The following is a 144,179-nucleotide window of genomic DNA, read 5'->3' on the forward strand; positions in this document are numbered from 1 at the left end:
CGAAGTTACCCCAGAACACAAAAATTCGCTTCCAACGAAATCACCCCAGAACACAAAAAATTCGCTTCCAACGAAATGACTCCATAGCACAGAAAACACGCTTCCAACGCAATGACCCCCTACTTCAAAAATTTGCTTCCATGGAAATACCGGAAAACACAAACAATTCTCTTCTAACGATATTACCCCAGAAGACAAAAAATTCTTTTCCAACGAAATCTACTGAGAACAAAAATATTCGCTTCCAAAGATATCATCCCAGAGCACAAAAAATTCGCTTCCAAAGAAAGCACCCTTGAACACAAAAATTCCCTTTCAACGAAACCCCCGAGAACACAAAAAAATTTGATTCCAACGAAATCACCCCAGAGCACAAAAAATTCGCTTCCAAAGATATGACTCCAGAGCACAGAAAGCACGCTTCCAATGAAATGACCGCTGAACACAAAAAATTCGCCTCCAACGAAATCACCCTAAAACATAAAAAATTCGCTTCCATCGAAATCACCACAGAAGACAAAAAATTCGCTTCCAACCAAATCACCCCAGAGCACAAAAAATTCGCTTAGAACGAAATCACCCCAGAGCACAAAAAATTCGCTTCCAACAAAATGACTCCAGAGCACAGAAAACACGCTTCCAAAGAAATGACCCCATATTTCAAAATTTGCTTCCATTGAAATCACCGAAGAACACAAAAAATTTGCATCCAAAGAAATTACCCCAGAACAAAAAAAAATTCTCTTCCAACGAAATCTCCTGATAACACAAATATTCGCTTCCAAGGAAATCATCCCAGAGCACAAAAAAATTCGCTTCCAACAAAATTACCCTAGAACACAAAAAATTCGCTTTCAACGAAATCACCCGAGAACACTAAAAGTTCACTTCCAACAAAATTACCACAGAACAGAAAAAATTTTCTTCCATCGAAATCACCCCAGAACACAAAAAATTCACTTCCAAAGCAATCACGCTAGAACACAAAAAATGAGCTATAAACGAAATCACCTGAGAACACAAAAAATTCGCTTACAACAAAATCACCACAGAGCACAAAATATTCGCTTCCAATGAAATGACTCCAAAGCACAGAAAACATGCTTCCAATGAAAGGAACCCAGAACACAAAAAATTCGCTTCGAACGAAGTTACCCCAGAACACAAAAATTCGCTTCCAACGAAATCACCCCAGAACACAAAAAATTCGCTTCCAACGAAATGACTCCATAGAACAGAAAACACGCTTCCAACGCAATGACCCCCTACTTCAAAAATTTCCTTCCATGGAAATACCGGAAAACACAAACAATTCTCTTCTAACGATATTACCCCAGAAGACAAAAAATTCTTTTCCAACGAAATCTACTGAGAACAAAAATATTCGCTTCCAAAGATATCATCCCAGAGCACAAAAAATTCGCTTCCAAAGAAAGCACCCTTGAACACAAAAATTCCCTTTCAACGAAATCACCCGAGAACAAAAAAAATACGCTTCCAACGAAATCACCCCAGAACACAAAAAATTCGCTTGCAACGAAATCTCCTGAGAACACAAATATTCGCTTCCAACGAAATACCCCAGAACACAAAAAATTCGCTTTCAATGAAATCACCACAGAACACAAAAAATTTGCTTCCAACGAAATGACTCCAGAGCACAGAAAACATGCTTCCAACGAAATGACCCCCTACTTCAAAAAATTGCTTCCATGGAAATACCGGAAAACAAAAAAATTCTCTTCTAATGATATTACCCCAGAAGACAAAAAATTCTTTTCCAACGAAATCTCCTGAGAACACAAATATTCGCTTCCAAAGATATCATCACGGAGCACAAAAAATTCGATTCCAAAGAAATCGCCCAAGAACAAAAAAATTCCCTTTCAAAAAAATCACCTGAGAACACTAAAAATTCGCTTCCAACGAAATCACCCTAAAACAGAAAAATACCCTTTCAACGAAATCACCCAAGAACACAAAAAATTCGCTTCCAACGAAATCACCGCAGAACACAAAAAATTCCCTCGCAACGAAATCTCCTGAGAACACAAATATTCGCTTCCAACGAAATCACCCCAGAGCACAAAAAAATTTGCTTCCAATGAAATGACTCCAGAGCACACAAAACACGCTTCCAATGAAATGACCCCAGAACACAAAAAATTCCCTTCCAACGAAATCAACCTAGAATATAAAACACTCGCTGCCTTCGAAATCACCACAGAAGACAAAAAATTCACTTCCAACCAAATCACCCAAGAGCACAAAAAATTCCCTTCCAACGAAATCACCGTAGAACAAAAAAAAATCGATTTCAACGAAATCACCTGAGAACACAAAAAATTTGCTTCCAACGAAATTACCCCAGAATACAAAAAATTCGCTTGCTACGAAATCTTCCGAAAAACACATATATTCGCTTCCAACGAAATCAACTCAGAACACAAAAAATTCGCTTCCAACGAAGTGACTCCAGAGCACAGAAAACATGCTTCCAAAGAAATGACGTGATATTTCAAAAATTTGCTTCCATCGAAATCACCCGAGAACACAAAAAATTCGCTTCCAATGAAATGACTCCAGAGCACAGAAAACACGCTTCCAACGAAATGACCCGATATTTCAAAAATTTGCTTCCATCGAAATCACCCAAGAACACAAAAAATTCGCTTCCAACGAAATTACCCCAGAACACAAAAAATTCCCTTTCAACGAAATCACCCGAAAACACAAAAAGTTAACATCCAACGAAATTTCTACAGAACAGAAAAAAATTGCTTCTATTGAAATCACCCCAGAACACAAAAAATTCGCTTCCAATGCAATCACCTCAGATCACAAAATATTCGCTTCCAATGAAATGACTCCAAAGCACAGAAAACAAGCTTCCAATGAAAGGACCCTAGAACACAAAAAATTCGCTTCCACTATAATCACCCTATTACATAAAAAATTCGCTTTCAACGAAATGACTCCAGAGCACAGAAAGCACGCTTCCAATGAAATGACCCCAGAACACAAAAAATTCCCTTCCAAGAAAACCACCCTAGAACATAAAACACTCGCTTCGTTCGAAATCACCACAGAAGACAAACAATGCCCTTCCAACCAAATCACCCAAGAGCACAAAAAATTCGCTTCCAACGAAATCACCCTAGAACACAATAAATTCGCTAGCAACGAAATCTCCTGAGAACACAAATATTCGCTTCCAACGAAATCACCCCAGAACACAAAAAATTCGCTTCCAACGAAATGACTCCAGAGCACAGAAAACACGGTTCCAACGAAATGACTCCAGATCACAGAAAACACGGTTCCAACGAAGTGATCCCCTACTTCAAAAATTTGCTTCCATCGAAAAAACCGGAGAACACAAAAAATTCTCTTCCAACGATATTACCCCAGAAGACAAAAAATTCTTTTCCAACGAAATCTCCTGAGAACACAAATATTCTCTTCTAAAGATATCATCCCAGAGCACAAAAATTCGCTTCCAACCAAATTACCCTAGAATGCAAAAATTCCCTTTCAAAGAAATCACCTGAGAACCCAAAAAATTCGCTTCCAACGAAATCACCCCAGAGCACAAAAAATTCTCTTCCAACGACATTACCCCAGAAGACAAAAAATTCTTTTCCAACGAAATCTCCTGAGAACACAAATATTAGTTTCTAAAGATATCATCCCAGTGCAAAAAAATCGCTTCCAACGAAATCACCCTAGAATGCAAAAATTCCCTTTCAAAGAAATCACGCGAGAACACAAAAAATTCGCTTCCAAAGAAATCACCCCAGAGCACAAAAAATTCGCTTCCAACGAAATGACTCCTGAGCACCGGAAACACGCTTCCAACGAAATGACCCCCTACTTCAAAAAATTGCTTCCATCGAAAAAAACGGAGAACACAAAAAATTCTCTTCCAACGACATTACCCCCGAAGACAAAAAATTCTTTTCCAACGAAATCTCCTGAGAACACAAATATTCCCTTCCAAAGATATCATCCCAGAGCACAAAAAATTCGCTTCCAACGAAATCACCCAAGAACGCAAAAATTCCCTTTCAAAGAAATCACGCGAGAAACACAAAAAATTCGCTTCCAAGGAAATTACTCAAGAACACAAAAAATTCGCTTGAAAAGAAATCTCCTGAGAACTCAAATATTCCCTTCCAACGAAATCACCCCAGAGTACAAAAAATTCGCTTCCAACTAAATGACTCCAGATCACAGAAAACACGCTTCCAACGAAATGACCCACTACTTCAAAATATTGCTTCCATCGAAAAAGTGGAGAACACAAAAAATTCTCTTCCAACGACATTATCCCAGAAGACCAAAAATTCTTTTCCAACGAAATCTCCTGAGAACACAAAAAATTCACTTGCAACGAAATCTCCTGAGAACACAAATATTCGCTTCCAACGAAATCACCCCAGAACACAAAAAATTCGCTTCGAAAAAAATTACTCCAGAGCACAGAAAACAAGCTTCCAACGAAATGACCCACTACTTCAAAAAATTGCTTCCATTGATAAAAGCGGAGAACACAAAAAATTCTCTTCCAACGACATTACCCCAGAAGGCAAAAAATTCTTTTCCAACGAAATCTCCTGAGAAAACAAATATTCACTTCCAAAGATATCATCCCAGAGCACAAAAAATTCGCTTCCAACGAAATCACCCTAGAACACAAAAATTCACTTGCAATGAAATCACCCGAGAATACAAAAAATTCACTTCCAACGGAATCAACCCAGAGCACAAAAATTCGATTCCAACAAAATTATCCTAGAACACAAAATTTCCCTTTCAACGAAATGACCTGAGAACACAAAAAATTCGCTTCCAACGATATTACCCTAGAAGACAAAAAATTGTTTTCAAACGAAATCTCATGAAAACACAAATATTCGCTTCCAAAGATATCATCCCAAAGCACAAAAAATTCGATTCTAATGAAATGACTCCAGAGCACCAAAAACACGCTTCCAACGAAATAACCCCCATCTTCAAAAATTTGCTTCCATCCACAAAACCGGAGAACACAAAGAATTCTCTTCCAACGATATTACCCCAGAAGGCAAAAAATTCTTTTCCAATGAAATCTTCTGAGAAAACAAATATTCGCTTCCAAAGATATCATCCCAGAGCACAAAAAATTTGCTTCCAACGAAATCACCCTAGAACACTATAATTCCCTTTCAACAAAAGCACCCGAGAACACAAAAAATTCGCTTCCAAAGAAATCACCCCAGAACACAAAAAATTCGCTTCCAACGAAATCACCCCAGAGCACAAAAATTCGTTTCCAAAGAAATGACTCCAGAGCACAGAAAACACGCTTCCAAGAAATGACCCACTACTTCAAAAAATTGCTTCAATTGATAAAACCGGAGAACACAGAAAATTCTCTTCCAACGACATTACCCCAGAAGACAAAAAATTCTTTTCCAATGAAATCTCCTGAGAATATAAATATTCGCTTCCAAAGATATCATCCCAGAGCACAAAAAATTTGCTTCCAACGAAATCACCCCAGAGCACAAAACATTCGCTTCCAACGAAATGACTCCAGAACACAGAAAACACGCTTCCAACGAAAGGACACCCTACTTCAAAAATTTGCTTCCATCGAAAAAAATGGAGAACACAAAAAATTCTCGTCCAAAGATATTACCCCAGAAGACAAAAAACTCTTTTCCAACGAAATCTCCTGAGAACACAAATATTAGTTTCTAAAGATAACATCCCAGTGCAAAAAAATCGCTTCCAACGAAATCACCCTAGAATGCAAAAATTCCCTTTCAACGAAATTACTCGAGAACCCAAAAAATTCGCTTCCAACGATCTTACCCCAGAACACAAAAAATTCTTTTCCAACGAAATCTCCTGAGAACACAAATATTTGCTTCCAAAGATATCATCCCAGAGCACAAAAAATTCGCTTCCAACGAAATCACCGAAGAACGCAAAAATTCCCTTTTAAAGATATCACGCGAGAACACAAAACATTCGCTTCGAAGGAAATTACTCCAGAACACAAAAAATTCGCTTGCAACGAAATCTCCTGAGAACACAAATATTTGATTCCAAAGAAATGAGCCCAAAGCAATAGAAATTTGATTCCAACGAAATGACTCCAGAGCACAGAAAACACGCTTCCTACGAAATGACCCACTACTTCAAAAATTTGCTTCCATCGAAAAAAAACGGAGATCACAAAAAATTCTCTTCCTACGACATTACCCCAAAAGACAAAAAATTCTTTTCCAAAGAAATCTCCTGAGCACACAAATATTCGCTTCCAAAGATATCATCACAGAGCACAAAAAATTCGCTTCCAACGAAATCACCCAAGAACGCAAAAATTCCCTTTTGAAGAAATCACGCGAGAACACAAAAAATTGGCTTCCAAGGAAATTACTCCAGAACACAAAAAATTTGCTTGCAACGAAATCTCCTGAGAATACAAATATTCGCTTCCAAAGAAATGAGCCCAGAGCACCAGAAATTTGATTCCAACGAAATGACTCCAGAGCACAGAAAACACGCTTCCAATGAAATGACCCCCTACTTAAAAATTTTGCTTCCATCAAAAAACCAGAGAAAACAAAAAATTCTCTTCCAACGATACTACCTCAGAAGACAAAAAATACTTTTCCAACGAAAACTCCTGAGAAGACAAATATTCGCTTCCAACGATATCACCCCAGAGTACAAAAAATTCGCTTCCTCCCAAATGACTCCAGATCATAAAAAACACGCTTCCAACGAAATGACCCACTACTTCAAAACATTGCTTCCATCGAAAAAAAGTGGAGAACACAAAAAATTCTCTTCCAACGACATTACCCCAGAAGACCAAAAATTCTTTTTCAATGAAATTTCCTGAGAACACAAAAAATTCACTTGCAACGAAATCTCCTGAGAACACAAATATTCGCTTCCAACGAAATCACCCCAGAGAACAAAAAATTCGCTTCGAACAAAATGACTCCCGAGCACAGAAAACAAGCTTCCAACGAAATGACCCACTACTTCAAAAAATTGCTTCAATTGATAAAACCGGAGAACACAAAAAATTCTCTTCCAACGACATTACCCCAGAAGACAAAAAATTCTTTTCCAACGAAATCTCCTGAGAATATAAATATTCGCTTCCAAAGATATCATCCCAGAGCACAAAAAATTCGCTTCCAACGAAATCACCCCAGAGCACAAAAAATTCGCTTCCAACGAAATGACTCCAGAACACAGAAAACACGCTTCCAACGAAAATACACCCTACTTCAAAAATTTGCTTCCATCGAAAAAAATTGAGAACACAAAAAATTCACGTCCAAAGATTTTACCCCAGAAGACAAAAAATTCTTTTCCAACGAAATCTCATGAGAACACAAATATTAATTTCTAAAGATAACATCCCAGTGCAAAAAAATCGCTTCCAACGAAATCACCCTAGAATGCAAAAATTCCCTTTTAAAGATATCACCCGAGAACACAAAAAATTCGCTTCCAAGGAAATTACTCCAGAACACAAAAAATTCGCTTGCAACGAAATCTCCTGAGAACACAAATATTCGATTCCAAAGAAATGAGCCCAAAGCACCAGAAATTTGATTCCAACGAAATGACTCCAGAGCACAGAAAACACGCTTCCAACGAAATGACCCACTACTTTAAAAATTTGCTTCCATCGAAAAAACCGGAGATCACAAAAAATTCTCTTCCTACGACATTACCCCAAAAGACAAAAAATTCTTTTCCAAAGAAATCTCCTGAGCACACAAATATTCGCTTCCAAAGATATCATCACAGAGCACAAAAAATTCGGTTCCAACGAAATCACCCAAGAACGCAAAAATTCCCTTTTAAAGAAATCACGCGAGAACACAAAAAATTCGCTTCCAAGGAAATTACTCCAGAACACAAAAAATTTGCTTGCAACGAAATCTCCTGAGAATACAAATATTCGCTTCCAAAGAAATGAGCCCAGAGCACCAGAAATTTGATTCCAACAAAATGACTCCAGAGCACAGAAAACACGCTTCCAATGAAATGACCCACTACTTTAAAAATTTGCTTCCTTCGAAATAACCGAAGAACACAAAAAATTTCTCTTCCAACGAAATTACCCCAGAAGACAAAAAATTCTTTTCCAACGAAATCTCCTGAGAACACAAATATTCGCTTACAATGATATCAGCACAGAGCACAAAAAATTTGCTTCCAACGAAATCACCCCAGAGCACAGAAAATTCGCTTCCAACGAAATGACTCCAGAGCACAGAAAACATGCTTCCAATGAAATGACCCCCTACTTAAAAATTTTGCTTCCATCAAAAAACCAGAGAAAACAAAAAATTCTCTTCCAACGATACTACCCCAGAAGACAAAAAATACTTTTCCAAAGAAAACTCCTGAGAAGACAAATATTCGCTTCCAACGATATCACCCCAGAGTACAAAAAATTCGCTTCCAACCAAATGACTCCAGATCACAGAAAACACGCTTCCAACGAAATGACCCACTACTTCAAAACATTGCTTCAATTGATAAAACCGGAGAACACAAAAAATTCTCTTCCAACGACATTACCCCAGAAGACCAAAAATTCTTTTTCAATGAAATTTCCTGAGAACACAAAAAATTCACTTGCAACGAAATCTCCTGAGAACACAAATATTCGCTTCCAACGAAATCACCCCAGAGAACAAAAAATTCGCTTCGAACATAATGAATCCCGAGCACAGAAAACAAGCTTCCAACGAAATGACCCACTACTTCAAAAAATTGCTTCAATTGATAAAACCGGAGAACACAAAAAATTCTCTTCCAACGACATTACCCCAGAAGACAAAAAATTCTTTTCCAACGAAATCTCCTGAGAATATAAATATTCGCTTCCAAAGATATCATCCCAGAGCACAAAAAATTCGCTTCCAACGAAATCACCCCAGAGAACAAAAAATTCGCTTCCAACCAAATGACTCCAGATCACAGAAAACAAGCTTCCAACGAAATGACCCACTACTTCAAAAAATTGCTTCAATTGATAAAACCAGAGAACACAAAAAATTCTCTTCCAACGACATTACCCCAGAAGACAAAAAATTCTTTTCCAAAGAAATGTCCTGAGAACACAAAAAATTCACTTGCAACGAAATCACCCGAAAACACAAAAAATTCATTTCCAACGAAATCACACCAGAGCACAAAAAATTCGCTTCCAACGAAATGACTCCAGAGCACAGAAAACATGCTTCCAATGAAATGACCCCCTACTTCAAAAATTTGCTTCCATCGAAAAAACCGGAGAACACAAAAAATTCTCTTCCAAAGACATTACCCCAGAAGACAAAAAATTCTTTTCCAAAGAAATCTCCTGAGAACATAAATATTTGCTTCCAAAGATATCATCCCAGAGCACAAAAAAATCGCATCCAACGAAATCACCCTAGAACGCAAAAATTCCCTTTCAACGAAATCAGCCGTGAACACAAAAAATTCGCTTCCAACGAAATGACTACAGAATACAAAATATTCGCTTGCAATGAAATCTCCTGAGAACACAAATATTCGCTTCCAACGAAATCACCCCAGAGCACAAAAAATTAGCTTCCAACGAAATGACTCCAGAGCACAGAAAACACGCTTCCAAAGAAATGACCCCCTACTTCAAAAATTTGCTTCCATCGCAAAAAATGGAGAACACAAAAAATTCTCGTCCAACGATATTACCCCAGAAGACAAAAAATTCTTTTCCAACGAAATCTCCTGAGAATATAAATATTCGCTTCCAAAGATATCATCCCAGAGCACAAAAAATTTGCTTCCGATGAAATCACCCCAGAGCACAAAAAATTCACTTCCAACGAAATGACTCCAGAACACAGAAAACACGCTTCCAACGAAATGACACCCTACTTCAAAAATTTGCTTCCATCGAAAAAAATGGAGAACACAAAAAATTCTCGTCCAAAGATATTACCCCAGAAGACAAAAAATTCTTTTCCAAGGAAATCTCCTGAGAATGTAAATATTCGCTTCCAAAGATATCATCACAGAGCACAAAAAATTCGCTTCCAACGAAATCACCCTAGAAGGCAAAAATTCACTTTCAACGACATCACCCGAGAACACAAAAAATTCGCTTCCAACGAAATCACCCCAGAGCACAAATAATTCGCTTCCAACGAAATCACTCCAGAGCACAGAAAACACGCTTCCAATGAAATGACCCCCTACTTAAAAAATTTGCTTTCATCGGAAAAACCGGAGAACAAAAAAATTTGGTTTCAACGAAATTACCCCACAACAGAAAAAATTCGCTTCCAACGAAATCACCCCAGAGAACAAAAAATTCGCTTCCAACTAAATGACTCCAGAGCACAGAAAACATGCTTCCAATGAAATGACGCCCTACTTCAAAAATTTGTTTCCATCGAAAAAACCGGAGAAAACAAAAAATTCTCTTCCAATGATATTAACCCAAAAGACAAAAAATTCTTTTCCAACGAAATCTCCTGAGAACACAAATATTCGCTTCCAATGATATCATCACAGAGCACAAAAAATTCGCTTCCAAGGAAATCACCCTAGAACACAAAAATTCCCTTTCAACGATATCACACGAGAACACAAAAAATTCGCTTCTAAAGAAATCACCCCAGAGCACAAAAAATTCGCTTTCAACGAAATGACTCCTGAGCACCGGAAATACGCTTCCAACGAAATGACCCACTACTTCAAAAAATTGCTTCAATTGATAAAACCGGAGAACACAAAAAATTCTCTTCCAACGACATTACCCCAGAAGACAAAAAATTCTTTTCCAACGAAATCTCCTGAGAATATAAATATTCGCTTCCAAAGATATCATCCCAGAGCACAAAAAATTCGCTTCCAACGAAATCACCCCAGAGCACAAAAAATTCGCTTCCAACGAAATGACTCCAGAACACAGAAAACACGCTTCCAACGAAAATACACCCTACTTCAAAAATTTGCTTCCATCGAAAAAAATTGAGAACACAAAAAATTCACGTCCAAAGATTTTACCCCAGAAGACAAAAAATTCTTTTCCAACGAAATCTCATGAGAACACAAATATTAATTTCTAAAGATAACATCCCAGTGCAAAAAAATCGCTTCCAACGAAATCACCCTAGAATGCAAAAATTCCCTTTTAAAGATATCACCCGAGAACACAAAAAATTCGCTTCCAAGGAAATTACTCCAGAACACAAAAAATTCGCTTGCAACGAAATCTCCTGAGAACACAAATATTCGATTCCAAAGAAATGAGCCCAAAGCACCAGAAATTTGATTCCAACGAAATGACTCCAGAGCACAGAAAACACGCTTCCAACGAAATGACCCACTACTTTAAAAATTTGCTTCCATCGAAAAAACCGGAGATCACAAAAAATTCTCTTCCTACGACATTACCCCAAAAGACAAAAAATTCTTTTCCAAAGAAATCACAAATATTCGCTTCCAAAGATATCATCACAGAGCACAAAAAATTCGGTTCCAACGAAATCACCCAAGAACGCAAAAATTCCCTTTTAAAGAAATCACGCGAGAACACAAAAAATTCGCTTCCAAGGAAATTACTCCAGAACACAAAAAATTTGCTTGCAACGAAATCTCCTGAGAATACAAATATTCGCTTCCAAAGAAATGAGCCCAGAGCACCAGAAATTTGATTCCAACAAAATGACTCCAGAGCACAGAAAACACGCTTCCAATGAAATGACCCACTACTTTAAAAATTTGCTTCCTTCGAAATAACCGAAGAACACAAAAAATTTCTCTTCCAACGAAATTACCCCAGAAGACAAAAAATTCTTTTCCAACGAAATCTCCTGAGAACACAAATATTCGCTTACAATGATATCAGCACAGAGCACAAAAAATTTGCTTCCAACGAAATCACCCCAGAGCACAGTAAATTTGCTTCCAACGAAATGACTCCAGAGCACAGAAAACATGCTTCCAATGAAATGACCCCCTACTTAAAAATTTTGCTTCCATCAAAAAACCAGAGAAAACAAAAAATTCTCTTCCAACGATACTACCCCAGAAGACAAAAAATACTTTTCCAAAGAAAACTCCTGAGAAGACAAATATTCGCTTCCAACGATATCACCCCAGAGTACAAAAAATTCGCTTCCAACCAAATGACTCCAGATCACAGAAAACACGCTTCCAACGAAATGACCCACTACTTCAAAACATTGCTTCAATTGATAAAACCGGAGAACACAAAAAATTCTCTTCCAACGACATTACCCCAGAAGACCAAAAATTCTTTTTCAATGAAATTTCCTGAGAACACAAAAAATTCACTTGCAACGAAATCTCCTGAGAACACAAATATTCGCTTCCAACGAAATCACCCCAGAGAACAAAAAATTCGCTTCGAACATAATGAATCCCGAGCACAGAAAACAAGCTTCCAACGAAATGACCCACTACTTCAAAAAATTGCTTCAATTGATAAAACCGGAGAACACAAAAAATTCTCTTCCAACGACATTACCCCAGAAGACAAAAAATTCTTTTCCAACGAAATCTCCTGAGAATATAAATATTCGCTTCCAAAGATATCATTCCAGAGCACAAAAAATTCGCTTCCAACGAAATCACCCCAGAGAACAAAAAATTCGCTTCCAACCAAATGACTCCAGATCACAGAAAACAAGCTTCCAACGAAATGACCCACTACTTCAAAAAATTGCTTCAATTGATAAAACCAGAGAACACAAAAAATTCTCTTCCAACGACATTACCCCAGAAGACAAAAAATTCTTTTCCAAAGAAATGTCCTGAGAACACAAAAAATTCACTTGCAACGAAATCACCCGAAAACACAAAAAATTCATTTCCAACGAAATCACACCAGAGCACAAAAAATTCGCTTCCAACGAAATGACTCCAGAGCACAGAAAACATGCTTCCAATGAAATGACCCCCTACTTCAAAAATTTGCTTCCATCGAAAAAACCGGAGAACACAAAAAATTCTCTTCCAAAGACATTACCCCAGAAGACAAAAAATTCTTTTCCAAAGAAATCTCCTGAGAACATAAATATTTGCTTCCAAAGATATCATCCCAGAGCACAAAAAAATCGCATCCAACGAAATCACCCTAGAACGCAAAAATTCCCTTTCAACGAAATCAGCCGTGAACACAAAAAATTCGCTTCCAACGAAATGACTACAGAATACAAAATATTCGCTTGCAATGAAATCTCCTGAGAACACAAATATTCGCTTCCAACGAAATCACCCCAGAGCACAAAAAATTAGCTTCCAACGAAATGACTCCAGAGCACAAAAACACGCTTCCAAAGAAATGACCCCCTACTTCAAAAATTTGCTTCCATCGCAAAAAATGGAGAACACAAAAAATTCTCGTCCAACGATATTACCCCAGAAGACAAAAAATTCTTTTCCAACGAAATCTCCTGAGAATATAAATATTCGCTTCCAAAGATATCATCCCAGAGCACAAAAAATTTTCTTCCGATGAAATCACCCCAGAGCACAAAAAATTCACTTCCAACGAAATGACTCCAGAACACAGAAAACACGCTTCCAACGAAATGACACCCTACTTCAAAAATTTGCTTCCATCGAAAAAAATGGAGAACACAAAAAATTCTCGTCCAAAGATATTACCCCAGAAGACAAAAAATTCTTTTCCAAGGAAATCTCCTGAGAATGTAAATATTCGCTTCCAAAGATATCATCACAGAGCACAAAAAATTCGCTTCCAACGAAATCACCCTAGAAGGCAAAAATTCACTTTCAACGACATCACCCGAGAACACAAAAAATTCGCTTCCAACGAAATCACCCCAGAGCACAAATAATTCGCTTCCAACGAAATCACTCCAGAGCACAGAAAACACGCTTCCAATGAAATGACCCGCTACTTAAAAAATTTGCTTTCATCGGAAAAACCGGAGAACAAAAAAATTTGGTTTCAACGAAATTACCCCACAACAGAAAAAATTCGCTTCCAACGAAATCACCCCAGAGAACAAAAAATTCGCTTCCAACTAAATGACTCCAGAGCACAGAAAACATGCTTCCAATGAAATGACGCCCTACTTCAAAAATTTGTTTCCATCGAAAAAACCGGAGAAAACAAAAAATTCTCTTCCAATGATATTAACCCAAAAGACAAAAAATTCTTTTCCAACGAAATCTCCTGAGAACACAAATATTCGCTTCCAATGATATCATCACAGAGCACAAAAAATTCGCTTCCAAGGAAATCACCCTAGAACACAAAAATTCCCTTTCAACGATATCACACGAGAACACAAAAAATTCGCTTCTAAAGAAATCACCCCAGAGCACAAAAAATTCGCTTTCAACGAAATGACTCCTGAGCACCGGAAATACGCTTCCAACGAAATGACCCACTACTTCAAAAAATTGCTTCCATCGAAAAAACCGGAGAACACAAAAAATTCTCTTCCAACGACATTACCCCCGAGAAAAAAAAATTCTTTTCCATTGAAATCTCCTGAGAACACAAATATTCGCTTCCAAAGATATCATCCCAGAGCACAAAAAATCATTTCAATGAAATCTCCCTAGAACGCAAAAATTCCCTTTCAACGAAATCACCCGATAACCCAAAAAATTCGCTTCCAACGAAATCACCCCAGAGCACAAAAAATTCGCTTCCAATGAAATCACCCTAGAACACAAAAACTCCCTTTCAACGAAATCACCCGAGAAAACAAAAAACTCGCTTCCAACAAAATTACACCAGAACACAAAAAATTCGCTTTCAACGAAATTGTTCCAGAGCACAGAAAACATGCTTCCAACTAAATGACACGTTACTTCAAAATTTGTTTCCATCGAAAAAACCGGAAAACACAAAAAAATCTCTTCCAACGATATTACCCCAGAAGGCAAAAAATTCTTTTCCAACGAAATCTCCTAAGAACACAAATATTCGCTTCCAAAGATATCATCCCAGAGCAAAAAAATTCACTTCCTATGAAATCACCCTAGAACACAAAAATTCCCTTTCATGGAAATCACCCGAGAACACAAAAAATTTTCTTCCAAGGAAATTACTCCAGAACACAAAAAATTCACTTGCAACGAAATCTTCTGAGAACACAAATATTCGCTTCCAACGAAATCACCCCAGAGCACAAAAAATTTGCTTCCAACGAAAGGACTCCAGAGCACAGAAAACACGCTTCCAACAAAATGACCTCCTACCTCAAAAATTTGCTTCCATCGAAAATACCAGAAAACACAAAAAATTCTCTTCCAACGATATTACCCCATAAGACAAAAAATTCTTTTCCAATGAAACCTCCTGAGAACACAGATATTCGCTTCCAAAGATATCATCCCAGAGGACAAAAAATTGGCTTCCAACGAAATCACCCTAGAACACAAAAATTCTCTATCATGGAAATCACCCGAGAACACAAAAAATTCGCTTCCAAAGAAATTATCGCAGAACACAAAAAATTCGCTTCCAACGTAATGACTCCAGAGCACAGAATACACACTTCCAACGAAATGACCCCCTACTTCAAAAATTTGCTTCCATCGAAAAAACCGGAGAACACAAAAAATTCTCTTCCAATGATATTACCCCAGAAGGCAAAAAATTCTTTTCCAACGAAATCTCCTGAGAACAAAAATATTCGCTTCCAAAGATATCATCCCAGAGCACAATATAATCGCTTCCAACAAAATTACACTAGAACACAAAAATTCCCTTTAAACGAAATCACCCTGAGAACACAAAAATTCACTTTCAATGAAATCACCCGAGAATACAAAAAATTGACTTCCAACGGAATCATCCCAGAGCACAAAAAATTCGCTTCCAACAAAATTATCCTAGAACACAAAATTTCCCTTTCAACGAAATGACCTGAGAACACAAAAAATTCGCTTCCAACGATATTACCCCAGAAGACAAAAAATTGTTTTCAAACGAAATCTAATGAGAACACAAATATTCGCTTCCAAAGATATCATCCCAAAGCACAAAAAATTCAATTCTAATGAAATGACTCCAGAGCACCAAAAACATGCTTCCAACGAAATAACCCCCATCTTCAAAATTTTGCTTCCATCGAAAAAACCGGAGAACACAAAGAATTCTCTTCCAACGATATTACCCCAGAAGGCAAAAAATTCTTTTCCAATGAAATCTTCTGAGAACACAAATATTCGCTTCCAAAGATATCATCCCAGAGCACAAAAAATTTGCTTCCAACGAAATCACCCTAGAACACAATAATTCCCTTTCAACAAAATTACCCGAGAACACAAAAAATTCGCTTCCAAAGAAATCACCCCAGAACACAAAAAATTCGCTTCCAACGAAATCACCACAGAGCACAAAAAATTCATTTCCAACGAAATGACTCCAGAGCACAGAAAACACGCTTCCAACGAAATGACCCCCTACTTCAAAAATTTGCTTCCATCGAAAAAAACGGAGAACACAAAAAATTCTCTTCCAACTATATTACCCCAGAAGACAAAAATTCTTTTCCAAAGAAATCTCCTGAGAATATAAATATTCGCTTCCAAAGATATCATCCCAGAGCACAAAAAATTCGCTTCCAACGAAATCATCCCAGAGCACAAAAAAATTGCTTCCAAAGAAATGACTCCAGAACACAGAAAACACGCTTCCAACGAAATGACACCCTACTTCAAAAATTTGCTTCCATCGAAAAAAATGGAGAACACAAAAAATTCTCGTCCAACGATATTGCCCCAGAAGACAAAAAATTCTTTTCCAACGAAATCTCCTGAGAACACAAATATTAGTTTCTAAAGATAACATCCCAGTGCAAAAAAATCGCTTCCAACGAAATCACCCTAGAATGCAAAAATTCCCTTTCAACGAAATTACTCGAGAACCCAAAAAATTCGCTTCCAACGATCTTACCCCAGAACACAAAAATTCTTTTCCAACGAAATCTCCTGAGAACACAAATATTTGCTTCCAAAGATATCATCCCAGAGCACAAAAAATTCGCTTCCAACGAAATCACCGAAGAACGCAAAAATTCCCTTTTAAAGATATCACGCGAGAACACAAAAAATTCGCTTCCAAGGAAATTACTCCAGAACACAAATAATTCGCTTGCAACGAAATCTCCTGAGAACACAAATATTCGATTCCAAAGAAATGAGCGCAAAGCACCAGAAATTTGATTCCAACGAAATGACTCCAGAGCACAGAAAACACGCTTCCAACGAAATGACCCACTACTTCAAAAATTTGCTTCCATCGAAAAAACCAGAGAACACAAAAAATTCTCTTCCAACGGCATTACCCCCGAAGACCAAAAATTCTTTTCCACAAAAATCTCCTGAGAACACAAAAAATTCACTTGCTACCAAATCACCCGAGAACACAAAAAATTCGCTTCCAACCAAATCACACCACAGTACAAAAAATTTACTTCCAATGAAATGACTCCAGAACACCGAAAACACGCTTCCAACGAAATGACACCCTACTTCAAAAATTTGCTTCCATCGAAAAAAACGGAGAAGACCAAAAATTCTCTTCCAATGATATTACCCCAGAAGACAAAAAATTATTTTCCAACAAAATCTCCTGAGTACACAAATATTCGCTTCCATAGATATCATTCCAGAGCACAAAAAATTCGCTTCCAACGAAATCACCCTAGAACGCAAAAATTTCCTTTCAACGAAATCACCCGAGGACTCAAAAAATTCGCTTCCAACAAAATCACACCAGAGTACAAAAAATTTGCTTCCAATGAAATGACTCCAGACAACAGAAAACATGCTTCCAATGAAATGACACCCTTCTTCAAAAATTTGCTTCCATCGCAAAAACCGGAGAAGACAAAAAATTCTCTTCCAACGATATTACCCCAGAAGACAAAAAATTCTTTTCCAAGGAAATCTCCTGAAAACATAAATATTCACTTCCAAAGATATCATCCCAGAGCACAAAAAATTTGCTTACAACAAAATTACCCTAGAACACAAAAATTCCCTTTCAAAGAAACCACCCGAGAACCCAAAAAATTCGCTTCCAAAAAAATTACTCCAGAACAAAAAAAATTCGCTTGCAACGAAATCTCCAGAGAACACAAATATTGCTTCCAAAGATATCATCCCAGAGCACAAAAAATCATTTCAATGAAATCTCCCTAGAACGCAAAAATTCCCTTTCAACGAAATCACCCAATAACCCAAAAGAAATTCGCTTCCAACGAAATCACCCCAGAGCACAAAAAATTCGATTCCAACGAAATCACCCTAGAACACAAAAACTCCCTTTCAACGAAATCACCCGAGAAAACAAAAAATTCGCTTCCAAGAAAATTACACCAGAACACAAAAAAATCACTTTCAAAGAAATTGTTCCAGAGCACAGAAAACATGCTTCCAACTAAATGACACGTTACTTCAAAATTTGTTTCCATCGAAAAAACAGGAAAACAGAAAAAATTCTCTTCCAACGACATTACCCCAGAAGACAAAAAATTCTTTTCCAACAAAATCTCCTGAGAAAACCAATATTCGCTTCCAAAGATATCATCCCAGAGCACAAAAAATTCGCTTCCAACAAAATTACACCAGAACACAAAAAATTCGCTGGCAACGAAATCTCCTGAGAACACAAATATTCGCTTCGAAAGAAATCCCCCCAGAGCACCAAAAATTCGCTTCCGACGAAATTATTCCAGAGCACAGAAAACACGCTTCCAAAGAAATGACCCCCTACTTCAAAAATTTGCTTCGATTGAAAAAACTGGAGAACCCGAAAAATTCTCTTCCAACTATATTACCCCAGAAGACAAAAAAATTCTTTTCCAATGAAATCTCCTGAGAACACAAATATTCGCTTCCAAAGATATCATCCCAGAAGACAAAAAATTCTTTTCTAACGAAATCTCCTGAGAACACAAATATTCGCTTCCAAAGATATCATCCCAGAGCACAAAAAATTCGCTTCCAACGAAATCACCCTAGAACACAAAAATTCACTTGCAATGAAATCACCCGAGAATACAAAAATTTCACTTCCAACGGAATAATCCCATAGCACAAAAATTCGCTTCCAACAAAATTATCCTAGAACACAAAATTTCCCTTTCAACGAAATGACCTGAGAACACAAAAAATTCGCTTTCAACGATATTACCCCAGAAGACAAAAAATTGTTTTCAAACGAAATCTCATGAGAACACAAATATTCGCTTCCAAAGATATCATCCCAAAGCACAAAAAATTCGATTCTAATGAAATGACTCCAGAGCACCAAAAACACGCTTCCAACGAAATAACCCCCATCTTCAAAAATTTGCTTCCATCGAAAAAACCAGAGAACACAAAGAATTCTCTTCCAACGATATTACCCCAGAAGGCAAAAAATTCATTTCCAATGATATCTTCTGAGAACACAAATATTCGCTTCCAAAGATATCATCCCAGAGCACAAAAAATTTGCTTCCAACGAAATCACCCTAGAACACAATAATTCCCTTTCAACAAAATCACCCGAGAACACAAAAAATTCGCTTCCAAAGAATTCACCCCAGAACACAAATAATTCGCTTCCAACGAAATCACCCCAGAGCACAAAAAATTCGTTTCCAACGAAATGACTCCAGAGCACAGAAAACACGCTTCCAAAGAAATGACCCCCTACTTCAAAAATTTGCTTCCATCGAAAAAAACGGAGAACACAAAAAATTCTCTTCCAATTATATTAACCCAGAAGACAAAAAATTCTTTTCCAACGAAATCTCCTGAAAATATAAATATTTGCTTCCAAAGATATCATCCCAGAGCACAAAAAATTCGCTTCCAACGAAATCACCCCAGAGCACAAAAAATTCGCTTCCAACGAAATGACTCCAGAAAACACAGAAAACACGCTTCCAACGAAAGGATACCCTACTTCAAAAATTTGCTTCCATCGAAAAAAATGGAGAACACAAAAAATTCTCGTCCAAAGATATTACCCCAGAAGACAAAAAATTCTTTTCCAACGAAATCTCCTGAGAACACAAATATTAGTTTCTAAAGATAACATCCCAGTGCAAAAAAATCGCTTCCAACGAAATCACCCTAGAATGCAAAAATTCCCTTTCAACGAAATTACTTGAGAACCCAAAAAATTCGCTTCCAACGATCTTACCCCAGAACACAAAAAATTCTTTTCCAACGAAATCTCCTGAGAACACAAATATTTGCTTCCAAAGATATCATCCCAGAGCACAAAAAATTCGCTTCCAACGAAATCACCGAAGAACGCAAAAATTCCCTTTTAAAGATATCACGCGAGAACACAAAAAATTCGCTTCCAAGGAAATTACTCCAGAACACAAAAAATTCGCTTGCAACGAAATCTCCTGAGAACACAAATATTCGATTCCAAAGAAATGAGCCCAAAGCACCCGAAATTTGATTCCAACGAAATGACTCCAGAGCACAGAAAACACGCTTCCAACGAAATGACCCACTACTTCAAAAATTTGCTTCCATCGAAAAAACCGGAGAACACAAAAAATTCTCTTCCAACGAAATTACCCCAGAAGACAAAAAATTCTTTTCCAACGAAATCTCCTGGGAACACAAATATTCGCTTCCAATGATATCAGCCCAGAGCACAAAAAATTTGCTTCCAACGAAATCATCCCAGAGCACAGAAAATTTGCTTCCAACGAAATGACTCCAGAGCACAGAAAACATGCTTCCAATGAAATGACCCCCTACTTAAAAATTTGCTTCCATCAAAAAACCAGAGAAAACAAAAAATTCTCTTCCAACGATACTACCCCAGAAGACAAAAAATACTTTTCCAACGAAAACTCCTGAGAAGACAAATATTCGCTTCCAACGATATCACCCCAGAGTACAAAAAATTCGCTTCCAACCAAATGACTCCAGATCACAGAAAACACGCTTCCAACGAAATGACCCACTACTTCAAAATATTGCTTCCATCGAAAAAAGTAGAGAACACAACAAATTCTCTTCCAACGACATTATCCCAGAAGACCAAAAATTCTTTTTCAACGAAATTTCCTGAGAACACAAAAAATTCACTTGCAATGAAATCTCCTGAGAACACAAATATTCACTTCCAACGAAATCACCGCAGAGAACAAAAAATTCGCTTCGAACAAAATGACTCCAGAGCACAGAAAACAAGCTTCCAACGAAATGACCCACTACTTCAAAAAATTGCTTCAATTTATAAAACTGGAGAACACAAAAAATTCTCTTCCAACGACATTACCCCAGAAGACAAAAAATTCTTTTCCAGAGAAATCTCCTGAGAACACAAAAAATTCACTTGCAACGAAATCACCCGAAAACACAAAAAATTCGTTTCCAACGAAATCACACCAGAGCACAAAATATTCGCTTCCAACGAAATGACTCCAGAGCACAGAAATCATGCTTCCAATGAAATGACCCCCTACTTCAAAAATTTGCTTCCATCGAAAAAACCAGAGAACACAAAAAATTCTCTTCCAAAGACATTACCCCAGAAGACAAAAAATTCTTTTCCAAAGAAATCTCCTGAGAAAATAAATATTTGCTTCCAAAGATATCATCCCAGAGCACAAAAAATCGCTTCCAACGAAATCACCCTAGAACGCAAAAATTCCCTTTCAACGAAATCACCCGAGAACACAAAAAATTCGCTTCCAACAAAATGACTCTAGAATACAAAAAATTCGCTTGCAATGAAATCTCCTGAGAACACAAATATTCGCTTCCAACGAAATCACCCCAGAGCACAAAAAATTCGCTTCGAACAAAATGACTCCAGAGCACAGAAAACACGCTTCCAAAGAAATGACCCCCTACTTCAAAAATTTGCTTCCATCGAAAAAAATGGAGAACACAAAAAATTCTCGTCCAACGATATTACCCCAGAAGACAAAAAATTCTTTTCCAACGAAATCTCCTGAGAATATAAATCTTCGCTTCCGAAGATATCATCCCAGAGCACAAAAAATTCGCTTCCAATGAAATCACCCCAGAACCCAAAAAATTCGCTTCCAACGAAATCACCCCAGAGCACAAAAAATTCGCTTCCAACGAAATGACTCCAGAGCACAGAAAACACGCTTCCAACGAAATGACCCCCTACTTCAAAAAATTGCTTCCATCGAAAAAACCGGAGAACACAAAAAATTCTCTTCCAACGACATTACCCCAGAAGACAAAAAATTCTTTTCCAACGAAATCTCCTGAGAACACAAATATTCGCTTCCGAAGATATCATTCCAGAGCACAAAAAATTCGCTTCCAACAAAATCACCCTAGAACGCAAAAATTCCTTTTCAACGAAATCACCCGAGAACTCAAAAAATTCGCTTCCAAAAAATTCACCCCAGAGCACAAAAAATTTGCTTCCAATGAAATGACTCCAGACAACAGAAAACATGCTTCCAACGAAATGACACCCTACTTCAAAAATTTGCTTCCATCGCAAAAACCGGAGAAGACAAAAAATTCTCTTCCAACAATATTACCCCAGAAGACAAAAAATTCTTTTCCAAGGAAATCTCCTGAAAACATAAATATTCGCTTCCAAAGATATCATCCCAGAGCACAAAAAATTTGCTTACAACGAAATTACCCTAGAACACAAAAATTACCTGTCAAAGAAACCACCCGAGAACCCAAAAAATTCGCTTCCAAAGAAATTACTCCAGAACAAAAAAAAAATTCGCTTGCAACGAAATCTCCAGAGAATACAAATATTCGCTTCCAAAGATATCATTCCAGAGCACAAAAAATCATTTCAATCAAATCTCCCTAGAACGCAAATATTCCCTTTCAACGAAATCACCCGATAACCCAAAAAATTCGCTTCCAACGAAATCATCCCAGAGCACAAAAAATTCGCTTCCAATGAAATCACCCTAGAACACAAAAACTCCCTTTCAACGAAATCACCCGAGAAAACAAAAAACTCGCTTCCAACAAAATTACACTAGAACACAAAAAATTCGCTTTCAACGAAATTGTTCCAGAGCACAGAAAACATGCTTCCAACTAAATGACACGTTACTTCAAAATTTGTTTCCATCGAATAAACCGGAGAACACAAAAAATTCTCTTCCAACGAATTCTCCTGAGAATATAAATATTCGCTTCCGAAGATATCATCCCAGAGCACAAAAAATTTGCTTCCAATGAAATCACCCCAGAACACAAAAAATTCGCTTCCAACGAAATGACTCCAGAACACAGAAAACACGCTTCCAACGAAATGACACCCTACTTCAAAAATTTGCTTCCATCGAAAAAAAATGGAGAACACAAAAAATTCTCATCCAACGGTATTACCCCAGAAGACAAAAAATTCTTTTCCAAGGAAATCTCCTGAGAATATAAATATTCGCTTCCAAAGATATCATCACAGAGCACAAAAAATTCGCTTCCAACGAAATCACCCTAGAAGGCAAAAATTCACATTCAACGACATCAACCGAGAACACAAAAAATTCGCTTCCAAAGAAATCACCCCAGAGCACAGAAAACATGCTTCCAATGAAATGACCCCTACTTCAAATATTTGCTTCCATCGAAAAATCGGAGAACACAAAAAATTCTATTCCAACGATATTACCCCAGAAGACAAAAAATTCTTTTTCAATGAAATTTCCTGAGAACACAAAAAATTCACTTGCAACGAAATCTCCTGAGAACACAAAATTCGTTTCAAAAGTAATCATCCCAGAGCACAAAAAAATCACTTCCAACAAAATCACCCCATAACACAAAAATTCCCATTCAACGAAATCACGCGAGAACACAAAAATTCGGTACCAACGAAATTACCCCAAAACACAAAAATTTGGTTGCAATGAAATCTCCTGAGAACACAAATATTCGCTTCCATCGAAATCACGCCAGAGAAGAAAAAATTCGCTTCCACCGAAATGACTCCAGAGCACAGAAAACCCGCTTCTAACGAAATGACCCCCCTACTTCAAAAATTTGCTTCGATCGAAAAAACTGGAGAACACAAATAATTCTCTTCCAACGACATTACCCCAGAAGACAAAAAATTCTTTTCCAACGAAATCTCCTGAGAATATAAATATTTGCTTCCAAAGATATCATCCCAGAGCACAAAAAAATCATTTCAACAAAATCACCCTAGACCGCACAAATTCCCTTTCAACGAAATCACCCGAGAACCCAAAAAATTCGCTTCCAAAGAAATGACTCCAGAGCACAGAAAACACTCTTCCAAAGAAATGACGCCCTACTTCAAAAATTTGCTTCCATCGAAAAAAATGGAGAACACAAAAAATTCTCGTCCAACGATATTACCCCAGAAGACAAAAAATTCTTTTCCAACGAAATCTCCTGAGAATATAAATATTTGCTTCCAAAGATATCATCCCAGAGCACAAAAAATTCGCTTCCAATGAAATCACCGCAGAGCACAAAGAATTCGCTTCCAACGAAATGACTCCAGAACACAGAAAACACGCTTCCAACGAAATGACACCCTACTTCAAAAATTTGCTTCCATCGAAAAAAATGAAGAACACAAAAAATTCTCGTCCAACGATATTACCCCAGAAGACAAAAAATTCTTTTCCAACGAAATCTCCTGAGAATATAAATATTCGCTTCCAAAGATATCATCACAGAGCACAAAAAATTCGCTTCCAACGAAATCACCCTAGAATGCAAAAATTCACTTCCAACGAAATCCCCCGAGAACACAAAAAATTCGCTTCCAAAGAAATGACTCCAGAGCACAGAAAAAATGCTTCCAACGAAATGACACCCTACTTCAAAATTTGCTTCCATCGAAAAAACCGGAGAACACAAGAATTCTCTTCCAACGACATTACCCCAGAGGACAAAAAATTATTTTCCAACGAAATCTCCTGAGAACACAAATATTTTCTTTCAAAGATATCATGCCAGAGCACAAAAAATTCGCTTCCAACGAAATCACCCAAGAACGCAAAAATTCCCTTTTAAAGATATCACGCGAAAACACAAAAAATTCGCTTCCAAGGAAATTACTCCAGAACACAAAAAATTCGCTTGCAAAGAAATCTCCTGAGAACACAAATATTCGATTCCAAAGAAAGGAGCCCAGAGCACCAGAAATTTGATTCCAACGAAATGACTCCAGAGCACAGAAAACACGCTTCCAACGAAATGACCCACTTCAAAAATTTGCTTCCATCGAAAAAACCGGAGATCACAAAAAATTCTCTTCCTACGATATTACCCCAAAAGACAAAAATTTTTTTTCCAAAGAAATCTCCTGAGCACACAAATATTCGCTTCCAAAGATATCATCACAGAGCACAAAAAATTCGCTTCCAACGAAATCACCCAAGAACGCAAAAATTCCCTTTCAAAGAAATCACGCGAGAACACAAAAAATTCGCTTCCAAGGAAATTACTCCAGAACACAAAAAATTTGCTTGCAACGAAATCTCCTGAGAACACAAATATTCGATTCCAAAGAAAGGAGCCCAGAGCACCAGAAATTTGATTCCAACGAAATGACTCCAGAGCACAGAAAACACGCTTCCAACGAAATGACCCACTTCAAAAATTTGCTTCCATCGACAAAACCGGAGATCACAAAAAATTCTCTTCCAACGACATTACCCCAGAAGACAAAAAATTCTTTTCCAACGAAATCTCCTAAGAACACATAGATTCGCTTCTAATGATATCAGCCCAGAGCACAAAAAATTTGCTTCCAATGAAATCACCCCAGAGCACAGAAAATTCGCTTCCAACGAAATGACTCCAGAGCACAGAAAACATGCTTCCAATGAAATGACCCCCTACTTAAAAATTAGCTTCCATCAAAAAACCAGAGAAAACAAAAAATTCTCATCCAACGATACTACCCCAGAAGACAAAAAATACTTTTCCAACGAAATCTCCTGAGAAGACAAATATTCGCTTCCAACGATATCACCCCAGAGTACAAAAAATTCGCTTCCAACCAAATGACTCCAGATCACAGAAAACACGCTTCCAACGAAATGACCCACTATTTCAAAATATTGCTTCCATCGAAAAAAGTGGAGAACACAAAAAATTCTCTTCCAACGACATTACCCCAGAAGACCAAAAATTCTTTTCCAAAGAAATCTCCTGAGAACACAAAAAATTCCCTTTCAACGAAATCTCCGAGAACACAAAAAATTCGCTTCCAACGAAATGACACCAGAATACAAAAAATTCGCTTGCAATGAAATCTCCTGAGAACACAAATATTCGCTTCCAACGAAATCACCCAAGAAAACAAAAAATTCGCTTCAAACAAAATGACTCCAGAGCACAGAAAACAAGCTTCCAACGAAATGACCCACTACTTCAAAAAATTGCTTCAATTGATAAAACCGGAGAACACAAAAAATTCTCTTCCAACGACATTACCCCAGAAGAAAAAAAATTCTTTTCCAAAGAAATCTCCTGAGAACACAAAAAATTCACTTGCAACGAAATCACCCAAAAACACAAAAAATTCGTTTCCAACGAAATCACACCAGAGCACAAAAAATTCGCTTCCAACGAAATGACTCCAGAGCACAGAAAACATGCTTCCAATGAAATGACCCCCTACTTCAAAAATTTGCTTCCATCGAAAAAACCGGAGAACACAAAAAATTCTCTTCCAAAGACATTACCCCAGAAGACAAAAAATTCTTTTCCAACGAAATCTCCTGAGAATATAAATATTCGCTTCCAAAGATATCTTCCCAGAGCAAAAAAAAATTGCTTACAACGAAATTACCCTAAAATGCAAAAATTCACTTTCAAAGAAACCACCCGAGAACCCAAAAAATTCGCTTCCAAAGAAATTACTCCAGAACAAAAAAAATTCGCTTGCAACAAAATCTCCAGAGAACACAAATATTCGCTTCCAAAGATATCATCCCAGAGCACAAAAAATCATTTCAGTGAAATCTCCCTATAACGCAAAAATTCCCTTTCAACGAAATCACCCGATAACCCAAAAAATTCGCTTCCAAAGAAATCACCCCAGAGCACAAAAAATTCGCTCCAACGAAATCATCCTAGAACAAAAACTCCCTTTCAACGAAATCACCCGAGAAAACAAAAAATTTGCTTCCAACAAAATTACACCAGAACACAAAAAATTCGCTTTCAACGAAATTGTTCCAGAGCACAGAAAACATGCTTCCAAATAAATGACACGTTACTTCAAAATTTGTTTCCATCGAAAAAACCGGAGAACACAAAAAATTCTCTTCCAACGACATTACCCCAGAACACAAAAAATTCTTTTCCAACAAAATCTCCTGAGAACACCAATATTCACTTCCAAAGATATCATCCCAGAGCACAAAAAATTCGCTTCCAACAAAATTACACTAGAACACAAAAAATTCGCTTGCAATGAAATCTCCTGAGAACACAAATATTCGCTTCCAAAGAAATCACCCCAGAGCACCAAAAATTCGCTTCCAACGAAATTATTCCAGAGCACAGAAAACATGCTTCGAACGAAATGACACGCTACTTCAAAATTTGTTTCCATCGAAAAAAACGGAGAACACAAAAAATTCTCTTCCAACGACATTACCCCAGAAGACAAAAAATTCTTTTCCAATGAAATCTCCTGAGAACACAAATATTCGCTTCCCAAGAAATCACACCAGAGCACAAAAAATTCATTTCCAAAGAAATGACTCCAGAGCACAGAAAACACACTTCCAACGAAATGACCCCCTACTTCAAAAATTTGCTTCCATCGAAAAAACCAGAGAACACAAAAAATTCTCTTCCAACGATCTTACCCCAGAAGACAAAAAATCCTTTCCAACGAAATCTCCTGAGAACACCAATATTCACTTCCAAAGATATCATCCCAGAGCACAAAACATTCGCTTCCAACAAAATTACACCAGAACACAAAAAATTGCTTGCAACGAAATCTCCTGAGAACACAAATATTCGCTTCCAAAGAAAATACCACAGAGCACCAAGAATTCGCTTCCAATGAAATGACTACAGAGCACAGAAAAGATGCTGCCAACGAAATGACACTTTATTTCAAAATTTGCTTCCATCGAAAAAACCGGTGAACACAAAAAATTCTCTTCCAACGATATTACCCCAGAAAACAAAAAATTCTTTTCCAACGAAACATGCCGAGAACACGAATATTCGCTTCCAAATATATCATCCCAGAGCACATAGAATTCGCTTCAAACGAAATCACCCTAGAACACAATAATTCCCTTTCAAAGAAATAACCCGAGAACCCAAAAAATTCGCTTCCAAATAAATTACTCCAGAACACAAAAATTCGCTTGCAACGAAATCTCCAGAGAACACAAATATTCGCTTCCAACAAAATCACCCCAGAGCACAAAAAATTCGCTTCCAACGACATGACTCCAGAGCACAGAAAACACTCTTCCAACAAAATGACCCCATAATTCAAAATTTGCTTCCATCGAAAAGACCGGAGAACACAAAAAATTCTCTTCTAACGATATTACCCCAGAAGAAAAAAATACTTTTCCAATGAAATCTCCTGAGAACACAAATATTCCCTTCCAAGGATATCATCCCAGAGCACAAAAAATTCGCTTCCAATGAAATCACCCTAGAACACAAAAATTCCCTTTCAAAAAAATCACCAGAGAACACAAAAAATTCGCTTCCAATGAAATCACCCTAGAACATAAAAATTCCCTTTCAAAAAAATCACCCGAGAACACAAAAAATTCGCTTCCAACGAAATCACCCCAGAGCACAAAAAATTAGCTTCCAAAGAAATGACTCCAGAACACAGAAAACACCCATCGAACGAAATGACCCCCTAATTCTAAAATTTGCTTCCATCGAAAAAATGGGAGAACACAAAAAATTCTCTTCCAACGATATTACCCCAGAAGACAAAAATTTCTTTTCCAATGAAATCTCCTGAGAACACAAATATTGGCTTCCAATCTTATCATCCCAGAGCACAAAAAATTTGCTTCCAAAGAAATCACCCTAGAACACAAAAATTCTCTTCCAATGAAATCACATAAGAACACCAAAAATTCGCTTGCAACGAAATCTCCTGAGAACACAAATGTTCGCTTCCAACGAAATCACCACAGAGTACAAAAAATTCGCTTCCAACAAAATGACTCCACAGCACAGAAAACATGCTTCCAACGAAATGACCCTCTACTTCAAAAATTTGCTCCATCGAAAAGACTGGAAAACACAAAAAATTCGTTTCTAACTAAATTACACCAGAACCCAAAAAATTCGCTTCCAAAGAAATGTCCCGAGAACACAAATATTCGCTTCCAAAGATATCATCCCAGAGCACAAAAACTTCGCTTCCAAAGAAATCACCCTAGAACACAAAAATTCCCTTTCAACGAAATCACCAGAGAAAACAAAAAATTCGATTCCAAAGAAATCACCCCAGAACAGAAAAAATTAGCTTGCAATGAAATCTCCTGAGAGCACAAATATTTGCTTCCAACGAAATCACCCCAGAGCACAAAAAATTTGCTTCCAACGAAATGACTCCAGGGCACAGAAAACACGCTTCCAACGAAATGACCCCATACTTCAAATATTTGCTTCCATCGAAAAGACCGGAGAACACAAAAAATTCTTTTCTCAGTATATTACACCAGAAGACAAAAAATTCTTTTCCAACGAAATCTCCTGAGAACACAAATATTTGCTTCCAAGGATAATCCCAGAGCACAAAAAATTAGCTTCCAAAGAAATGACTCCAGAACACAGAAAACACCCATCCAACGAAATGACCCTCTACTTCTAAAATTTGCTTCCATCGAAAAAATCGGAGAACACAAAAATTTATCTTCCAACGATATTACCCCAGAAGATAAAAAATTCTTTTCCAATGAAATCTCCTGAGAACACAAATATTCGCTTCCAAGGATATCATCCCAGAGCACAAAAAATTCGTTTCCAACGAAATCACCCTAGAACACAAAAATTCCCTTTCAAAGAAATCACCCGAGAACAGAAAAAATTTGCTTCCAACGAAATCACCCCAGAGCACAAAAAATTAGCTTCCAAAGAAATGACTTCAGAACACAGAAAACACGCAACCAAGGAAATGACCCCCTACTTCAAAAATTTGCTTCCATCGAAAAAACCGGAGAACACAAAAAATTCTCTTCCAACGATATTAATCCAGAAAACAAAAAATTCTTTTCCAATGAAATCTCCTGAGAAAAAAAATATTCGCTTCCAAAGATATCATCCCAGAGCACAAAAAATTCGCTTCCAAAGAAATCACCCTAGAACACAAAAATTCCCTTCCAACGAAATCACCCCAGAACACCAAAAATTCGCATACAACGAATACTCCTGAGAACACAAATATTCGCTTCCAATGAAATCATCCCAGAGCACAAAAAATTCGCATCCAACGAAATCACACTAGAACACAAAAATTCCCTTTCAACGAAATCACCCGAGAACACAAAAAATTCGCTTCCAAAAAAATCACCCCAGAACACAAAAAATTTGCTTGCAATGAAATCTCCTGAGAACACAAATATTCGCTTCCAACGAAATCACCCCAGAGCACAAAAAATTAGCTTCCGACGAAATGACTCCTGAGCACAGAAAACACGCTTCCAACGAAATTACCAAAGAACAGAAAAAATTTCCTTCCATCGAAATCACCCCAGAACACAAAAAATTCGCTTCCAACGAAATCATGCTAGAACACAAAAAATTAGCTTTCAACGAAATCACCCGAGAACACAAAAAATTCGCATCCTATGAAATTACCCCAGTAGACAAAAAATTCACTTCCAAGGAAATCACTCCAGAACAGAAAAAATTCGCTTCCAACGAAATTACCCCCGAAGACAAAAATTTCTTTTCCAACGAAATCTCCTGAGAACACAAAATTCGCTTCCCAAGAAAACATCCCAGAGCACAAAAAATTCGCTTCCAACGAAATCACCATAGAACACAAAAATTCCCTTTCACAAAATCACCCGAGAACACAAAAAATTCGCATCCAACGAAATCACACTAGAACACAAAAATTCCCTTTCAACGAAATCACCCGAGAACACAAAAAATTCGGTTCCACCAAAATTACCCCAGAACACAAAAAATTCGCTTGCAATGAAATCTTCTGAGAACACAAATATTCGCTTCCATCGAAATCACCCTAGTGCACAAAAAATTCGCTTCCAACGAAATCACCACAGAGTAGAAAAAATTCGCTTTCAACGAAATGACTCCAGAGTACAGAAAACATGCTTCCAAAGAAATGACCCCCTACTTCAAAAATTAGCTTCCTTCGAAAAAACCGGAGAACACAAAAAATTCTCTTCCAACGATATTACCCCAGAAAACAAAAAATTCTTTTGCAACGAAATCTCCTGAGAACACAAATATTCGCTTCCAAAAAATCATCCTAGAGCAAAAAAAAAAAAATCATTTCAACGAAATCACCCTAGAACGCAGAAATTCCCTTTCAAGGAAATCACCCGAGAACACAAAAAATTGGCTTCAACGAAATGACTCCAGAGCATAGAAATCATGCGTCCAAGGAAATGACACCCTACTTCAAAATTTGCTTCCATCCAAAAAACCGGAGAACACAAAAAATTCGCTTCAAACGACATTACCCCAGAAGACAAAAAATTCTTTTCCAACGAAATCTCCTGGGAACACAAATATTCTCTTCCAAAGATATCATGCCAGAACACAAAAAAATCATTTCAAAGAAATCACCCCAGAACACAAAAATTCCCTTTCAACAAAATCACCCGAGAACCCAAAAAAATCACTTCCAACGAAATCACCTCAGAGCACAAAAAATTTGCTTCCAACGATGTCTCCAGAGCACAGAAAACACACTTCCAACGAACTGACCCCCTACTTCAAAAATTTGCTTCCATCGAAAAAACAGGAGAACACAAAAAATTCTCTTCCAACGATATTACCCCAGAAGACAAAAAATTCTTTTCCAACGAAATCTCCTGAGAACACAAATATTCGCTTCCAAAGATATCATCCCAGAGCACAAAAAATTCGCTTCCAATGAAATCACCCTAGAACGCAAAAATTCCCTTTCAAGGAAATCACCCGAGAACACAAAAAATTCGCTTCCAACGAAATTACCCCAGAACACAAAAAATTCGCTTCCAATGAAATTTCCTGAGAACACAAATATTTGCTTCCAAAGATATCATCTCAGAGCACAAAAAATTCTCTTTGAACGAAATCACCCTAGAACACAAAAATTCCCTTTCAACGAAATCACCCGAGAAAAGAAAAAAATCGCTTCCAAAGAAATTACTCCAGAACACAAAAAATTCGCTTGCAACGAAATCTCCTGAGAACACAAATATTCGCTTCCAACGATATCATCTCAGAGCACAAAAAATTCGTTTCCAACGAAATTACCCCAGAACACAAAAAATTCACTTGCAACGAAATCTCCTGAGAACACAAATATTCGCTTCCAACGAAATCACAACAGAGCACAAAAAATTCGCTTCCAACGAAATGACTGCAGAGCACAGAAAACACGCTTCCAACAAAATGACCCCCTACTTCAAAAATTTGCTTTCATCGGAAACACCGGAGAACACAAAAAATTCGCTTCGAACGATATTACCCCAGAACACAAAAAATTCGCTTGCAACGAAATTTCCTGAGAATACAAATATTCGCTTCCAAAGATATCATCCCAGAGCACAAAAAATTCGATTCCAACGAAATCACCCAAGAATGCAAAAATTCCCTTTCAACGAAATCACCCGAGAACACAAAAAATTCGCTTCCAACGAAATTACCCCAGAACACAAAAAATTCACTTGCAACGAAATCTCCTGAGAACACAAATATTCGCTTCCAACGAAATCACAAAAAAGCACAAAAAATTCACTTCCAACGAAATGACTCCAGAGCACAAAAAAATCGCTTCCAATGAAATCACCCTAGAACGCAAATATTCCCTTTCAACGAAATCACCGGAGACCCAAAAAATTCGCTTCCAACGAAATCACCCTAGAAAGCAAATATTCCCTTTCAACGAAATCACCCGAGACCCAAAAAATTGGCTTCCAACGAAATCACCCCAGAGCACAAAAAATTTGCTTCCAATGAAATGACTGTTGAGCACAGAAAACACGCTTCCAAAGAAATGACCCCCTATTTCAAATATTTGCTTCCATCGAAAACCCAGAGAACACAAAACATTCTCTTCCAATGATATTACCCGAGAAAACAAAAAATTCTTTTCCAACGAAATCTCCTGAGAACACAAATATTCGCTTCCAAAGATATCATCCCAGAGCCCAAAAAATCATTTCAACGAAATCAACCTAGAACGCAAAAATTCCCTTTCAAGGAAATCACCCGAGAACACAAAAAAATTCGCTTCACCGAAATGACTCCAGAGCACAGAAATCATGCTTCCAACGAAATGACACCCTACTTCAAAATTTGCTTCCATCCAAAAAACCGGAGAACACAAAAAATTCGCTTCAAACGACATTACCCCAGGAGACAAAAAATTCTTTTCCAACGAAATCTCCTGGGAACACAAATATTCTCTTCCAAAGATATCATCCCAGAACACAAAAAAAATCATTTCAACGAAATCACCCCAGAACACAAAAATTCCCTTTCAACAAAATCACCCGAGAACCCAAAAAATTCGCTTCCAACGAAATCACATCAGAGCACAAAAAATTTGCTCCCAACGAAATGACTCCTGAGCACAGAAAACGCGCTTCCAACGAAATGACCCTGTACTTCAAAAAATTGCTTCCATCGTAAAAACCGGAGAACACAAAAAATTCTGTTCCAACGATATTACCCCAGAAGACAAAATTCTTTTCCAACGAAATCACCTGAGAACACAAATATTCGCTTCCAAAGATATCATCCCAGAGCACAGAAAATTCGCTTCCAACGATATCACCCTAGAACACAAAAATTCCCTTTCAAAGAAATCACGTGAGAACACAAAAATTCGCTTCCAACAAAATTTCCCCAGAGCACAAAAAATTCGCTTCCAACGAAATGACTCCTGAGCACAGAAAACACGCTTCCAACGAAATGACCCCCTACTTCAAAAATTTGCTTCCATCGAAAAAACCGGAGAACATAAAAAATTCGCTTCCAACGATATTACCCCAGAAGACCAAAAATTCTTTTCCAAAGAAATCTCCTGAGAACACAAATATTCTCTTCCAAAGATATCATCCCAGAGCACATAAAAATCATTTCAACGAAATCACCCCAGAACACAAAAATTTCCTTTCAAAGAAATCACGCGAGAACACAAAAAATTCGCTTCTAACGAAATCACCCTAGAGCACAAAAAATTCGCTTCCAACGAAATCACCCTAGAATACAAAAATTCCCTTTCAATGAAATCACCCGAGAACACAAAAAATTAGCTACCAACGAACAGACTCCAGAGCACAGAAAACACACTTCCAACGAAATGACCCCCCTCCTTCAAAAATTTGCTTCAATCAAACAAACCGGAGAACACAAAAAAATTCATTTCCAAAGAAATGACCCCAGAACACAAAAAAATTCGCTTCCAACGAAATCTTCTGAGAACACAAATATTCACTTCTAAAGAAATCATCCCAGAGCACAAAAAAATCGCTTCCAACAAAATCACCCTCGAACATAAAAAATTTCCTTTCAAAGAAATCACCCGAGAACACAAAAAATTCACGTCCAACGAAATTCCCAAAGAACACAAGAAATTCGCTTCCAACGAAATTACCCTAGAACACACAAATTTCGCTTCCAACAAAATCACCCCAGAGCACAAAAAATTCTCTTCCAATGAAATGACTCCAGAGCACAGAAAACACGCTTCCAAGGAAATGATCCCATACTTCAAAAATTGGCTTCCATCGAAATCACCCGAGAACACAAAAAATTCACTTCCAACGAAATTATCCCAGAACACAGAAAATGCGCTACCAACGAAATCACCCCAGAGCACAAAAAATTCGCTTACAACGAAATGACCCCAGAACACAAAAAATTCCCCTTCTAGGAAATCACACGAGAACACAAAAAATTCGCTTCTAACGAAATCACTCCAGAGGACAAAAAATCGCTTCTATCGAAATGACTCCAGAACACAGAAAACACGCTTCCAACGAAATGACCCCCTCCTTCAAAAATTTGCTTCCATCAAACAAACCAGAGAACACAAAAAATTCATTTCCAAAGAAATGACCCCAGAACACAAAAAATTCTCTTCCAATGAAATCTTCTGAGAACACAAATATTCACTTCTAAAGAAATCATCCCAGAGCACAAAAAATTCGCTTCCAACAAAATCACCCTAGAACACAAAAAATTCCCTTTCAACGAAATCACCCGAGAATACAAAAAATTCGCTTCCAACATAATCAACCCAGAGCACAAAAAATTCGCTTCCAACAAAATGACTCCAGAGCACAGAAAACACGCTTCCAATGAAATGACTCCAGAACACAAAAAATTTGCTTTCAACGAAATCACCCTAGAACATAAAAAATTCGCTTCCATCGAAATCACCATAGAAGACACAAAATTCGCTTCCAACCAAATCACTCCAGAGCACAAAAAATTTGCTTCCAACGAAATCAACCTAGAAAATAAAAAATTCCCTTTCAATGAAATTACCCCAGAACACAAAAAATTCGCTTGCAACGAAATCTCCTGAGAACACAAATATTTGCTTCCAAAGAAAACATCCCAGAGCACAAAAAATTCGCTTCCAACGAAATCACCCCAGAGCACAAAAAATTTGCTTCCAACGAAATGACTCCAGAGCACAGAAAACACGCTTCCAATTAAATGACCCCATACTTCAAATATTTGCTTCCATCGAAAAGACCGGAGAACACAAAAAATTCTTTTCTAAGTATATTACACCAGAATACAAAAAATTCTTTTCCAACGAAATCTCCTGAGAACACAAATATTCGCCTCCAAGGATATCATCCCAGAGCACAAAAAATTCGCTTCCAACGAAATCACCCTAGAACACAAAAATTCCCTTTCAAAGAAATCACCCGAGAACAGAAAAAATTTGCTTCCAACGAAATCACCCCAGAGCACAAAAAATTAGCTTCCAAAGAAATGACTTCAGAACACAGAAAACACGCATCCAAGGAAATGACCCCCTACTTCTAAAATTTGCTTCCATCGAAAAAACCGGAGAACACAAAAAATTCTCTTCCAACGATATTACTCCAGAAGACAAAAAATTCTTTACCAATGAAATCTCCTGAGAAAAAAAAAATATTCGCTTCCAAAGATATCATCCCAGAGCACAAAAAATTCGCTTTCAAAGAAATCACCCTAGAACACAAAAATTCCCTTCCAACGAAATCACCCCAGAACACCAAAAATTCGCATACAACGAATACTCCTGAGAACACAAATATTCGCTTCCAATGAAATCATCCCAGAGCACAAAAAATTCGCATCCAACGAAATCACACTAGAACACAAAAATTCCCTTTCAACGAAATCACCCGATTACACAAAAAATTCGCTTCCAAAAAAATCACCCCAGAACACAAAAAATTTGCTTGCAATGAAATCTCCTGAGAACACAAATATTCGCTTCCAACGAAATCACCCCAGAGCACAAAAAATTAGCTTCCAACGAAATGACTCCTGAGCACAGAAAACACGCTTCCAACGAAATTACCAAAGAACAGAAAAAATTTCCTTCCATCGAAATCACCCCAGAACACAAAAAATTCGCTTCCAACGAAATCATGCTAGAACACAAAAAATTAGCTTTCAAAGAAATCACCCGAGAACACAAAAAATTCGCATCCTATGAAATTACCCCAGTAGACAAAAAATTCACTTCCAACGAAATCACTCCAGAACAGAAAAAATTCACTTCCAACGAAATTACCCCCGAAGACAAAAATTTCTTTTCCAACGAAATCTCCTGAGAACACAAAATTCGCTTCCCAAGAAAACATCCCAGAGCACAAAAAATTCGCTTCCAACGAAATCACCCTAGAACACAAAAATTCCCTTTCACAAAATCACCCGAGAACACAAAAAATTCGCTTCCAACGAAATCACCACAGAGTACAAAAAATTCGCTTCTAACAAAATGACTCCACAGCACAGAAAACACGCTTCCAACGAAATGACCCCATACTTCAAAAATTTCCTTCCATCGAAAAGACCAGAAAACACTAAAAATTCTTTTCCAACGAAATTACATGAGAACACAAAAAATTCGTGTCCAACGAATTCTCCTGAGAACACAACTATTCTCGTCCAAAGAAATCACCCTAGAACACAAAAAATTCGTGTCCAACGAAATTGCCCCAGAACAGAAAATATGTACTTCCCACCAAATCAAACCAGAGCACAAAAAATTCCCTTCCAAAAAAATCACCCTAGAAGTAAAATATTGGCTTCCTAAGAAATTTCCCCAGAACGGAAGAAATTTGCTTCCATCTAAATCACTCGGGATCACAAATATGTGCTTCTAAAGAAATAACCCTAAAACATGAAAAATTCGCTTCCATTGAAATCACCCGAGAACACAAGAAAAATCGCTTCCAAAGAAATCAGCCCAGAGCACGAAAAATTCGTTTCCAATGAAATGACTCCTGAGCACAGAAAACACGCTTCCAACGAAAGGACCCCCTACTTCAAAAATTTGCTTCCATCGAAAAAACCAGAGAAAATAAAAAATTCACTTCCAACGATATTACCCCAGAAGACAAAAAATTCTTTTCCAAAGAAATCTCCCAAGAACACAAATATTCACTTCCAAAGATATCATCCCAGGGCACAATAAGTTCGCTTCCAACGAAATCACCCTAGAACACAAAAATTCCCTTCCAACGAAATCACCCTAAAACACAAAAATTCCCTTTCAACGAAATCACCCAGGAATACAAAAAATTCGCTTCCAACGAAATGACACCCTACTTCAAAATTTGCTTCCATCGAAAAAACAGAGAAACACAAAAAATTTTCTTCCAACAACATTACCCCAGAAGACAAAAAATTCACTTGCAAGGAAATATCCTAAGAACACAAATATTCACTTCCAACGAAATCACCCCAGAGCACAAAAAATTTGATTCGAACGAAATGACTCCAGAGCACAGAAAACAAGCTTCCAAAGAAATGACCCCATACTTCAATAATTTGCTTCCATCGAAAAAACCGGAGAACACAAAACATTCTCTTCCAACGATATTACCCCAGAAAACAAAAAATTCTTTTCCAACGAAATCTCCTGAGAACACAAACATTCGCTTCCAAAGATATCATCCCAGAGCACAAAAAAATCATTTCAATGAAATCAACCTGGAACGCAAAAATTCCCTTTCAAGGAAATCACCCGAGAACACAAAAAATTCGTTTCAACGAAAAGACTCCAGAGCACAGAAATCATGCTTCCAACGAAATGACACCCTACTTCAAAATTTGCTTCCATCCAAAAAACCAGAGAACACAAAATATTCGCTTCAAACGACATTACACCAGAAGACAAAAAATTCTTTTCCAACGAAATCTTCTGAGAACACAAATATTTGCTTCCAAAGATATCATCCCAGAGCACAAATAATTCGCTTCCAAAGAAATCACCCCAGAACACAAAAATTCCCTTTCAAAGGAAACACGCGAGAACACAAAAAATTCGCTTCCAACGAAATCACCCTAGAATACAAAAATTCCCTTTCAATGAAATCACCCGAGAACACAAAAAATTCGCTTGCAACGAAATCGACCCAGAGCACAGAAAATTCGCTTTCAACGAAATGACTTCAGAGAACAGAAAACACGCATCCAACGAAATGACCCCCTACTTAAAAAATTTGCTTTCATCAGAAACACCGGAGAACACAAAAAATTCGCTTCCCACGATATTACCCCACAACACAAAAAATTCGCTTGCAACGAAATCTCCTGAGAACACAATTATTCGCTTCCAAAGATATCATCCCAGAGCACAAAAAAATCATTTCAACGAAATCACTCTAGAACGCAAAAATTCCCTTTCAACGAAATCACTCGAGAACCCAAATAATTTGCTTCCAACGAAATCACCCCAGAGCACAAAAAATTCGCTTCCAACGAAATCACCCTAGAACACAAAAATTCCCTTTCAACGAAATCACCAGAGAACAAAAAAAATTTGCTTCCAACGAAAAGACTCCAGAGCACAGAAAACATGCTTCCAACGAAATGACCCCCTACTTCAAAAATTTGCTTCGATCGAAAAACCGGAGAACACAAAAAATTCTCTTCCAACGATATTACCCCAGAAGACAAAAAATTCTTTTCCAACGAAATCTCCTGAGAACACAAATATTCGCTTCCAAAGATATCATCCCAGAGCACTAAAAATTCGCTTCCAACAAAATCACCCTAGAACGCAAAAATTCCCTTTCAAGGAAATCACCCGAGAACACAAAAAATTCGCTTCCAACGAAATTACCCCAGAACACAAAAAATTCGCTTGGAACGAAATCTCCTGAGAACACAAATATCCGCTTCCTAAGATATCATCCCAGAGCACAAAAAATTCTCTTTCAACGAAATCACCCTAGAACACAAAAATTTCCTTTCAACGAAATCACCCGAGAAAACAAAAAATTCGCTTCCAACGAAATTACTCCAGAACACAAAAATTCGCTTGCAACGAAATCTCCTTAGAACACAAATATTCGCTTCCATCGAAATCACCCCAGAGCACAAAAAATTCGCTACCACTGAAATGACTCCAGAGCACAGAAAACACGCTTCCAACAAAATGACCCCCTATTTCAAAAATTTGCTTCGATCGAAAAAACCGGAGAACACAAAAAATTCTCTTCCAACCACATTACCCCAGAAGACAAAAAATTCTTTTCCAACGAAATCTCCTGAGAACACAAATATTCGCTTCCAATGAAATCACCCCAGAGAACAAAAAATTCGCTTCCAATGATAATCTCCAGAGCACAGAAAACATGCTTCCAATGAAATGACCCCCTACTTCAAAAATTTGCTTCCATCGAAAAAACCGGAGAACACAAAAAATTCTCTTACATCGATATTACCCCAGAAGACAAAAAAATTCCTTTCCAACGAAATCTCCGGAGAACACAAAATTCGTTTCCAAAGATATCATCCCAGATCACAAAAAATTCCCTTCCAACGAAATCACCCGAGAACACAAAAATTCCCTTTCAACGCAATCACGCGAGAACACAAAAAATTTGGTTCCACCAAAATTACCCCAGAACACAAAAAATTCGCTTGCAATGAAATCTTCTGAGAACACAAATATTCGCTTCCATCGAAATCACCCTAGAGCACAAAAAATTCGCTTCCAACGAAATCACCACAGAGTAGAAAAAATTCGCTTTCAACGAAATGACTCCAGAGTACAGAAAACATGCTTCCAAAGAAATGACCCCCTACTTTAAAAATTAGCTTCCTTCGAAAAAACCGGAGAACACAAAAAAATTCTCTTCCAACGATATTACCCCAGAAAACAAAAAATTCTTTTGCAACGAAATCTCCTGAGAACACAAATATTCGCTTCCAAAGAAATCATCCTAGAGCAAAAAAAAAAATCATTTCAACGAAATCACCCTAGAACGCAGAAATTCCCTTTCAAGGAAATCACCCGAGAACACAAAAAATTGGCTTCAACGAAATGACTCCAGAGCATAGAAATCATGCGTCCAAGGAAATGACACCCTACTTCAAAATTTGCTTCCATCCAAAAAACCGGAGAACACAAAAAATTCGCTTCAAACGACATTACCCCAGAAGACAAAAAATTCTTTTCCAACGAAATCTCCTGGGAACACAAATATTCTCTTCCAAAGATATCATGCCAGAACACAAAAAAAATCATTTCAAAGAAATCACCCCAGAACACAAAAATTCCCTTTCAACAAAATCACCCGAGAACCCAAAAAAATCACTTCCAACGAAATCACCTCAGAGCACAAAAAATTTGCTTCCAACGATGTCTCCAGAGCACAGAAAACACGCTTCCAACGAACTGACCCCCTACTTCAAAAATTTGCTTCCATCGAAAAAACAGGAGAACACAAAAAATTCTCTTCCAACGATATTACCCCAGAAGACAAAAAATTCTTTTCCAACGAAATCTCCTGAGAACACAAATATTCGCTTCCAAAGATATCATCCCAGAGCACTAAAAATTCGCTTCCAACAAAATCACCCTAGAACGCAAAAATTCCCTTTCAAGGAAATCACCCGAGAACACAAAAAATTCGCTTCCAACGAAATTACCCCAGAACACAAAAAATTCGCTTGGAACGAAATCTCCTGAGAACACAAATATCCGCTTCCTAAGATATCATCCCAGAGCACAAAAAATTCTCTTTCAACGAAATCACCCTAGAACACAAAAATTTCCTTTCAACGAAATCACCCGAGAAAACAAAAAATTCGCTTCCAACGAAATTACTCCAGAACACAAAAATTCGCTTGCAACGAAATCTCCTTAGAACACAAATATTCGCTTCCATCGAAATCACCCCAGAGCACAAAAAATTCGCTACCACTGAAATGACTCCAGAGCACAGAAAACACGCTTCCAACAAAATGACCCCCTATTTCAAAAATTTGCTTCGATCGAAAAAACCGGAGAACACAAAAAATTCTCTTCCAACCACATTACCCCAGAAGACAAAAAATTCTTTTCCAACGAAATCTCCTGAGAACACAAATATTCGCTTCCAAAGATATCATCCCAGACCCCAAAAAATCATTTCAACGAAATCAACCTAGAACGCAAAAATTCCCTTTCAAGGAAATCACCCGAGAACACAAAAAAATTCGCTTCACCGAAATGACTCCAGAGCACAGAAATCATGCTTCCAACGAAATGACACCCTACTTCAAAATTTGCTTCCATCCAAAAAACCGGAGAACACAAAAAATTCGCTTCAAACGACATTACCCCAGGAGACTAAAAATTCTTTTCCAACGAAATCTCCTGGGAACACAAATATTCTCTTCCAAAGATATCATCCCAGAACACAAAAAAAAATCATTTCAACGAAATCACCCCAGAACACAAAAATTCCCTTTCAACAAAATCACCCGAGAACCCAAAAAATTCGCTTCCAACGAAATCACCTCAGAGCACAAAAAATTTGCTCCCAACGAAATGACTCCTGAGCAGAGAAAACGCGCTTCCAACGAAATGACCCCGTACTTCAAAAAATTGCTTCCATCGTAAAAACCGGAGAACACAAAAAATTCTCTTCCAACCACATTACCCCAGAAGACAAAAAATTCTTTTCCAACGAAATCTCCTGAGAACACAAATATTCGCTTCCAAAGATATCATCCCAGACCCCAAAAAATCATTTCAACGAAATCAACCTAGAACGCAAAAATTCCCTTTCAAGGAAATCACCCGAGAACACAAAAAAATTCGCTTCACCGAAATGACTCCAGAGCACAGAAATCATGCTTCCAACGAAATGACACCCTACTTCAAAATTTGCTTCCATCCAAAAAACCGGAGAACACAAAAAATTCGCTTCAAACGACATTACCCCAGGAGACTAAAAATTCTTTTCCAACGAAATCTCCTGGGAACACAAATATTCTCTTCCAAAGATATCATCCCAGAACACAAAAAAAAATCATTTCAACGAAATCACCCCAGAACACAAAAATTCCCTTTCAACAAAATCACCCGAGAACCCAAAAAATTCGCTTCCAACGAAATCACCTCAGAGCACAAAAAATTTGCTCCCAACGAAATGACTCCTGAGCAGAGAAAACGCGCTTCCAACGAAATGACCCCGTACTTCAAAAAATTGCTTCCATCGTAAAAACCGGAGAACACAAAAAATTCTGTTCCAACGATATTACCCCAGAAGACAAAATTCTTTTCCAACGAAATCACCTGAGAACACAAATATTCGCTTCCAAAGATATCATCCCAGAGCACAGAAAATTCGCTTCCAACGATATCACCCTAGAACACAAAAATTCCCTTTCAAAGAAATCACGTGAGAACACAAAAATTCGCTTCCAACAAAATTTCCCCAGAGCACAAAAAATTCGCTTCCAACGAAATGACTCCTGAGCACAGAAAACACGCTTCCAACGAAATGACCCCCTACTTCAAAAATTTGCTTCCATCGAAAAAACCGGAGAACATAAAAAATTCGCTTCCAACGATATTACCCCAGAAGACCAAAAATTCTTTTCCAAAGAAATCTCCTGAGAACACAAATATTCTCTTCCAAAGATATCATCCCAGAGCACATAAAAATCCTTTCAACGAAATCACCCCAGAACACAAAAATTTCCTTTCAAAGAAATCACGCGAGAACACAAAAAATTCGCTTCTAACGAAATCACCCTAGAGCACAAAAAATTCGCTTCCAACGAAATCACCCTAGAATACAAAAATTCCCTTTCAATGAAATCACCCGAGAACACAAAAAATTCGCTACCAACGAACAGACTCCAGAGCACAGAAAACACACTTCCAACGAAATGACCCCCTCCTTCAAAAATTTGCTTCAATCAAACAAACCGGAGAACACAAAAAAATTCATTTCCAAAGAAATGACCCCAGAACACAAAAAAATTCGCTTCCAACGAAATCTTCTGAGAACACAAATATTCACTTCTAAAGAAATCATCCCAGAGCACAAAAAAATCGCTTCCAACAAAATCACCCTCGAACATAAAAAATTTCCTTTCAAAGAAATCACCCGAGAACACAAAAAATTCACGTCCAACGAAATTCCCCCAGAACACAAGAAATTCGCTTCCAACGAAATTACCCTAGAACACACAAATTTCGCTTCCAACAAAATCACCCCAGAGCACAAAAAATTCTCTTCCAATGAAATGACTCCAGAGCACAGAAAACACGCTTCCAAGGAAATGATCCCATACTTCAAAAATTGGCTTCCATCGAAATCACCCGAGAACACAAAAAATTCACTTCCAACGAAATTATCCCAGAACACAGAAAATGCGCTACCAACGAAATCACCCCAGAGCACAAAAAATTCGCTTACAACGAAATGACCCCAGAACACAAAAAATTCCCTTTCTAGGAAATCACCCGAGAACACAAAAAATTCACTTCCAACGAAATTATCCCAGAACACAGAAAATGCGCTACCAACGAAATCACCCCAGAGCACAAAAAATTCGCTTACAACGAAATGACCCCAGAACACAAAAAATTCCCCTTCTAGGAAATCACACGAGAACACAAAAAATTCGCTTCTAACGAAATCACTCCAGAGGACAAAAAATCGCTTCTATCGAAATGACTCCAGAGCACAGAAAACACGCTTCCAACGAAATGACCCCCTCCTTCAAAAATTTGCTTCCATCAAACAAACCAGAGAACACAAAAAATTCATTTCCAAAGAAATGACCCCAGAACAAAAAAATTCTCTTCCAATGAAATCTTCTGAGAACACAAATATTCACTTCTAAAGAAATCATCCCAGAGCACAAAAAATTCGCTTCCAACAAAATCACCCTAGAACACAAAAAATTCCCTTTCAACGAAATCACCCGAGAATACAAAAAATTCGCTTCCAACATAATCAACCCAGAGCACAAAAAATTCGCTTCCAACAAAATGACTCCAGAGCACAGAAAACATGCTTCCAATGAAATGACTCCAGAACACAAAAAATTTGCTTTCAACGAAATCACCCTAGAACATAAAAAATTCGCTTCCATCGAAATCACCATAGAAGACAAAAAATTCGCATCCAACGAAATCACCCCAGAGCAAAAAAAATTCGCTTCCAACGAAATGACTCCAGAGCTCCGAAAACATGCTTCCAACGAAATGACCTCCTACTTCAAAAATATACTTCCATCGAAAAAAACGGAGAACAGAATAAATTCACTTGCAACGAAATCTTCTGAGAACACAAGTATTCCCTTCCAACGAAATCTCCCCAGAACACAAAATATTCGCTTCCAACGAAATCACTCCAGAACACAAAAAATTCGCTTCCAACGAAATGAAGCCAGAACACAAAAAATTCCCTTTCAAGGAAATCACCCGAGAACACAAAAAATTCGCTTCCAACGAAATCACCCCAGAGGACAAAAAATTCGCTTCCAACGAAATGACTCCAGAGCACAGAAAACACGCTTCCAACGAAATGACCGCCTCCTTCAAAAATTTGCTTCCATCAAACAAACCGGAGAACACAAAAAATTCATTTCCAAAGAAATGACCCCAGAACACAAAAAAATCTGCTTCCAACGAAATCTTTTGAGAACACAAATATTCACTTCTAAAGAAATCATCCCAGAGCACAAAAAAATTCGTTTCCAATAAAATCACCCAAGAACATAATAAATTTCCTTTCAAAGAAATCACCCGAGAACACAAAAAATTCACGTCCAACGAAATTACCCTAGAACACAAAAATTTCGCTTCCAACAAAATCACCCCAGACCACAAAAATTCTCTTCCAATGACATGACTCCAGAGCATAGAAAACACGCTTCCAAGGAAATGATCCCATACTTCAAAAATTGGCTTCCATCGAAATCACCCGAGAACACAAAAAATTCACTTCCAACGAAATTATCCCAGAACACAGAAAAAGTGCTACCAACGAAATCATATTAGAGCACAAAAAATTCGCTTCCAACGAAATGACTCCAGAGCACAGAAAACACGCTTCCAACGAAATGACTCCCTACTTCAAAAATTTGCTTCCATCCAAAAGTCGTGAGAGCACAAAAATTTCTATTCCATCGAAATTACCCCAGAACACAACAAATTCGCTTCCAATGAAATCTCCTGAGAACAAAAATATTCGCTTCCAAAGAAAACATCCCAGAACACAAAAAATTCGCTTCCAAAAAAATGACTCCAGAGCACAGAAAACACGCTTCCAATGAAGTGACTCCAGAACACAAAAAATTCGCTTTCAACGAAATCACCCTAGATCATAAAAAATTCGCTTCCATCGAAATCACCATAAAAGACAAAAAAAATCGCTTCCAACCAAATCACTCCAGAGCACAAAAAATTTGCTTCCAACGAAATCACCCGAGAACATATAAAATTCCCTTTCAATGAAATTACCCCAGAACACAAAAAATTCGCTTGCAACAAAATCTCCTGAGAACACAAATATTCGCTTCCAAAGAAAACATCCCAGAGCACAAATAATTCGCTTCCAACGAAATTACCCCAGAACACAAAAATTCACTTCCAATGAAATCAACCAAGAACACAAAAAATTTGCTTCCATCGAAATCACCCGAGAACAGAAAAAATTTGCTTCTAACGAAATCACCCGGGAACACAAATATTAGCTTCCAATGAAATCACCCTAAAACCAAAAAATTCTTTTCCAACGAAATCTCCTGAGAACACAAATATTCGCTTCCAAAGAAATCACCCCAGAGCACCAAAAATTCGCTTCCAACGTAATTACCCTAAGGAAAAAAATTTCACTTTCAACGAAATCACCTGAGAACACAAAAAATTCGTGTCCAATGAAATCAACCCAGAACACAAAAAATTCGCATCCAAAGAAATCACTCAGAACACAAAAATTTCCCTTCCAACGAAATGACTCCAAAACACAGAAAACACGCTTCCAATGAAATCACCCCAGAGCACAAAAAATTCGCTTCCAATGAAATCAACCTAGAACACAAAAAATTTTCTTCTATCCAAATCACCTGAGAACAGAAAAAATTCGCTTCCAAAGAAATTACCCCAGAATACAAAAAATTCGCTTCCATCAAAATCCCCGCAGAGTACAAAAAAAATTGCTTCCAAAGAAATCACCCTAGAACACAAAAAATTCGCTTCCAACAAAATCACACCAGAACACAAAAAATTTTCTTCCAAGGAAATGACTCCAATGCACAGAAAACATGCTTCCAACGAAATCACCCCATACTTCAAAAAAAATCACTTTCAACAAAATTGCCCCAGATCACAAAAAATTCTCTTCCAACGAAATCAACCCAGAACACAAAATATTCGCTTCCATCAAAATCACCCCAGAACACAAAAAATTCGCTTCCATCGAAATCACCCCAGGAAACAAAAAATTCGATTTCAAAGTAATTACCCCAGAACACAAAAATTGCTTCTATTGAAATTACCCCAGAACACAAAAAATTCACTTCCAAAGAAATCACCACAGAACACAAAAATTTTGCATCCAACGAAATGACTCCAGAGCACAGAAAACACGCTTCCAACAAAATGACCTACTACTTCAAAAACTTGCTTCCATCGAAAAAAAAAGGAGAAAACAAAAAATTCTCTTCCAACGATATTACCCCAGAATACATAAAATTCTTTTCCAACGAAATCTCCTGAGTACACAAATATTCGCTTTCAAAGATATCATCCCAGATACAAAAATTCGCTTCCAACACAATTACCCCAGAACACAAAAAATTCGCTTGCAAAGAAATGTCCTGAGAAGACAAATATTCGCTTCCAAAGAAATCACCCAAGAGCACAAAAAATTCGCTTCCAACAAAATCACACCAAGCACAAAAAATTTGCTTTCAACGAAATCACCCCAGAAGACAAAATATTCGCTTCCATCAAAATCACCCCAGAACACAAAAAATTCACTTCCATGAAATTACCCCAGAACACAAAAAATTCGCTCGAAAAGAAATGTCCTGAGAAGACAAATATTCGCTTCCAAAGAAATCACCCCAGAGCACAAAAAATTCTCTTCCAACGAAATCACCCTAGAACACAAAAATTCCCTTTCAAAGAAATCACCCGAGAACAGAAAAAATTTGCTTCCAACGAAATCACCCCAGAGCACAAAAAATTAGCTTCCAAAGAAATGACTTCAGAACACAGAAAACACGCATCCAAGGAAATGACCCCCTACTTCTAAAATTTGCTTCCATCGAAAAAACCGGAGAACACAAAAAATTCTCTTCCAACGATATTACTCCAGAAGACAAAAAATTCTTTACCAATGAAATCTCCTGAGAAAAAAAAAATATTCGCTTCCAAAGATATCATCCCAGAGCACAAAAAATTCGCTTTCAAAGAAATCACCCTAGAACACAAAAATTCCCTTCCAACGAAATCACCCCAGAACACCAAAAATTCGCATACAACGAATACTCCTGAGAACACAAATATTCGCTTCCAATGAAATCATCCCAGAGCACAAAAAATTCGCATCCAACGAAATCACACTAGAACACAAAAATTCCCTTTCAACGAAATCACCCGATTACACAAAAAATTCGCTTCCAAAAAAATCACCCCAGAACACAAAAAATTTGCTTGCAATGAAATCTCCTGAGAACACAAATATTCGCTTCCAACGAAATCACCCCAGAGCACAAAAAATTAGCTTCCGACGAAATGACTCCTGAGCACAGAAAACACGCTTCCAACGAAATTACCAAAGAACAGAAAAAATTTCCTTCCATCGAAATCACCCCAGAACACAAAAAATTCGCTTCCAACGAAATCATGCTAGAACACAAAAAATTAGCTTTCAAAGAAATCACCCGAGAACACAAAAAATTCGCATCCTATGAAATTACCCCAGTAGACAAAAAATTCACTTCCAACGAAATCACTCCAGAACAGAAAAAATTCACTTCCAACGAAATTACCCCCGAAGACAAAAATTTCTTTTCCAACGAAATCTCCTGAGAACACAAAATTCGCTTCCCAAGAAAACATCCCAGAGCACAAAAAATTCGCTTCCAACGAAATCACCCTAGAACACAAAAATTCCCTTTCACAAAATCACCCGAGAACACAAAAAATTCGCTTCCAACGAAATCACCACAGAGTACAAAAAATTCGCTTCTAACAAAATGACTCCACAGCACAGAAAACACGCTTCCAACGAAATGACCCCATACTTCAAAAATTTCCTTCCATCGAAAAGACCAGAAAACACTAAAAATTCTTTTCCAACGAAATTACATGAGAACACAAAAAATTCGTGTCCAACGAATTCTCCTGAGAACACAACTATTCTCGTCCAAAGAAATCACCCTAGAACACAAAAAATTCGTGTCCAACGAAATTGCCCCAGAACAGAAAATATGTACTTCCCACCAAATCAAACCAGAGCACAAAAAATTCCCTTCCAAAAAAATCACCCTAGAAGTAAAATATTGGCTTCCTAAGAAATTTCCCCAGAACGGAAGAAATTTGCTTCCATCTAAATCACTCGGGATCACAAATATGTGCTTCTAAAGAAATAACCCTAAAACATGAAAAATTCGCTTCCATTGAAATCACCCGAGAACACAAGAAAAATCGCTTCCAAAGAAATCAGCCCAGAGCACGAAAAATTCGTTTCCAATGAAATGACTCCTGAGCACAGAAAACACGCTTCCAACGAAAGGACCCCCTACTTCAAAAATTTGCTTCCATCGAAAAAACCAGAGAAAATAAAAAATTCACTTCCAACGATATTACCCCAGAAGACAAAAAATTCTTTTCCAAAGAAATCTCCCAAGAACACAAATATTCACTTCCAAAGATATCATCCCAGGGCACAATAAGTTCGCTTCCAACGAAATCACCCTAGAACACAAAAATTCCCTTCCAACGAAATCACCCTAAAACACAAAAATTCCCTTTCAACGAAATCACCCAGGAATACAAAAAATTCGCTTCCAACGAAATGACACCCTACTTCAAAATTTGCTTCCATCGAAAAAACAGAGAAACACAAAAAATTTTCTTCCAACAACATTACCCCAGAAGACAAAAAATTCACTTGCAAGGAAATATCCTAAGAACACAAATATTCACTTCCAACGAAATCACCCCAGAGCACAAAAAATTTGATTCGAACGAAATGACTCCAGAGCACAGAAAACAAGCTTCCAAAGAAATGACCCCATACTTCAATAATTTGCTTCCATCGAAAAAACCGGAGAACACAAAACATTCTCTTCCAACGATATTACCCCAGAAAACAAAAAATTCTTTTCCAACGAAATCTCCTGAGAACACAAACATTCGCTTCCAAAGATATCATCCCAGAGCACAAAAAAATCATTTCAATGAAATCAACCTGGAACGCAAAAATTCCCTTTCAAGGAAATCACCCGAGAACACAAAAAATTCGTTTCAACGAAAAGACTCCAGAGCACAGAAATCATGCTTCCAACGAAATGACACCCTACTTCAAAATTTGCTTCCATCCAAAAAACCAGAGAACACAAAATATTCGCTTCAAACGACATTACACCAGAAGACAAAAAATTCTTTTCCAACGAAATCTTCTGAGAACACAAATATTTGCTTCCAAAGATATCATCCCAGAGCACAAATAATTCGCTTCCAAAGAAATCACCCCAGAACACAAAAATTCCCTTTCAAAGGAAACACGCGAGAACACAAAAAATTCGCTTCCAACGAAATCACCCTAGAATACAAAAATTCCCTTTCAATGAAATCACCCGAGAACACAAAAAATTCGCTTGCAACGAAATCGACCCAGAGCACAGAAAATTCGCTTTCAACGAAATGACTTCAGAGAACAGAAAACACGCATCCAACGAAATGACCCCCTACTTAAAAAATTTGCTTTCATCAGAAACACCGGAGAACACAAAAAATTCGCTTCCCACGATATTACCCCACAACACAAAAAATTCGCTTGCAACGAAATCTCCTGAGAACACAATTATTCGCTTCCAAAGATATCATCCCAGAGCACAAAAAAATCATTTCAACGAAATCACTCTAGAACGCAAAAATTCCCTTTCAACGAAATCACTCGAGAACCCAAATAATTTGCTTCCAACGAAATCACCCCAGAGCACAAAAAATTCGCTTCCAACGAAATCACCCTAGAACACAAAAATTCCCTTTCAACGAAATCACCAGAGAACAAAAAAAATTTGCTTCCAACGAAAAGACTCCAGAGCACAGAAAACATGCTTCCAACGAAATGACCCCCTACTTCAAAAATTTGCTTCGATCGAAAAAACCGGAGAACACAAAAAATTCTCTTCCAACGATATTACCCCAGAAGACAAAAAATTCTTTTCCAACGAAATCTCCTGAGAACACAAATATTCGCTTCCAAAGATATCATCCCAGAGCACTAAAAATTCGCTTCCAACAAAATCACCCTAGAACGCAAAAATTCCCTTTCAAGGAAATCACCCGAGAACACAAAAAATTCGCTTCCAACGAAATTACCCCAGAACACAAAAAATTCGCTTGGAACGAAATCTCCTGAGAACACAAATATCCGCTTCCTAAGATATCATCCCAGAGCACAAAAAATTCTCTTTCAACGAAATCACCCTAGAACACAAAAATTTCCTTTCAACGAAATCACCCGAGAAAACAAAAAATTCGCTTCCAACGAAATTACTCCAGAACACAAAAATTCGCTTGCAACGAAATCTCCTTAGAACACAAATATTCGCTTCCATCGAAATCACCCCAGAGCACAAAAAATTCGCTATCACTGAAATGACTCCAGAGCACAGAAAACACGCTTCCAACAAAATGACCCCCTATTTCAAAAATTTGCTTCGATCGAAAAAACCGGAGAACACAAAAAATTCTCTTCCAACCACATTACCCCAGAAGACAAAAAATTCTTTTCCAACGAAATCTCCTGAGAACACAAATATTCGCTTCCAATGAAATCACCCCAGAGAACAAAAAATTCGCTTCCAATGATAATCTCCAGAGCACAGAAAACATGCTTCCAATGAAATGACCCCCTACTTCAAAAATTTGCTTCCATCGAAAAAACCGGAGAACACAAAAAATTCTCTTACATCGATATTACCCCAGAAGACAAAAAAATTCCTTTCCAACGAAATCTCCGGAGAACACAAAATTCGTTTCCAAAGATATCATCCCAGATCACAAAAAATTCCCTTCCAACGAAATCACCCGAGAACACAAAAATTCCCTTTCAACGCAATCACGCGAGAACACAAAAAATTTGGTTCCACCAAAATTACCCCAGAACACAAAAAATTCGCTTGCAATGAAATCTTCTGAGAACACAAATATTCGCTTCCATCGAAATCACCCTAGAGCACAAAAAATTCGCTTCCAACGAAATCACCACAGAGTAGAAAAAATTCGCTTTCAACGAAATGACTCCAGAGTACAGAAAACATGCTTCCAAAGAAATGACCCCCTACTTTAAAAATTAGCTTCCTTCGAAAAAACCGGAGAACACAAAAAAATTCTCTTCCAACGATATTACCCCAGAAAACAAAAAATTCTTTTGCAACGAAATCTCCTGAGAACACAAATATTCGCTTCCAAAGAAATCATCCTAGAGCAAAAAAAAAAATCATTTCAACGAAATCACCCTAGAACGCAGAAATTCCCTTTCAAGGAAATCACCCGAGAACACAAAAAATTGGCTTCAACGAAATGACTCCAGAGCATAGAAATCATGCGTCCAAGGAAATGACACCCTACTTCAAAATTTGCTTCCATCCAAAAAACCGGAGAACACAAAAAATTCGCTTCAAACGACATTACCCCAGAAGACAAAAAATTCTTTTCCAACGAAATCTCCTGGGAACACAAATATTCTCTTCCAAAGATATCATGCCAGAACACAAAAAAAATCATTTCAAAGAAATCACCCCAGAACACAAAAATTCCCTTTCAACAAAATCACCCGAGAACCCAAAAAAATCACTTCCAACGAAATCACCTCAGAGCACAAAAAATTTGCTTCCAACGATGTCTCCAGAGCACAGAAAACACGCTTCCAACGAACTGACCCCCTACTTCAAAAATTTGCTTCCATCGAAAAAACAGGAGAACACAAAAAATTCTCTTCCAACGATATTACCCCAGAAGACAAAAAATTCTTTTCCAACGAAATCTCCTGAGAACACAAATATTCGCTTCCAAAGATATCATCCCAGAGCACTAAAAATTCGCTTCCAACAAAATCACCCTAGAACGCAAAAATTCCCTTTCAAGGAAATCACCCGAGAACACAAAAAATTCGCTTCCAACGAAATTACCCCAGAACACAAAAAATTCGCTTGGAACGAAATCTCCTGAGAACACAAATATCCGCTTCCTAAGATATCATCCCAGAGCACAAAAAATTCTCTTTCAACGAAATCACCCTAGAACACAAAAATTTCCTTTCAACGAAATCACCCGAGAAAACAAAAAATTCGCTTCCAACGAAATTACTCCAGAACACAAAAATTCGCTTGCAACGAAATCTCCTTAGAACACAAATATTCGCTTCCATCGAAATCACCCCAGAGCACAAAAAATTCGCTACCACTGAAATGACTCCAGAGCACAGAAAACACGCTTCCAACAAAATGACCCCCTATTTCAAAAATTTGCTTCGATCGAAAAAACCGGAGAACACAAAAAATTCTCTTCCAACCACATTACCCCAGAAGACAAAAAATTCTTTTCCAACGAAATCTCCTGAGAACACAAATATTCGCTTCCAAAGATATCATCCCAGACCCCAAAAAATCATTTCAACGAAATCAACCTAGAACGCAAAAATTCCCTTTCAAGGAAATCACCCGAGAACACAAAAAAATTCGCTTCACCGAAATGACTCCAGAGCACAGAAATCATGCTTCCAACGAAATGACACCCTACTTCAAAATTTGCTTCCATCCAAAAAACCGGAGAACACAAAAAATTCGCTTCAAACGACATTACCCCAGGAGACTAAAAATTCTTTTCCAACGAAATCTCCTGGGAACACAAATATTCTCTTCCAAAGATATCATCCCAGAACACAAAAAAAAATCATTTCAACGAAATCACCCCAGAACACAAAAATTCCCTTTCAACAAAATCACCCGAGAACCCAAAAAATTCGCTTCCAACGAAATCACCTCAGAGCACAAAAAATTTGCTCCCAACGAAATGACTCCTGAGCAGAGAAAACGCGCTTCCAACGAAATGACCCCGTACTTCAAAAAATTGCTTCCATCGTAAAAACCGGAGAACACAAAAAATTCTGTTCCAACGATATTACCCCAGAAGACAAAATTCTTTTCCAACGAAATCACCTGAGAACACAAATATTCGCTTCCAAAGATATCATCCCAGAGCACAGAAAATTCGCTTCCAACGATATCACCCTAGAACACAAAAATTCCCTTTCAAAGAAATCACGTGAGAACACAAAAATTCGCTTCCAACAAAATTTCCCCAGAGCACAAAAAATTCGCTTCCAACGAAATGACTCCTGAGCACAGAAAACACGCTTCCAACGAAATGACCCCCTACTTCAAAAATTTGCTTCCATCGAAAAAACCGGAGAACATAAAAAATTCGCTTCCAACGATATTACCCCAGAAGACCAAAAATTCTTTTCCAAAGAAATCTCCTGAGAACACAAATATTCTCTTCCAAAGATATCATCCCAGAGCACATAAAAATCCTTTCAACGAAATCACCCCAGAACACAAAAATTTCCTTTCAAAGAAATCACGCGAGAACACAAAAAATTCGCTTCTAACGAAATCACCCTAGAGCACAAAAAATTCGCTTCCAACGAAATCACCCTAGAATACAAAAATTCCCTTTCAATGAAATCACCCGAGAACACAAAAAATTCGCTACCAACGAACAGACTCCAGAGCACAGAAAACACACTTCCAACGAAATGACCCCCTCCTTCAAAAATTTGCTTCAATCAAACAAACCGGAGAACACAAAAAAATTCATTTCCAAAGAAATGACCCCAGAACACAAAAAAATTCGCTTCCAACGAAATCTTCTGAGAACACAAATATTCACTTCTAAAGAAATCATCCCAGAGCACAAAAAAATCGCTTCCAACAAAATCACCCTCGAACATAAAAAATTTCCTTTCAAAGAAATCACCCGAGAACACAAAAAATTCACGTCCAACGAAATTCCCCCAGAACACAAGAAATTCGCTTCCAACGAAATTACCCTAGAACACACAAATTTCGCTTCCAACAAAATCACCCCAGAGCACAAAAAATTCTCTTCCAATGAAATGACTCCAGAGCACAGAAAACACGCTTCCAAGGAAATGATCCCATACTTCAAAAATTGGCTTCCATCGAAATCACCCGAGAACACAAAAAATTCACTTCCAACGAAATTATCCCAGAACACAGAAAATGCGCTACCAACGAAATCACCCCAGAGCACAAAAAATTCGCTTACAACGAAATGACCCCAGAACACAAAAAATTCCCTTTCTAGGAAATCACCCGAGAACACAAAAAATTCACTTCCAACGAAATTATCCCAGAACACAGAAAATGCGCTACCAACGAAATCACCCCAGAGCACAAAAAATTCGCTTACAACGAAATGACCCCAGAACACAAAAAATTCCCCTTCTAGGAAATCACACGAGAACACAAAAAATTCGCTTCTAACGAAATCACTCCAGAGGACAAAAAATCGCTTCTATCGAAATGACTCCAGAGCACAGAAAACACGCTTCCAACGAAATGACCCCCTCCTTCAAAAATTTGCTTCCATCAAACAAACCAGAGAACACAAAAAATTCATTTCCAAAGAAATGACCCCAGAACAAAAAAATTCTCTTCCAATGAAATCTTCTGAGAACACAAATATTCACTTCTAAAGAAATCATCCCAGAGCACAAAAAATTCGCTTCCAACAAAATCACCCTAGAACACAAAAAATTCCCTTTCAACGAAATCACCCGAGAATACAAAAAATTCGCTTCCAACATAATCAACCCAGAGCACAAAAAATTCGCTTCCAACAAAATGACTCCAGAGCACAGAAAACATGCTTCCAATGAAATGACTCCAGAACACAAAAAATTTGCTTTCAACGAAATCACCCTAGAACATAAAAAATTCGCTTCCATCGAAATCACCATAGAAGACAAAAAATTCGCATCCAACGAAATCACCCCAGAGCAAAAAAAATTCGCTTCCAACGAAATGACTCCAGAGCTCCGAAAACATGCTTCCAACGAAATGACCTCCTACTTCAAAAATATACTTCCATCGAAAAAAACGGAGAACAGAATAAATTCACTTGCAACGAAATCTTCTGAGAACACAAGTATTCCCTTCCAACGAAATCTCCCCAGAACACAAAATATTCGCTTCCAACGAAATCACTCCAGAACACAAAAAATTCGCTTCCAACGAAATGAAGCCAGAACACAAAAAATTCCCTTTCAAGGAAATCACCCGAGAACACAAAAAATTCGCTTCCAACGAAATCACCCCAGAGGACAAAAAATTCGCTTCCAACGAAATGACTCCAGAGCACAGAAAACACGCTTCCAACGAAATGACCGCCTCCTTCAAAAATTTGCTTCCATCAAACAAACCGGAGAACACAAAAAATTCATTTCCAAAGAAATGACCCCAGAACACAAAAAAATCTGCTTCCAACGAAATCTTTTGAGAACACAAATATTCACTTCTAAAGAAATCATCCCAGAGCACAAAAAAATTCGTTTCCAATAAAATCACCCAAGAACATAATAAATTTCCTTTCAAAGAAATCACCCGAGAACACAAAAAATTCACGTCCAACGAAATTACCCTAGAACACAAAAATTTCGCTTCCAACAAAATCACCCCAGACCACAAAAATTCTCTTCCAATGACATGACTCCAGAGCATAGAAAACACGCTTCCAAGGAAATGATCCCATACTTCAAAAATTGGCTTCCATCGAAATCACCCGAGAACACAAAAAATTCACTTCCAACGAAATTATCCCAGAACACAGAAAAAGTGCTACCAACGAAATCATATTAGAGCACAAAAAATTCGCTTCCAACGAAATGACTCCAGAGCACAGAAAACACGCTTCCAACGAAATGACTCCCTACTTCAAAAATTTGCTTCCATCCAAAAGTCGTGAGAGCACAAAAATTTCTATTCCATCGAAATTACCCCAGAACACAACAAATTCGCTTCCAATGAAATCTCCTGAGAACAAAAATATTCGCTTCCAAAGAAAACATCCCAGAACACAAAAAATTCGCTTCCAAAAAAATGACTCCAGAGCACAGAAAACACGCTTCCAATGAAGTGACTCCAGAACACAAAAAATTCGCTTTCAACGAAATCACCCTAGATCATAAAAAATTCGCTTCCATCGAAATCACCATAAAAGACAAAAAAAATCGCTTCCAACCAAATCACTCCAGAGCACAAAAAATTTGCTTCCAACGAAATCACCCTAGAACATATAAAATTCCCTTTCAATGAAATTACCCCAGAACACAAAAAATTCGCTTGCAACAAAATCTCCTGAGAACACAAATATTCGCTTCCAAAGAAAACATCCCAGAGCACAAATAATTCGCTTCCAACGAAATTACCCCAGAACACAAAAATTCGCTTCCAATGAAATCAACCAAGAACACAAAAAATTTGCTTCCATCGAAATCACCCGAGAACAGAAAAAATTTGCTTCTAACGAAATCACCCGGGAACACAAATATTAGCTTCCAATGAAATCACCCTAAAACCAAAAAATTCTTTTCCAACGAAATCTCCTGAGAACACAAATATTCGCTTCCAAAGAAATCACCCCAGAGCACCAAAAATTCGCTTCCAACGTAATTACCCTAAGGAAAAAAATTTCACTTTCAACGAAATCACCTGAGAACACAAAAAATTCGTGTCCAATGAAATCAACCCAGAACACAAAAAATTCGCATCCAAAGAAATCACTCAGAACACAAAAATTTCCCTTCCAACGAAATGACTCCAAAACACAGAAAACACGCTTCCAATGAAATCACCCCAGAGCACAAAAAATTCGCTTCCAATGAAATCAACCTAGAACACAAAAAATTTTCTTCTATCCAAATCACCTGAGAACAGAAAAAATTCGCTTCCAAAGAAATTACCCCAGAATACAAAAAATTCGCTTCCATCAAAATCCCCGCAGAGTACAAAAAAAATTGCTTCCAAAGAAATCACCCTAGAACACAAAAAATTCGCTTCCAACAAAATCACACCAGAACACAAAAAATTTTCTTCCAAGGAAATGACTCCAATGCACAGAAAACATGCTTCCAACGAAATCACCCCATACTTCAAAAAAAATCACTTTCAACAAAATTGCCCCAGATCACAAAAAATTCTCTTCCAACGAAATCAACCCAGAACACAAAATATTCGCTTCCATCAAAATCACCCCAGAACACAAAAAATTCGCTTCCATCGAAATCACCCCAGGAAACAAAAAATTCGATTTCAAAGTAATTACCCCAGAACACAAAAATTGCTTCTATTGAAATTACCCGAGAACACAAAAAATTCACTTCCAAAGAAATCACCACAGAACACAAAAATTTTGCATCCAACGAAATGACTCCAGAGCACAGAAAACACGCTTCCAACAAAATGACCTACTACTTCAAAAACTTGCTTCCATCGAAAAAAAAAGGAGAAAACAAAAAATTCTCTTCCAACGATATTACCCCAGAATACATAAAATTCTTTTCCAACGAAATCTCCTGAGTACACAAATATTCGCTTTCAAAGATATCATCCCAGATACAAAAATTCGCTTCCAACACAATTACCCCAGAACACAAAAAATTCGCTTGCAAAGAAATGTCCTGAGAAGACAAATATTCGCTTCCAAAGAAATCACCCAAGAGCACAAAAAATTCGCTTCCAACAAAATCACACCAAGCACAAAAAATTTGCTTTCAACGAAATCACCCCAGAAGACAAAATATTCGCTTCCATCAAAATCACCCCAGAACACAAAAAATTCACTTCCATGAAATTACCCCAGAACACAAAAAATTCGCTCGAAAAGAAATGTCCTGAGAAGACAAATATTCGCTTCCAAAGAAATCACCCCAGAGCACAAAAAATTCTCTTCCAACAAAATCACACCAAGCACAAAAAATTCGCTTTCAACGAAATGAGCCCATACTTCAAAAATTTGCTTCCATCGAAATCACCTAAGAAAACAAAAAATTCGCTTCCAACGAAATTACCCCAGAACACAAAAATTCGCTTCCAACGAAATCACCCCAGAACACAAAAAATTTGATTCCAAAGAAATGACTCCAGAGCACAGAAAACACGCTTCCAACAAAATGACCTACTACTTCAAAAACTTGCTTCCATCGAAAAAAAAGGAGAAAACAAAAAATTCTCTTCCAACGATATTACCCCAGAAGACAAAAAAATTCGCTTCCAACTAAATCTCCTGAGAACACAAATATTCGCTTCCAAAAATATCATCCCAGAGCACAAAAAATTCGCTTCCAACGAAATCACTCTAGAACGCAAAAATTCCCTTTCAACGAAATCACCCGAGAACACAAAAAATTTGCTACCAACGAAATCACCCCAGAGCACAAAAATTCGCTTCCAACGAAATGACTCCAGAGCACAGAAAACACGCTTCCAATGAAATAACCCCATACTTCAAAAAAATTCGCTTCCAACTAAATTGCCCCAGAACACAAAAAATTCGCTTCCAACGAAATCAACCCAGAACACAAAAACTTTGCTTCCATCGAAATCACCCGAGAACAGAAAAAATTCGTTTCTAACGAAATCACCAGCGAACACAAATATTAGCTTCCAATGAAATCATCCTAAAGCACAAAAAAATTCGCTTCCAACGAATTTACCCTAAGGCAAAAAAAAATTCACTTTCAACGAAATCACCTGAGAACACAAAAAATTCGCTTCCAACAAAATCACCCCAGAACACAAAAAATTTGCTTCCAAGGAAATGACTCCAATACACAGAAAACATGCTTCCAACGAAATCACCCCATACTTCAAAAAAAAAATCACTTTCAACAAAATTGCCCCAGAACACAAAAAATTCTCTTCCAACGAAATCAACCCAGAACACAAAATATTCGCTTCCATCAAAATCACCCCAGAACACAAAAAATTCGTTTCCATCGAAATCACCCCAGAAAACAAAAAATTCGATTCCAAAGTAATTACCCCAGAACACAAAAATTGCTTCTATTGAAATTACCCCAGAACACAAAAAATTTGCTTCCAAAGAAATCACCACAGAACACAAAAATTTTGCATCCAACGAAATGACTCCAGAGCACAGAAAACACGCTTCCAACAAAATGACCTACTACTTCAAAAACTTGCTTCCATCGAAAAAAAAGGAGAAAACAAAAAATTCTCTTCCAACGATATTACCCCAGAAGACAAAAAATTCGCTTCCAACTAAATCTCCTGAGAACACAAATATTCGCTTCCAAAAATATCATCCCAGAGCACAAAAAATTCGCTTCCAACAAAATCACCCTAGAACACAAAAAATTCCCTTTCAACGAAATCACCCGAGAATACAAAAAATTCGCTTCCAACATAATCAACCCAGAGCACAAAAAATTCGCTTCCAACAAAATGACTCCAGAGCACAGAAAACACGCTTCCAATGAAATGACTCCAGAACACAAAAAATTTGCTTTCAACGAAATCACCCTAGAACATAAAAAATTCGCTTCCATCGAAATCACCATAGAAGACAAAAAATTCGCATCCAACGAAATCACCCCAGAGCAAAAAAAATTCGCTTCCAACGAAATGACTCCAGAGCTCCGAAAACATGCTTCCAACGAAATGACCTCCTACTTCAAAAATATACTTCCATCGAAAAAAACGGAGAACAGAATAAATTCACTTGCAACGAAATCTTCTGAGAACACAAGTATTCCCTTCCAACGAAATCTCCCCAGAACACAAAATATTCGCTTCCAACGAAATCACTCCAGAACACAAAAAATTCGCTTCCAACAAAATGAAGCCAGAACACAAAAAATTCCCTTTCAAGGAAATCACCCGAGAACACAAAAAATTCGCTTCCAACGAAATCACCCCAGAGGACAAAAAATTCGCTTCCAACGAAATGACTCCAGAGCACAGAAAACACGCTTCCAACGAAATGACCGCCTCCTTCAAAAATTTGCTTCCATCAAACAAACCGGAGAACACAAAAAATTCATTTCCAAAGAAATGACCCCAGAACACAAAAAAATCTGCTTCCAACGAAATCTTTTGAGAACACAAATATTCACTTCTAAAGAAATCATCCCAGAGCACAAAAAAATTCGTTTCCAATAAAATCACCCAAGAACATAAAAAATTTCCTTTCAAAGAAATCACCCGAGAACACAAAAAATTCACGTCCAACGAAATTACCCTAGAACACAAAAATTTCGCTTCCAACAAAATCACCCCAGACCACAAAAATTCTCTTCCAATGACATGACTCCAGAGCATAGAAAACACGCTTCCAAGGAAATGATCCCATACTTCAAAAATTGGCTTCCATCGAAATCACCCGAGAACACAAAAAATTCACTTCCAACGAAATTATCCCAGAACACAGAAAAAGTGCTACCAACGAAATCATATTAGAGCACAAAAAATTCGCTTCCAACGAAATGACTCCAGAGCACAGAAAACACGCTTCCAACGAAATGACTCCCTACTTCAAAAATTTGCTTCCATCCAAAAGTCGTGAGAGCACAAAAATTTCTATTCCATCGAAATTACCCCAGAACACAACAAATTCGCTTCCAATGAAATCTCCTGAGAACAAAAATATTCGCTTCCAAAGAAAACATCCCAGAACACAAAAAATTCGCTTCCAAAAAAATGACTCCAGAGCACAGAAAACACGCTTCCAATGAAGTGACTCCAGAACACAAAAAATTCGCTTTCAACGAAATCACCCTAGATCATAAAAAATTCGCTTCCATCGAAATCACCATAAAAGACAAAAAAAATCGCTTCCAACCAAATCACTCCAGAGCACAAAAAATTTGCTTCCAACGAAATCACCCTAGAACATATAAAATTCCCTTTCAATGAAATTACCCCAGAACACAAAAAATTCGCTTGCAACAAAATCTCCTGAGAACACAAATATTCGCTTCCAAAGAAAACATCCCAGAGCACAAATAATTCGCTTCCAACGAAATTACCCCAGAACACAAAAATTCGCTTCCAATGAAATCAACCAAGAACACAAAAAATTTGCTTCCATCGAAATCACCCGAGAACAGAAAAAATTTGCTTCTAACGAAATCACCCGGGAACACAAATATTAGCTTCCAATGAAATCACCCTAAAACCAAAAAATTCTTTTCCAACGAAATCTCCTGAGAACACAAATATTCGCTTCCAAAGAAATCACCCCAGAGCACCAAAAATTCGCTTCCAACGTAATTACCCTAAGGAAAAAAATTTCACTTTCAACGAAATCACCTGAGAACACAAAAAATTCGTGTCCAATGAAATCAACCCAGAACACAAAAAATTCGCATCCAAAGAAATCACTCAGAACACAAAAATTTCCCTTCCAACGAAATGACTCCAAAACACAGAAAACACGCTTCCAATGAAATCACCCCAGAGCACAAAAAATTCGCTTCCAATGAAATCAACCTAGAACACAAAAAATTTTCTTCTATCCAAATCACCTGAGAACAGAAAAAATTCGCTTCCAAAGAAATTACCCCAGAATACAAAAAATTCGCTTCCATCAAAATCCCCGCAGAGTACAAAAAAAATTGCTTCCAAAGAAATCACCCTAGAACACAAAAAATTCGCTTCCAACAAAATCACACCAGAACACAAAAAATTTTCTTCCAAGGAAATGACTCCAATGCACAGAAAACATGCTTCCAACGAAATCACCCCATACTTCAAAAAAAATCACTTTCAACAAAATTGCCCCAGATCACAAAAAATTCTCTTCCAACGAAATCAACCCAGAACACAAAATATTCGCTTCCATCAAAATCACCCCAGAACACAAAAAATTCGCTTCCATCGAAATCACCCCAGGAAACAAAAAATTCGATTTCAAAGTAATTACCCCAGAACACAAAAATTGCTTCTATTGAAATTACCCCAGAACACAAAAAATTCACTTCCAAAGAAATCACCACAGAACACAAAAATTTTGCATCCAACGAAATGACTCCAGAGCACAGAAAACACGCTTCCAACAAAATGACCTACTACTTCAAAAACTTGCTTCCATCGAAAAAAAAGGAGAAAACAAAAAATTCTCTTCCAACGATATTACCCCAGAATACATAAAATTCTTTTCCAACGAAATCTCCTGAGTACACAAATATTCGCTTTCAAAGATATCATCCCAGATACAAAAATTCGCTTCCAACACAATTACCCCAGAACACAAAAAATTCGCTTGCAAAGAAATGTCCTGAGAAGACAAATATTCGCTTCCAAAGAAATCACCCAAGAGCACAAAAAATTCGCTTCCAACAAAATCACACCAAGCACAAAAAATTTGCTTTCAACGAAATCACCCCAGAAGACAAAATATTCGCTTCCATCAAAATCACCCCAGAACACAAAAAATTCACTTCCATGAAATTACCCCAGAACACAAAAAATTCGCTCGAAAAGAAATGTCCTGAGAAGACAAATATTCGCTTCCAAAGAAATCACCCCAGAGCACAAAAAATTCTCTTCCAACAAAATCACACCAAGCACAAAAAATTCGCTTTCAACGAAATGAGCCCATACTTCAAAAATTTGCTTCCATCGAAATCACCTAAGAAAACAAAAAATTCGCTTCCAACGAAATTACCCCAGAACACAAAAATTCGCTTCCAACGAAATCACCCCAGAACACAAAAAATTTGATTCCAAAGAAATGACTCCAGAGCACAGAAAACAGGCTTCCAACAAAATGACCTACTACTTCAAAAACTTGCTTCCATCGAAAAAAAAGGAGAAAACAAAAAATTCTCTTCCAACGATATTACCCCAGAAGACAAAAAAATTCGCTTCCAACTAAATCTCCTGAGAACACAAATATTCGCTTCCAAAAATATCATCCCAGAGCACAAAAAATTCGCTTCCAACGAAATCACTCTAGAACGCAAAAATTCCCTTTCAACGAAATCACCCGAGAACACAAAAAATTTGCTACCAACGAAATCACCCCAGAGCACAAAAATTCGCTTCCAACGAAATGACTCCAGAGCACAGAAAACACGCTTCCAATGAAATAACCCCATACTTCAAAAAAATTCGCTTCCAACTAAATTGCCCCAGAACACAAAAAATTCGCTTCCAACGAAATCAACCCAGAACACAAAAACTTTGCTTCCATCGAAATCACCCGAGAACAGAAAAAATTCGTTTCTAACGAAATCACCAGCGAACACAAATATTAGCTTCCAATGAAATCATCCTAAAGCACAAAAAAATTCGCTTCCAACGAATTTACCCTAAGGCAAAAAAAAATTCACTTTCAACGAAATCACCTGAGAACACAAAAAATTCGCTTCCAACAAAATCACCCCAGAACACAAAAAATTTGCTTCCAAGGAAATGACTCCAATACACAGAAAACATGCTTCCAACGAAATCACCCCATACTTCAAAAAAAAAATCACTTTCAACAAAATTGCCCCAGAACACAAAAAATTCTCTTCCAACGAAATCAACCCAGAACACAAAATATTCGCTTCCATCAAAATCACCCCAGAACACAAAAAATTCGTTTCCATCGAAATCACCCCAGAAAACAAAAAATTCGATTCCAAAGTAATTACCCCAGAACACAAAAATTGCTTCTATTGAAATTACCCCAGAACACAAAAAATTTGCTTCCAAAGAAATCACCACAGAACACAAAAATTTTGCATCCAACGAAATGACTCCAGAGCACAGAAAACACGCTTCCAACAAAATGACCTACTACTTCAAAAACTTGCTTCCATCGAAAAAAAAGGAGAAAACAAAAAATTCTCTTCCAACGATATTACCCCAGAAGACAAAAAATTCGCTTCCAACTAAATCTCCTGAGAACACAAATATTCGCTTCCAAAAATATCATCCCAGAGCACAAAAAATTCGCTTCCAACGAAATCACTCTAGAACGCAAAAATTCCCTTTCAACGAAATCACCCGAGAACACAAAAATTCCCTTTCAACAAAATCACCCGAGGACACAAAAAATTCGCTTCCAACGAAATCACCCCAGAGCACAAAAAATTCGCTTCCAAAGAAATGACTCCAGAGCACAGAAAACACGCATCCAATGAACTGACCCCTACTTCAAAAATTTGCTTCCATCGAAAAAAACGGAGAACACAAAAAAGTCGCTTGCAATGAAATTGCCCCAGAAAAAATAATTCGCTCGTAACGAAATCTTCTGAGAACACAAATATTCGCTCCCAACTAAATCTCCACAGAACACAAAAAATTCGGTTCCAACAAAATGACTCCAGGTCACAGAAAACACGCTTCCAACGACATGACCCCATACTTCAAAAATTTGCTTCCATCGAGATCACCCAAGAACACAAAAATTCGCTTCCAAAGAAATTACCCCAGAACAAAAAAAAATCGCTTCCAACAAAATCTCCTGAGAACACAAATATTCGCTTCCAAAGAAATCATCCCAGAGCACAAAAAATTCGTTTCCAACGAATTCACCATAGAACACAAAAAAATTCCCTTCAACGAAATCACCCGAGAACACAAAAAATTCGCGTCCAACGAAATTACCCCACAATAGAGAAAATTTACTTCCAACCATATCAATCCAGAGCACAAAAAATTGCCTTCCAATAAAATCACCCGAGTACGCAAATATTTGCTAACAACGAAATTACCCCAGAACAGAAAAAATTTGCTTCCATCGAAAACACCCCAGAACACAAAAATTTCACTTCCAACGAAATCACCCCAGAACACAAAAAATTCTCTTCCAACGATATTACCCCAGAAGACAAAAAATTCGCTTCCAACGAAAGCTTCAGAAAACACAAATATTTGCTTCCAAAGAAATCACCCCAGAGCACAAAAAATTTGCTTTCAACGAAATGACTCCTTAACACAGAAAACACACTTCAAAAAGTCACCCAGGAACACAAAAAAATTCGCTTCCAATGAAACAATTCCAGAGCACAAAATATTCTCTACCAACGAAATGACTCCAGAGCACAGAAAAGACGCTTCCAAGGAAATGACCCCAGAACACAAAAAATTTGCTTCCAACGTAATTACCACAGAACACAAAAAATTCGCTTCCAACAAAATCACCCAGAACACAAATATTCGCTTCCAAAAAAATGACTCCAGAACACAGAAAACAAGCTACTAACGAAATCACCCCATACTTCAAAATCACTTCCAACGAAATTACCCCAGAACAGAAAAAATTTGCTTCCAACGAAATCAACCCAGAGCAGAAAAAATTCCCTTCCAAAGAAATCAACCTAGAGCACTCAAAATTCGCTTTCAACGAAATCACCCCAGAACAAAAAAAATTCGTGTCCAACGAAATCAACCCAGAAAACAAAAAATTTCCTTCCAAGGAAATTACCCCAGAACACAAAAAATTCGCTTCCAACAAAATCACCCCAGAGCACAAAAAATTTGCTTCCAACGAAATGACTCCAGAGCACAAGAAAACACGCTTCCAACTAAAGACCTCCTGAGCATAAAAAATTTGCTTCCAACAAAATCACCCTAGAACATAAAAAATTCGCTTTCAAATAAATCACCCGAGAACACAAAAAATTCGCTTCCAAAGAACTGACTCCAGAGCACAGAAAACACGTTTCGAACGAAATGATACCATACTTCAAAAATTGGCTTCCATCGAAATCACCTGAGAATACAAAATATTCTCTTCCAACGAAATTACCCCAGAACACAAAAAAATTCGCTTCCAAAGAAATCAACCCAGAACACAAAAAATTCACTTCCAACGAAATCACCCCAGAACACAAAAAATTTGGTTCCAATGAAATAACTGCAGAGCACAGAAAACACGCTTCCAATGAAAGGACCCCAGAAGACAAAAAATTCGCTTCCAAAGAAATCACCATAGAACATAAAAAATTCGCTTTCAACGAAATCACCCGAGAACACAAAAAATTCGCTTCCAACGAAATTACCCTAGAACACAAAAAATTCGCTTGCAACGAAATCTCCTGAGAACACAAATATTCGCTTCAAACGAAATCACCGCGGAGCACAAAAATTTCGCTTCCAATGAAATGACTCCAGAGCACAGAAAACATGCTTCCAACAAAATGACCCCCTACTTCAAAAATTTGCGTCCATCGAAAAAACCAGAGAACACAAAAAATTCGCTTCCAACCATATTACCCCAGAAGACGAAATATTCTTTTCCAACGAAATCTCCTGAGAACACAAATATTCTCTTCCAAAGATATCATCCCAGAGCACAAAATTTTGCTCCCAACGAAATCACCTTAGAACAAAAAAATTCCTTTCCAAAGAAATCACCCCAGAGCAGAAAAAATTTGCTTCCACCGAAATGACTCCAAAGCACAGAAAACACGCTTCCAAAAAAATGAATACAGAACACAAAAATTATTCCAACGAAATCACCCTAGTACATAAAAAATTCGCTTCCATGGAAACCACCACAGAAGACAAAAAATTCGTTTCCAATGAAATCAACCCAGAGCACAAAGAATTCGCTTCCAACGAAATGACTCCAGAGCACAGAAAACAAGCTTCAAATGAAATTACCCCAGAACGCAAAAAATTCGCTTCCAACGAAATCACCCTAGAACATAAAAAATTCGCTTCCTTCGAAATCACCACAGAAGTAAAAAAATTCGCTTCCTATCAAATCACCACAGAGCTCAAAAAATTTGCTTTTACGAAATTACCCTAGAACGTAAAAAATTCGCATTCAAAAAAATCACCCGAGAACACAAAATATTCGCTTCCAACGAAATCACCCCAGAGCACAAAAAATTCGCTGCCAACGAAATGACTCCAGAGCACAGAAAACACGCTTCCAACGAAATGACCACATATTTCAAAAATTTGCTTCCATCGAAATCACCCAAGAACACAAAAAATTCGCTTCCAACGAAATTAGCCCAGAACACAAAAAATTCGCTTGTAACGAAATCTTCTGAGCACACATATATTCGCTTCCACAGAAATCATCGCAGAGCACAAAAAAATTCGCTTCCAACGAAATCTCCCTAGAACACAAAAAATTCCCTTTCAACGAAATCACCTTAGAACACAAATAATTCTCTTGCAATGAAATCTCCTAAGAACACAAATACTCGCTTCAAACGAATTCACCCCAGAGCAAAAAGAATTCCCTTCCAACGAAATGACTCCAGAGCACAGAAAACATGCTTCAAAAGAAATGACCCCATACTTCAAAAATTTACTTCCATCGAAAAAACCGGAGAACACAAAAAATTCGCTTGCAACGAAATCTTCATAGAACACAAATATTCGCTGCCAACGAAATCACCTGAGAACACAAAAAATTTGCTTGCAACAAAATCTCCTTAGAAGAAAATATTCGCTTCCAAGGAAATCACCCCAGAGCACAAAAAATTCGCTTCCAAAGGAATCACTCTTAAACATAAAAAATTCGCTGCCAACGAAATGACTCCAGAGCACAGAAAACACGTTTCCAACAAAATGACCCCAAACTTCAAAAATTTGCTTCCATTGAAATCATCCGAGAACATAAAAAATTTGCTTCCAACGAAATTACCCCAGAACCCAAAAAATTCGCTTGCAACAAAATTGTCTGAGAACACATATATTCGCTTCCAGCGGAATCACACCAGAACACAAAAAATTCGCTTCCAACTAAATGACTCCAGAGCACAGAAAACATGCTTCCAAAGAAAAGACCCCATACTTCAAAAATTTGCTTCCATCGAAATCACCCGAGAACACAAAAAATTCGCTTCCAAAGAAATCACCCCAGAGCACAAAAAATTCGCTTCCAACCAAATGACTCCTGAGCACAGAAAACACGCTTCCAACAAAATGACCACATACTTCAAAAATTTGCTTCCATCGAAATCACCCCAGAACACAAAAAATTCGCTTCCAACAAAATCTCCTGAGAACACAAATATTCGCTTCCAACGAAATCACCCCAGAACACAAAAAATTCGCTTCCAAAGAAATGGCTCCAGAGCACAGAAAACACGCTTCCAACAAAATGACCCCCTACTTCAAAAATTTGCTTCCATCGAAAAAACCGGAGAACACAAAAAAGTCGCTTGCAATGAAATTGCCCCAGAAAAAATAATTCGCTCGTAACGAAATCTTCTGAGAACACAAATATTCGCTTCCAACTAAATCTCCACAGATCACAAAAAATTCGCTTCCAACGAAACCAAACCAGAGCACAAAAAATTCGCTTCCAACGAAAAGACTCCAGAGCACAGAAAACATACTTCCAACGAAATGACCACCTACTTCAAAAATTTACTCCCATTGAAAAAAACGGAGAACACAAAAGTTCTCTTCCAACGATATTACCCCAGAACACAAAAAATTCACTTGCAATGAAATCTCCTGAGAACACAAATATTCGCTTCCAACGAAATCACCACAGAGCACAAAAAATTCGCTTCCAACGAAATGACTCCAGAGCACCGAAAACACGCTTCCAATGAAATGACACCAGAACACAAAAAATTCGCCTCCAACGAAATCACCCTAGAACATAAAAAATTCACTTCCATCGAAATCACCACAGAAGACAAAAAATTCACTTCTAACCAAATCACCCCAGAGCACAAAAAATTCGCTTCGAATGAAATCACCCTAGAACATAAAAAATTCCCTTTCAACGAAATCACCCAAGAACACAAAAAATTCACGTCCAACGAAATTACCACAGAACAGAAAAAACTTGCTCCCATCGAAATCACCCCAGAACACAAAAAATTCGCTTCCAACAAAATCACCCAGAACACAAATATTCGCTTCCAAAAAAATGACTCCAGAACACAGAAAACAAGCTACTAACGAAATCACCCCATACTTCAAAATCACTTCCAACGAAATTACCCCAGAACAGAAAAAATTTGCTTCCAACGAAATCAACCCAGAGCAGAAAAAATTCCCTTCCAAAGAAATCAACCTAGAGCACTCAAAATTCGCTTTCAACGAAATCACCCCAGAACAAAAAAAATTCGTGTCCAACGAAATCAACCCAGAAAACAAAAAATTTCCTTCCAAGGAAATTACCCCAGAACACAAAAAATTCGCTTCCAACAAAATCACCCCAGAGCACAAAAAATTTGCTTCCAACGAAATGACTCCAGAGCACAAGAAAACACGCTTCCAACTAAAGACCTCCTGAGCATAAAAAATTTGCTTCCAACAAAATCACCCTAGAACATAAAAAATTCGCTTTCAAATAAATCACCCGAGAACACAAAAAATTCGCTTCCAAAGAACTGACTCCAGAGCACAGAAAACACGTTTCGAACGAAATGATACCATACTTCAAAAATTGGCTTCCATCGAAATCACCTGAGAATACAAAATATTCTCTTCCAACGAAATTACCCCAGAACACAAAAAAATTCGCTTCCAAAGAAATCAACCCAGAACACAAAAAATTCACTTCCAACGAAATCACCCCAGAACACAAAAAATTTGGTTCCAATGAAATAACTGCAGAGCACAGAAAACACGCTTCCAATGAAAGGACCCCAGAAGACAAAAAATTCGCTTCCAAAGAAATCACCATAGAACATAAAAAATTCGCTTTCAACGAAATCACCCGAGAACACAAAAAATTCGCTTCCAACGAAATTACCCTAGAACACAAAAAATTCGCTTGCAACGAAATCTCCTGAGAACACAAATATTCGCTTCAAACGAAATCACCGCGGAGCACAAAAATTTCGCTTCCAATGAAATGACTCCAGAGCACAGAAAACATGCTTCCAACAAAATGACCCCCTACTTCAAAAATTTGCGTCCATCGAAAAAACCAGAGAACACAAAAAATTCGCTTCCAACCATATTACCCCAGAAGACGAAATATTCTTTTCCAACGAAATCTCCTGAGAACACAAATATTCTCTTCCAAAGATATCATCCCAGAGCACAAAATTTTGCTCCCAACGAAATCACCTTAGAACAAAAAAATTCCTTTCCAAAGAAATCACCCCAGAGCAGAAAAAATTTGCTTCCACCGAAATGACTCCAAAGCACAGAAAACACGCTTCCAAAAAAATGAATACAGAACACAAAAATTATTCCAACGAAATCACCCTAGTACATAAAAAATTCGCTTCCATGGAAACCACCACAGAAGACAAAAAATTCGTTTCCAATGAAATCACCCCAGAGCACAAAGAATTCGCTTCCAACGAAATGACTCCAGAGCACAGAAAACAAGCTTCAAATGAAATTACCCCAGAACGCAAAAAATTCGCTTCCAACGAAATCACCCTAGAACATAAAAAATTCGCTTCCTTCGAAATCACCACAGAAGTAAAAAAATTCGCTTCCTATCAAATCACCACAGAGCTCAAAAAATTTGCTTTTACGAAATTACCCTAGAACGTAAAAAATTCGCATTCAAAAAAATCACCCGAGAACACAAAATATTCGCTTCCAACGAAATCACCCCAGAGCACAAAAAATTCGCTGCCAACGAAATGACTCCAGAGCACAGAAAACACGCTTCCAACGAAATGACCACATATTTCAAAAATTTGCTTCCATCGAAATCACCCAAGAACACAAAAAATTCGCTTCCAACGAAATTAGCCCAGAACACAAAAAATTCGCTTGTAACGAAATCTTCTGAGCACACATATATTCGCTTCCACAGAAATCATCGCAGAGCACAAAAAAATTCGCTTCCAACGAAATCTCCCTAGAACACAAAAAATTCCCTTTCAACGAAATCACCTTAGAACACAAATAATTCTCTTGCAATGAAATCTCCTAAGAACACAAATACTCGCTTCAAACGAATTCACCCCAGAGCAAAAAGAATTCCCTTCCAACGAAATGACTCCAGAGCACAGAAAACATGCTTCAAAAGAAATGACCCCATACTTCAAAAATTTACTTCCATCGAAAAAACCGGAGAACACAAAAAATTCGCTTGCAACGAAATCTTCATAGAACACAAATATTCGCTGCCAACGAAATCACCTGAGAACACAAAAAATTTGCTTGCAACAAAATCTCCTTAGAAGAAAATATTCGCTTCCAAGGAAATCACCCCAGAGCACAAAAAATTCGCTTCCAAAGGAATCACTCTTAAACATAAAAAATTCGCTGCCAACGAAATGACTCCAGAGCACAGAAAACACGTTTCCAACAAAATGACCCCAAACTTCAAAAATTTGCTTCCATTGAAATCATCCGAGAACATAAAAAATTTGCTTCCAACGAAATTACCCCAGAACCCAAAAAATTCGCTTGCAACAAAATTGTCTGAGAACACATATATTCGCTTCCAGCGGAATCACACCAGAACACAAAAAATTCGCTTCCAACTAAATGACTCCAGAGCACAGAAAACATACTTCCAAAGAAAAGACCCCATACTTCAAAAATTTGCTTCCATCGAAATCACCCGAGAACACAAAAAATTCGCTTCCAAAGAAATCACCCCAGAGCACAAAAAATTCGCTTCCAACCAAATGACTCCTGAGCACAGAAAACACGCTTCCAACAAAATGACCACATACTTCAAAAATTTGCTTCCATCGAAATCACCCCAGAACACAAAAAATTCGCTTCCAACAAAATCTCCTGAGAACACAAATATTCGCTTCCAACGAAATCACCCCAGAACACAAAAAATTCGCTTCCAAAGAAATGGCTCCAGAGCACAGAAAACACGCTTCCAACAAAATGACCCCCTACTTCAAAAATTTGCTTCCATCGAAAAAACCGGAGAACACAAAAAAGTCGCTTGCAATGAAATTGCCCCAGAAAAAATAATTCGCTCGTAACGAAATCTTCTGAGAACACAAATATTCGCTTCCAACTAAATCTCCACAGATCACAAAAAATTCGCTTCCAACGAAACCAAACCAGAGCACAAAAAATTCGCTTCCAACGAAAAGACTCCAGAGCACAGAAAACATACTTCCAACGAAATGACCACCTACTTCAAAAATTTACTCCCATTGAAAAAAACGGAGAACACAAAAGTTCTCTTCCAACGATATTACCCCAGAACACAAAAAATTCACTTGCAATGAAATCTCCTGAGAACACAAATATTCGCTTCCAACGAAATCACCACAGAGCACAAAAAATTCGCTTCCAACGAAATGACTCCAGAGCACCGAAAACACGCTTCCAATGAAATGACACCAGAACACAAAAAATTCGCCTCCAACGAAATCACCCTAGAACATAAAAAATTCACTTCCATCGAAATCACCACAGAAGACAAAAAATTCACTTCTAACCAAATCACCCCAGAGCACAAAAAATTCGCTTCGAATGAAATCACCCTAGAACATAAAAAATTCCCTTTCAACGAAATCACCCAAGAACACAAAAAATTCACGTCCAACGAAATTACCACAGAACAGAAAAAACTTGCTCCCATCGAAATCACCCCAGAACACAAAAAATTCGCTTCCAACGAAATCACGCTAGAACACAAATAATTAGCTCTTAAGGAAATCACCTGAGAACACAAAAAATTTGCTTCCAACGAAATCATACCAGAGCACAAAAAATTCGCTTCCAACAAACTGACTCCAGAGCACAGAAAACACGTTTCGAACGAAATGATACCATACTTCAAAAATTTGCTTCCATCGAAATCACCCGAGAATACAAAATATTCTCTTCCAACGAAATTACCCCAGAACACAAAAAAATTCGCTTCCAAAGAAATCAACCCAGAACACAAAAAATTCACTTCCAACGAAATCACCCCAGAACACAAAAAATTTGGTTCCAATGAAATGACTGCAGAGCACTGAAAACACGCTTCCAATGAAAGGACCCCAGAAGACAAAAAAATTCACTTGCAAAGAAATCACCATAGAACATAAAAAATTCGCTTTCAACGAAATCACCCGAGAACATAAAAAATTCGCTTCCAACGAAATTACCCCAGAACACAAAAAATTCGCTTGCAACGAAATCTCCTGAGAACACAAATATTCGCTTCAAACGAAATCACCGCTGAGCACAAAAAATTCGTTTCCAAAGAAATGACTCCAGAGCACAGAAAACATGCTTCCAACGAAATGACCCCCTACTTCAAAAATTTGCATCCATCGAAAAAACCCGAGAACACAAAAAATTCGCTTCCAACCATATTACCCCAGAAGACAAAATATTCTTTTCCAACGAAATCTCCTGAGAACACAAATATTCTCTTCCAAAGATATCATCACAGAGCACAAAATTTCGCTCCCAACGAAATCACCCTAGAACAAAAAAAATCCCTTCCAAAGAAATCACCCCAGAGCAGAAAAAATTTGCTTCCACCAAAATGACTCCAAAGCACAGAAAACACGCTTCCAAAAAAATGAATCCAGAACATAAAAATTATTCCAACGAAATCACCCTAGTACATAAAAAATTCGCTTCCATGGAAATCACCACAGAAAACAAAAAATTCGTTTCCAATGAAATCACCCCAGAGCACAAAGAATTCGCTTCCAACGAAATGAATCCAGAGCACAGAAAACAAGCTTCAAATGAAATTACCCCAGAACACAAAAAATTCGCTTCCAACGAAATGGCTCCAGAGTATAGAAAACACGCTTCCAATGAAATGACCATCTACTTCAAAAATTTGCTTCCATCGAAAAAACCAGAGAACACAAAAAATTAGCTTCCAACGAAATCACCCTAGAACACAAAAAATTCGCTTCCAATAAAATCACCCCAGAACACAAAAAATTTGCTTCCAAAGAAATCACCACAGGGCACAAAAAATTCGCTTTCAACGAAATCACCCTAAAGCAAAAAAAATTCACTTTCAACGAAATCACCCAAGAACACAAAAAATTCACATACAACGAAATTACCCGAGAATTGAAAAAATTTACTTCCAACCAAATCAACCTAGAGCACAAAAAATTCCCTTCCAACAAAATCACCCGAGAACACAAATATTGGCTTCCCACGAAATTACCCCAAAAAGGAAAAAGTTTGCTTCCATCGAAATCACCCCAGAACACAAAAAAATCGCTTCCAACGAAATCACCCCAACACACAAAAATTTACTTCCAAAGAAATCAACCCAGAACACGAAAAATTTGCTTCTATTGAAATCACCCGAGAACAGAAAAAAATTCGCTTCCAACAAAAATACCCCAGAACATGAAAAATTAGCTTCCAACGAAATCACCAGGGAACACAAATATTTGCATCCAACGAAATCACCCAGGAACATAAAAAATTCGCTTCCAACGAAATGTCCCTATACTTCAAAAATTTGCTTCCATCGAAATTACCTGAGAACACAGAAAATTCGCTTCCAACGAAATTACCCCAGAACACAAAAAATTCGCTTGCAAAGAAATCTCCTGAGAAGACAAATATTCGCTTCCAACGAAATCACCCCAAGCACAAAAAATTCGCTTTCAATGAAATGAGCCCATACTTGAAAAATTTGCTTCATCGAAATCACCCGAGAACACAAAAAATTCGCTTCCAAAGAAATTACCCCAGAACACAAAAATTCGCTTCCAAGGAAATCACCCCAGAACACAAAAAATTTGCTTCCAAAGAAATGACTCCAGAGCACAGAAAACATGCTTCCAATGAAATCACCCCATACTTCAGAAAAATTCACTTCCAACTAAATTGCCCCAGAACACAAAAAAATTCGCTTCCAACGAAATCAACCCAGAACACAAAAAATTTGCTTCTATCCAAATCACCTGAGAACAGAAAAAATGCGCTTCCAAAGAAATTACCCCAGAATACAAAAAATTCGCTTCCATAGAAATCCCCGCAGAGCACAAAAAAATTGCATCCAAAGAAATCACCCTAGAACACAAAAAATTCGCTTCCAACAAAATCACCCCAGAACACAAAAAATTTGCTTCCAAAGAAATGACTCCAATGCACAGAAAATATGCTTCCAACAAAATCACCCCATGATTCAAAAAAATTCGCTTTCAAAAAATTGCCCCAGAACACAAAAAATTCTCTTCCAACGAAATCAACCCAGAACACAAAATATTCGCTTCCATCAAAATCACCCCAGAACACAAAAAATTCACTTCCACGAAATTACCCCAGAACACAAAAAATTCGCTTGCAAAGAAATGTCCTGAGAAGACAAATATTCGCTTCCAAAGAAATCACCCCAGAGCACAAAAAATTCACTTCCAACAAAATCACACCAAGCACAAAAAATTCGCTTTCAACGAAATGAGCCCATACTTCAAAAATTTGCTTCCATCGAAATCACCTAAGAACACAAAAAATTCGCTTCCAACGAAATCACCCCAGAACACAAAAAATTTCATTCCAAAGAAATGATTCCAGAGCACAGAAAACACGCTTCCAATGAAATCACCCCATACTTCAAAAAAATTCGCTTCCAACTAAATTGCCCCAGAACACAAAAAATTCGCTTCCAACGAAATCAACCCAGAACACTAAAAATTTGCTTCCATCGAAATCACCCGAGAACAGAAAAAATTCGTTTCTAACGAAATCACCCGGGAACACAAATATTAGCTTCCAATGAAATCATCCTAAAGCACAAAAAATTTGCTTCCAACGAAATCTCCTGAGAACACAAATATTCCCTTCCAAAGAAATCAACCCAGAGCACAAAAAATGCGCTTCAAACGAATTTACCCAAGGCAAAAAAAAATTCACTTTCAACGAAATCACCTGAGAACACAAAAAATTCGCGTCCAACGAAATCAACCCAGAACACAAAAAATTCGCATCCAAAGAAATCACACAGAACATAAATATTTCCCTTCCAACGAAATGACTCCAAAACACAGAAAACACGCTTCCAATGAAATCACCCAAGAGCACAAAAAATTCGCTTCCAACAAAATCAACCCAGAACACAAAAAATGTGCTTCTATCCAAATCACCCGAGAACAGAAAAAATTCGCTTCCAAAGAAATTACCCCAGACTAGATAAATTTACTTCCACCCAAATCAAGCCAGAGCACGAAAAATTCCCTTCCAAAAAAAATCACCCGAGAACACAAATATTGGCTTCCAACGAAATTACCCCAGAACGGAAAATTTTTACTTCCATCGAAATCCCCCAGAACACAAAAAATTCGCTTCCAACGAAATTCCCGCAGAGCACAAAATATTGCTTCCAAAGAAATCACCCTAGAACACAAAAAATTCGCTTCCAACAAAATCACCCCAGAACACAAAAAATTTGCTTCCAAGGAAATGACTCCAATGCACAGAAAACATGCTTACAAAGAAATCACCCCAAAACACAAAAAATTTGCTTCCAACGTACTTAACCCAGAACACAAAAAATTTGCTTCCAACGACATCTACCCAGAACACAAGAAATTCGGGACCATCGAAATCACCCGAGAACAAAAAAAAAATTCGCTTCCAATGAAATTACCCATACTTCAAAAATTTGCTTCCATCGAAATCACCTTAAAACACAAAAAAATAGCTTCCAACTAAAATACCCCAGAACACAAGAAATTCGCTTCCAACGAAATCACCCCAAAGCACAAAAAATTCGCTTCCAACGAAATTACCACAGAACACAAAAAATTCGCTTCCAACGAAATTCCCGCAGAGCACAAAATATTGCTTCCAAAGAAATCACCCTAGAACACAAAAAATTCGCTTCCAACGAAATCACCCCAAAGCACAAAAAATTCGCTTCCAATGAAATCACCCGAGAGCACAAAAAATTCGCTTCCAAAGAAATGACTCCAGAGCACAGAAAACACGCTTCCAATGAAATGACCCCAGAAAACAAAAATTTCACTTCCAACGAAATCACCCTAGAACATAAAAAATTCGCTTCCATCGAAATCACCGCAAAACACAAAAATTCACATCCAACGAAAAGACTCCAGAGCACAGAAAACACACTTCCAACGAAATGACCCCCTACTTGAAAAATTTTCTTCCATCGGAAAAACCAGCGAACACAAAAAATTAGCTTCCAATAAAATAACCCCAAAAGACAAAAAATTAGCTTGCAACGAAATCTCCTGAGAACACAAATATTTGCTTCCGACCAAATCAAGCAAAAACACAAATATTCGCTTCCAACGAAATCACCGAAGAACACAAAAAATTCGCATCCAACGAAATTACCCCAGAATAGAAAAAAATTACTTCCAACCAAATCAACCCAGAGCACAAAAAATTCCCTTCCAACAAAATCACCTAGGAACACAAAAATTGGCTTCCAACGAAATTACCCCAGAACTGAAAAAATTTGCTTCCATCGAAATCACCCAAGAACACAAAACTTTGCTCCCAAAGAAATCACCGCAGAACACAAAAATTTCGCTTCCAACGAAATGACTCCAGAACACAGAAAAAACGCTACCAAAGAAATCACCCGAAAACACAAAAAATTCGTTTCCAACGAAATCATCCTAGAACACAAAAAATTCGCATCCAATGAAATGACTCCAGAGCACAGAAAACACGGTTCCAATGAAATGACCCCAGAAAACAAAAATTTCGCTTCCATTGAAATCACCGCAAAAGACAAAAATTCACATCCAATAAAAAGACTCCAGAGCACAGAAAACACGCTTCCAACGAAATGACCCCCTATTTCAAAAATTTGCTTCATTCGAAAAAACCGGAGACACAAAGAATTCGCCTCCAACGAAATCACCCCAGAACACAAAAAAATCGCTTCCAACAAAATCACCCCAGAACAAAATCTTTTTCTTTCAACGAAATCACCCCAGAGCTCAAAAAATTCGATTACAACAAAATTACCCCAGAACACAAGAAATACTCTTCCAAAAAAATCGACCCAGAGCACAAAAAATTCGTTTCCAACGAAATCACCCTGGAACACAAAAAATTGGCTTTCTAAAAAATCACCCGAGAACACAAAAAATTTGCTTCCAATGAAATTACCCCAGAACACAAAAAATTGGCTTTCTACAAAATCACCCGAGAACACAAAAAATTTGCTTCCAACTAAATACCCAAGAACACAAAAAATTCGCTTCCAACGATATTACCCCAGAAGAAAAAAAATTCGCTTCCAACGAAATCTCCTGAGAACACAAATATTCGCTTCCAAAGAAATCACCCTTAGCACAAAAAATTCGCTTCCAACGAACTCACCCTAGAACACAAAAAATTCTCTTTCAACGAAAACACCCGAGAACAAAAAAAGTTCGCTTCCAACGAAATCACCACAGAGCACAAAAAATTAGCTTCCAACGAAATGACTCCAGAGCACAGAAAACACGCTTCCAAAGAAATGACCCCAGAACACAAAAAATTCACTGCCAACAAAATCACCTCGAACACAAAAAATTCGCTTTCAACGAAATCACCCGAGAAAAAAAATTCACTTCCAACGTAATCACCACAGAGCACAAAAAATTCGCTTCCCGTAAAATGACCCTATAACATAAAAAATTCGCTTCAATCGAAATCACCAGAGAAGACAAAATATGCGCTTCCAACCAAATACCCCAGAGCACAAAAAAATTGCTTACAACGAAATCACCCTGGAACATAAAAACTTCGCTTTCAACAAAATGAACAGGGGATACAAAAAATTCGCTTCCAACGAAATCACCCCAGAGCACAAAAAATTCTCTTCCAACGAAATGACCCCCTACGTCAAAAATTTTCTTCCAGCGAAAAACAGTAGAACACAAAAAATTCGCTTCCTACGAAATTACCCAAGAAAACAAAAAATTCGCTTGCAACCAAATCTTCGGAGAACACAAATATTCGCTTCCAAAGAAATCACACTAGAGCACAAAAAATTTGCTTACAACGAAGTGACTCCAGAGCACAGAAAACACGCTTGCAAAGAAATGACCCCATACTTCAAAAATTTGTTTCCATCGAAATCACCTGAAAACATAAAAAATTCGCATCCAAAGAAATGACCTCAGACTTCAAAAATTTTCTTCCATCGAAAAGACCAGAGAACACATAAAATTCGCTTCCAACGAAATTACCCCTGAACACAAAAAATTCACTTCTAAAGAAATCTATTGAGAATACAAATATTGGCTTCCAAAGAAATCATCCCAGAGCACAAAAAATTTGCTTCCAAAGAAATCACCCCAGAGTACAAAAATTCCCTTCCAACAAAATCACCCGAGAACACAAATATTGGCTTCCATTGAAATCACCCCAGAACACAAAAATTTCGCTTCCACCGAAATGACTCCAGAGCACAGAAAACACGCTTCCATTGAAAAACCGGAGAACATAAAAAATTCGCTTCCACCGAAATTACCCCAGAACACAAAAAATTCTCTTGCAACGAAATTTTCTGAGAACACAAATATTCACTTCCAATGAAATCACCCCAGAACAAAAAAATTCGCTTCCAACGAAATGACTCCAGAGCACAGAAAACACGCTTCCAACAAAATGACCCCCTACTTCAAAAATTCACTTCCATCGAAAAAACCGGAGAACACAAAAATACGCTTCCAAAGAAATTACACCAGAACACAAAAAATTTGCTTGGAAGGAAATCTCCTGAGAACACAAATATTCGCTTCCAAAGAAATCACCCCAGAGCACAAAAAATTCGCTTGCAACGCAATCTTCTGAGAACACATATATTCGCTTCCAACGAAATCACCCCAGAACACAAAAAATTCGCTTCCAATGAAATGACTCAAGATCACAGAAAACACGCTTCCAACGAAACGACCCCCTAATTCAAAAATTTGCTTCCATTGAAAAAACCGGAGAACATAAAAAATTCGCTTCCAAAGAAATGACTCCAGAGCACAGAAAACACGCTTCCAATGAAATGACCCCAGAAAACAAAAATTAAACTTCCAACGAAATCACCCTAGAACACAAAAAATTCGCATCCAATGAAATGACTCCAGAGCACAGAAAGCACGCTTCCAATGAAATGACCCCAGAAAACAAAAATTTCGCTTCCATCGTAATCACCGCAAAACACAAAAATTCACATCCAACGAAAAGACTCCAGAGCACAGAAAATATGCTTTCAACGAAATGACCCCCTATTTCAAAAATTTGCTTCATTCAAAAAAACCGGAGACACAAAGAATTCGCCTCCAACGAAATCACCCCAGAACACAAAAAATTTGCTTCCAAAAAATTACTCTAGAGAACAGAAAACACCCTACCTACGAAAGAAACCCATACTTCAAAAAAATTCGCTTCCAACAAAATCACCCCAGAACAAAATCTTTTCCTTTCAACGAGATCACCCCAGAGCACAAAAAATTCAATTACAACGAAATTACCCCAGAACACAAGAAACACTCTTCCAACAAAATCACCCCAGAGCACAAAAAATTCGTTTCCAACGAAATTACCCCAGAACACAAAAAATTCGCTTCCAACGAAATCACCCCAGAGCACAAAAAATTTGCTTCCAACGAAATGACTCCATAGCTAGAAAACACGCTTCGAACAAAATGACCCCCTACTTCAAACATTTGCTTCCATCGAAATCACCCGAGAACACAAAAAATTCGCTTCCAATGAAATCTCCCCAGAACATAAAACATTCGCTTCCAACGAAATGACTCCTGAGCACAGAAAACACGCTTCTAACGAAATCACCCCATACTTAAAAATATTCTCGTCCAACGAAATTATCCCAGAGCAGAAAACATTTGCTTCCAACGAAATCACCCCAGAGTACAAAAAATTCGCTTGCAACAAAATCACCCTAAAGCACAAAAAATTCGATATCAACGAAATTACCCCAGGATAGAAAAAAATTGCTTCTATCGTAGTCACCACAGAGCACGAAATATTCATTCCCAATGTAATCACACCAGAGCACAAAAAATTCACTTCCAACGAAATCACGCTAGAACACAAAAAATTAGCTTTTTCAACGAAATCACCCGAGAACACAAAAAATTCGCTTCCAATGAAATCACCCCAGAACACAAAAAATTCGCTTGCAATGAAATCTCCTGAGAACATAAATGTTCGCTTCCAACGAAAGGACTCCAGAGCACAGAAAACACGCTTCCAACGAAATCACCCCAAAAGACAAAACATTGTCTTCTAACGGAATTACATCAGAACACAAACATTCGCTTCCAAAAATATCATCCCAGAGCACAAAAAATTCGCTTCCAACGAAATTACCCCAGAACACAAAAAATTCTTTTCAACGAAATCTCCTGAGAACACAAATATTCGCTTCCAAGGAAATCATCCCAGAGCACAAAAAATTCGCTTTCTACGAAAGCAACCTAGAACACAAAAAATTCCCTTTCAACGAAATCATCTGATAACACAAAAAATTCATGTCCAGCGAAATTATCACAGAACAGAAAAAATTCTCTTCCAACGAAAATTAGCTTTCAATGAAATCACCCCAGAGCACAAAAAATTCGCTTGCAATGAAATCTCCTGAGAACATAAATGTTTGCTTCCAAAGAAAGGACTCCAGAGCACAGAAAACACGCTTCCAACGAAATCACCGCAAAACACAAAACATTCTCTTCCAACGTAATTACATCAGAACACAAACATTCGCTTCCAAAGTTATCATCCCAGAGCACAAAAAATTCGCTTCCAACGAAATTACCCCAGAACACAAAAAATTCGTTTCAACGAAATCTCCTGAGAACACAAATATTCGCTTCCAAGGAAATCATCCCAGAGCACAAAAAAATTCGCTTCCTACGAAATCAACCAAGAACACATAAAATTCCCTTTCAACGAAATCATCCGATAACACAAAAAATTCATATCCAGCGAAATTATCACAGAACAGAAAAAATTCTCTTCCATCGAAAATTAGCTTTCAATGAAATCACCCCAGAGCACAAAAAATTCCCTTCGAACGAAATGACTCCAGAGCACATAAAACACGTTTCCAACGAAATGACACCCTACTTAAAAAATTTGCTTCCATCGAAAAACCGAACATAAAAAATTCGCTTCCCACGAAATTACCCCAGAACACAAAAAATTCGCTTGCAACGAAATCTTCTGAGAACACATATATTTGCTTCCAACGAAATCACCCCAGAACAAAAAAAATTCGCTTCCAATAAAATGACTCCAGAGCACAGAAATCACGCTTCCAACGAAATGATCCCCTAATTCCAAAATTTGCTTCCATCGAAAAAACCGGAGAACATAAAAAATTCGCTTCCAACGAAATGACTCCAGAGCACAGAAAACACGCTTCCAATGAAATGACCCCAGAAAACAAAAATTTCGCTTCCAACGAAATCACCCTAGCACATAAAAAATTCGCTTCCATTGAAATCACCGCAAAACACAAAAATTCACCTCCAATGAAAAGACTCCAAAGCACAGAAAACACGCTTCCAACGAAATGACCGCCTACTTGAAAAATTTTCTTCCATCGAAACAACCAGTGAACACAAAAAATTAGCTTCCAATGAAATTACACCAAAACACAGAAAATTAGCTTGCAACGAAATCTCCTGAGAACACAAATATTCGCTTCCGACGAAAACCGAAGAACACAAAAAATTCGCATCCAAAAAAATTAACCCAGAATAGAAAAAAATTACTTCCAACCGAATCAACCCAGAGCACAAAAAATTCCCTTCCAACAAAATCACCCAAGAACACAAATATTGGCTTCCAACGAAATTACCACAGAACTGAATAAAATCACCTGAGTACGCATATATTTGCTAACAACGAAATTACCCCAGAACAGAAAAAATTTGCTTCCATCGAAATCACCCCAGAACACAAAAATTTCGCTTCCATCGAAATCACCCCAGAACACAAAACTTTGCTTACAAAGAAATCACCCCAGAACACAAAAATTCGCTTCCAACAAAATCACCCCAGAACACAAAAAATTTGCTCCCAAAGAAATCACCGCAGAACACAAAAATTTCGCTTCCAACGAAATGACTCCAGAACACAGAAAAAACGCTACCAACGGAATCACTCGAGAACACAAATAATTCGCTTCCAACGAAATCATCCTAGAACACAAAAAATTCGCATCCAACGAAATGACTCCAGAGCACAGAAAACACACTTCCAATGAAATGACCCCAGAAAACAAATATTTCGCTTCCATCGAAATCACCGCAAAACACAAAAATTCACATCGAACGAAAAGACTCCAGAACACAGAAAAAACGCTACCAACAAACTCACCCGAGAACACAAAAAATTTGCTTCCAACGAAATCATCCTAGAACTCAAAAAATTCGCATCCAACGAAATGACTCCAGAGCACAGAAAACACGCTTCCAGTGAAATGACCCCCTATTTCAAAAATTTGCTTCATTCGAAAAAACCGGAGACACAAAGAATTCGCCTTCCACGAAATCACCCCAGAACACAAAAAATTCGCTTCCAACGATATTACCCCAGAAGAAAAAAAATTTGCTTCCAACGAAATCTCCTAAGAACACAAATATTCGCTTCCAAAGAAATCACCCTTAGCACAAAAAATTTGCTTCCAAAGAAATCACCCCAGAGTACAAAAATTCCCTTCCAACAAAATCACCCAAGAACACAAATATTGGCTTCCAACGAAATCACCCCAGAACACAAAAAATTCGCTTCTAACGAAATCACCCTAGAACACAAAAATTCCCTTTCAAATAAATCACCCGAGAACAAAAAAAAATTCGCTTCCAACGAAATCACCCCAGAGAACAAAAATTTCGCTTCCAAAGAGTTGACTCCAGAGCACAGAAAACACGCTTCCAAAGAAATGATCCCCTACTTCAAAAATTTGCTTCTATCGAAAAGACAGGAGAACACAAAAAATTCTCTTCCAACAATATTACCCCAGAGACAAAAAAATTCTTTTCCAACGAAATCTCGTGAGAACACAAATATTCGCTTCCAAAGATATCATCCCAGGGAACAAAAAATTCGCTTCCAACGAAATTACCCCAGAGCACAAAACATTCGCTTCCAATGAAATCAACCCAGAATACAAAAAAATTTGCTTCCAAAGAAATAATCCAAGAATATAAAAAATTCGCTTCGATCAAAATCACCCGAGAACACAAAAAAATTCGATTCCAACGAAATTACCCCAGATTAAAAGAAATTCCTTCCAACGAAATCACCCCAGAGCACAAAAATGTCGTTTCCAACGAAATGACTCCAGGGCACAGAAAGCACGCTTCCAACGAAATTACCCCCTACTTCAAAAATTTGTTTCCATCGAAATCACCTGAGAACACAAAAAATTCACTTCCAACGAAATCACCCCAGAACACAAAAAATTCGCTTGCAACGAAATCTCCTGAGAACACAAATATTCGCTTCCAGCGAAATCACACCAAAGCACAAAAAATACGCATCCAACGAAATGACTCCAGAGCACAGAAAACACGCTTGCAACGAAATGACCCCCTACTTCAAAAATTTGCTTCCTTCGAATAAACCGGAGAACACAAAAAATTCTCTTCCAACGAGATTACCCCAGAAGACAAAAAATTCTTTTCCAATGAAATCTCCTGAGAACACAAATATTCGCTTCCAAAGAAATCATCCCAGAGCACAAAAAAAATTCGCTTCCAACGAAAGCACCCGATAACACAAAAAATTCACGTCCAACGAAATTATCACAGAACAGAAAAAAAATTTGCTTCCATCGAAATCACCCCAGAATAAAAAAAATTTGCTTCCAACGAAATGACGCTAGAACACAAAAAATTAGCTTTTTCAACGAAATCACCCGAAAACACAAAATTTCCTTTCAAAGAAATCACCCGAGAACACAAAAAATTCGCTTCCAAAGAAATCACCCCAGAACACAAAAAATTTGCTTGCAATGAAATCTCCTGAGAACACAAATATTCGCTTCCAACGAAATCGTCACAGAGCACAAAAAATTCGCTTCCAACGAAATTACCCTAGAACACAAAAATTCCCTTTCAATGAAATCACCCAAGAACACAAAAAATTCGCTTCCAACGAAAACACCATAGAACAAAAAAAAAAAAAATCGCTTCCATCGAAATCACCACAGAAGACAAAAAATTCTCTTCCAATGATATTACCCCAGAAGACAAAAACTTCTTTTCCAACGAAATCTCGTGAGAACACAAATATTCGCTTCCAAAGATATCATCCCAGAGCACAAAAAATTCCCTTCGAACGAAATCACCCAAGAGCACGAAAAATTCGCTTCCAAAGAAATGACTCCAGAGCACAGAAAACACGCTTCCAATGATATGACCCCATACTTCAAAAATTTGCTTCCATCGAAATCACCCCTGAACACAAAAAATTCGCTGCCAACGAAATCACCCTAGAACACAAAACATTCCCTTTCAACGAAATCACCCGAGAACACAAAAAATTAGCTTCTAACGAAATGACTCCAGAGCACAGAAAATTCGCTTCCAACGAAATCACCCTAGAACACAAAAAATATCCTTTCAACAAAATCACCTGAGAACACAAAAAAGTCACGTCCAACGAAATTACCACAGAACAGAAAAAATTTGCTTCCATCGAAATCACCCGAGAACACAAAAAATTCTCTTCCAACGAAATCACGCTAGAACCCAAAAAATTAGCGTTCAATGAAATCACCCCTGAGCACAAAAAATTCTCTTCCAACGAAATGACTCCAGAGCACATAAACCACGAATCCAACGAAATGACCCCCTACTTAAAAAATTTGCTTCCATCGAAAAACTGGAGAACATAAAAAATTCGCTTCCAACGAAATCACACCAGAACACAAAAAATTCGCTTCCAACGAAATGACTCCAGAGCACAGAAAACACGCTTCAAAAGAAATGACACCCTACTTAAAAAATTCGCTTCCATCGAAAAAACCAGAGAACACAAAAATACGCTTCCAACAAAATTACCCCAGAACACAAAAAATTCGCTTGCAACGAAATCTCCTGAGAACACAAATATTCGCTTCCAAAGAAATCACCCCAGAGCACAAAAAATTCGCTTTCAACGAAATCTTCTGAGAACACATATATTCCCTTCCAAAGAAATCACCCCAGAACAGAAAAAATTCGCTTCCTATGAAATGACTCCAGATCACAGAAAACACGATTCCAATGAAATGACCCCCTATTTCAATAATTTGCTTCCATTGAAAAAACCGGAGAACACAAAAAATTAGCTTCCAACAAAATTACCCCAGAACACAAAAAATTCGCTTCCAACGAAATTTTCTGAGACCACAAATATTTGCTTCCAACGAAATCACTCCAGAACAAAAAAAATTCGCTTCCAGCGAAATTACTCCAGAGCACAGAAAAGATGCTTTCAACAAAATGATCTCATACTTCAAAAATTTGCTTCCTTCGAAATCACCAGAGAACACAAAAAATTCGCTTCCAACGAAATGACTCCAGAGCACAGAAAACACGCTTCCAACGAAATGACCCCCTACTTAAAAAATTCGCTTCCATCGAAAAAACCGGAGAACACAAAAATACGCTTCCAACGAAATTACCCCAGAACACAAAAAATTCGCTTGCAACGAAATCTCCTGAGAACACAAATATTTGCTTCCAAAGCAATCACCCCAGAGCACAAAAAATTCGCTTTCAATGAAATCTTCTGAGAACACATATATTCGCTTCCAACGAAATCACCCCAGAACACAAAAAATTTGCTTCCAATGAAATGACTCCAGATCACAGAAAACACGCTTCCAATGAAATGACCCCCTATTTCAATAATTTGCTTCCATTGAAAAAACCAGAGAACACAAAAAATTAGCTTCCTTCGAAATTACCCCAGAAAACAAAATATAGGCTTCCAACGAAATGAATCCAGAGCACAGAAAACAAGCTTCCAACGAAATGATCCCATACTTCAAAAATTTGCTTCCTTTGAAATAATCTGAGAACACAAAAAATTCGCTTCCAATGAAATTACCTCAGAAGACAAAAATTTCTTTTCTAACGAAATCTCCTGAGGACACAAATATTTGTTTCCAATGAAATCACCCCAGAGCACAAAAAACTCGTTTCCAACGAAATGATTCCAGGGCTCAGAAAACACGCTTCCAACGAAATGACCCCCTACTTCAAAAATTTGCTTCCATCGAATAAACCAGAGAACACAAAAAATTCTCTTCCAACGAGATTACCCCAGAAGACAAAAAATTCTTTTCCAACGAAATCTCCTGAGAACACAAATATTCGCTTCCAAAGAAACCATCCCAGAGCACAAAAAAATTCGCTTCCAACAAAAGCCCCCGATAACACAAAAAATTCACGTCTAAAGAAATTATCACAGAACATAAAAAAATTTGCTTCCATCGAAATCACCCCAGAATAAAAAAAAAATTGCTTCCAACGAAATCACGCTAGAACACAAAAAATGAGCTATAATCGAAATCACAAAAAATTAGCTTTTTCAACGAAATCACCCGAAAACACAAAATTTGCTTTCAAAGAAATCACCAGAGAACACAAAAAATTCGTTAACAATGAAATCACCCCAGAAAACAAAAAATTCGCTTGCAATGAAATCTCCTGAGAACACAAATATTCGCTTCCAACGAAATCGTCCCAGAGCACAAAAGATTCGCTTCCAACGAAATCACCCTAGAACGCAAAAATTCCCTTTCAATGAAATCACCCGAGAACACAAAAAATTCGCTTCCTACAAAATCAACCCAGAACACAAAAAGTTCCCTTCCAACGAAAGGACTCCAGAGCACAGAAAACAAGCTTCCAACGAAATGACCCCCTACTTAAAAAATTTGCTTCCATCGAAAAACCGGAGAAGATAAAAAATTCGCTTCCAAAGAAATTACCCCAGAACACAAAAAATTCGCTTCAAACGAAATTTTCTGAGAACACAAATATTCGCTTCCAACGAAATCACTCCAGAACAAAAAAAATTCGCTTCCAGCAAATTACTCCAGAGCACAGAAAACATGCTTTCAACAAAATGATCTCATACTTCAAAAATTCGCTTCCATCGAAAAAACCAGAGAACACAAAAATAGGCTTCCAACGAAATTACCCCAGAACACAAAAAATTCGCTTGCAACGAAGTCTCCTGAGAACACAAATATTCGCTTCCAAAGCAATCACCCCAGAGCACAAAAAATTCGCTTTCAAAGAAATCACCCGAGAACACAAAAAATTCGCTTCCAACGAAATCACACCAGAACACAAAAAATTCGCTTGCAATGAAATCTCCAGAGAACACAAATATTCGCTTCCAACGAAATCGTCCCAGAGCACAAAAGATTCGCTTCCAACGAAATCACCCTAGAACACAAAAATTCCCCTTCAATGAAATCACCCGAGAACACAAAAAATTCGCTTCCTACGAAATCACCCCAGAACACAAAAAGTTCCCTTCCAACGAAAGGACTCCAGAGCACAGAAAATAAGCTTCCAACGAAATGATCCCCTACTTAAAAAATTTGCTTCCATCGAAAAACCGGAGATCATAAAAAATTCGCTTCCAAAGAAATTACCCCAGAACACAAAAAATTCGCTTGCAACGAAATTTTCTGAGAACAGAAATATTCGCTTCCAACGAAATCACCCCAGAACAAAAAAATTCGCTTGCAACGAAATTTTCTGAGAACACAAATATTCGCTTCCAATGAAATCACCCCAGAACACAAAAAATTCGCTTCCAACGAAATTACTCCAGAGCACAGAAAACATGCTTTCAACAAAATGATCTCATACTTCAAAAATTTGCTTCCATCGAAATCACCAGAGAACACAAAAAATTCGCTACCAACGAAATGACTCCAGAGCACAGACAACACGCTTCAAACGAAATTACCCCCTACTTAAAAAATTCGCTTCCATCGATAAAACTGGAGAACACAAAAATACGCTTCCAACGAAATTACCCCAGAACACAAAAAATTCGCTTGCAACGAAATCTCCTGAGAACACAAATATTCGCTTCCAAGGAAATCACCCCAGAGCACAAAAAATTCGCTTTCAACAAAATCTCCTGAGAACACAAATATTCGCTTCCAAAGAAATCGTCCCAGAGCACAAAAGATTCGCTTCCAACGAAATCACCATAGAACGCAAAAATTCCCTTTCAATGAAATCACCCGAGAACACAAAAAATTCGCTTCCTACGAAATCACCCCAGAACACAAATGTTGCTTCCAACGAAAGGACTCCAGAGCACAGAAAACACGATTCCAACGAAATGTCCCCCTATTTCATATATTTGCTTCCATCGAAATCACCCAAGAACACAAAAAATTCACTTCCAACGAAATTACCCCAGAAGACAAAAATTTCTTTTCCAACGAAACTTCCTGAGAACACAAATATTCGCTTCCAACGAACTCACCCCAGAGCACAAAAAACTTGCTTCCAAAGAAATCACCCTAGAATAAAAAGATTCGATTTCAACGATATCACCTGAGAACACAAAAAATTCGCTTCCAATGAAATTACCCCAGAACACAAAAAATTCGCCTGCAACGAAATCTTCTGAGAACACATATAATCGCTTCCAACGAAATCACCCCAGAACACAAAAAATTCGCTTCCAATGAAATGACTCCAGAGCACAGAAAACACGCTTCCAATGAAATGACCCCCTATTTCAATAATTTGCTTCCATTGAAAAAACCGGAGAACACAAAAAATTAGCTTCCAACGAAATTACCCCAGAACACAAAAAATTCGCTTGCAACGAAATTTTCTGAGAACACAAATATTTGCTTCCAACGAAATCACTCCAGAACAAAAAAAATTCACTTCCAGCGAAATTACTCCAGAGCACAGAAAAGATGCTTACAACAAAATGATCTCATACTTCAAAAATTTGCTTCCATCGAAATCACCAGAGAACACAAAAAATTCGCTTCCAACTAAATGACTCCAGAGCACAGAAAACACGCTTCCAACGAAATGACCCCCTACTTAAAAAATTCGCTTCCATCGAAAAAACCAGAGAACACAAAAATACGCTTCCAACGAAATTACCCCAGAACACAAAAAATTTGCTTGCTACGAAATCTCCTGAGAACACAAATATTCGCTTCCAAAGAAATCACCCCAGAGCACAAAAAATTCGCTTTCAACGAAATCTTCTGAGAACACATATATTCGCTTCCAACGAAATCACCCCAGAACACAAAAAATTCGCTTCCAATGAAATGACTCCAGATAACAGAAAACACGCTTCCAATGAAATGACCCCCTATTTCAATAATTTGCTTCCATTGACAAAACAAGAGAACACAAAAAATTAGCTTCCATCGAAATTACCCCAGAACACAAAAAATAGGCTTCCAACGAAATGAATCCAGAGCACAGAAAACAAGCTTCCAACGAAATGACCCCATACTTCAAAAATTTGCTTCCATTGAAATAATCTGAGAACACAAAAAATTCGCTTCCAACGAAATTACCTCAGAAGACAAAAATTTCTTTTCCAACGAAATCTCCTGAGGACACAAATATTTGTTTCCAATGAAATCACCCCAGAGCACAAAAAACTCGTTTCCAACGAAATGATTCCAGGGCTCAGAAAATATGCTTCCAACGAAATGAACCCCTACTTCAAAAATTTGCTTCCATCGAATAAACCGGAGAACACAAAAAATTCTCTTCCAACGAGATTACCCCAGAAGACAAATAATTCTTTTCCAATGAAATCTCCTGAGAACACAAACATTCGTTTCCAAAGAAACCATCCCAGAGCACAAAAAAATTCGCTTCCAACAAAAGCCCCCGATAACACAAAAAATTCACGTCCAAAGAAATTATCACAGAACAGAAAAAAAATTGCTTCCATCGAAATCAACCCAGAATAAAAAAAAATTTGCTTCCAACGAAATCACGCTACAACACAAAAAATTAGCTTTTTCAACGAAATCACCCGAAAACACAAAATTTCCTTTCAAAGAAATCACAAGAGAACACAAAAATTCGCTTCCAACGAAATCACCCCAGAGTACAAAAAATTCGCTTCCAACGAAATGACTAAAGGGCACAGAAAACACGCTTCCAACGAAATGACCCCTTACTTCAAAAATTTGCTTCCATCAAAAAAAACCAGAGAACACAAAAAATTCTCTTCCAACGATATTATCCCAGAAGACAAAAAATTCTTTTCCAACGAAAACTCCTGAGAACACAAATATTTGCTTCCAAAGATATCATCCCAGAGCACAAAAAATTCGCTTCCAATGAAATAACCCTATAACACAAAAATTCCCTTTCAACGAAATCAACCGAGAACACAAAAAATTCGTTTCCAACGATATGACCCCATACTTCAAAAATTTGCTTCCATCAAAATCACCCGAGACAGAAAAAATTCGCTTCCAACGAAATCACCCCACAGCACAAAAAATTCGCTTCCAACGAAATGAATCCAGAGTACAGAAAACCCGCTTCCAACGAAATGACCACCACTTCAAAAATTTGTTTCCATCGAAATCACCCCAGAACACAAAAAATTTGCTTCCAACGAATTTGTCCCAGAACACAAAAAATTCTTTTCCAATGAAATCTCCTGAGAGCACAAATATTCGCTTCCAAAAATATCATCCCAGAGCATAAAAAATTCGCTTCCAACGAAATCACCGTAGAACATAAAATATTCGCTTCCATTGAAATCACCACAGAAGACAAAAAATTCGCTTCCAACCAAATCACCCCAGAGCAGAAAAAATTCACTTCCAACGAAATCACCCTAGTACATAAAAAATTCGCTTCCAAATAAATCACCCCAGAGCACAAAAATTCGCTGCCAACGAAATGACTCCAGAGCACAGAAAACACAGTTCCAACGAAATGACCGCCTACTTAAAAAATTTGCTTCCATCGAAAAACCCGTAGAATACAAAAAATTCGCTTCCAACAAAATTACCCCAGAACACAAAAAAATTGCTTCCAACGAAATCTCCTGGGAACACAAATATTCGCTTCCAAAGAAATCATCCCAGAACACAAAAAATTCCCTTTCAACGAAATCACTCGAGAACACAAAAAATTCACGTCCAACGAAATTACCACAGAATAGAAAATATTTGCTTCCATCGAAATAACCCCAGAACACAAAAAATTCGCTTCCAACGAAATCACGCTAGAACACAAAAAAATTAGCTTAAAATGAAATCACCCCAGAGCACAAAAAATTCCCTTCCAAAGAAATGACTCCAGAGCACATAAACCATGATTCCAACGAAATGACCCTCTACTTAAAAAATTTGCTGCCATCGAAAAACCGGAGAACATAAAAAATTCGCTTCCAAAGAAATTACCCCAGAACACAAAAAATTCGCTTGCAACGAAATTTTCTGAGAACACACATATTCGCTTTCAACGAAAGCACACCAGAACACAAAAAATTCGCTTCCAACGAAATGACTCCAGGGCACAGAAAACACGCTTACAATGAATTGACCCCATATTTGAAAAATTTGCTTCCATCGAAATCACCCGAGAACACAAAAAATTCGCTTCCAACGAAATTACCCCAGAACAGAATAAATTCGCTTCCAACGAAATCTCCTGGGAACACAAATATTCGCTTCCAAAGAAATCATCCTAGAGCACAAAAAAATTCGCTTCCCACGAAATCACACTAGAACACAAAAATTAGCTTTCAATGAAATCACCCGAGAACACAAAAAATTGGCTTCCAACAAAATCCCCCCAGAGCACAAAAAATTCCCTTCCAACGAAATGACTCCAGAGCACAGAAAACACGATCCCAACGAAATGACCCCCTACTTCAAAAATTTGCTTCCATCGAAAAACCAGAGAACATAAAAAAGTTGCTTCCAAAGAAATAACCCCAGAACACTAAAAATTTGCTTGCAACGAAATTTTCTGAGAACACAAATATTCGCTTCCAACGAAATCACCCCAGAACACAAAAACTTCGCTTCCAACGAAATTACTTCTGAGCACAGAAAACACGCTTCCAACGAAATAATCCCTTACTTCAAAAATTTGCTACCATCGATATCACCCGAGAACACAAAAAATTCGCTTCCAACGAAATGACTCCAGAGCACAGAAAACACACTTCCAACGAAATGACCCCCTACGTAAAAAATTCGCTTCCATCGAAAAAACCGGAGAACACAAAAATACGCTTCCAACGAAATTACCCCAGAACACAAAAATTCACTTTCAACGAAATCACCCGAGAACACATAAAATTCGCTTCCAACGAAATCACCCCAGAGCACAAAAAATCGCTTCCAACGAAAACACCCTAGAACATAAAAATTCGCTTCCATCGAAATCACTACAGAAGCCAAAAAACTCGCTTCCAATCAAATCACCCCAGAGCAGAAAAATATTCACTTCCAACGAAATCACCCTAGAACACAAAAAATTCGCTTCCAACAAAATCACCCCAGGGCATGAAAAATTCGCTTCCAAAGATATGATTCCAGAGCACAGAAAACACGCTTCCAACGATTTGACCCCATACTTCAAAAATTTGCTTCCATCGAAATCACCTGAGAACACAAAAAATTCTCTTTCAAAGATATTACCCCAGAAGACAAAAATTCTTTTCAAATGAAATCTCCTGAGAACACAAATATTCTCTTCCAAAGATATCCTCCTAGAGCACAAAAATTCGCTTCCAACAATAACACGCCAGAGCACAAAAAATTCGCTTCGAACGAAATGATTCCAGAGCACAGAAAACACGCTTCCAACAAAATGACCCCCTTATTTCAAAAATTTTCTTCCATCGAAATCAACCGAGAACACAAAAAATTCTCTTCCAACGATATTACCCCAGAAGACAAAAAATTCTTTTCCAACAAAATCTCCTGAGAGCACAAATATTCGCTTCCAAAGATATCATTCAAGAGCACAAAAAATTCGCTTTGAACGAAATCACCCTAGAGTACGAAAAATTCACTTCCAAAGAAATGACTCCAGAGCACCAAAAACATGCTTCCAAAGATATGTCCCCATATTTCAAAAATTTGCTTCCATCGAAATCACCCGAGAACACAAAAATTTCGCTTCCAACGAAATTACCCAGAACACAAAAAATCGCTTCCGACGAAATTTCCTGGGAACACAATATCTGCTTCCAAAGAAATCATCACAGAGCACAAAAAAATTCGCTTCCAACGAAATCACCATAGAACACAAAATATTCCCTTTCAACGAAATCACCCGAGAACACAAAAAATTCACGTCCAACGAAATTACCACAGAACAGAAATAATTTGCTTCCATCGAAATCACCCCAGAACACAAAAAATTCGCTTCTAATGAAATCACGCTAGAACACAAAAATTAGCTTTCAATGAAATCACCCGAGAATACAAAAAATAGGCTTCCAATGAAATCACCCCATAGCACGAAAAATTCCCTTCCAACGAAATGACTCCAGAGCACAGAAAACACGATTCCAACGAAATGACCCCCTACTTCAAAAACTTGCTTCCATCGAAAAACCGGAGAATATAAAAAATTCGCTTCCAACGAAATAACCCCAGAACACAAAAAATTTGCTTGCAACAAAATTTTCTGAGAACACAAATATTCGCTTCCAACGAAATCACCCCAGAACACAAAAAATTAGCTTCCAACGAAATTACCCCAGAGCACAGAAAACATGCTTCCAACGAAATGAACCCTTACTTCAAAAATTTGCTTCCATCGAAATCACCCGAGAACACAAAAAATTCGCTTCCAACGAAATGACTCCAGAGCACAGAAAACACACTTCCAACGAAATGACCCCCTACTTAAAAAATTCGCTTCCATCGAAAAAACCGGAGAACACAAAAATATGCTTCCAACGAAATTACCCCAGAACACAAAAATTTCCTTTAAATGAAATCACACGAGAACAGAAAAAATTCGCTTCCAACTAAATCACCCCAGAGCACAAAAAATTCGCTTCCAACGAAATCACCCTAGAACATAAAAAATTCGCTTCCATCGAAATCACCACAGAAGACAAAAAATTCGCTTCCAACCAAATCACCCCAGAGCAGAAAAAACTTCACTTCCAAGGAAATCACCCTAGAACACAAAAAATTCCCTTTCAAATAAATCACCAAAGAACACAAAAAATACACGTCCAATGAAATTCCCACAGAACAGAAAAAATTTGCTTCCAACGAAATCAACCCAGAACAAAAAAACTTCGCTTCCAACGAAACAACGCTAAAACACAAAAAATTAGCTTTCAAAGAAATCACCCGAGAAGACAAAAAATTGGCTTCCAACGAAATCAACCCAGAGCAAAAAAAATTCACTTCCAATGAAATGACTCCACAGCACAGACAACATGCTTCCAATGAAATGACCCTAGAACACAAAAAAATTCGCTTCCAATGAAATCACCCTAAAACATAAAAAATTCCTTTTCAACGAAATCACACGAGAACACAAAAAATTCGCTTCCAACGAAATTACCCAAGAACACAACAAATTCGCTTGTAATGAAATCTCCCGAGAACACAAATATTCGATTCCAAGGAAATCACCCCAGAGCACAAAAAATTCACTTCCAAAGAAATGACTCCAGATCATAGAAAACACGCTTCCAACGAAATGACCTCGTACTTCAAAAATTTGCTACCATCGAAATCACCCCAGATCACAAAAAATTCGCTTCCAACAAAATCACCCCAGAACACAAAAAATTCGCTTCCATGAAATCACCCCAGAACACAAAAAATTCGCTTCCAACGAAATGATTCCAGAGCACAGAAAACACACTTCCATTGAAATGACCCCCTGCTTCAAAAATTTGCTTCCATCGAAAAAACCGGAGAAAACAAAATATTCGCTTCCAACGAAATTACCCCAGAACACAAAAAAATTCGCTTGCAACGAAATCTTCTGAGAACATGAATATTCGCTTCCAACGAAATCTCCCAGAACACAAAAAATTTGCTTCCAACGAAATTGCTCCAGAGCACAGAAAACACGCTTCCAATGAAATGATCCCTTACTTCAAAAATTTGCTTCAATCGAAATCACCCGAGAACACAAAAAATTCGATTCCAACCATAGCAGCCCAGAGCACAAAAAATTTGCTTCCAACGAAATGACTCCAGAGCACAGAAAACACGCTTACAAAGAAATGACGCCCTACATCAAAAATTTGCTTCCATCGAAAAAACCGAACAACATAAAAAATTCTCTTCCAATGATATTACCCCAGAGGACAAAAAAATTCTTTTCCAACGAAATCTCCTGAGAACAAAAAAATCGCTTCCAACGAAATCTCCTGGGAACACAAATATTCGCTTCCAAAGAAATCATCCCAGAGCACAAAAAATTCCCTTTCAATGAAATCACCTGAGAACACAAAAAATTCACGTCCAACGAAATTACCACAGAAGAGAAAATATTTGCTTCCATCGAAATAACCCCACAACACAAAAAATTCGCTTCCAACGAAATCACACTAGAACCCCAAAAAATTCGCTTTCAATGAAATCACCCCAGAGCACAAAAAATTCCCTTCCAAGGATATGATTCCAGAGCACATAAAACACGATTCCAACGAAATGACCCCCTACTTAAAAAATTTGCTGCCATCGAAAAACCGGAGAACATAAAAAATTCGCTTCCAACAAAATTACCACAGAACACAAAAAATTCACTTGCAACGAAATTTTCTGAGAAAACAAATATTCGCTTCCAACGAAATCACCCCAGAACACAAAAAAATCCCTTCCAACGAAATGACTCCAGAGCACAGAAAACACGCTTCCAATGAAATGACCCCCTACTTAAAAATTTCGCTTCCATCAAAAAAACCGAAGAACACAAAAATACGCTTCCAACGAAATTACCCCAGAACACAAAAAATTTGCTTGCAACGAAATCTTCTGAGAACACGAATATTCGCTTCCAAAGAAATCTCCCCAGAACACAAAAAATTTGCTTCCAACGAAATTGCTCCAGAGCACAGAAAACACGCTTCCAATGAAATGATCCCTTACTTCAAAAATTTGCTTCAATCGAAATCACCTGAGAACACAAAAAATTCGATTCCAACCATAGCACCCCAGAGCACAAAAAATTTGCTTCCAACGAAATGACTCCAGAGCACAGAAAACACGCTTACAAAGAAATGACCCCCTACATCAAAAATTTGCTTCCATCGAAAAAACCGAACAACATAAAAAATTCTCTTCCAATGATATTACCCCAGAGGACAAAAAAATTCTTTTCCAACGAAATCTCCTGAGAACAAAAAAATCGCTTCCAACGAAATCTCCTGGGAACACAAATATTCGCTTCCAAAGAAATCATCCCAGAGCACAAAAAATTCCCTTTCAATGAAATCACCTGAGAACACAAAAAATTCACGTCCAACGAAATTACCACAGAAGAGAAAATATTTGCTTCCATCGAAATAACCCCACAACACAAAAAATTCGCTTCCAACGAAATCACACTAGAACCCCAAAAAATTCGCTTTCAATGAAATCACCCCAGAGCACAAAAAATTCCCTTCCAAGGAAATGATTCCAGAGCACATAAAACACGATTCCAACGAAATGACCCCCTACTTAAAAAATTTGCTGCCATCGAAAAACCGGAGAACATAAAAAATTCGCTTCCAACAAAATTACCACAGAACACAAAAAATTCACTTGCAACGAAATTTTCTGAGAAAACAAATATTCGCTTCCAACGAAATCACCCCAGAACACAAAAAATCCCTTCCAACGAAATGACTCCAGAGCACAGAAAACACGCTTCCAATGAAATGACCCCCTACTTAAAAATTTCGCTTCCATCAAAAAAACCGAAGAACACAAAAATACGCTTCCAACGAAATTACCCCAGAACACAAAAAATTCGCTTGCAACGAAATCTTCTGAGAACACGAATATTCGCTTCCAACAAAATCTCCCCAGAACACAAAAAATTTGCTTCCAACGAAATTGCTCCAGAGCACAGAAAACACGCTTCCAATGAAATGATCCCTTACTTCAAAAATTTGCTTCAATCGAAATCACCTGAGAACACAAAAAATTCGATTCCAACCATAGCACCCCAGAGCACAAAAAATTTGCTTCCAACGAAATGACTCCAGAGCACAGAAAACACGCTTACAAAGAAATGACCCCCTACATCAAAAATTTGCTTCCATCGAAAAAAACGAACAACATAAAAAATTCTCTTCCAATGATATTACCCCAGAGGACAAAAAAATTCTTTTCCAACGAAATCTCCTGAGAACAAAAAAATCGCTTCCAACGAAATCTCCTGGGAACACAAATATTCGCTTCCAAAGAAATCATCCCAGAGCATAAAAAATTCCCTTTCAATGAAATCACCTGAGAACACAAAAAATTCACGTCCAACGAAATTACCACAGAAGAGAAAATATTTGCTTCCATCGAAATAACCCCACAACACAAAAAATTCGCTTCCAACGAAATCACGCTAGAACCCCAAAAAATTCGCTTTCAATGAAATCACCCCAGAGCACAAAAAATTCCCTTCCAAGGAAATGACTCCAGAGCACATAAAACATGATTCCAACGAAATGACCCCCTACTTAAAAAATTTGCTGCCATCGAAAAACCGGAGAACATAAAAAATTCGCTTCCAACAAAATTACCACAGAACACAAAAAATTCACTTGCAACAAAATTTTCTGAGAAAACAAATATTCGCTTCCAACGAAATCAACCCAGAACACAAAAAAATCCCTTCCAACGAAATGACTCCAGAGCACAGAAAACACGCTTCCAATGAAATGACCCCCTACTTAAAAAATTCGCTTCCATCAAAAAAACCGAAGAACACAAAAATACGCTTCCAACGAAATTACCCCAGAACACAAAAAATTCGCTTGAAACGAAATCTCCTGAGAACACAAATATTTGCTTCCAACGAAATCACCCCAGAGCACAAAAAATTCGCTACCAAAGAAATGACTCCAGAGCACAGAAAACACGCTTCCAACGAAATGACCCTCTACTTAAAAAATTTGCTTCCATCGAAAAAACCGGAGAACACAAAAAATTCGCTTACAAAGAATTACCGCAGAACCCAAAAAATTCGCTTGCAACGAAATGTCCTGAGAACTCAAATATTAGCTTCCAAAGAAATCACCCCAGAGCACAAAAATTTGCTTCCAAAGAAATGACTCCAAAGCATAGAAAACATGCTTCCAGGGAAATGACCCCATATTTCAAAAATTTGCTTCCATCGAAATCACTTGAGAATACAAAAAATTAGCTCCCAACGAAATTACCCCAGAACAAAATAAATTCGCTTGCAACGAAATCTCCTGAGAACACAGATATTCGCTTCCAAAGAAATCATCCCAGAGCAAAAAAAAGTTCGCTTCCAACGAAATCACCCTAGAACACAAAAAATTCCCTTTCGATGAAATCACCCGAGAACAAAAAAATTCATTTCCAACGAAATCACCCTAGAACACAAAAAATTTCCTTTCAACGAAATCACACTAGAACACAAAAAATTCGCTTCCAACGAAATCACCCAAAACACAAAAAATTCGCTTCCAACGAAATGACTCCAGAGCATAGAAAACACACTTCCAACGAAATGACCCCATATTTCAAAAATTTGCTTCCATTGAAAAAACCGGAGAAAACAAAAAATTCGCTTCCAACGAAATCTTCTGAGAACACGAATAATCGCTTCCAACGAAATCACCCCAGAACACAAAAAATTCGCTTTTAAACGGAATGACTCCAGAGCACAGAATACATGCTCCCAAAGAAATGATCCCATACTTCAAAAATTTGCTTCCATTGAAATCACCTGGGAACACAAAAAATTTGCTTCCAACGAAATCACCCCAGAACACAAAAAATTAGTTTCCAACATAATGACTCCAGAACAGAGAAAACACGGTTCCAACGAAATGACCCCATATTTCAAAAATTTGCTTCCATCGAAATCACCCGAAAACACAAAAAATTCGCTTCCAACGAAATTACCCCAGAACACAATAAATTCGCTTAAAACAATCTCTCCTGAGAACACAAATATCTGCTTCCAAAGAAATCATCCCAGAGCACAAAAAAATTCGCTTCCAACGAAATCACCCTGGAACACAAAAATTCCCTTTCGACAAAATCACCCGAGAACACAAAAAATTAGCTTCCAACGAAATCACAGCAGAACACAAAAAATTCGCTTCCAAACAAATGACTCTAGAACCCAGAAAACAGGCTTCCAACGAAATGACCCAAGAACACCAAAAATTCCCTTTCAACGAAATCACAGGAGAACACAAAAAATTCACTTCCAATGAAATCACCACAGAGTACAAAAAATTCCCTTCCAACAAAATGACTCCATAGCACAGAAAACACGATTCCAACGAAATGACCCGAGAACACAAAAAATTCCCTTTCAACGAAATCACCCTAGAACACAAAAAAATTCCCTTTCAACGAAATCACCCTGGAACACAAAAAATTCACTTACGACGAAATCACCCGAGAACACAAAAAATTCATGTCCAACTAAATCACCCTAGAACACAAAAAATTCCCTTTCAACGAAATCACACTAGAACACAAAAAATTCGCTTCCAACGAAATCACCCCAAAGCATAAAAAATTCCCTTCCAAAGATATGACTCCAGAGCACAGAAAACAAGCTTCCAACGAAATGTCCCCCTACTTCAAAAATTTGCTTCCTTCGAAATCCCCCGAGAAGACAAAAAATTCGCTTCCTACGAAATTACCCCAGAACACAAAAAATTTGCTTCCAACGAAATCACACCAGAACACAAAAAATTCTCTTCCAACAAAATGACCCCAGAGACAAAAAAATCGCTTCTATCGAAATTACCCCAGAACTCACAAAATTCGCTTCCAACGAAATCACTCCAGAGCACCAAAAATTCTCTTCCAACCAAGTGACTCCAGAGCACAGAAAACACGCTCCCAACAAAATGATCCCATACTTCAAAAATTTGCTTCCATAGAAATCACCCGAGAAAACAAAAAATTTGCTTCCAACGAAATTACGCCAGAACACAAAAAATTTGCTTGCAACACAATCTTCTGAGAACAATATATTCTCTTCCAACGAAATTACCCCAGAACACAAAAAATTAGCTTCCAACATAATGACTCCAGAGCAGAGAAAACACGGTTCCAACGAAATGACCCCATATTTCAAAAACTTGCTTACATAGAAATCACCCGAAAACACAAAAAATTCACTTCCAACGAAATTACCCCAGAACACAATAAATTTGCTTCCAACGATACCTCCTAAGAACACAAATACTTGCTTCCAAGGAAATCATCCCAGAGCACAAAAAAAATCACTTCCAATGAAATCACCCTGGAACACAAAAAAATCCCTTACAAACAAATCACCCGAGAACACAAAAAATTCACGTCCAACGAAATTACCACAGAACAGAAAAATTTTGCTTCCATCAAAATCACCCCTGAACACAAAAAATTCGCTGCCAACGAAATCACCTTAGAACATAAAAAATTAGCTTTAAAGGAAATCACCTGAGAACACAAAAAATTCGCTTCCAATGAAATCACACCAGAGCACAAAAAATTCGCTTCCAACGAACTGACTCCAGAGCACAGAAAACACGCTTCCGACGAAATGACCCCAGAACAAAAAAAATTCGCTTCCAACGAAATCACCGAGAACACGAAAAATTCCCTCTAAACGAAATCATCTGAGAACACAAAAAATTTGCTTCCAACGAAATCACCCCAGAGCACAAAAAATTCCCTTCCAATGAAATGACTACAGAGTACTCCAGAAAACACGCTTCCAATGAAATGACCCCCTACTTCAAAAATTTGCTTCCATCGAAAATCCGAAGAACACAATAAATTCGCTTCCAACGATACCTCCTAAGAACACAAATATTTGCTTCCAAGGAAATCATCCCAGAGCACAAAAAAAATCGCTTCCAATGAAATCACCCTGGAACACAAAACATTCCCTTTCAACCAAATCACCCGAGAACACAAAAAATTCACATCCAACGAAATTACCACGGAATAGAAAAAATTTGCTTCCATCGAAATCACCCCTGAACAGAAAAAATTCGCTTCCAACGAAATCACCCCAGAACACAAAAAAATCGCTTCCAACGAAATGACTCCAGAGCACAGAAAACAGGCTTCCAACAAAATGACCCCATATTTCAAAAATTTGCTTCCATTGAAATCACCCGAGAACACAAAAAATTCGCTTTCAACGAAATTACCCCAGAACACAAAATATTCGCTTCCAACGAAATCTCCTGAGAAAACAAATATTCGCTTCGAAAGAAATCATCCCAGAGCACAAAAAAATTAGCTTCCAACGAAATCACCCTAGAACATAAAAATAATTCCCTTTCAAAGAAATCACCCGAGAACACAAAAAATTCGCTTCCAACGAAATCAACCCAGAGCACAAAAAATTCGCTTCCAACGAAATGACTCCAGAGCACCGAAAACACGCTTCCAACGAAATGACCTCCTACTTCAAAAATTTACTTCCATCGAAAAAACCGGAGAACAGAAAAAATTCGATTGCAATGAAGTCTTCTGAGAACACAAATATTCACTTCCAACGAAATCTCCCCAGAACACAAAAAATTCGCTTCCAACGAAATGACTCCAGAGCACAGAAAACACGCTTCGAACGAAATGATACCATACTTCAAAAATTTGTTTCCATTGAAATCACCCGAGAACACAAAATATTCGCTTCCAACGAAATCACCCCAGAACACAAAAAATTGGCTTCCAACGAAATTACCCCAGAACACAAAAAATTCGCTTGCAAGGAAATCTTCTGAGAACACAAATATTTGCTTCCAAAGAAATCATCCCAGAGCACAAAAAAATTCGCTTCCAAGGAAATTACCCCAGAACACAAGAAAATCGCTTCCAACGAAATTACCTGAGAACACAAAAATTTCACTTCCAACAAAATCACCCCAGAGCACAAAAAATTCGATTCCAACGAAATGACTCCAGAGCACAGAAAACACGCTTCCGAGGAAATGATCCAATACTTCAAAAATTGGCTTCCATCGAAATCACCCGAGAACACAAAAAATTCACTTCCAACGAAATTATCCCTGAACACAAAAAATGCGCTTCCAACAAAATCACCCCAGAGCACAAAAATTTTGCTTCCAACAAAGTTACTCCAGAGCACAGAAAACACGCTTCCAACGAAATGACTCCGTACTTCAAAAATTTGCTTCCATCGAAAAATCCTGAGAACACAAAAACTTCTCTTCCAACGAAATTACCCTAGAACATAAAAATTTCTCTTTCAAAGAAATTACCCAAGATCACAAAAATTCGCTTGCAATGAAATCTTCTGAGAACACATATATTCGCTTCCAACCAAATCACCCCAGAACAAAAAAAATTCGCTTCCAAAGAAATGCCTCTAGAGCACAGAAAACACTCTTCCAACGAAATGACCCCATATTTCAAAAATTTGCTTCAATTGAAATAATATAAGAACACAGAAAATTCTCTTCCAAAGATATTACTCAAGAAGACAAAAAATTCTTTTCCCACGAAATCACCAAAGAACACAAAATATTCGCTTCCAATGAAATCACCCTAGAACACAAAATATTCTCTTTTAAAGAAATCACCCGAGAACACAAAAAAAAGTGCTTCCAACGAAATCACCCCTGAGCACCAAAAACTCCCTTCCAACAAAGTGACTCCAGAGCACAGAAAACAGGCTTCCAATGAAATGACCCCCTACTTCAAAAATTTGCTTCCATCAAAGAAAAAGGAGAACACAAAAAATTCACTTCCAACGATATTACCCCAGAAGAAAAAATTCTTTTCCAACGAAATCTCCTGAGAACACAAATATTCGCTTCCAAAGATATCATCCCAGAGCACAAAAAATTCCCTTCCAACGAAATGACTCCAGAGCACAGAAAACACGATTCCAACGAAATGACCCCCTACTTCAAAAACTTGCTTCCATCGAAAAACCGGAGAAGATAAAAAATTCGCTTCCAACGAAATAACCCCAGAACACAAAAAATTTGCTTGCAACAAAATTTTCTGAGAACACAAATATTCGCTTCCAACGAAATCACCCCAGAACACAAAAAATAAGCTTCCAACGAAAATACCCCAGAGCACAGAAAACATGCTTCCAACGAAATGAACCCTTACTTCAAAAATTTGCTTCCATCGAAATCACCCGAGAACACAAAAAATTCGCTTCCAACGAAATGACTCCAGAGCACAGAAAACACACTTGCAACGAAATGACCCCCTACTTAAAAAATTTGCTTCCATCGAAAAAAACCGGAGAACAAAAAAATACGTTTCCAACGAAATTACCCCAGAGCACAAAAAATTCGCTTTCAACGAAATCTTCTGAGAACACATATATTCGCTTCCAACGAAATCACCCCAGAACACAAAAAATTCGCTTCCATTGAAATGACTCCAGATCACAGAAACACGCTTCCAATGAAATGACCCCCTATTTCAATAATTTGCTTCCATTGAAAAAACCGGAGAACACAAAAAATTAGCTTCCAACGAAATTACCCCAGAACACAAAAAATTTGCTTGCAACGAAGTCTCCTGAGAACACAAATATTCGCTTCCAAAGCAATCACCCCAGAGCACAAAAAATTCGCTTTCAATGAAATCTTCTGAGAACACATATATTCGCTTCCAACGAAATCACCCCAGAACACAAAAAATTCGCTTCCATTGAAATGATTCCAGATCACAGAAAACACGCTTCCAATGAAATGACCCCCTATTTCAATAATTTGCTTCCATTGAAAAAACCGGAGAACACAAAAAATTAGCTTCCAACGAAATTACCCCAGAACACAAAAAATTTGCTTGCAACGAAATTTTCTGAGAACACAAATATTCGCTTCCAACGAAATCACTCCAGAACAAAAAAAATTCGCTTCCAGCGAAATTACTCCAGAGCACAGAAAACATGCTTTCAACAAAATGATCTCATACTTCAAAAATTTGCTTCCTTCGAAATCACCAGAGAACACAAAAAATTCGCTTCCAAGGAAATGACTCCAGAGCACAGAAAACACGCTTCCAACGAAATGACCCCCTACTTAAAAAATTCGCTTCCATCGAAAAAACCGGAGAACACAAAAATACGCTTCCAACGAAATTACCCAAGAACACAAAAAATTCGTTTGCAACGAAGTCTCCTGAGAACACAAATATTCGCTTCCAAAGAAATAATCCCAGAGCACAAAAAATTCGCTTACAACGAAATCACCCTAGAACACAAAAAAATCCCTTTCAACAAAATCACCTGATAACACAAAAAATTCACGTCCAACGAAATTACCACAGAAGAGAAAATATTTGCTTCCATCGAAATAACCCCACAGCACAAAAAATTCGCTACCAAAGAAATCACGCTAGAACACAAAAAAGTTAGCTTTCAATGAAATCACCCCAGAGCACAAAAAATTCCCTTCCAACGAAATGACTCCAGAGCACATAAAACACGATTCCAACGAAATGACCCCCTACTTAAAAAATTTGTTGCCATCGAAAAACCGGAGAACATAAAAAATTCGCTTCCAACAAAATTACCACAGAACACAAAAAATTCGCTTGCAACGAAATTTTCTGAGAAAACAAATATTCGCTTCCAACGAAATCACCCCAGAACACAAAAAGTTCCCTTCCAACGAAATGACTCCAGAGCACAGAAAACACGCTTCCTATGGAATGACCCCCTACTTAAAAAATTCGCTTCCATCAAAAAAACCGGAGAACACAAAAATACGCTTCCAACGAAATTACCCCAGAACACAAAAAATTCTCTTGCAATGAAATCTCCTGAGAACACAAATATTCGCTTCCAACGAAATCACCCCAGAGCACAAAAAATTCGCTACCAAAGAAATGACTCCAGAGCACAGAAAACATGCTTCCAACGAAATGACCCTCTACTTAAAAAATTTCCTTCCATCGAAAAAACCGGAGAACACAAAAAATTCGCTTCCAAAGAAATTACCCCAGAACCCAAAAAATTCGCTTGCAACGAAATGTCCTGAGAACACAAATATTAGCTTCCAAAGAAATCACCCTAGAGCACAAAAAATTCGCTTCCAAAGAAATGACTCCAAAGCACAGAAAACATGCTTCCAGCGAAATGACCCCATATTTCAAAAATTTGCTTCCATTGAAATCACTTGAGAATACAAAAAATTAGCTTCCAACGAAATTACCCCAGAACAAAATAAATTCGCTTGCAACGAAATCTCCTGAGAACACAGATATTCACTTCCAAAGAAATCATCCCAGAGCAAAAAAATGTTCGCTTCCAACGAAATCACCCTAGAACACAAAAAATTCCCTTTCGATGAAAGCACCCGAGAACACAAAAAATTCATTTCCAACGAAATCACCCTAGAACACAAAAACTTCCCTTTCAACGAAATCACCTGAGAACACAAAATATTCACGTCCAACGAAATTACCACAGAACAGAAAATATTTGTTTCCATCGAAATAACCCCACAACACAAAAAATTCGCTTCCAACGAAATCACGCTAGAACACAAAAAAGTTAGCTTTCAATGAAATCACCCCAGAGCACAAAAAATTCCCTTCCAACGAAATGCCTCCAGAGCACATAAAACACGATTCCAACGAAATGACCCCCTACTTAAAAAATTTGTTGCCATCGAAAAACCGCAGAACATAAAAAATTCGCTTCCAAAAAAATTACCACAGAACACAAAAAATTCGCATGCAACGAAATTTTCTGAGAAAACAAATATTCGCTTCCAACGAAATCACCCCAGAACACAAAAAATTCCCTTCCAACGAAATGACTCCAGAGCACAGAAAACAGGCTTCCTATGAAATGACCCCCTACTTAAAAAATTCACTTCCATCAAAAAAACCGGAAAACACAAAAAATTCGCTTGCAATGAAATCTCCTGAGAACACAAATATTCGCTTCCAACGAAATCACCCCAGAGCACAAAAAATTCGCTACCAAAGAAATGACTCCAGAGCACAGAAAACACGCTTCCAACGAAATGACCCTCTACTTAAAAAATTTGCTTCCATCGAAAAAACCGGAGAACACAAAAAATTCGCTTCCAAAGAAATTACCCCAGAACCCAAAAAATTCACTTGCAACGAAATGTCCTGAGAACACAAATATTACCTTCCAAAGAAATCACCCCAGAGCACAAAAAATTTGCTTCCAAAGAAATGACTCCAAAGCACAGAAAACATGCTTCTAGCGAAATGACCCCATATTTCAAAAATTTGCTTCCAACGAAATCACTTGAGAATACAAAAAATTAGCTTCCAACGAAATTACCCCAGAACAAAATAAATTCGCTTGCAACGAAATCTCCTGAGAACACAGATATTCGCTTCCAAAGAAATCATCCCAGAGCAAAAAAAAGTTCGCTTCCAACGAAATCACCCTAGAACACAAAAAATTCCCTTTCGATGAAAGCACCCGAGAACACAAAAAATTCATGTCCAACGAAATCACCCTAGAACACAAAAAATTTCCTTTCAACGAAATCACACTAGAACACAAAAAATTCGCTTCCAACGAAATCATCACAAAGCACAAAAAATTCCCTTCCAAAGATCTGACTCCAGAGCACAGAAAACAAGCTTCCAACGAAAAGTCCCCCTACTTCAAAAATTTGCTTCCATCAAAATGACCCCAGAACACAAAAAATTCGCTTTCAACGAAATTACACCAGAACACAAAAAATTTGCTTCCAACGAAATCACCCCAGAAAACAAAAAATTTGCTTCCAACGAAATGACTCCAGAGCACAGAAAACACGCTTCCAATGAAATGACCCCCTGCTTCAAAAATTTGCTTCCATCAAAAAAACCGGAGAAAACCAAAAATTCAGGTCCAACAAAATTACCACAGAACAGAAAAAATTTGCTTCCATCGAAATCACCACAGAGCACAAAAAATTTGCTTCCAACAAAATCACCCTAGAACACAAAAAATTCCCTTTCAACGAATTCACACTAGAACACAAAAAATTCGCTTCCAAAGAAATCAGCCCAAAGCACAAAAAAACGAAATTACCCAAGAACACAAAAAATTCTCTTCCAACGAAATGACCCCAGAAACAAAAAAATCGCTTCTATCGAAATTACCCCAGAACTCACAAAATTTGCTTCCAACGAAATCACCCCAGAACACAAAAAATTCGTTTCCAACGAAATCACTCCAGAGCACCAAAAATTCTCTTCCAACCAAGTGACTCCAGAGCACAGAAAACACGCTTCCAACAAAATGACCCCATACTTCAAAAATTTGCTTCCATCGACAAAACCGGAGAACACAAAAAATTTGCTTCCAACAAAATTTCCACAGAACACAAAAAACTCGCTTCCAACGAAATCACCAGAGAACACAAAAAATACGCTTCCAAGAAATGACTCCAGAGCAAAGAAAACAGGCTTCCAAAAAGATGACCCCAGAACACAAAAAATTCCCTTTCAACGAAATCACCCGAGAACACAAAAAATTCACTTCCAACGAAATCACCACAGAGTACAAAATATTCGCTTCCAACGAAATGACTCCAGAGCACAGAAAACATGCTTCCAACGAAATGACACACTATTTCAAAATTTGCTTCCATCGAAAAGACCAGAGAACACAAAAAATTCTCTTCCAAAGATTTTACCCCAGAAGACAAAAAATTCTTTTCCAACAAAAACTCCTGAGAACACAAGTATTCGCTTCCAAAGATATCATCCTAGAGCACAAAAAATTCGCTTCAAACGAAATCACACTAGAACGCAAAAATTCCCTTTCAACGAAATCACCCGAGAACACAAAAATTTCGCTTCCAACGAAATCACCCCAGAGCACAAAATGTTCACTGCCAAAGAAATGACTCCAGAGCACAGAAAACATGCTTCCAACAAAATGACCCTCAACTTAAAAAATTTGCTTCCATCGAAAAAACCGGAGAACACAAAAAATTCGCTTCCAACGAAATTACACCAGAACACAAAAAATTTGCTTGCAACGAAATATCCTGAGAACACAAATATTAGCTTCCAATCAAATCACCCCAGAGCACCAAAAATTCGCTTCCAACGAAATCAACCCAGAACACAAAAAATTCGCTTCCAACGAAATGACTCCAGAGCACAGAAAGCACGCCCCCAACGAAATGACCCCCTGCTTCAAAAATTTGCTTCCTTCAAAAAAACAGGAGAAAACAAAAAATTCACATCCAACCAAATTACCACAGAACAGAAAAAAATTGCTTCTATCGAAATATCACCACAGAACACAAAAAATTGGCTTCCAACAAAATCACCCTAGAAGACAAAAAATTCCCTTTCAACGAAATCACACTAGAACACAAAAAATTCGCTTCCAACGAAATCAGCCCAAAGCACAAAAAATTCCCTTCCAACAAAATTACTCCAGAGCACAGAAAACGAGCTTCCAACGAAATGACCCCCTACTTCAAAAATTTTCTTCCATCGAAAAAACCGGAGAACACAAAAAATTCGCTTGCAACGAAATCGTCTGAGAACACAAATATTCGCTTCCAACGAAATGACTCCAGAGCACAGAAAACACACTTCGAACGAAATGATACCATACTTCAAAAATTTGCTTCCATTGAAATGACCCGAGAACACAAAAAATTCACTTCCAACGAAATTACCGCAGAACACAAAAAATTCGCTTCCAACGAAATGACCCCAGAACACAAAAAATTTGCTTCCATGAAATCACCCTAGAACACAAAAAATTCGCTTCCAACGAAATGACTCCAGAGCACAGAAAACACACTTCCAATGAAATGACCCCCTGCTTCAAAAATTTGCTTCCATCGAAAAAACCGGAGAAAACAAAAAATTCGCTTCCAACGAAATTACCCTAGAACACAAAAAAATTTGCTTGCAACGAAATCTTCTGAGAACACGAATATTCGCTTCCAACGAAATCACCCCAGAACATAAATAATTCGCTTTCAACGGAATGACTCCAGAGCACAGAAAACAGGCTCCCAACGAAATGATCCATTACTTCAAAAATTTGCTTCCATCGAAATCACCCGAGAACACAAAAAATTCGCTTCCAACGAAATCACCCCAGAACACAAAAAATTAGCTTCCAACATAATGACTCCAGAGCAGAGAAAACACGCTTCCAACGAAATGACCCCATATTTCAAAAATTTGCTTCCATCGAAATCACTCGAAAACACAAAAAATTCACTTCCAACGAAATTACCCCAGAACACAGTAAATTCGCTTCCAACGATACCTCCTAAGAACACAAATATTTGCTTCCAAAGAAATCATCCCAGAGCACAAAAAAAATCGTTTCCAATGAAATCACCCTGGAACACAAAAAATTCCCTTTCAACCAAATCACCCGAGAACACAAAAAATTCACGTCCAACGAAATTACCACAGAACAGAAAAATTTTGCTTCCATCGAAATCACCCCTGAACACAAAAAATTCGCTGCCAACGAAATCACCCTAGAACACAAAAAATTAGCTTTAAAGGAAATCACGTGAGAACACAAAAAATTCGCTTCCAACGAAATCACACCAGAGCACAAAAAATTCGCTTCCAACGAACTGACTCCAGAGCACAGAAAACACGCTTCCGACGAAATGACCCCAGAACACAAAAAATTCGCTTCCAACCAAATCACCGAGAACACGAAAAATTCCCTTTAAACGAAATCATCTGAGAACACAAAAAATTTGCTTCCAACGAAATCACCGAAGAGCACAAAAAATTCCCTTCCAACGAAATGACTCCAGAGCACTCCAGAAAACACGCTTCCAACGAAATGACCCCCTACTTCAAAAATTTTGCTTCCATCGAAAAACCGAAGAACACAAAAAATTCGCTTCCAACGAAATCTCCTGAGAACACAAATATTCGTTTCGAAAGAAATCATCCCAGAGCACAAAAAATTCACTTCCAACGAAATCACAATAGAGCACAAAAAATTCCCTTTTAACGAAATCACCCGAGAAAACAAAAATTCACGTCCGACGAAATTACCACAGAACAGAAAAAATTTGCTTCCATTGAAATCACCCCAGAAAACAATAAATTCGCTTCCAACGAAATCACCCTACAATAGAAAAACTCCCTTTCAACGAAATCACCCTAGAACACAAAAAATTCGCTCCAACGTAATGACTCCAGAGCACAGAAAACACGCTTTGAATGAAATGATACCATACTTCAGAAATTTGCTTCCATCGAAATCAACCGAGAACACAAAAAATTCGCTTCCAACTAAATTACCCCAGAACAAACTAAATTCGCTTCCAAGGAAATCACCCCAGAACACAAAAAATTCGCTTCCAACGAAATGACTCCAGAGCACAGAAAACATGCTTCCAACGAAATGACCCCCTACATCAAAAATTTGCTTCCATCGAGAAAACCTGAAAACACAAAAAATACGCTTCCAACAAAAACACCCTAGAACACAAAAAATTCGCCTCCACTGAAATCATCCCAGAACACAAAAAATTCGCTTCCAACGAAATCAACTCAGAACACAAAAAATCGCTTCCACGAAATCACCCTGAAAACTAAACATTCCCTTTCAACGAAATCACCCAAGAACACAAAAAATTCGCTTCCAACGAAATGACTCCAGAGCACAGAAAACACGCTTCGAACGAAATGATAACATACTTCAAAAATTTGCTTCCATCGAAATCACCCGAGAACACAAAAAATTTGCTTCCATCGAAATCACCCCAGAACACAAAAAAAATTCGCTTCCAACGAAATGACTCCAGAGCACAGAAAACAGGCTTCCAAAGAAATGACCCCAGAACACAAAAAATTCCCTTTCAACGAAATCACCCGAGAACACAAAAAATTCACTTCCAATGAAATCACCAAAGAGTACAAAAAATTCGCTTCCAACGAAATGACTCCAGAGCACAGAAAGCATGCTTCCAAGGAAATGACACACTATTTCAAAATTTGCTTCCATCGAAAATACCGGAGAACAGAAAAAATTCTCTTCCAACGATATTACCCCAGAAGACAAAAAATTCTTTTCCAACGAAAACAAATATTAGCTTCCAAAGATATCATCCCAGAGCACAAAAAATTTGCTTCCAACGAAATCAGCCTAGAACACAAAAATTCCCTTTCAACGAAATCACCCGAGAATACAAAAATAACGCTTCCAATGAAATCACCCGAGAGCACAAAAAATTCGCTACCAACGAAATGATTCCAGAGCACAGAAAACAATGTTCCAATGAAATGACCCGAGAACACAAAAAATTCGCTTCCAAAGAAATCACCCTAGAACATAAAAAATTGGCTTCCATCGAAATAACCACAGAAGAAAAAAATTCCCTTCTAACCAAATCACCCCAGAGCACAAAAAATTCACTTCCAACGAAATCACCCTAGAACATAAAAAATTCGCTTTCAATGAAATCACCCCAGAGCATAAAAAATTCACTGCCAAAGAAATGACTCCAGAGCACAGAAAACACGCTTCCAATGAAATGACCCTCTACTTAAAAAATTTGCTTCCATCGAAAAAATCGGAGAACACAAAAAATTCGCTTCCAATGAAATTACCCCAGAACACAAAAAATTCGCTTGCAACGAAATATCCTGAGAACACAAATATTAGCTTCCAATCAAATCACCCCAGAGCACAAAAAATTCGCTTCCAACGAAATGACTCCAGAGCACAGAAAACACGCTTCCAACGAAATGACCCCCTGCTTCAAATATTTGCTTCCATCAAAAAAACCGAAGAAAACCAAAAATTCACGTCCAACGAAATTACCACAGAACAGAAAAAAATTGCTTCCATCGAAATCACCACAGAACACAAAAAATTCGCTTCCAACGAAATGATTTCAGAGCACAGAAAACAATGTACCAATGAAATGACCCGAGAACACAAAAAATTCGCTTCCAAAGAAATCACCCTAGAACATAAAAAATTGGCTTCCATCGAAATAACCACAGAAGAAAAAAATTCCCTTCTAACCAAATCACCCCAGAGCACAAAAAATTCGCTTCCAACGAAATCACCCTAGAACATAAAAAATTCGCTTTCAATGAAATCACGGGAGAATAGAAAAAATTCGCTTCCAACGAAATCACCCCAGAGCATAAAAAATTCACTGCCAAAGAAATGACTCCAGAGCACAGAAAACACGCTTCTAATGAAATGACCCTCTACTTAAAAAATTTGCTTCCATTGAAAAAATCGGAGAACACAAAAAATTCGCTTCCAACGAAATTACCCCAGAGCACAAAAAATTTGCTTCCAACAAAATCACCCCAGAACACAAAAAATTCGCTTCCAACGAAATGACTCCAGAGCACAGAAAACACGCTTCCAACGAAATGACCCCCTGCTTCAAATATTTGCTTCCATCAAAAAAAACGGAGAAAACCAAAAATTCACGTCCAACGAAATTACCACAGAACAGAAAAAAATTGCTTCCATCGAAATCACCACAGAACACAAAAAATTCGCTTCCAACAAAATCACCCTAGAACACAAAACATTCCCTTTCAACGAAATCACACTAGAACACAAAAAATTCGCTTCCAACGAAATCAGCCCAAAACACAAAAAATTCCCTTCCAATGAAATTACTCCAGAGCACAGAAAACAAGCTTCCAACGAAATGACCCCCTACTTCAAAAATTTGCTTCCATCGAAAAAACCGGAGAACACAAAAAATTCGCTTGCAACGAAATCGTCTGAGAACACAAAAAATTCGCTTCCAACAAAATCACCCTAGAACACAAAAAATTCCCTTCGAACGAAAATACCCCAGAACACAAAAAATTTGCTTCCAATGAAATCACCCCAGAACACAAAAAATTCGCTTCCAACGAAATTACCCCAGAACACAAAAAATTTGCTTCAATGAAATCACCCCAGAACACAAAAAATTCGCTTCCAACGAAATGACTCCAGAGCACAGAAAACACGCTCCCAACGAAATGATCCCATACTTCAAAAATTTGCTTCCATCGAAATCACCAGAGAACACAAAAAAATCGCTTCCAAAGAAATTACGCCAGAACACAAAAACTTCGTTTGCAACAAAATCTTCTGAGAACAATATATTCGCTTCCAACGAAATCATCCCAGAACACAAAAAATTAGCTTCCAACATAATGACTCCAGAGCAGAGAAAACACGCTTTCAACGAAATGATCCCATACTTCAATAATTTGCTTCCAACGAAATTACCCCAGAACGCAATAAATTCGCTTCCAACGATACCTCCTGAGAACACAAATATTTGCTTCCAAAGAAATCATCCCAGAGCACAAAAAAATTTGCTCCCAACGAAATGACTCCAGAGAACAGAAAACACGCTTCCAACGAAATGACCCCCTGCTTCAAAAATTTGCTTCCATCAAAAAAACCAGAGAAAACAAAAAATTCACGTCCAACGAAATTACCACAGAACAGAAAAAATTTGCTTACATCGAAATCACCACAGAGCACAAAAAATTCCCTTCCAACGAAATGACTCCAAAGCACAGAAAACACGATTCTAATGAAATCACCCCCTACTTCGAAAAAACCGGAGAACACAAAAAATTCACTTCCATCGAAGTCACCCCATAACAGAGAAAATTCTCTTCCAACGAAATCACCCTAGAACACAAAAAATTCCGTTTCAACAAAATCACCTGAGAACACAAAAAATTCGCTTCCAACGAAATCACCCCAGAGCACAAAAAATTCCCTTCCAAAGAAATGACTCCAGAGCACAGAAAACACGCTTCCAACGAAATGACCCCAGAACACAAAAAATTCCCTATCAACGGAATCACCCCAGAACACAAAAAATTCCCTTCCAACGAAGTCACCCCAGAGCACAAAAAATTCGCTTGCAACGAAATCTCCTAATAACACAAATATTCATTTCCAATGAAATCAACACAGAACACAATATATTCGATTCCATCGAAATCAACCCAGAACACAAAAAATTTGCTTCAAAAGAAATTACCCCTGAACACAAGAAATTCGCTTCCAACGAAATCACACCAAAGCACATAAATTAGCTTCCAACGAAATGTCCCCATACTTCGAAAATTTGCTTCCATCGAAATCACCTGAGAACACAAAATAATTCGCTTCCAACGAAATTACCCCAGAACACAAAACATTCGCTTCCAACAAAATCACCCCTGAACACAAAAATTTTCACTTCCAACGAGGTGACCCCCTACTTCAAAAATTTGCTTCCATCGAAAAAACCGGAGAACACAAAAAATTCGCTTCCAACGAAAATACCCCAGAACACAAAAAATTTGCTTCCAATGAAATCAACTCAGAACACAAAAAATTTGCTTCCAAAGAAATGACTCCAGAGCAAAGAAAACACTCTTTAAACGAAATCACCCCATACTTCCAAAAAATTCCCTTTCAACGAAATTGCCCCAGAACACAAAAAATTCTCTTCCAAAAAACTCACCCCAGAACACAAAAAAATCGCGTCCAAAGAAATTACCTCAGAACAGAACAAATTCGCTTCCAAGGAAATCACCCCAGAACACAAAAAAATTGCTTCCAACGAAATGACTCCAGAGCACAGAAAACATGCTTCAAACGAAATGACCCCCTACTTCAAAAATTTGCTTCCATCGAGAAAACCTGAGAACACAAAAAATACACTTCCAACGAAAATACCCTAGAACACAAAAAATTCGCCTCCACTGAAATCATCCCAGAACACAAAAAATTAGCTTCCAACGAAATCAACCCAGAACACAAAAAATTCGCTTCCGACGAAATCACCCTAGAAAACAAAACATTCCCTTTCAACGAAATCACCCGAGAACACAAAAAATTCGCTTCCAAAGAAATGACACCAGAGCACAGGAAACCCGCTTTGAACGAAATGATACCATATTTCAAAAATTTGCTTCCATCAAAATCATCCCAGAACACAAAAAATTCGCTTCCAACGAAATCACCACAGAGCACAAAAAATTTGCTTCCAACGAAATCAACCAAGAACACAAAAAATTGGCTTCCAAGTTAATTACAACAGAATACAAAAAATTCGCTTCCAACGAAATCATCCCAGAACAGAAAAATTTGCTTCCAAAGAAATCACCCCAAAACACAAAAATTCCCTTTCAACGAAATCACCCTAGAACACAAAAAATTCTCTTTCAACGAAATCAACCGAGAACACAAAAAATTGGCTTCCAAGTTAATTACAACAGAATACAAAAAATTCGCTTCCAACGAAATCATCCCAGAACACAAAAAATTTGCTTCCAAAGAAATCACCACAGAACACAAAAATTTCCATTCCATCGAAATGAATCCAGAACAGAGAAAACAGGCTTCCAACGAAATCATCCCAGAACACAAAAAATTCGCTTCCAACAATATTACCCCAGAACACAAAAAATTTGATTCCAACAAAATTACCCCAGAACACAAAAAAATTCGCTTCCAAAGAAATTACCCCAAAACACAAGAAATTCGCTTCCAACGAAGTCACCCCAGAACCCCAAAAATTTGCTCCCAACGAAATGACTCCAGAGCACAGAAAACATGCTTCCAACGAAATGACCCCCACTTCAAAAATTTGCTTACATCGAAAAAACCGAAGAACACAAAAAAATTCTCTTCCAAAGATATTACCCAAGAAGACAAAAAATTCTTTTCCAACGAAGTCTCCTGAGAACACAAATATTCATTTCCAACGAAATCACCCCAGAGCACAAAAACTTGGCTTCCAAACAAATGACTCCAGAGCACAGAAAACACGCTTAGAACGAAATGACCCCCTACTTCAAAAATTTGCTTCCATCGAAATCACCCGAGAACACAAAAAATTCGCTTCCAAAGAAATTACCCCAGAACACAAAAAATTCGCTGCCAACGACATCATTGTAGAACACAAAAAATTCGCTTTCAACGAAATCACCCGAGAATACAAAAAAATTGCTTCCAACGTAATTACCTCAGAACACAAAAAATTCGCTTCCGACAAAATCACCTGGGAACACAAACATTCGCTTCTAACGAAATCACCCGAAAGCACAAAAAATTCGCTTCCAAAGAAATCACCCTAGAACATAAATAATTATCTTCCATCGAAATCACCCCAGAACCAAAAAATTTGCTTCCAAAAAATTACCCAGAACACAAAAATTCGCTTCCAATGAAACCGCCCTACAACACAAAAAATTTGCTTCCAAAGAAATCACCCTAAAACACAAAAATTTCGCATCCAACGAAATGACTCCAGAACACTGAAAACACAATTCCAACGAAATCACCCCAGAACACAAAAAATTCGCTTCCAACGAAATCACCCCCGAGCACAAAAAATTTGCTTCCAACAAAATTAACCCAGAACACAAAAAAATTCGCTTCCTTAGAAATTACCCCAGAAGACAAGAAAGTCGCTTCCAACGAAATCACCCCAGAGCACAAATTATTCGCTTCCAAAGAAATGACCCCATACTTCAAAAATTTGCTTCCATCGAAATCACATAAGAACACAAAAAATTCGCTTCCAACGAAATTACCCCAGAACACAAAAAATTCGCTTCCAACGAAATTACCACAGAACACAAAAAATTCGCAGCCAACGAAATGACCCCAGAATCCCAAAAATTTGCTTCCAACGAAATGACTCCAGAGCAAAGAAAACACGCTTCCAACGAAATGAACCCCTACTTCAAAAATTTGCTTCCATCGAAAAAAATGGAGAACACAAAAAATTCGCTTCCAACAAAATTACTCAGGAACACAAATATTCGCTTCCAACGAAATGACGCCAGAGCACAAAAAATTCGCTTGCAACGAAATCCCCCGAGAACATAAAAAATTCGCTTGCAATGAAACGACTCTAGAGCACAGAAAACATGCTTCCAACGAAATGACCCCCTACTTCAAAAATTCGCTTCCATCGAAATCAACCGAGAACACAAAAAATTCGTTTCCAACGAAATTACGCAAGAACACAAGAAATTCGCTTAAAACGAAATCACCCCAAAGCAAAAAATTCGCTTCCAACGAAATCCCCCTAGAATATAAAAAATTCGCTTCCATCGAAAACACCCGAGAACACAAAAAATTCGCTTCCAAAGAAATTACCCCAGAAGTCAAGAAATTCGCTTCCAACAAAATCAAACCAAAGCACAAAAAATTCGCTTCCAACGAAATAACCCTAAAACACAAAAAAATTGATTTCAATCAAATCACCCGAATACACAATAAATTCACTTCCAAAGAAATCACCCCAGAGCAAAAAAAATTCCCTTCCAACAAAATCACTCGAGAACACAAATATAGACTTCCAAAGAAATGACCCCAGAACACAAAAAATTCGATTCCAAAGAAATCACCCCAGAACACAAAAAATTCGCTCCCAACGCAATGACTCCAGAGCACAGAAAACACGCTTTCAACAAAATGACCCCCTACTTGAAAAATTTGCTTCCATCGAAATCACCCGAGAACACAAAAATTTCGCTTCCAAAGAAATTACCCCAGAACACAAAAAATTCGCTTCCAAAGAAATCACCCTAGAAAATAAAAAATTATCTTCCATCGAAATCACCCCAGAACAAAAAAATTTACTTCCAAAAAATTACCCCAGAATACAAAAATTTGCTTCCAACGAAACCTCCCCAGAACACAAAAAATTTGCTTCCAAAGAAATCACCCTAGAACACAAAAATTTCGCATCCACCGAAATGACTCCAGAACACTGAAAACATGATTCCAACGAAATCACCCCAGAACACAAAAAATTCGCTTCCAACGAAATCACCACCGAGCACAAAAAATTTGCTTCCAACAAAATTAACCCAGAACACAAAAAAATTTGCTTCCTTAGAAATTACCCCAGAAGACAAGAAATTCGCTTCCAACGAAATCACTCCAGAGCACAAATTATTCGCTTCCAAAGAAATGACCCCATACTTCAAAAATTTGCTTCCATCGAAATCACATAAGAACACAAAAAATTCGCTTCCAACGAAATTACCCCAGAACACAAAAAATTCGCTTCCAACGAAATGACCCAAGAATCCCAAAAAATTGCTTCCAATGAAATGACTCCAGAGCACAGAAAACCCGCTTCCAACGAAATGACCCCCTACTTCAAAAATTTGCTTTCATCGAGAAAAATGGAGAACACAAAAAATTCGCTTCCAAAAAAAATCACCTGGAAACACAAACATTCGCTTCCAACGAAATCACCCCAGAAAAAAAAAATTTGCTTCCAAAGAAATTACCCCAGAACACAAAAATTCGCTTCCAACGAAATCACCCCAGAACAGAAAAAATTCGCTTCCAAAGAAATCACCCTAGAACACAAAAATTTCTCTTCCAAAGAAATGACTCCATAACACTGAAAACACGCTTCCAACGAAATCACCACAGAACACAAAAAATTCTCTTCCAAGGAAATTACCCCAGAACACAAAAAATTCGCTTCCAACGAAATCAATCCAGAAAACAAAAAAATTTCCTTCCATCGAAATCACCTGAGAACAGAAAAAATTCGCTTCAATCGAAATCACCAGAGAACACAGAAAAATTCAATTCCAACAAAATTACCCCAGAACACAAGAAAATCGCTTCCAACGAAATGACCCCATACTTCAAAACTTTGTTTCCATCGAAATTACCTGAGAACACAAAAAATTCGCTTCCAACGAAATTACCCCAGAAAACAAAAAATTCGCTTCCAACGAAATTACCCCAGAACACAAGAAAATCGCTTCCAATGAAATCACCCCAGAGCACAAAAAATTCGCTTCCAACGAAATCACCCTCGAACACAAAAAAATTCGCTTTCAATGAAATAACCCAAAAAAAACAAAAAATTCGTTTCCAAATAAATCACCCCAGAGCACAAAAAATTTGCTTCCAACGAAATGACTCCAGTGCACAGAAAACACGCTTCCAAGGAAATGACCCACTACTTCAAAAATTTGCTACCATCGAAAAAAACGGCGAACACAAAAAATTCGCTTCCAACGAAATTACCCCAGAACACAAAAAATTCGCTTGCAACGAAATCTCCTGAGAACACAAATATTCGCTTCCAACGAAATCACCCCAGAGAACAAAAAATTCGCTTCCAACGAAATCACCCCAGAGAACCAAAAATTCGCTTCCAACGAAATGTCTCCAGAGCACAGAAAACACGCTTCTAACGAAATGTCCCCATACTTCAAAATTTTGCTTCCATCGAAATCACCCGAGAACACAAAAAATTCGCTTCCAACAAAATTACCGGAAACACAAATATGCGCTTCCAACGAAATCACCAGAGAACACAAATATTGCCTTCCATCGAAATCACCCCAGAAGACAAAAAAATTCGCTTCCAAAGAAATTAACCCAGAACACAAAAATTCACTTCCAACGAAATAGCCCCAGAAATCAAAAATTTCGCTTCCAACGAAATTACCACAAAACACAAAAAATTCCCTTCCAACGAAATCACCGGTGAACACAAATATTTGCTTACAAAGAAATCACCGCAGAACACAAAAATTTAGCTTCAAATGACATGACTCCAGAGCACAGAAGACACGCTTCCAAGGAAATTACCGGAAACACAAATATTCGCTTCCAACGAAATCACCAGAGAACACAAATATTGCCTTCCATCGAAATCACCCCAGAACACAAAAAATTTGCTTCCAAGAAATTACCCCAGAACACAAGAAATTTGCTTCCAACAAAATCACCACAAAGCACAAAAAATTTGCATCCAACGAAATCCTCCGAGAACATAAAAAATTCGCTTGCAACGAAACGACTCTAGAGCACAGAAAACATGCTTCCAACCAAATGACCCCCTACTTCAAAAATTTCCTTCCATCAAAAAAACCGGAGAACTCAAAAAATTCGCTTCCAACAAAATTACTAAGGAACACAAATATTCGCTTCCAATGAAATCACCACAGAGCACAAAAAATTCGCCTCCAACGAAATCCCCCTAAAACATAAAAAATTCGTTTCCATCGAAATCACCCGAGAACACAAAAAATTCACTTCCAAAGAAATTACCTCAGAAGTCAAGAAATTCGCTTCCAAAAAATCACACCAAAGTACAAAAAATTCGCTTCCAACGAAATAACCCTAAAACACAAAAAATTCGCTTTTAATCAAATCACCCGAAAACACAATAAATTCGCTTCCAAAGAAATAACCCCAGAGCACAAAAAATTCCCTTCCACCAAAATCACTCGAGAACACAAATATAGACTTCCAACGAAATTACCCCAGAACACATAAAATTTGCTTCCAAAGAAATCACCCCAGAACACAAAATATTCGCTTCCAAAGCAACGATTCCAGAGCACAGAAAACACGCTTCCAACAAAATGACCCCCTACTTGAAAAATTTGCTTCCATCGAAATCACCCGAGAACACAAAAAATTCGCTTCCAAAGAAATTACCCCAGAACACAAAAAATTCGCTGCCAACGACATCATTGTAGAACACAAAAAATTCGCTTTCAACGAAATCACCCGAGAATACAAAAAAATTTGCTTCCAACGTAATTACCTCAGAACACAAAAAATTCGCTTCCTACAAAATCACCCAGGAACACAAACATTTGCTTCTAATGAAATCACCCCAAAGAACAAAAAATTCGCTTCCAACGAAATCACCCCAGAGCACAAATTATTCCCTTCCAAATAAATAACCCCATATTTCAAAAATTTGCTTCCATCGAAATCACCCGAGAACACAAAAAATTCGCTTCCAATGAAATTACCCCAGAACACAAAAAAATTCGCTTGCTACGTAATGTCCTGAGAACACAAATATTTGTTTCAAACAAAATCAGCCCAGAGCACAAAAAATTCGCTTCCAACGAAATCAATCCAGAAAACAAAAAAATTTCCTTCCATCGAAATCACCTGAGAACAGAAAGAATTCGCTTCAATCGAAATCACCAGAGAACACAGAAAAATTCAATTCCAACGAAATTACCCCAGAACACAAGAAATGCGCTTCCAACGAAATGACCCCATACTTCAAAACTTTGTTTCCATCGAAATCACCCTAGAACAGAAAAAATTCGCTTCCAACGAAATTACCCCAGAACACAAAAAATTCGCTTTCAACGAAATCACACTAGAACACAAAAAATTTGCTTTCAACGAAATCACCTGAGAACACAAAAAATTGCCTTCCAACGTAATTATCCCAGAATAGAAAAAATTTGCTTCCATCCAAATCACAACAGAACACAAAAAATTCGCTTCCAACGAAATCACCCCAGAACAGAAAAAAATCGCTTCCAAAGAAATCACCCTAGAACACAAAAATTTTGCTTCCAACGAAATGACTCCATAACACTGAAAACACGCTTCCAAAGAAATCACCCCAGAACACAAAAAATTCGCTTCCAACGAAATCAATCCAGAAAACAAAAAAATTTCCTTCCATCGAAATCACCCGAGAACAGAAAAAATTAGCTTCCAACGAAATTACCCCAGAACACAAAAAATTCGCTTCCAACGAAATTACCCCAGAACACAAGAAAATCGCTTCCAATGAAATCACCCCAGAGCACTAAAAATTCGCTTCCAACAAAATCACCCTCGAACACAAAAAATTCGCTTTCAATGAAATCACCCAAGAAACAAAAAATTCGCTAACAAATAAATCACCCCAGAGCACAAAAAATTCGCTTCCCACGAAATGACTCCAGAGCACAGAAAACACGCTTCCAATGAAATGACCCCCTACTTCAAAAATTTGCTTCCATCGAAAAAAACGGCGAACACAAAAAATTCGCTTTCAACGAAATTACCACAGAACACAAATAATTCGCTTGCAACGGAATCTCCTGAGAACAAAAAATTCGCTTCCAATGAAATCACCCCAGGGAACAAAAAATTCGCTTCCAAAGAAATGTCTCCAGAGCACAGAAAACACGCTTCCAACGAAATGACCCCATACTTCAAAATTTTGCTTCCATCGAAATCACCTGAGAACACAAAAAATTCGCTTCCAACAAAATTACCGGAAACACAAATATTCGCTTCCAACGAAATCACCAGAGAACGCAAATATTGCCTTCCAACGAAATCACCCCAGAAAACAAAAAAATTCGCTTCCAAAGAAATTACCCCAGAACACAAAAATTCACTTCCAACAAAATAGCCCCAGAAATCAAAAATTTCGCTTCCAACGAAATTACCACAAAACACAAAAAATTCGCTTCCAACGAAATCACCGGTGAACACAAATATTTGCTTGCAAAGAAATCACCGCAGAAGACAAAAATTTAGCTTCCAATGACATGACTCCAGAGCACAGAAAACACGCATCCAAGGAAATCACCCCAGAAAACAAAAAATTCACTTCCAACGAAATTACCCCAGAAGACAAAAAATTCTTTTCCAACGAAATCTCCTGAGAACACAAATATTCGCTTCCAACAAAATCAACCCAGAGCACAAAAATTTAGCTTCCAACGAAATGACTGCAGAGCACAGAAAACATGCTTCCAAGGAAATCACCCCAGAACACAAAAAATTCTCTTCCAACGAAATCAACCCAGAACACAAAAAAATTTGGTTCCATCGAAATCACCCGAGAATACGAAAAGTTCGCTTCCAATGAAATTGCCCCAGAACACAAAAAATTCGCTTCCAATGAAATCACCCCAGAACACAAAACACTCACTTCCAACGAAATTAATCCAGAGCACAGAAAACATGCTTCCAACGAAATGACCCACTACTTCAAAAATTTGCTTCCATCGAAAAAAATGGAGAACAAAAAACTACGCTTCCAACGAAATTACCTGAGAGCACTAAAAATTCGCTTTCAACGAAATCACCCGAGAACACAAAAAATGGCTTCCAACATAATTATCCCAGAACAGAAAAAATTTGCTTCCATCCAAATCACAACAGAACACAAAAAATTTGCTTCCAAAGAAATCACCCCAGAACACAAAAATTCGCTTCCAAAGAAATCACCCTAGAACACAAAAAATTATCTTCCAAGGAAATTACCTCTGAACACAAAAAATTTGCTTCCAACGAAATCAATCCAGAAAACAAAAAAATTTCCTTCCATCGAAATCACCTGAGAACAGAAAAAATTCGCTTCAATCGAAATCACTAGAGAACACAGAATAATTTAATTCCAACGAAATTACACCAGAACACAAGAAATTCGCTTCCAACGAAATGAACCCATACTTCAAAACTTTGTTTTGATTGAAATCACCTGAGAACACAAAAAATTCGCTTCCAACGAAATTACCCCAGAAAACAAAAAATTCACTTCCATCGAAATCACCAGAGGAACACAAAATATTCGCTTCCAACAAAATCACCCCAGAGCACAAAAAATTCGTTTTCAACGAAAACACCCTACAACACAAATAATTTGCTTCCAACGAAATCACCCGAGAATGCAAAAAATTTGCTTCCAAACAAATTACCCCAGAACACAAAAATTTGCTTCCAACGAAATCACCACAGAGGACAAATTTTGTTTCCAACGAAATCACACCAGAACACAAAAAATTCTCTTCCAACGAAATCACCCCAGATCACAAAAACTTCATTTCCAAAGAAATCACACCAGAAAAGAGAAAAATTTGCTTCTAACGAAATGACTCCAAAGGACATAACACCTGCTTCCAGAGATATTACCCCAGAACAAAAAGAATTTGCTTCCAAAGAAATCACCCCACAACACAAAAAAAATTCACTTCGATCGAAATCAACCCAGAACAAAAAAGTTCGCTTCCAAAAAAAATTACCCCGATCACAAAAACATCATTTCCAACAAAATCAAGATCACAAAAAATTTGCTTCCATCGAAATCACCCGAGATCACAAAAAATTAGCTTACAAAGAAATCACCGGAGAACACAAAAAATTAGCTTCCAATGAAATTACCCAAGAAGGCAAAAAATTCGCTTCAAAGGAAATCACCCCAGAGCACAAAAAATTCATTTCCAACGAAATCACCGCAGATCACAAAAACTTCATTTCCAAAAAAATCACACCAGAACAGAGAAAAATTCGCTTCTAACGAAATTACTGCAAAGGACATAAAACCTGCTTCCTAAGAAATTACGCCAGAACACCAAAAATTTGAATCCACTGAAATCATCCCAGAACACAAAAAATTCGCTTCCAACGAAATCAACCCAGAACAAAAAAATTCGCTTCCATCGAAATAACCAGAGAACACAAAAAATTCGCTTCCAACGAAACCACCCCAGAGCAGAAAAAAATCGCTTCCAACAAAATTACCCCAGAACAGATGAAATTTTCTTCCAATGAAATCATCCCAGAGGACAAGAAATTCTTTCCAAAGAAATCACACCAGAACACAAAAAATTCGCTTCCAACGAAATCACCCTAGAACACAAAATATTCTCTTTTAAAGAAATCACCCGAGAACACAAAAAAATGTGCTTCCAACGAAATCACCCCTGAGCACCAAAAATTCCCTTCCAACGAAGTGACTCCAGAGCACAGAAAACAGGCTTCCAACGAAATGACCCCCTACTTCAAAAATTTGCTTCCATAGAAGAAAAAGGAGAACACAAAAAATTCACTTCCAACGATATTACCCCAGAAGAAAAAATTCTTTTCCAACGAAATATCCTGAGAACACAAATATTCGCTTCCAAAGATATCATCCCAGAGCACAAAAAATTCGCTTCCAACGAAATCACCCTAAAACATAAAAAATTCGCTTCCATCGCAATCACCACAGAAGACAAATTTTCACTTCCAACAAAATCACTCCAGAGCACAAAAAATTGTCTTCCAACGAAATGACTCCAGAGCACAGAAAACACGCTTCCAAGGAAATGATCCCATACTTCAAAAATTGGCTTCCATCGAAATCACCCGAGAACACAAAAATTCACTTCCAACGAAATGATCCCAGAACACAAAAAATGCGCTTCCAACGAAATCACCCTAGAACACAAAATATTCTCTTTTAAAGAAATCACCCGAGAACACAAAAAATGTGCTTCCAACGAAATCACCCCTGAGCACCAAAAATTCGCTTCCATCGAATTGACTCCAGAGCACAGAAAACACGCTTCCAACGAAATGACTCCCTACTTCAAAAATTTGCTTCCATCGAAAAATCCTGAAAGCACAAAAATTTCTATTCCAATGATATTACCACAGAACACAAAAAATTCGCTTCCAACGAAATCACCTGAGAACAAAAATATTCTATTCCAAAGAAAACATCCAAGAGCACAAAAAATTAGCTTTCAACGAAATCACCCTAGAAAATAAAATATTCGCTTCCATCGAAATCACCATAGAAGACAAAAAATTCACTTCCAAGCAAATCACTCCTGAGCACAAAAAATTTGCTTTCAATGAAATCACCCTAGAACATAAAAAATTCCCTTTCAATGAAATTACCCCAGAACACAAAAAATTAGCTTGCAATGAAATCTCCTGAGAACACAAATATTCGCTTCCAAAGAAAACATCCCAGAGCACAAAAAATTCGCTTCCAACGAAATCACCCCAGAACACCCAAAATTCCCTTTCAACGTAATCACCCCAGAACACAAAAAATTCGCTTCCAACGAAATCACCCCAAAACACCCAAAATTCACTTTCAACGAAATCAACCCAGAGCACAAAAAATTCGCTTCCAACGAAATGACTCCAGAGCTCCGAAAACATGCTTCCAACGAAATGACCTCCTACTTCAAAAATTTACTTCCATCGAAAAAAACCGGAGAACAGAAAAAATTCGCTTGCAACGAAATCTTCTGAGAACACAAATATTTGCTTCCAACGAAATCTCCCCAGAACACAAAATATTCGCTTCCAAAGAAATCACCACAGAACACAAAAAATTTGCTTCCAACGAAATGACTCCAGAGCACAGAAACACACTTCCAAGGAAATGATCCCATACTTCAAAAACTGGCTTCCATCGAAATCACCCGGGAACACAAAAAATTCACTTCCAACGAAAATATCCCAGAACAGAGAAAATGCGCTACCAACGAAATCACCCCAGAGAACAAAATATTCGCTTCCAAAGAAATGATTCCAGAGCACAGAAAACATGCTTCCAACGAAATGACTCCCTTCTTCAAAAATTTGCTTCCATCGAAAAATCTTGAGAGCACAAATATTTCTATTCCAACGAAATTACCCCAGAACACAAAAAATTTGCTTCCAACGAAATCTCCTGAGAATACAAATATTCACTTCCAAAGAAAACATCCCAGAGCGCAAAAAATTCGCTTCCAACGAAATCACCCTCGAACACAAAAAATTCCCTTTCAACAAAATCACCCGAGAATACAAAAAATTCGCTTCCAACATAATCAACCCAGAGCACAAAAAATTTGCTTCCAAAAAATGACTCCAGAGCACAGAAAACACGCTTCCAATGAAATGACTCCAGATCACAAAAAATTGCTTCCAAAGAAATCACCCTAGAACATAAAAAATTCCCTTTCAATGAAATTACCCCAGAACACAAAAAATTCGCTTGCAAGGAAATCTTCTGAGAACACAAATATTCGCTTCCAAAGAAAACATCCCAGATCACAAAAAAATCGCTTCCAACGAAATCACCCCAGAACACCTAAAATACCCTTTCAACAAAATCACCCCAGAACAAAAAAAATTCGCTTCCAACGAAATCAACCTAGAGCACACAAAATTCGCTTCCAACGAAATGACTCCAGAGCTCTGAAAACATGCTTCCAACGAAATGACCTCCTACATCAAAAATTTACTTCCATCGAAAAAACCGGAGAACAGAAAAATTCGCTTGCAACGAAATCTACTGAGAACACAAATATTCGCTTCCAACGAAATCTCCCCAGAAAACAAAATATTCGCTTCCAACGAAATCACTCCAGAACACAAAAAATTCACTTCCAACGAAATGACCCCGGAACACAAAAAATTCCCTTTCAAGGAAATCACCCGAGAACACAAAAAATTCGCTTCCAACGAAATCACCCCAGAGGACAAAAAATTCGCTTCCAACGAAATGACTCCAGAGCACAGAAAACATGCTTCCAACGAAATGACCGCCTCCTTCAAAAATTTGCTTCCATCAAACAAACCGGAGAACACAAAAAATTCATTTCCAAAGAAATTACCACAGAACACAAAAAAATCTGCTTCCAATGAAATCTTTTGAGAACACAAATATTCACTTCTAAAGAAATCATCCCAGAGCACAAAAAAATTCGTTTCCAATAAAATCACCCAAGAACATAAAAAATTTCCTTTCAAAGAAATCACCCGAGAACACAAAAAATTCACGTCCAACGAAATTACCCTAGAACACAAAAATTTCGCTTCCAACAAAATCACCCCAGACCACAAAAATTCTCTTCCAATGACATGACTCCAGAGCATAGAAAACACGCTTCCAAGGAAATGATCCCATACTTCAAAAATTGGCTTCCATCGAAATCACCCGAGAACACAAAAAATTCACTTCCAACAAAATTATCCCAGAACACAGAAAATGTGCTACCAACGAAATCATATTAGAGCACAAAAAATTCGCTTCCAACGAAATGACTCCAGAGCACAGAAAACACGCTTCCAACGAAATGACTCCCTACTTCAAAAATTTGCTTCCATCCAAAAGTCGTGAGAGCACAAAAATTTCTATTCCATCGAAATTACCCCAGAACACAACAAATTCGCTTGCAATGAAATCTCCTGAGAACAAAAATATTCGCTTCCAAAGAAAACATCCCAGAGCACAAAAAATTCGCTTCCAACAAAATGACTCCAGAGCACAGAAAACACGCTTCCAATGAAGTGACTCCAGAACACAAAAAATTCGCTTTCAACGAAATCACCCTAGATCATAAAAAATTCGCTTCCATCGAAATCACCATAAAAGACAAAAAAAATCGCTTCCAAACAAATCACTACAGAGCACAAAAAATTTGCTTCCAACGAAATCACCCTAGAACATATAAAATTCCCTTTCAATGAAATTACACCAGAACACAAAAAATTCGCTTGCAACAAAATCTCCTGAGAACACAAATATTCGCTTCCAAAGAAAACATCCCAGAGCACAAAAAATTCGCTTCCAACGAAATCACCCTAGAACACCAAAAATTCCCTTTCAACGAAATCACCCCAGAACACAAAAAATTCGCTTCCAACGAAATCAACCCAGAGCACAAAAAATTCTCTTCCAACGAAATGACTCCAGAGCTCCGAAAACATGCTTTAAACAAAATGGCCTCCCACTTCAAAAATTTACTTCCATCGAAAAAACCAGAGAACAGAAAAAATTCGCTTGCAACGAAATCTTCTGAGAACACAAATATTCGCTTCCAATGAAATCTCCCCAGAACACAAAATATTCGCTTCCAACGAAATCACACCAGAACACAAAAAATTCGCTTCCAACGAAATGACCCCAGAACACAAAAAATTCCCTTTCAAGGAAATCACCTGAGAACACAAAAAATTCGCTTCCAACGAAATCACCCCAGAGGACAAAAAATTCGCTTCACACGAAATGACTCCAGAGCACAGAAAACACGCTTCCAACGAAATGACCCCCTCCTTCAAAAATTTGCTTCCATCAAACAAACCAGAGAACACAAAAAATTCATTTCCAAAGAAATGACCCCAGAACACAAAAAAATTCGCTTCCAATGAAATCTTCTGAGAACACAAATATTCACTTCTAAAGAAATCATCCCAGAGCACAAAAAATTCGCTTCCAACAAAATCACCCTAGAACACAAAAAATTCCCTTTCAACGAAATCACCCAAGCATACAAAAAATTCGCTTCCAACATAATCAACCCAGAGCACAAAAAATTCGCTTCCAACAAAATGACTCCAGAGCACAGAAAACACGCTTCCAATGAAATGACTCCAGAACACAAAAAATTTGCTTTCAACGAAATCACTCTAGAACATAAAAAATTCGCTTCCATCGAAATCACAATAGAAGACAAAAAATTCGCTTCCAACCAAATCACCCTAGAACATAAAAAATTCCATTTCAATGAAATTACCCCGGAACACAAAAATTTCGCTTGCAACAAAATCTCCTGAGAACACAAATATTCGCTTCCAAAGAAAACATCCCAGAGCACAAAAAATTCACTTCCAACGAAATCACCCCAGAACACCAAATATTCCCTTCCAACGAAATCACCCCAGAGCACAAAAAAATTCGCTTCCAACGAAATCAACCCAGAGCACAAAAAATTCACGTCCAACGAAATGTCTCCAGAGCTCCGAAAACATGCATCCAACGAAATGACCTCCTACTTCAAAAATTTACTTCCATCGAAAAAACCGGAGAACAGAAAAAATTCGCTTGCAACGAAATTCGCTTCCAACGAAATCTCCCCAGAACACAAAATATTCGCTTCCAACGAAATCACCCCAGAACACAAAAAATTTGCTTCCAACGCAATGACCCCAGGACACAAAAAATTCCCTTTCAAGGAAATCACCTGAGAACACAAAAAATTCGCTTCCAACGAAACCACCCAAGAGGACAAAAAATTCGCTTCCAACGAAATGACTCCAGAGCACAGAAAACAAGCTTCCAACGAAATGACCCCTTCCTTCAAAAATTTGCTTCCATCAAACAAACCGGCGAACACAAAAAATTCATTTCCAAAGAAATGACCCCAGAACACAAAAAAATTCGCTTCCAACGAAATCTTCTGAGAACACAAATACTCACTTCTAAAGAAATCAGCCCAGAGCACAAAAAAATTCGCTTCCAACAAAATAACCCTAGAACATAAAAAATTTCCTTTCAAAGAATCACCCGAGAACACAAAAAATTCACGTCCAACGAAATTACCCCAGAACACAAGAAATTCACTTCCAACTAAATTACCCTAGAACACAAAAATTTCGCTTCCAACAAAATCACCCCAAACCACAAAACATTCTCTTCCAACGAAATGACTCCAGAGCACAGAAAACACGCTTCCAAGGAAATTATCCCATACTTCAAAAATTGGCTTCCATCGAAATCACCCGAGAACACAAAAAATTCACTTCCAACGAAATGATCCCAGAACACAGAAAATGTGCTACCAACGAAATCACCCCAGAGAACAAAATATTCGCTTCCAACGAAATGACTCCAGAGCACAGAAATCACGCTTCCAAAAAAATGACTCCCTACTTCAAAAATTTGCTTCCATCGAAAAATCCTGAGAGCACAAAAATTTCTATTCCATCGAAATTACCCCAGAACACAAAAAATTCGCTTCCAACGAAATCTCCTGAGAACACAAATATTCGATTCCAAAGAAAACATACCAGAGTACAAAAAATTCGCTTCCAACAAAATAACCCCAGAACACCACAATTTCCCTTTCAACGAAATCACCCCAGAACACAAAAAATTCGCTTCCAATGAAATTAACCTAGAACACAAAAAATTCGCTTCCAACAAAATCACCCCAGACCACAAAAAATTCTCTCCCAATGAAATGACTCCAGAGCACAGAAAACATGCTTCTAAGGAAATGATCCCATACTTAAAAAATTGGCTTCCATCGAAATCACCCGAGAACACAAAAAATCCACTTCCAAAGAAAGTACAGCAGAACACAGAAAATTCGCTTCCAAAGAAATCACTCCAGAGGACAAAAAATTTGCTTCTAACGAAATGACTCCAAAGCACAGAAAACACGGTTCCAACGAAATGACACCCTCCTTCAAAAATTTGCTTCCATCAAACAAACCAGAGAACACAAAAAATTCATTTCCAAAGAAATGACCCCAGAACACAAAAAAAATTCGCTTCCAACGAAATCTTCTGAGAACACAAATATATATTCACTTCTAAAGAAATCATCCCAGAGCACAAAAAATTCGCTTCCAAAAAAATCACCCTAGAACACAAAAAATTCCCTTTCAACAAAATCACCTGAGAATACAAAAAATTCGCTTCCAACATAATCAACCCAGAGCACAAAAAAAAAAAACACTTCCAACGAAATGATCCCATACTTCAAAAATTTCCTACAATCGAAATCACCCCAGAACACAAAAAATTTGCTTCCAATGAAGTTACCCCAGAACACAAAAAATTTGCTTCCAACGAAATGACTCCAGAGCAGAAAAACACGCTTCCAAGGCAATGACCCCCTATATCAAAAATTTGCTTCCATAGAAATACCGGGGAACACAAAAAATTCTCTTCCAACAAGATTACCGCAGAAGACAAAAAATTCTTTTCCAACGAAATCTCCTGAGAACAAAAATATTCGCTTCCAAAGATATCATCCCAGAGCACAAAAAACTCGCTTCCAACGAAAGCACCCTTGAACACAAAAATTCCTTTCAACGAAATCACCCGAGAACACAAAAAATTCTCTTTCAACGAAATCACCCCAGAACACAAAAAAATTGCTGCCAACAAAATCACCTCGAACACAAATAATTCGCTTTCAACAAAATCACACCAGAGCACAAAAATTAGCTTCCAACGAAATGACTCCAGAGCACAGAAAACACGCTTCCAAAGAAATGACCCCAGAACACAAAAAATTCGCTACCAACAAAATCACCTCGAACACAAATAATTCGCTTTCAACAAAATCACCCGAGAAAAAAAAATTCACTTCCAACGCAATCACCACAGAGCACAAAAAATTTGCTTCCCGTAAAATGACCCTAGAACATAAAAAATTCGCTTAAATCGAAATCACCAGAGAAGACAAAATATTCGCTTCCAACCAAATCACCCCAGAGCGCAAAAAATTTGCTTACAACGAAATCACCCTGGAACATAAAAAATTCGCTTTCAACAAAATGAACAGGGGATACAAAAAATTCGCTTCCAACGAAATCACCCCAGAGCACAAAAAATTCTCTTCCAACGAAATGACTCCCTACGTCAAAAATTTTCTTCCATTGAAAAACAGTAGAACACAAAAAATTCACTTCCAACGAAATTACCCAAAAAATAAAAAATTCGCTTGAAACCAAATCTCCAGAGAACACAAATATTCGCTTCCAAAGAAATCACACCAGAGCACAAAAAATTTGCTTACAACGAAGTGACTCCAGAGCACAGAAAACACGCTTGCAAAGAAATGACCCCGTACTTCAAAAATTTGTTTCCATCGAAATCACCCGAAAACACAAAAAATTCGCTTCCAACAAAATCACCCCAAAGCACAAAAAATTCGCTTCCAAAGAAATGACCTCAGACTTCAAAAATTTTCTTCCATCGAAAAGACCAGAGAACAGATAAAATTTGCTTCCAACGAAATTACACGTGAACAGGAAAAATTCACTTCTAAAGAAATCTCTTGAGAATACAAATATTGGCTTCCAAAGAAATCATCCCAGAGCACAAAAATTTCTCTTCAAACGAAATGACTCCAGAGCACAGAAAACACGCTCGCAACGAAATGACCCCCTACTTCAAAAATTTGCTTCCATCAAAAAAACCGTAGAACACAAAAAATTCTCTTCCAACGCTATTACCACAGGAGAAAAAAATTCTTTTCCAACGAAAACTCCTGAGAACACAAATATTCGCTACCAATGAAATCATCCCAGAGCACAAAAAAATTCGCTTCCAACGACATCACCCTAGAATACAAAAAAATTTGCTTCCAACGAAAACATGCTAGAACACAAAAAATAAGCTTTTTCAATGAAATCACCCGAGAACACAAAAAATTCGCTTCCAACGAAATCACCCCAGAGGACAAAAAATTCGCTTCCAACGAAATGACTCCAGAGCACAGAAAACATGCTTCCAACGAAATGACCGCCTCCTTCAAAAATTTGCTTCCATCAAACAAACCGGAGAACACAAAAAATTCATTTCCAAAGAAATTACCACAGAACACAAAAAAATCTGCTTCCAATGAAATCTTTTGAGAACACAAATATTCACTTCTAAAGAAATCATCCCAGAGCACAAAAAAATTCGTTTCCAATAAAATCACCCAAGAACATAAAAAATTTCCTTTCAAAGAAATCACCCGAGAACACAAAAAATTCACGTCCAACGAAATTACCCTAGAACACAAAAATTTCGCTTCCAACAAAATCACCCCAGACCACAAAAATTCTCTTCCAATGACATGACTCCAGAGCATAGAAAACACGCTTCCAAGGAAATGATCCCATACTTCAAAAATTGGCTTCCATCGAAATCACCCGAGAACACAAAAAATTCACTTCCAACAAAATTATCCCAGAACACAGAAAATGTGCTACCAACGAAATCATATTAGAGCACAAAAAATTCGCTTCCAACGAAATGACTCCAGAGCACAGAAAACACGCTTCCAACGAAATGACTCCCTACTTCAAAAATTTGCTTCCATCCAAAAGTCGTGAGAGCACAAAAATTTCTATTCCATCGAAATTACCCCAGAACACAACAAATTCGCTTGCAATGAAATCTCCTGAGAACAAAAATATTCGCTTCCAAAGAAAACATCCCAGAGCACAAAAAATTCGCTTCCAACAAAATGACTCCAGAGCACAGAAAACACGCTTCCAATGAAGTGACTCCAGAACACAAAAAATTCGCTTTCAACGAAATCACCCTAGATCATAAAAAATTCGCTTCCATCGAAATCACCATAAAAGACAAAAAAAATCGCTTCCAAACAAATCACTACAGAGCACAAAAAATTTGCTTCCAACGAAATCACCCTAGAACATATAAAATTCCCTTTCAATGAAATTACACCAGAACACAAAAAATTCGCTTGCAACAAAATCTCCTGAGAACACAAATATTCGCTTCCAAAGAAAACATCCCAGAGCACAAAAAATTCGCTTCCAACGAAATCACCCTAGAACACCAAAAATTCCCTTTCAACGAAATCACCCCAGAACACAAAAAATTCGCTTCCAACGAAATCAACCCAGAGCACAAAAAATTCTCTTCCAACGAAATGACTCCAGAGCTCCGAAAACATGCTTTAAACAAAATGGCCTCCCACTTCAAAAATTTACTTCCATCGAAAAAACCAGAGAACAGAAAAAATTCGCTTGCAACGAAATCTTCTGAGAACACAAATATTCGCTTCCAATGAAATCTCCCCAGAACACAAAATATTCGCTTCCAACGAAATCACACCAGAACACAAAAAATTCGCTTCCAACGAAATGACCCCAGAACACAAAAAATTCCCTTTCAAGGAAATCACCTGAGAACACAAAAAATTCGCTTCCAACGAAATCACCCCAGAGGACAAAAAATTCGCTTCACACGAAATGACTCCAGAGCACAGAAAACACGCTTCCAACGAAATGACCCCCTCCTTCAAAAATTTGCTTCCATCAAACAAACCAGAGAACACAAAAAATTCATTTCCAAAGAAATGACCCCAGAACACAAAAAAATTCGCTTCCAATGAAATCTTCTGAGAACACAAATATTCACTTCTAAAGAAATCATCCCAGAGCACAAAAAATTCGCTTCCAACAAAATCACCCTAGAACACAAAAAATTCCCTTTCAACGAAATCACCCAAGCATACAAAAAATTCGCTTCCAACATAATCAACCCAGAGCACAAAAAATTCGCTTCCAACAAAATGACTCCAGAGCACAGAAAACACGCTTCCAATGAAATGACTCCAGAACACAAAAAATTTGCTTTCAACGAAATCACTCTAGAACATAAAAAATTCGCTTCCATCGAAATCACAATAGAAGACAAAAAATTCGCTTCCAACCAAATCACCCTAGAACATAAAAAATTCCATTTCAATGAAATTACCCCGGAACACAAAAATTTCGCTTGCAACAAAATCTCCTGAGAACACAAATATTCGCTTCCAAAGAAAACATCCCAGAGCACAAAAAATTCACTTCCAACGAAATCACCCCAGAACACCAAATATTCCCTTCCAACGAAATCACCCCAGAGCACAAAAAAATTCGCTTCCAACGAAATCAACCCAGAGCACAAAAAATTCACGTCCAACGAAATGTCTCCAGAGCTCCGAAAACATGCATCCAACGAAATGACCTCCTACTTCAAAAATTTACTTCCATCGAAAAAACCGGAGAACAGAAAAAATTCGCTTGCAACGAAATTCGCTTCCAACGAAATCTCCCCAGAACACAAAATATTCGCTTCCAACGAAATCACCCCAGAACACAAAAAATTTGCTTCCAACGCAATGACCCCAGGACACAAAAAATTCCCTTTCAAGGAAATCACCTGAGAACACAAAAAATTCGCTTCCAACGAAACCACCCAAGAGGACAAAAAATTCGCTTCCAACGAAATGACTCCAGAGCACAGAAAACAAGCTTCCAACGAAATGACCCCTTCCTTCAAAAATTTGCTTCCATCAAACAAACCGGCGAACACAAAAAATTCATTTCCAAAGAAATGACCCCAGAACACAAAAAAATTCGCTTCCAACGAAATCTTCTGAGAACACAAATACTCACTTCTAAAGAAATCAGCCCAGAGCACAAAAAAATTCGCTTCCAACAAAATAACCCTAGAACATAAAAAATTTCCTTTCAAAGAATCACCCGAGAACACAAAAAATTCACGTCCAACGAAATTACCCCAGAACACAAGAAATTCACTTCCAACTAAATTACCCTAGAACACAAAAATTTCGCTTCCAACAAAATCACCCCAAACCACAAAACATTCTCTTCCAACGAAATGACTCCAGAGCACAGAAAACACGCTTCCAAGGAAATTATCCCATACTTCAAAAATTGGCTTCCATCGAAATCACCCGAGAACACAAAAAATTCACTTCCAACGAAATGATCCCAGAACACAGAAAATGTGCTACCAACGAAATCACCCCAGAGAACAAAATATTCGCTTCCAACGAAATGACTCCAGAGCACAGAAATCACGCTTCCAAAAAAATGACTCCCTACTTCAAAAATTTGCTTCCATCGAAAAATCCTGAGAGCACAAAAATTTCTATTCCATCGAAATTACCCCAGAACACAAAAAATTCGCTTCCAACGAAATCTCCTGAGAACACAAATATTCGATTCCAAAGAAAACATACCAGAGTACAAAAAATTCGCTTCCAACAAAATAACCCCAGAACACCACAATTTCCCTTTCAACGAAATCACCCCAGAACACAAAAAATTCGCTTCCAATGAAATTAACCTAGAACACAAAAAATTCGCTTCCAACAAAATCACCCCAGACCACAAAAAATTCTCTCCCAATGAAATGACTCCAGAGCACAGAAAACATGCTTCTAAGGAAATGATCCCATACTTAAAAAATTGGCTTCCATCGAAATCACCCGAGAACACAAAAAATCCACTTCCAAAGAAAGTACAGCAGAACACAGAAAATTCGCTTCCAAAGAAATCACTCCAGAGGACAAAAAATTTGCTTCTAACGAAATGACTCCAAAGCACAGAAAACACGGTTCCAACGAAATGACACCCTCCTTCAAAAATTTGCTTCCATCAAACAAACCAGAGAACACAAAAAATTCATTTCCAAAGAAATGACCCCAGAACACAAAAAAAATTCGCTTCCAACGAAATCTTCTGAGAACACAAATATATATTCACTTCTAAAGAAATCATCCCAGAGCACAAAAAATTCGCTTCCAAAAAAATCACCCTAGAACACAAAAAATTCCCTTTCAACAAAATCACCTGAGAATACAAAAAATTCGCTTCCAACATAATCAACCCAGAGCACAAAAAAAAAAAACACTTCCAACGAAATGATCCCATACTTCAAAAATTTCCTACAATCGAAATCACCCCAGAACACAAAAAATTTGCTTCCAATGAAGTTACCCCAGAACACAAAAAATTTGCTTCCAACGAAATGACTCCAGAGCAGAAAAACACGCTTCCAAGGCAATGACCCCCTATATCAAAAATTTGCTTCCATAGAAATACCGGGGAACACAAAAAATTCTCTTCCAACAAGATTACCGCAGAAGACAAAAAATTCTTTTCCAACGAAATCTCCTGAGAACAAAAATATTCGCTTCCAAAGATATCATCCCAGAGCACAAAAAACTCGCTTCCAACGAAAGCACCCTTGAACACAAAAATTCCTTTCAACGAAATCACCCGAGAACACAAAAAATTCTCTTTCAACGAAATCACCCCAGAACACAAAAAAATTGCTGCCAACAAAATCACCTCGAACACAAATAATTCGCTTTCAACAAAATCACACCAGAGCACAAAAATTAGCTTCCAACGAAATGACTCCAGAGCACAGAAAACACGCTTCCAAAGAAATGACCCCAGAACACAAAAAATTCGCTACCAACAAAATCACCTCGAACACAAATAATTCGCTTTCAACAAAATCACCCGAGAAAAAAAAATTCACTTCCAACGCAATCACCACAGAGCACAAAAAATTTGCTTCCCGTAAAATGACCCTAGAACATAAAAAATTCGCTTAAATCGAAATCACCAGAGAAGACAAAATATTCGCTTCCAACCAAATCACCCCAGAGCGCAAAAAATTTGCTTACAACGAAATCACCCTGGAACATAAAAAATTCGCTTTCAACAAAATGAACAGGGGATACAAAAAATTCGCTTCCAACGAAATCACCCCAGAGCACAAAAAATTCTCTTCCAACGAAATGACTCCCTACGTCAAAAATTTTCTTCCATTGAAAAACAGTAGAACACAAAAAATTCACTTCCAACGAAATTACCCAAAAAATAAAAAATTCGCTTGAAACCAAATCTCCAGAGAACACAAATATTCGCTTCCAAAGAAATCACACCAGAGCACAAAAAATTTGCTTACAACGAAGTGACTCCAGAGCACAGAAAACACGCTTGCAAAGAAATGACCCCGTACTTCAAAAATTTGTTTCCATCGAAATCACCCGAAAACACAAAAAATTCGCTTCCAACAAAATCACCCCAAAGCACAAAAAATTCGCTTCCAAAGAAATGACCTCAGACTTCAAAAATTTTCTTCCATCGAAAAGACCAGAGAACAGATAAAATTTGCTTCCAACGAAATTACACGTGAACAGGAAAAATTCACTTCTAAAGAAATCTCTTGAGAATACAAATATTGGCTTCCAAAGAAATCATCCCAGAGCACAAAAATTTCTCTTCAAACGAAATGACTCCAGAGCACAGAAAACACGCTCGCAACGAAATGACCCCCTACTTCAAAAATTTGCTTCCATCAAAAAAACCGTAGAACACAAAAAATTCTCTTCCAACGCTATTACCACAGGAGAAAAAAATTCTTTTCCAACGAAAACTCCTGAGAACACAAATATTCGCTACCAATGAAATCATCCCAGAGCACAAAAAAATTCGCTTCCAACGACATCACCCTAGAATACAAAAAAATTTGCTTCCAACGAAAACATGCTAGAACACAAAAAATAAGCTTTTTCAATGAAATCACCCGAGAACACAAAAAATTCACTTCCAACGAAATCACCCCAGAGCACAAAAACTTCCCTTCCAAAAAAATGACTCCAGAGCACAGAAAACATGATTCCAAAGAAATGACCCCCTATTTCAAAAATTTGCTTCCATCGAAAAACCCGGAGAAGACAAAAAATTCTCTTCCAACGATAAAACCCCAGAAGACAAAAAATTCTTTTCCAAGGAATCTCCTGTGAGCACAAATATTCGCTACCAAAAATATCATCCCAGAGTACAAAAATTTCACTTCCAACGAAATCACCGTAGAACATAAAAAATTCGCTTCCATCGAAATCACCACAGAAGACAAAAAATTCGCTTCCAACCAAAGCACCCCAGAGCAGAAAAAATTCACTTCCAACGAAATCACCCTAGTACATAAAAAATTTGCTTCCAACTAAATCACCCCAGAGCACAAAAAATTCGCTGCCAATGAAATTACCCCAGAACACAAAAAATTCGCTTGCAACGAAATCTCCTGAGAACACAAATATTCGCTTCCAAAGAAATCATCCCAGAGCACAAAAAATTCGCTTCCAACGAAATCACCCTAGAACACAAAAAATTCCCTTTCAACGAAATCACCTGAGAACACAAAAAATTCACGTCCAACGAAATTACCACAGAACAGAAAATATTTGCTTCCATCAAAATAACCCCACAACACAAAAAATTCGCTTCCAACGAAATCACGCTAGAACACAAAAAAATTAGCTTTCAATGAAATCACCCCAGAGCCCAAAACATTCCCTTCCAACGAAATGACTCCAGAGCACATAAAACACGATTCCAACGAAATGACCCCCTACTTAAAAAATTTGCTGGCACCGAAAAACCGGAGAACATAAAAAATTCGCTTCCAATGAAATTACCACAGAACAAAAAAAATTCGCTTGCAACAAAATTTTTTGAGAACACAAATATTCGCTTCCAACGACATCACCCCAGAACACAAAAAATTCGCTTCCAACGAAATGACTCCAGAGCACAGAAAACACGCTTCCAACTAAATGATCCCATACTTCAAAAATTTGCTTCCATCGAAATCACCAGAGAACACAAAAAATTCGCTTCCAAAGAAATTACCCCAGAACACAAAAAATTCGCTTGCAACGAAATGTCCTGAGAACACAAATATTAGCTTCCAAAGAAATCACCCCAGAGCACAAAAAATTCGCTTCCAAAGAAATGACTCCAAAGCACAGAAAACATGCTTCCAGCGAAATGACCTCATATTTCAAAAATTTGCTTCCATCGAAATCACTTGAGAATACAAAAAATTTGCTTCCAACGAAATTACCCCAGAACAAAAAAAATTCGCTTGCAACGAAATCTCCTGAGAACACAGATATTCGCTTCCAAAGAAATCATCCCACAGCAAAAAAAGTTCGCTTCCAACGAAATCACCCTAGAACACCAAAAATTCCCTTTCGATGAAATCACCCGAGAAAACAAAAAATTCATGTCCAACGAAATCACCCTAAAAAAACAAAAAATTTCCTTTCAACGAAATCACACTAGAACACAAAAAATTGGCTTCCAACGAAATCACCCCAAAGCACAAAAAATTCCCTTCAAACGATCTGACTCCAGAGCACAGAAAACAATCTTCCAACGAAATGTCCCCCTATTTCAAAAATTGGCTTCCATCGAAATGACTCCATAACACAAAAAATTCGCTTCCAACGAAATTACCCCAGAACACAAAAAATTTGCTTCCAACGAAATCACCCCAGAACACAAAAATTCGCTTCCAACGAAATGACTCCAGAGCACAGAAAATACGCTTCCAACGAAATGACCCCCTGCTTCAAAAATTTGCTTCCATCAAAAAAACCGGAGAAAACCAAAAATTTAGGTCCAACAAAATTACCACAGAACAGAAAAAATTTGGTTCCTTCGAAATCACCACAGAGCACAAAAAATTTGCTTCCAACAAAATCACCCTAGAACACAAAAAATTCCCTTTCAACGAAATCACACTAGAACACAAAAAATTCGCTTCCAACGAAATCAGCCAAAAGCAAAAAAAATTCCGTTCCAACAAAATTACTCCAGAGCACAGAAAACAAGCTTCCAAAGAAATGATCCCCTACTTCAAAGATTTGCTTCCATCGAAAAAACCTGAGAACACAAAAAATTCGCTTGCAACGAAATCGTCTGAGAACACAAATATTCGCTTCCAACGAAATGACTCCAGAGCACAGAAAACACGCTTCGAACGAAATGATACCATACTTCAAAAATTTGCTTCCATTGAAATGACCCGAGAACACAAAAAATTCACTTCCAACGAAATTACCCCAGAACACAAAAAATTCGCTTCCAACGAAATGACTCCAGAGCATAGAAAACACACTTCCAATGAAATGACCCCAGAACACAAAAAATTTACTTCCAACGAAATGACCCCAGAACACAAAAAATTTACTTCCAACGAAATGACCCCAGAACACAAAAAATTGCTTCCAACGAAATTACCCCAGAACAAAAAATTTGCTTCCATGAAATCACCCCAAAACACAAAAAATTCGCTTCCAACGAAATGACTCCAGAGCATAGAAAACACACTTCCAACGAAATGACCCCCGGCTTCAAAAATTAGCTTCCATTGAAAAAACCGGAGAAAACAAAAAATTCGCTTCCAACGAAATCTTCTGAGAACAAGAATATTCACTTCCAACGAAATCACCCCAAAACACAAAAAATTCGCTTTTAAACGGAATAACTCCAGAGCACAGAAAACACGCTCCCAAAGAAATGATCCCATAATTCAAAAATTTGCTTCCATTGAAATCACCCGAGAACACAAAAAATTCGCTTTCAACGAAATCACCCCAGAACACAAAAAATTAGTTTCCAACATAATGACTCCAGAGCAGAGAAAACACGGTTCCAACGAAATGACCCCATATTCCAAAAATTTGCTTCTATCGAAATCACCCGAAAACACAAAAAATTCGCTTCCAACGAAATTACCCCAGAACACAATAAATTCGCTTCAAACGATCTCTCCTGAGAACACAAATATTTGCTTCCAAAGAAATCATCCCAGAGCACAAAAATTCGCTTCCAACGAAATCACCCTGGAACACAAAAAATTCCCTTTCAACGAAATCACCCGAGAACACAAAAATTTCGCTTCCAACAAAATCACCCCAGAGCACAAAATATTCACTGCCAAAGAAATGACTCCAGAGCACAGAAAACACGCTTCCAACGAAATGACCCTCTATTTAAAAAATTTGCTTCCATCGAAAAAACCAGAGAACACAAAAAATTCGATTCCAACGAAAATACCCCAGAACACAAAAAATTTGCTTGCAATGAAATATCCTGAGAACACAAATATTAGTTTCCAATCAAATCACCCCAGAGCACCAAAAATTCGCTTCCAACGAAATCACACCAGAACACAAAAAATTCGCTTCCAACGAAATCAGCCCAAAGCACAAAAAATTCCCTTCCCACGAAATTACTCCAGAGCACAGAAAACGAGCTTCCAAAGAAATGGCCCCTACTTCAAAAATTTGCTTCCATCGAAAAAAACGGAGAACACAAAAAATTCGCTTGCAACGAAATCGTCTGAGAACACAAATATTCGCTTCCAACGAAATGACTCCAGAGCACAGAAAACACGCTTCCAACGAAATGACCCCAAAACACTAAAAATTCGCGGCCAACGAAATCACCCAAGAACACAAAAAATTAGCTTCCAACCAATTCACCCCAGAACCCAAAAAATTCGCTTCCAACCAAATGACTCCAGAGCACAGAAAACAGGCTTCCAACGAAATCACCCCAGACCACCAAAAATTCGCTTCC

Source organism: Meriones unguiculatus, chromosome 5, assembly GCF_030254825.1.
Source record: "Meriones unguiculatus strain TT.TT164.6M chromosome 5, Bangor_MerUng_6.1, whole genome shotgun sequence".
NCBI classification, from domain to species: domain Eukaryota; kingdom Metazoa; phylum Chordata; class Mammalia; order Rodentia; family Muridae; genus Meriones; species Meriones unguiculatus.